This window comes from Leptodactylus fuscus, chromosome 3 (genome assembly GCF_031893055.1).
Source record: "Leptodactylus fuscus isolate aLepFus1 chromosome 3, aLepFus1.hap2, whole genome shotgun sequence".
Classification (NCBI taxonomy): Eukaryota; Metazoa; Chordata; class Amphibia; order Anura; family Leptodactylidae; genus Leptodactylus; species Leptodactylus fuscus.
The window spans coordinates 38,412,116-38,556,294 of NC_134267.1; the positions used below are offsets into that span (position 1 = coordinate 38,412,116).

At 42.5% G+C, this 144,179-nt stretch overlaps 2 protein-coding genes and 1 long non-coding RNA gene across 4 annotated transcripts in view; 1 reads left to right on the forward strand and 2 right to left on the reverse strand.

The window, feature by feature from the left end:
- MKKS (MKKS centrosomal shuttling protein) overlaps positions 1-113 on the forward strand; it is a 4,883-nt gene extending 4,770 nt beyond the window's left edge. The window contains exon 4 of the mRNA XM_075267425.1: positions 1-113. This exon is cut by the window's left edge and continues 424 nt beyond it. Coding sequence (XP_075123526.1) covers positions 1-20 — 20 coding nt within the window. The 3' untranslated portion in view covers positions 21-113.
- A 27,181-nt stretch (positions 114-27,294) lies between these two features.
- On the reverse strand, positions 27,295-27,785 carry LOC142196584 (uncharacterized). Its single transcript, XR_012715266.1, has 3 exons — positions 27,727-27,785; positions 27,478-27,535; positions 27,295-27,347 (listed from the first exon to the last, which is right to left on the reverse strand). It is a non-coding gene; the product is annotated as an uncharacterized LOC142196584 (long non-coding RNA).
- A 352-nt stretch (positions 27,786-28,137) lies between these two features.
- On the reverse strand, positions 28,138-107,587 carry SNAP25 (synaptosome associated protein 25). Of its 2 annotated transcripts, none has more exons than XM_075267445.1 (8): positions 107,439-107,587; positions 65,793-65,921; positions 64,630-64,671; positions 53,896-53,944; positions 42,702-42,819; positions 38,232-38,357; positions 34,887-35,031; positions 28,138-29,407 (listed from the first exon to the last, which is right to left on the reverse strand). In XM_075267445.1, the coding sequence occupies exons 2-8, from the start codon at positions 65,862-65,864 to the stop codon at positions 29,339-29,341; spliced, it is 621 nt and encodes a 206-aa protein (XP_075123546.1). In that variant the 5' UTR covers positions 65,865-65,921; positions 107,439-107,587; the 3' UTR covers positions 28,138-29,338. The 2 variants fall into 2 exon arrangements, with proteins under 2 accessions (XP_075123546.1, XP_075123548.1); XM_075267447.1 differs by lacking the exon at positions 42,702-42,819 and adding an exon at positions 42,953-43,070.
- Between the last annotated feature and the right edge of the window lie 36,592 nt (positions 107,588-144,179).

Here is a 144,179-nt window from a genome sequence, read left to right on the forward strand (position 1 = left end):
TTGTTAAAGATGAGAATTAATTCTACAAATTATTTTAATTGAGAAAAAAAAAGATTTCAATTATTTATCTATATGAACAAATATATATCTGACACTTCTACAGCTGTTTTGTTTGCACCTTACTTTATAGTGTGTTTAGGCCAAAAATCTGCCATATACGTTGAGGGATACTTTCTGTCCATATATAAGGGTATGTTCACACAGTGTTTTGAAGGCAGATTTTGACACGGAATCTGCCTGCAAAAATGCCTCCCATTCATTTCAATGGGAGTCATTCACATTTGTGACAATCCCTATCTTCACGCAAATTCCACAGCTGAGTCATTCACGGCATCTGCGTCGGCATCTCATCGAGGTTAGATGCAAGAAAAGCCGGCAGCTTAAAGTGATCCTCTTCACATTCTGCTGTGTGAACTTGCCCTAATACCTAGACGGGAAAGACCAGTGTTTCTGTAGATACAATTGACATGCACGCAATGGATTTTGAAATCGCAGCATTTCCTCTTCAGATTTTTTTTTTTTTTTCTCCATGTGTGGATTGGGTTAGCCAAAATATCATCCACTTTTCAGGTATCGTAAAATGCCACGGTGCCAAATCGTGCTGTTTACGTTACATGGGGCCCCATCCTTTATCGCATTCATGTCAAAATTCTTCTCATGTGAGATCTTGAGCTCTAACATTATACAACTGAAATGATGATCCTTAAAACTACTGCTTGATATTGGAGTTCCTGTGGTCCAACACCCAGGAACCCCTGGCAAAACAGACTAATGAAAGTACCTGATGGTTTATAGAGGAAGGAATTCACCTCTGTGACCTCGTGTGTTAAAATGTTGTCACCTAGCATGGCTGGGAGTGCTAGTTATATGCAGGCATACACAGTGCAAAGCGGCTCAGGGTGACCCAGACAGACCACCAGCTTAAAGGGGTATTCCTATGACGCTTGTTCACTAACCTGCAGGCTCTTCATTTCCTGCTTTTCTCGGCACATAGGTGAGCGGGGTTTCACTTGCACAGGATTGGTTGTAAATGAATTACCACAGTGTGAAGCTGATGTAGCAGAGCTGGATTTGAGTCAGCTTGCATTACATACAGAGGTAACGGACTCCGTATCTCAGCCCTTATCAGCCAAATTCAATTAAACCGACTGATAAGAGCTCAGAAATCCCGGAGCTCTCTGAGAAGATCCGCTACTTATCAGACACAAACAGCTCAGAGCTGCTCCCAGCCCCTCCCTCCCCCCCTGAGAGCAGGCAGCTACATCACTTGACAAATGAGCAGATAATCCCAAGGGCCATAGAAACGTGGTGTAAACAATGAAGTGAATAAATTACGATAGCGGCCAAACAAAGCAGTTTTGATAAAGCAATGTATTTAGGAAAAGCCTTAAATCCACATAAACTAGCAGTATAGATAGGATCCTTGTGATGGGACAACCCCTTTAAGGGATTGTTTGATTTTGTGGCAAGCACAAGCAGCTCCTACAGTTTCCTTATCTACCATCCAGACACAGGGGGCACCATCATTACACAGCTCTGCCTGGACCATTTCCAGGAGCTTAGCAAAAGAAAATTTGGTGTCACAGCGCCCGTTATGTGTACTGCCATAAACAGCCAGCCTTGCCTTCATTTACAGTGTTGTAGTGTACCAGAAGACTGGACTGCTATGGTCCATCTTTAGTGGAAAATCCAGATATGATGATGGTAGGGTTTGATTATGGAGGTCTTATGGGAGAGCTTCACTCCTGCATTTGCTGTGGAGAAACACACTGCTCAAACTGCTGCTGTGATGATCTGGGTTGCCTTTACATATGACCATCCGTCATTACCCATAGTAATGATATGTGCATGCCATCCTGTGGCCAGTCACATATATTGCCTCTCATGGCAGGGGTTCCCAACTGGCATTCTTCAGTAGGATAATGCTCACCCACACACAGCAAGGATTTCCTAGGAGTGTCTCTGCAAGATTACAACTTTTTCTTGGTCTGCAAGATTGCAACTTTTCCCCAGTGGAGCATTTTTGGGACCAGCTGGCTTTGCCAACTTGTGAGCAGAATGTACAAGTCCAGCTGCAATCTCTGGGAAAATGTGCTGCTGGCTACAATACAAAACCTGCATGCCTCCATGCCTAAGTGTATCCCATGTTGTATCCAGGCTCGAAGCGGGCGCTGCTGATCAGTATTTGTCTTTAGTCTACATTATTTTGCTACGTTGCTCTTCCTTACTGATGTGCTTTTTTTGGGTTTCCTTATATTTTCCAGAAAGGCATCAGAAAATTCAGTCATGTATAAGTTTTAACATATGCCTCACCCATTAATATGGCACCGTCCCCTAACGTATGGTATCTAAATCCCTTCATAACAGCTCTGAATTAAAAGGGGTTTCCTATGACTGCTCAGACCCCCACTCATAAGAAGGGGTGTGTGAGAAAACCTGTTGAGGCCGAAGCTCCACATTCTTTGGCCACAGCATTTGACAATCACTGCAAAGTAGGTGTGATTGTAATGAATCTCATCCACACATTGCAGAAAAATGCCTGCAGCGTTTTTGGATATTGCAGCACGTCAATTATACCTGCGGAACGGCCGGCGGTTTCCCTATAGTTGTAATTTAGGCAAATTTTCTTTAACAACCCCAGTAAATTCCATTACTGCATAGGAGATACAAGCTGACCTGACCAGTTGTTCGAACGCTCCGTTTTTTTAGGTCCAGGTCACTTATTTTCTCATCATTTCATTATTGTATTTATAAAAACAATCTGTTCCATTTCCTCGTGTTATGTTGCGCATTAATTCCCGCTGGTTTCCGAGCGAGTCAAGAAGGTCAATACTATGAATAAATTACTGTATCTATCATTACAGTGACAGCGGCTGAAAGAGCTGAAGAACATAAGAAAGACTGTATAGAGCCTTTCCAATCACCAGGAAACATAAAACGGACACCATTACTCCCCCCAATGGCACATTTACCAAAGCACTTAAAGGGGTTGTCCTGTTATGGACTTTTATCCAAAAGCCCCCTAAAGTCCTTGTGAATAGAGCACCAGTGCGCTTGTGTGACTCGTGATCCATTCACTTCTATGGAGCTGCGGGTGCAAGTGCACTGGCGCTCTATTTACAAGGAGGCCTTTGGGGGGATTTAAGGTCCCCCGTCCTGCTGGTCACTGGGTGATCCCACGATTCGGCCCACAGTGATCAAACACCTATTCCCTGTCCTATGGAAAGGCGATAATTGTCAATAACAGGACAATTGGTTTAAACAACAAATCATATGCCACGTGAAGGTGGAATTTAAGGGGTTAAACCGCCGGTATTGGAGTTATTTCAGGTATAATACATCCAACCCCTGTTGCAGCTTATGAGGACGTGGCTTCTGTCCCCATGCCAACTTCACACCGTATATTTATGGCCCTATCATTTTTGGGACCCACAACCCAATTGCATTAGCCCTATATACGTAGGATTTATAATTTGCTTAATCCTGAGCTTCCCGACTAACACTTGGGTAGAACAGTTAAGAATTGAAAGCAAAGGACAGGATAGAAATATATTTTTTAGGTTGTTACAGCTTGCTCCCAGCCCACAGCCCTAACACAATATACCCTGAAGGGCTCAGACTGCAGCAGACGGCCATACCCTGAGCAGTTATTCCCTAAACAAACCATCTCTCCAGGTGAGCTCAATTCAGATGGCATTGTCATCGCTTCTGCCATTCTAAGCCCCTAGGAGCCAGGACGTCACTTACTATAATGGAATATCTGTCACCTTGTATATGGTGTCTGATCTGCAGCCGGCATATTGTAGAGCGCATGGAGCTCAGCAGCGTGATACATAGTTGTGTGGGGAAAGAGTCTGTAGATTCTATGTATAAATTCCTGCTTGTTCTGGATCTAATAATTCCGCCATACACTGCCAAAATAATACCGCATAGTGCTCAAATAATAGCAACATTCTGCAAGGATCCTGCAACATGACACAGACCAGTGCAATGACATCATCGTGCTAACCGGGTTAGGGCATTATTTATTTTGTGTGGCTGGTAATATCATTATTTTTCAGGGCACTATTACTGTATAAGGGCACTAAGGAGGAAAAATTTATCTTTAGAGATGCTATTAATCTTTAGAGGATCTTTTTTTTTTTTATTTAGAAAATTTTTATCGAATTTTTTTCAAGTACAAGAGTACGAAATAGAGAAAATGGCTTATCCTGTAGGCAAAAAAACCCAACACATTTGAGTAACTAAAGAGCAAAAGAAACTCATTCTTGCAGCTTGGTGATGCAATAGTCAAGACATCTTATAACTGTATGAACTTGGCGCAACGGTACAGTGGGAATAGAGGAAAATCGGATTAGAGGAAGAGAACAAAAAGGAGTAGGAGTAAAAGAAGAAGAAGTGAGAGTGAGAGGTAGAAGTGAAAAACGCAGATGGTTAGTGGTTTAGTGTGTGTGTGGGGGGGAGATGGAGAGGAAAAAAAAGGAAAAAATAGAGAGGGGTAAATACAAGGAGAAAGGAGTCAGGTGTGTTATTGGAAGGCGGTAGTTCCAACCGGAAGAGATGCTAGAAGAAAGAAGGAAAATATAGGAACCAATGATAGGGCATAGATATCAGGATGAGACAGTACAATTAAAGGGATTCTAACAGTAAAACACTTTTTTTTCTGGTTGACATGTAGGAATAGCCTTAAGAAAGGCTATTCTTCTCCTACCTTTAGGTGTCTTCTCCGTGCCCCCATTCGGTATAAATCCCAGTTTTTGTTGGTATGCAAATGAATTCTCTCGCAGCACTGGGGGCGGGCCCCAGCACTCAAACAGCACTGGGGGTTCCCCAATGCTGCCGGAGAACTCTCCAGCGCCGCCTCTATCTTCCTCAGGAACGTCCTCTTCACGTGTCTTCACTTAAACTGGGGGACAACTGGAGAGGACATTAAACCGTGGGAGGAGCTGGAGGGGGACCTGTCTGCCTGTAGTTGCCCCCAGTTTAATGTCACCCTTCAGCTACCCCTACGGTTTAATGTCTGCTTCTAGTTGCCCACCGTTTAATGTCCCACTTCATCTGGCAATTTTTTATTGCCCCCTCCAACTACCCCCATTGCTAATTTCCCTCTCCTACTGATCCAGTTTCATGTTTAAACTGGGGCACCAGGAGAGGAACTTAATACTGTGGGGTAGTTGGAAGGAGGACATTACAATGTGGAGACATATAATGTACGGGTGACTGTAGGAGGATTATACTGTGTCGGGGGACATGAAAAATGAAAGAGAATGGGCAGAGTCAACATCAAAGTGAGCGGGGCTAAATTTGCTGTGGCGCACTATGCGCGCCGCACATTTTGTCCCTCTTTCTGTTGTTCAAAGGTTGGGACGTATGTAAACCTGTGAGGATGTCAACAATGAACCCCTACATAGATCAGGAGTATGGAGCAACTCCCATAGAAGTCAATGGACTTCTCAAAAATTTGTAAATATGCTGTAAGCTTTGTTAAAGGGGTTGTCCAGGGTGTTTTAGTACTGGGGTAGGAAGCCAGGCAAGGTGAAACCTATAAAACATACTTGTCCCGGGCCCTCCAGTGTTCCCCAACGCTGTCTGGTCTAGCTGCAAATGGGGGCTTGTTTGAGCAGAAGTCCTTGCTGCAAGTGACTGCCAATCAGTGGCCTCAGCGGTTGTAGGAAGTCACATGCGGCAAGGACTTCCGCCAGAATAAGCCCCTTCTGCTGGACTGGGCAATGGAGGAGAACACCGGAGAGCCAGGGACAAGTCAGTATGGGTTTTTTTAACGTTTCAGCTTCCCCGGTCTCCTACCCCAGTACAAAAATATCCTGGACAATCACTTTATTTTTACACTAGCTGGTACCCGCGACTTCGTCTGCGGTGATTGTAGAAGTGGGTAAATACAGGCGCGGGTAAGGTTTTCGTACTGTGTATAAGGTGTGGGATATGAAATGTAACTTTGTATCTTGTTTTTGCTGCAATCCAGAGAATACGTGAGACTTTTGTGTTGAATGTAATTTGTATTTCAGCTGCTATACGGTGTTGTGAGAAACTGTACATAGTGTCTTTGGGACAGAGGTATTTCAAGTTGATATACTTCGATATACGACATTGTATGATTCGTTATTTTCCGCCAGTACATGTAAGTTTTGGGCACAGGATACTCTTAGTCGTGTGAATTGAAATGGGAAATTATTTGGTATAATTGGAATGCGCGGGGTTAACACATTGTCACCTGTAGCTGCTCCTGTAAGAATAGTGGCTTCAATGATATTTGTTCCTAGTTGTGTGACACGTAGCCTCGTGCCATTACATAATCGGGGTGCATCAAGATTACGCATGAGTAGAACAGGAACGCCAATCTTCAGTTCTAGTTTATGTGAAGGGACGCCGGATAATTCTACGGAGTTGAGGAATTCCACATGGTGTCGCGGATCATGAAAGGGGTGGAGGGTCGGCAAACATGGCTGCTCCAGAGCGTTGAAGAGGTAGCCTCCTGGAGTATCGCTAAGGTGAGGCGCAAAGTGGTAAAGTATGTGTAAATGTGATTGTGTGGGGTTAGGGGCTAGGCTGTAGAGGGCAATAGGAAGTTTTGTGATTTGCTATGGTTGAAAGTGTGTGAGATTACAGAGATGGTGATGTGAGTTTGTGTTTTGTGGGGGTCCTGGGAAAAACATATGTACATTACTAGCTGGTACCCGCGACTTCGTCTGCGGTGATTGTAGCAGTGGGTATATACAGGCGCGGGTAAGGTTTTCGTACTGTGTATAAGGGATGGGATATGAAATGTAAGTTTGTATCTTGTTTTTGCTCTAATTCAGAGAATACGTGAGACTTTTGTGTTGGATGTAATTTGTATTAGAGCTGCTATATATACGGTGTTGTGAGAAACTTTACATAGTGACTTTGGGACAGAAGTATTTGAAGTTAACCCTTTCCCGCCAATGGCATTTTTTGATTTTTGTTTTTGACTCCCCTCCTTCTAAACCCCATAACTTTTTTATTTCTCCGCTCCCAGAGTCATATGAGGTCTTAATTTTTGCAGGACAGATTTTTCTTTATGATGCCACCATTATTTATTCTATATAATGTACTGGGAAGCAGGGAAAAAATTCAGAATGGGGTGGATTTGAAGAAAAAATGCATTTCTGCGACTTTCTTATGGGCTTTGGTTTTACGGCGTTCACTGTGCAACCAAAATGACATGTCCCCTGTATTCTGTGTTTTGTTACGATTCCGGGGATACCAAATTTATATGGTTTTATTTACATTTTGACCCCTTCAAAAAAATCCAAAACTGTGTTAAAAAATTATTTTTTGAAAAGTCGCCATATTCCGACCGCCGTAACTTTTTCATACGTGTGTGTACGGGGATGTATAGGGTGTCTTTTTTTGCGGGACCAGGTGTACTTTGTAGTTCTACCATTTTCGGGAAATGTTATTGCTTTGATCAGTTTTTATTCAAATTTTTATCAGAATCAAAACAGTGAAAAAATGGCGATTTGGCACTTTTGACCATTTTTCCCGCTACGGTGTTTACCGAACAGGAAAAATATTTGTCTAGCTTTGTAGAGCGGGCGATTTCGGACGCGGGGATACCTAACATGTATGTGTTTCACAGGTTTTAACTACTTTTATATGTGTTCTACGGAAAGGGGGGTGATTTGAATTTTTAATCCTTTTTATTTATTTTTATTTTTTTACTTTTTTAAAAAAAATTTTTTTTGCATTTATTAGACCGCCTAGGGGTATTGACATGGGTGGGCGGTGTCACGGATTGTCAGAGCGGTGGGGGTTGGCAAACATGGCTGCTCCGGAGCGTTAAAGAGCGCCTCCTGGAGTATCGTTAAGGTGAGGGTGAAAGTGGTAAAGTATATGTATATGAGATTGTGTGGGGTTAGGGGCGAGGCTGCAGAGGGCAATAGGAATTTTGTGGCTTGCTATGGTCTAAAGTGTGTGAGATTGCAGAGATGGTGGTGTGAGTTTGGGTTTTGTGGGGGTCCTGGCACAAACGTATGTGCGCTATTGTGACGAAAAGTAGCCTATTGTTTAATCGGGTGTATTAACTATGTTTGTGGAAAATTTCAGCCAAATCGGTGGAGCGGTTTTTCCGTGATTGAGGAACAAACATCCGAACATGCAAACATCCAAACACACAAACCCACAAACTCACAAACTTTCACATTTATAATATTAATAGGATTGTGATGAAAAGTAGCCTATTTCACAATCCAGTGTGGTAACTATGTTTGTGGAAACTTTCAGCCAAATCAGTGGAGCAGGTTTTGCGTGATTGAGGAACAAACATCCAAACACACAAACCCACAAACAAAATCTCACAAACTTATAATATTAATAGGATCTCTTTCCTGTTTTTCAACACACTTGAAAGTGTAACCAGTCAATACCACATCTATACAGAAGGTGGTGCCTTTAGGTCATGCAATGTCCTACCTGTCTAATCTGGATATACAGTCCTATGAAAAAGTTTGGGCACCCCTATTAATCTTAATCATTTTTAGTTCTAAATATTTTGGTGTTTGCAGCAGCCATTTCAGTTTGATATATCTAATAACTGATGGACACAGTAATATTTCAGGATTGAAATGAGGTTTATTGTACTAACAGAAAATGTGTAATATGCATTAAACCAAAATTTGACCTGTGCAAAAGTATGGGCACCTCAACAGAAAAGTGACATTAATATTTAGTAGATCCTCCTTTTGCAAAGATAACAGCCTCTAGTCGCTTCCTGTAGCTTTTAATCAGTTCCTGGATCCTGGATAAAGGTATTTTGGACAAACAATTCAAGTTCAGTTAAGTTAGATGGTCGCCGAGCATGGACAGCCCGCTTCAAATCATCCCACAGATGTTCAATGATATTCAGGTCTGGGGACTGGGATGGCCATTCCAGAACATTGTAATTGTTCCTCTGCATGAATGCCTGAGGATTTGGAGCGGTGTTTTGGATCATTGTCTTGCTGAAATATCCATCCCCGGCGTAACTTCAACTTCGTCACTGATTCTTGAACATTATTCTCAAGAATCTGCTGATACTGAGTGGAATCCATGCGACCCTCAATGTTAACAAGATTCCCGGTGCCGGCATTGGCCACACAGCCCCAAAGCATGATGGAACCTCCACCAAATTTTACAGTGGGTAGCAAGTGTTTTTCTTGGAATGCTGTTTCTTTTTGGACGCCATGCATAACGCCTTTTTTTATAACCAAACAACTCAATCTTTGTTTCCAAAATGAAGCTGGCTTCTCCAAATGTGCTTTTTCATACCTCAGGCAACTCTATTTGTGGCGTACGTGCAGAAATGGCTTCTTTCTCATCACTCTCCCATACAGCTTCTCCTTGTGCAAAGTGCGCTGTATTGCTGACTGATGCACAGTGACACCATCTGCAGCAAGATGATGCTGCAGCTCTTTGGAGGTGGTCTGTGGATTGTCCTTGACTGTTCTCACCATTCTTCTTCTCTGCCTTTCTGATATTTTTCTTGGCTTGCCACTTCTGGGCTTAACAAGAACTGTCCCTGTGGTCTTCCATTTCCTTACTATGTTCCTCACAGTGGAAACTGACAGGTTAAATCTCTGAGACAACGTTTTGTATCCTTCCCCTGAACAACTATGTTGAACAATCTTTGTTTTCAGATCATTTGAGAGCAGGCTGTCCATGTTCGGCGACCATCAAACTTAACTGAACTTGAATTGTTTTGTAGAAAGAAATGGTCCAAAATACCTTCATCCAGGATCCAGGAACTGATTAAAAGCTACAGGAAGCGACTAGAGGCTGTTATCTTTGCAAAAGGAGGATCTACTAAATATTAATGTCACTTTTCTGTTGAGGTGCCCATATTTTTGCACCGGTCAAATATTGGTTTACTGCATATTGCGCATTTTCTGTTAGTACAATAAACCTCATTTCAATCCTGAAATATTACTGTGTCCATCAGTTATTAGATATATCAAACTGAAATGGCTGTTGCAAACACCAAAATATTTAGAACTAAAAATGATTAAGATTAATAGGGGTGCCCAAACTTTTTCATAGGACTGTATGTGATTCCAAGTCTTTTTGCACCATTTTCAGGATCTTATGCCGGGTATGGCCCAATGTTTTGACTATCAGATTTGTCATTGGAGATTTGTGTTAGTAAAGAAATCCCATTGTGGCAGTTATTTGAGAAACAACAATGGAACAAGCATAGAAAAATGTCATTAGCATTATTTTTGAAGCCTAGAACTTCATTTGCATTTCTTAAGAAATGTTCTCTCAATTTGCATTAGGTCCTGAAGTCATTTTGTATTATCGACCCTATTGTTCCTAAATGTGTCAGTCCATTGAACTTTTTAAAGTTTTTAACTTCAGAAATTGCGAAAAGTAAAATTATTTTTAAGTGCTGCAAAAAAGTGTTGTTTTATTGTTTTTCATTGAGTTTTTGCTGCGAATTTCTCAGCTTTTTTCTTCGTCTATTCAATATATAGGCAAACTGCTCACCATTCCTCAGCTAAAATGAACATGCAGCGATGACAAAATCCTCGTTGCACCAATAGCTCATTTGCATATTAAAAAAACATTAATATATTGACAATGGAGGCAGTGATACACAAGCACTGTTTGATTCAGGTGATACTAACCTATCTATCTGCGGGTCTGAGATGATATTCTGGTTCTGGTAACACTAACCTATCTATCTGCAGGACTGGGGTGATATGCTGGTTCTGGTGACAGTAACCTATCTATCTGCAGGGCTGGGGTGATATTCTGGTTCTGGTGATACTAACCTATCTATCTGCGGGTCTGAGATGATATTCTGGTTCTGGTAACACTAACCTATCTATCTGCAGGACTGGGGTGATATGCTGGTTCTGGTGATACTAACCTATCTATCTGCAGGGCTGGGGTGATATGCTAGTTCTGGTGACACTAACCTATCTATCTGCAGGGCTGGGATGATATGCTGGTTCTGGTGACACTAACCTATCTATCTGTAGGGCTGGGGTGATATGCTGGTTCTGGTGACACTAACCTATCTATCTGGGGGGCTGGGGTGATATTCTGGTTCTGGTGACACTAACCTATCTATCTGCAGGTCTGGGATGATATTCTGGTTCTGGTGACACTAACCTATCTATCTGTAGGGCTGGGGTGATATGCTGGTTCTGGTGACACTAACCTATCTATCTGTAGGGCTGGGGTGATATGCTGGTTCTGGCGACACTAACCTATCTATCTGCAGGTCTGGGATGATATTCTGGTTCTGGTGACACTAACCTATCTATCTGCAGGGCTGGGGTGATATTCTGGTTCTGGTGACACTAACCTATCTATCTGCAGGGCTGGGATGATATTCTGGTTCTGGTGACACTAACCTATCTATGTGCAGGGCTGGGATGATATTCTGGTTCTGGTGACACTAACCTATCTATCTGCAGGGCTGGGGTGATATGTTGTGTTCTGGTGCCAATAACCTATCTATTTACAGGGATGATATGATGGGTGCTGGTAACAGACTACCTTTAATAACAAGAGCATGGTCCACTTGCTCCCCTAATCATTTTGGTTGCCCTTCTCTGCACTCTCTGTAGTTCAGTTATGTCCTTCTATACTGGAGCCCACACTTGTGCACAATAGTCTATGTGTGACTGTATAAGTGATTTACATACAGGCATAACTATTAGAGCCGATCCGAACAGCACGCTCGCATAGAAATGAATGGACGTAGCCGGCACGCGGGGGGTTAAGCGGCCGGCCGCCGTCAAAGCGGAAGTACCAGGTGCATCCATTCATTTCTATGGAACGTGCTGTTCGGATCGGCTGATCCGAACAGTACTCGCTCATCTCTAATAACTATGTTCTTCTCATGAGAATCTAGACCTCTTTTGATGCATCTCATAATTTTATTTGCCTTGGCAGCAGCTGTCTGACACTGTCACTAAAGGTAAACTTAGGGTATGTTCACACAGAGTATTTTGCAACATGATTTTTACGTGGAATCCGCCTCAAAATCTACTTGAAAAACGTTTCCCAATCATTTCGATGGGAGTCTCTCGCTTTTTTTTCCCGCTAACGATTTTTTTCAGCTAGCAGAAAAAAGAAGTGACATGCCATTTCTTCCTGCAGATTCTTTACCAGGTCAATAATAAACATATTAAACAGAAGAGGACATAATACTGACCCCTGTGGCACCCCACTGGTGACTGTGATCCAGTCTGTGTAATTCCCATTAAAGAAATTGTCTGGCCTAAATATATAATTTTAAAATAAGTTAAGGGAGGTAAGGAAAAAGACAAGCATACTCCTCCATATGGTCCTCCTCCTCCATATTCTTAAAGTGAAACTGCTCCCCGACTGTGACATCCTGGATCCCTTCTGCTGAGGCCATTGATTGACCTCAGCAGTCACATGTGGTGGGGACATCCATCGGAAGACAATGGATCGGAAGGAATGGACCTCGCTGGGAGGCATTGGTGTATTGTTAAGGGTGAGGATGATTTTTTTTCATTGCATTTTTTTAAAGGCCCCCAGCCAATTTTCATGTCCATTTCTGCCTGGACAACCCCTTTAAGACTGGTTCCCATCTGCACCAGAGTCCTCGTTGGGGACTCCACCACAGAAACCGCCAAAAATCAGTGGAGATCAAAAGTACTGCACTGAGGATTTTTCTCTCTGCTGATACTCTGTACTCCAGTATTCACATATTGTGAAATAAAAGAATATCCCTGCAATGGAGATATGAATTTTGATGGGGAAAAAAATGACAAAATCAGGTGAGCCTGACCTATCTATGTTACTGGTTCCATATGCTTCACCCTTTAGAGGGTGTTCAAAGACTCAACTAGAACAGACAAAGCTCTTCAAAGTTCAGAATATTTTCTGTCATGCTCAAGAACCTTTTAGTGGTTCATAACTAAGGAATAATGCACAACAGAAGACACGTTCATGGAGATAAACTAAAAGGAGATCTCAAACCCTCCCGAAAATGGAACAAACAAGTTAAAATGTTGTGAAACAGATTGGGGTGCCGGCTTGGGTGCCGTGTGCAGAGCAGACGCTCAGTATTTCTTCTTGTGTTCTATTATTCATCGGCATTTGACAGAACAAAGACAAATGAGTAAATCTGCATTGGATTTTATGAAATGAAACACTAATATTTCTGAGCTTCAGAAGGTAGAACTGGGTCATGAAGATCTTTTTCATTGCTTGAAACCCTTGACAGAGTTCCCTTCCAGCAGAGAATGCACTGAATACCAATGAACGGAAAGTAATCAGTAGGCAGATGAAAGTATTGTGTGAACTGACTCATACTTCAAGTCTACCTGTCACGCAGGTTGGACTGAAATATTACAGCCTAGGCTGGTATATCACACGTAAGCTCCGGTCGAGTGCATGTATACTTCATTTGTATGGTGTCTCAGCAAATGTCTTACAATGGATATATAGACTCATGGCATGGTACTGCATAACCAATATAGAACTTGTACTCCATCATCTGATAGGTGCTGTCACCTTGAGCATGTATATGTTTTGTTTATCCTAATCCGATCAGCTATTCCAAAGATATAAGCCCTTTTAATGTTAATACTATGGAGCAATAATGATATTAGTGGGTATTATTCTTATAAGGTGGCATTGGGGCTTCAGTGTTAGTACATAGGGGCATTGTTAATTTAAGGGGGCAGTAATTATGTAAGAGGGTATCAGGCAGCCAAATATGCATCCTGTATCCTGCCCTCCGGTCCTGCACTGGGGCAGCTGTCACCTTTTATATACAGTCACTGCAGTGCTTCAGTTGAGGTGATGTCACCGCTGCAGCTCCGTATACAAAGAGAGCAGCAAACATAATGGCTGTCCCACTCTCGGACTACTTGGGTTGGGGTTCATTTGGATATATTTGCCTCCTCCCCTTTTTTTTTTTTTCTTAAAAAAAAGTAGATTGTGAGCCCCATATAGGGATCACAATGTACTTTTTTTTTTCATTTAAGCATCTCTTTTGTAGAATGGGAGGAATTCCACGCAAACACAAGAAGAACATACAAGCTCCTTGCAGATGTTGTTCCTGGCGGGATTCGAGCCCAGGGCTCCAGCGCTGCAGTGCTAACCACTGAGCCACCGTGTTGCCCCCCTCCTTCCCATTCTGTCCCCCTAGCTATGCCTCTGATGACAGCCCAATTGCATCTTTCCTAGCCAGAAGTATCAGCAACTGAGCCTGAGGTTCACCGACAGGGGCTTTGTGTTAAGGATCTGATATCTTGATGGGATGTTTCCCTTAAATGGCTACATATTATATTACATAACCTAAATAGACTTAAAGGGAACCTGTCAGGTAGTTTGGAATCACTAGTACCAGCAAGATATTATGTAGCTGGGTCCCATAACTGTTTAAATGGCAGCCACCTGGCTTTGGATGTATAGAAAAAGAAACTATATGAGATGATTCCAGGAGTCTTTTTCATCCCTTCAGTGCATGTGCATTGCACCCGGTGAGGTCAGTACACTTTGCTTCACAGCGCATGCGCCAATGTGGACGTCCAAGCTCTGATGGTGAGTTATAATGTCATATTCTTCACATCCTGGGGACAGGCGGCTATCATTTAAATCGATTTGGTGTATTAAACCCTAGCTGCATGACACAATATGTTCCCTTTAACCCCTTCCTGCTCTGTGATGTATTATTATGTTGTGCCAGTGCTATAGTTAGCGGGTCTGCCCCAGGCCCACTGACTCTGGCCCACCCCAGAGCCGCCATTAATACCCACTTTACTATTTATTAGATCGGTGCAGATACCAATCTAGTTAAAATGTATCCTGTAAATAACTGCCTTATAAACCACAAGCCACTTCAGGACTGCAGTTTACAAGATGCCAAGATCACAAACAGCAGACGTCTGCGTCTGAGCACAGTCGGGCACGATGACTTCATGGCATTGCGCCTCCTGCTCTGGGACACAGATGTCTTATTCATGGACAGGGAGGATGCGGAGACTCCATTCACCAAGGGATCGCTGGTAGGTGAGTATAAGTTTCTTTATTTTTTTTAGCACAGTTTTTGGGTAATTTAATAGTATAAGGGAGTCGTTAGGAGGAGGAATTATTACTATAAGGTAGGATTCATTAGGGAGAATTAGAACGATAGGGCGGGGTCATCTATATAAGGGGCCATAATGAACATAAGGGAGGGGGACTATTTATATAAGGGGTCATTAGGAGCTGGCATCAGCATTGCTTCCAGAACCCAGTACTATCCTTCAGATTTGGAAGATACTTGCCATCCAAGTATTCGGGGGCAAGATTACCCCTTGGATAAAATTGCGGGGTCCGAGGGGTTGCCATGGCAGCCAGGAGACCGAGTAATGGCCTCCTGATTGCCTATTTACATTACACATATGATGGAACCTATGCGCAACGTGCTGCAATACTACTATATATATATATATATATATATATATATATATATATATACAGTCCTATGAAAAAGTTTGGGCACCCCTATTAATCTTAATCATTTTTAGTTCTAAATAGTTTGGTATTTGCAACAGCCATTTCAGTTTGATATATCTAATAACTGATGGACACAGTAATATTTCAGGATTGAAATGAGGTTTATTGTACTAACAGAAAATGCGCAATATGCATTAAACCAAAATTTGACCGGTGCAAAAGTATGGGTACCTCAACAGAAAAGTGACATTAATATTTAGTAGATCCTCCTTTTGCAAAGATAACAGCCTCTAGTCGCTTCCTGTAGCTTTTAATCAGTTCCTGGATCCTGGATAAAGGTATTTTGGACAAACAATTCAAGTTCAGTTAAGTTAGATGGTCGCCGAGCATGGACAGCCCGCTTCAAATCATCCCACAGATGTTCAATGATATTCAGGTCTGGGGACTGGGATGGCCATTCCAGAACATTGTAATTGTTCCTCTGCATGAATGCCTGAGGATTTGGAGCGGTGTTTTGGATCATTGTCTTGCTGAAATATCCATCCCCGGCGTAACTTCAACTTCGTCACTGATTCTTGAACATTATTCTCAAGAATCTGCTGATACTGAGTGGAATCCATGCGACCCTCAACTTTAACAAGATTCCCGATGCCGGCATTGGCCACACAGCCCCAAAGCATGATGGAACCTCCACCAAATTTTACAGTGGGTAGCATGTGTTTTTCTTGGAATGCTGTTTCTTTTTGGACGCCATGCATAACGCCTTTTTTTTTATAACCAAACAACTCAATTTTTGTTTCCAAAATGAAGCTGCCTTGTCCAAATGTGCTTTTTCATACCTCAGGCAACTCTATTTGTGGCGTACGTGCAGAAACGGCTTCTTTCTCATCACTCTCCCATACAGCTTCTATTTGTGCAAAGGGCGCTGTATAGTTGACCGATGCACAGTGACACCATCTGCAGCAAGATGATGCTGCAGCTCTTTGGAGGTGGTCTGTGGATTGTCCTTGACTGTTCTCACCATTCTTCTTCTCTGCCTTTCTGATATTTTTCTTGGCTTGCCACTTCTGGGCTTAACAAGAACTGTCCCTGTGGTCTTCCATTTCCTTACTATGTTCCTCACAGTGGAAACTGACAGGTTAAATCTCTGAGACAACGTTTTGTATCCTTCCCCTGAACAACTATGTTGAACAATCTTTGTTTTCAGATCATTTGAGAGCGGGCTGTCCATGTTCGGCGACCATCAAACTTAACTGAACTTGAATTGTTTTGTAGAAAGAAATGGTCCAAAATACCTTCATCCAGGATCCAGGAACTGATTAAAAGCTACAGGAAGCGACTAGAGGCTGTTATCTTTGCAAAAGGAGGATCTACTAAATATTAATGTCACTTTTCTGTTGAGGTGCCCATATTTTTGCACCGGTCAAATTTTGGTTTGATGCATATTGCGCATTTTCTGTTAGTACAATAAACCTCATTTCAATCCTGAAATATTACTGTGTCCATCAGTTATTAGATATATCAAACTGAAATGGCTGTTGCAAACACCAAAATATTTAGAACTAAAAATGATTAAGATTAATAGGGGTGCCCAAACTTTTTCATAGGACTGTATATACTGTAATCTAATAATGAACGCAGTTCTCTAAGATGGCAACATCTGGGGGAAGTGCTCATCTATATATACAGTAGCGCCTTGCTGCGTATGTGCACCAAATGTATATTGAGCTCAATGAGCCTAATGTATCCATATATTTGCCACAGTGAATGTGTATGCGGTGTGACCTAAATGTCCCCAATCTGGGACCAAATTGCAACATATTGTAAATGACAAATCTCGAGCACATTATGCTGCAATCCTGGAGAATATAGTCAATGGCTATAAATAGGTTTTGTGCTTTGCTTATCTCAGTCATTGCTTTAGACTATGCAGATGAGATAAAACAACAGTATAGAATAATAAAAGAATGTAGAAATGTTCCTCATTGCGGTCCCTGTGCTGAGTTAGGTAAACATTCGAGAAAAAGCAATCTTACACGCCGCTGATCTTCCTGCAGTAGCTGGGGAATAGCTCGGCAGTCAGGAGTATTGTTCTATCACTTGACAAATGATGATTCATGTGCTTGCTTGACCTTGAGTTTTAGGAGAGCCAAACCTTACAGAATATTACGGTAAATAATAACCGGACATCACGCATCTGGGAAGTAATCTATACGTCTTTCTTATCATTGCTTTACATAGTAAAAGGGAGTTTTCTTATATATTTTAGTAATAATGACCTTATATAATTGAAATATAGAACCTCTTACATTCAATGGATTATTAAAGGGAATGTGCCACCTTTTATGACCGCTCCATGACCAGAGTACAGACTATGAGGATAGGATAAGGAGCTTTCCTTCTAGGCAGGAGCTGCCATCTTGAGATTTCTGCAGCTCATGCTCAGCAGAAGCTCAATGAAGCACAATACCTAGACAAGATATCTGGTAAGTGTACGGCTAAGGCCAACGTTGTGGAAAAGGTGCTTTTGTGTTTCAGTTTTTTGAACCAAAGCCAGGAGTGGATTTTACAGAATGTAGGAATATAAACAATTCTTATATATTTCTTATTCCTTCTGTAGCCATTCCTGAGATTTATCTTAAAAAAAAACGCAGCAAAATCTGCAAAAAAAAGGAAGGGCTCACACCAAAGAGAAGACCATATGTGTGTTTTGGATTGCTATTGATGCTGATTCCAAATGCAATAGGTGGCGGCGGCCTGTATTTGGGTTGTGGGACTTTGCTGGGGTGTGATTTACGCTCAATTTGCAGCCTGAGAGTGAGTGAGTGAGTGAGTGAGTGAGTGAGTGAGTGAGTGAGTGAGTGAGTGAATGAATGAGTGAGTGAGTGAGTGGAGTGAATTAACCCCTGACAGCTGCACCTATGTCACATGCTAAAATGGTCTGTACATGACAGGCTGGATCACAGCTAAGAGACCCCTCATAGTCTTACGCACACTGCTTCCAAAAAGTGAGCAGGGATATTGTCCTTCTCCTGACATATGAACTGACTTGGAACTATCCGTCAGTGTAACCAGGGTATTCCATCATCTACTTCTTCTGAGGACAGAGGGAACTGGCTCTCCTGCTAAGGAGGAAGAACAACTTCCCATCTCCACCTAAATAGAATAACCAAAGTCAAAGTTTGTACCATCTGCTCAGCCTCAACCTCAATGGCTCAGTCCAGTTAAAGTGGCATAGAGCAATAACAGTAAGAAAACAGGTTTCAAAGTACAAATTCACACAAAGTAACAATAGACAGGTGTAAACAGGTAAGGTTCTAAACCAGTGTTCCACCAGGATGCTACACAAGTGCTTCCGAACTTCCTACATGGGACACACGTGATGGTTGTGGCTCCAGATAAAGGCTGAATACCGTATCTAACATTGATCAAGGGTCATCAAAGGGTAAACATTAGGGGCAATATGGTAATATCCATTGGTCGATGCATATGGGACGTCAGGGACAGGAAGTCCAACCACATACACTGGTGCTGTTAGACGTCTCACACATTGGTTGGTCTAGTTATTATTTTACATATGTGTAGGATGAGCACATAGATATTCATTATGGGATATGTACGAGAGCAGAAGTGTGGACCATACTATATTATAGAATACTTCTTTGACTTGGTTTTTCAACAACTCCTGTAGAATACATTCAAAACAGCACAAGCCAACACATGTAACAGAATACATTGTATATACAGATGACAGTACCAATAACAAGCAAATTAACCCCTAAACCCCCCAGAGTTGGTACTATTGAAAAGTGACACAGCCATAAGGATGAATGACCTTTTGAACCTCTCACTACCGCGATGTAGCTCAGGGATAGGGAACCTTCGGCTCTCCAGCTGCTGTGAAACTACAACTCCCATCATGCTCCATTCACTTCCATGGGAGTTCCAAGAACAGCAGAGCGAGTATGCATGCTGGGAATTGTAGTTTTGCAACAGCTGGAGAGCCGTACGTTCCCTACCCCTGGTGTAGCTGGATGAATCTTCCAGTGAAGGAGCTTTGTTGTCCTAAGAGGACCTGATGGAGAGGGTGTGATGTTTTTATCTGATTGAAGTCCCCAGTGTCCTCTTGCTGACCTCGTCTTCACAAAGACAGTTATCACCTTCATGGTTTTAACCATGTTCAAGATATGCAACATGCTGAGAAGGACCCAACTACATGCTTATATTCTTTGTTGTCACCATTGGTCAAACATCCAACTGCTTTTGAATCATGTGCTAACTTCTGCCAGAATCACACGCCAATGTCACCCTAAAAGTCAGACGTGTAGACGACTGGCGCAAACACTGTGGCACCACTCACCAGCTTGTCCAAGAAGGTAAATCCTATCCTGACCTTTTGTGGTCTCTAATGGGTGCCATTACCTACAGTGAACATGAACGAGGTTAGTGTGGTAGGCGGATAGTAGCGTATAAACCTTGCCTAGTAGTAAAAAGGGGCCCGTGAAACCAAACGTCTCAAACATAAACGGCCAGCTGAAATGGTCAAATGCCTTCTCAGCGTTAAGACTAAGGAGGATCGCCGACTCTTGCAGTTTGTTCAAGACATCTTTGAGATCTAGTGTTGCCCTCTCCCTGCCTGAATGAGATAAAAGCCAGTTGGTCCTTATGGATCAAGGAAAGCAGTAGGTTGTTTCGAGCCAGAAATTTAGTAAATATCTTAAGGTTTGAATTTAGGAGAGCTATGGGCCTATAGTTAGCACAGTCAGTAGGATCCGTATTCGGCTTGGAAATAAAGGTTATATTGGGAAGTGAAGACGGTATTTAAGATTAAGCAACCCCTACAGAAACAAGTTGTACGAGGCCACCATACTGGGATCCCGTGTGTCCTGATAAGTTTTAATATATATGTATGTGAAGCCATCAGGACCTGCAACTTTACCACCAGGCAAGGTCAAAGTCTCCTGAAATTCCTCAGAAGTAATAAAGAATTCAGGGAAGTCAGTGCTTCAGGGGCGAGCTCAGTAGGGCGGCTAGCACGGAGGTAATCTCGCAGTAGATATGCCTGATGGGGCCATCCGTTGGTAATGAGCTGGGAAGGGTTTATAAGGATTGGAAGTACAAAATAAAACAGATAAAAATAAAAAATAAATATTGGTTTAGTGAAATTGGGTAGAAGTATTATCATTCTAGATCCGTTTTCTGACGTAAATTTTTGCAACTGGTATTTTTGTGCCGCCCATGAAACTCCGTCAGATTTATTATCAATTATGCTACAGCAGCTATTAGGTGCTATAAATTTTGCTCCAGGGACACAGCCTGGTGGAGGGTGCACCCACCATAAATGAGGTGCACCCTCTGCTGGCACAGGGGATATGAAGTCTGCAAATGCCAGTCCTCATAAATCTCCCCATATGTTCTTATCTTATATTTAATGATGAGGATAAACTCTATTATATTAGTAACAGAAGTTGTAATAATGTGCTAATAAATCTGCGTATAAGACAATACTAGAGGTGCAGTTATTACAGTATATCCAGGAGACTTGGCATCAGTTCCCTTTAGACATTTACAGTAGCACGCTACTCATAAAACATGATACATCAATTTTCAGTGGCTCTCACAAATGAGCCTGCGTCTCATACCTCTATCTGAGAGCTGCAAATCAATATGTGTGCAAGTAAAAGCCTTATCTATTACATTAATACGCTCAGATTCTTATTAGAAGTGCTTAGCTGGGCTATATTGGATTTGGATTTGTGGACACAACTACGATGATAGTATGCAGCTCTTATGAATAGTCAGCAAGTACTGAACACATCTACCTATAACAGAAGCCCTGGGATGACATTCTGCTATGACAAGCATTTCTCTGCTTTCTCAGTTTGACATATGATACTGGAATATATATCAGGCCGTTGCCGTTACTTGAGTTTCACCTACTATATTGTTCTGCTTTTTTGAGGCAGAAGAAAATCAACATTTATTTATGTCTTAAAGGGGTTGTCCGGCCCCAAAACAAATTTTCATACTGATGTCCTGTCTACAGGATAGGTCATGAGAATATGATCTGTTGAGGTCCGACACCCAGAAGCCGCACAGATCTGGGTACCGGAAGCTTCTAGTGGACTAGGCATCTGGCATCATCTTCTGGCATTCTGGATTCACTGATGAGGCCTAGCCTCAGTGGTAAAATGGGGCATGCTGAAAGCATGCCTCACATAGCAGCTGAAGCCCAAGCACAGGCCTCAGCGGTGACGTCTGGAACATGTAACGTCAGCTGCAGAGAAGAGGAAGCCGGCAGTGGGGACAGCAAAGCAGTGCAAGGAGGCCCTGTAGAGGTAGGGCAAGGAAAAACAATTCAACTGTGTATAGCACAGCGTCGGATGCCTACTCAAGGCTGAAGACAAGGAGAAGATGCAGGGGGGAGTGCACAGGAGGCACTAAGGGGTGGCGAGCAGTTGATGCTGATGTGCTCGGAGCACAGAGGGAACGCCCCCTCTACTCTCTGAGCATAATTTGCGTATTAGAAGAAACGCTTTTTTACAGAAACAGCGGGGAGCACAAGAGAATGAGAGGTAGGAGTAGAATAACCTTTTTGAAGGCTATTCCATTGTACCATTCCTTCAAAACGTAATGTTTTAACGATAGACTCCCTTTAACTAAGACTTTATGTACACAGCAAAGCCATGAGTGCGGAGCCTGTATGCTGGTGTAAGGAGAGGGACCCTCACATCTCCCCTGTTCCCTTCTGAATGTTTTGTTGTTCCATGTGCTGTGTCTCCACTGTTTCCCCCAATTTGTAGGGTGCATATGTTTGCCCTTTCACATTGTCCTTGCACCTTCCGAAAAAAGGATGTGGTGAGAGAGTATTAGCGCACAGATTGCCAAAGGATGTGCCTTTATGACGAGGCCTGCATAGGACATAAGAAGACCGCTGTTGAAATTTGCCCTGTAGTCTCCCCATGGCTAGCTTACTGGAGGAAGACTTCAGTGTTAGTGTGGGCCCATTCAGAGTTTGATACTGATGTTATAGAGCAAGGTGATAATGCAGAGCATTACTTTCTAGGAAGGGACCAAGGACAAATTTCAGAGAAGAAGAGAGAACATCTGTGTACAAATGTCCCTTAAACATGCTGTAGGGGATCTGCCCAGACTGGCACATTATTCCATATACAGTACTTTGGGAACACCTTCTCCTAACTCCATTGTGGAGAGCTATTGATGTTTACTATATAGTATATGTGATATTCCATATAAATTATCCACAGAACTAACCCTATTGAGATTGGGTATTGACCAGCTTCAACCAAACCAGCAAACGAATGCTTGTCATATATTCTCATGTACTATGTCAGCCTGGAGATCTCTACTGTAACTGAGATGAATAACAGGTTAATTCATATGTATATGAATATACGTTTGCATGTAGTCAACATTAATGTAAACGGTTCCATAAATCTTCTGTGGACTTCTGGAGACTCTCCATTGTAGCTATACCCCTGAGACTATGATAATAGAAACTACTGAGTAAGGCCTCTTGCACACAACCGTGGGCTAGGTCATCGTGATGTCCAAACTACAGAAGGGTTTACATTAGGAATTGTGATAGGCCTGTCTGGAAAGATGCGTCTTTAGTTTGTGCTTGAATCTGTAGAAATTGGGAGTTAATCTGATTGTCCGGGGTAGAGCATTCCAGAGAACTGGTGCAGCTCGGGAGAAGTCTTGTATACGAGCGTGGGAGGCTCTGATAATAGAGGATGTTGGTTTTAGGTTATTGAGTGAGTGGCAAGCACAGCTTGGGCGGTAGGCAGAGATGAGAGAGGAAATGTATGGAGGTGCAGCATTATGGAGAGTCTTGTGGATGAGGGTGATAACTTTATATTGTGTTCTATAATGAATAGGTAGCCAATGTAGCGACTGGCACAGACCGGAGGCATCGCTGTAGCGTCTAGACCAGACCTGGGCAATGTCCGGCCCGCGGGCCACATCCAGCCCTCTAACTGCTTCTATCTGGCCCGCATAGCTAGTGGAAGTTTTTTCAAGGACCTGTGATGATGTCATCACAGCCTATCACCAGGATAGGCTATGACTCATTAGTGGGCGGAGCCACACGGGACTGTGTGCTTGCTGCAAGCTGCTGGCAATGGAGGCTGCTGGATGATAAAGAGAGAAGAGACAGCATGTGTGAGCAAGAGGGGGGGAACTAGGGGCAGATGTAGGGGGGCAGTTAAACTGAATGCACATGGAGAGAGGACATTAAACTACTAGGGGGAAGATGTTCAAGGACCTGTGATGATGTCATCACAGCCTATCACCAGAATAGGCTATGACTTGTTAGTGGGCGGAGCCACATGGAACTGTGTGCTTGATGGAGGAAAACGTTATAATGTGGGGGTGTATAATGTTAGGGTGACTGTAGGAGGATTATACTGTGTGGGGCACAGGGGAAAATGATTGAGAATGGGCGGAGTCAGCGACAAAGTGGGTGGAGCTAAATTTGCCGTGCCACGCATGGCCCTCTAGAACCGTTACAATTTCTCATGTGGCCCCATGGGAAAATTAATTGCCCATCACTGGTCTAGACTGATAGATGAGCCTGGCCGCTGCATTCACAATAAATTGTAGAGGGGAAATCTTTCATTTCATTTGTTTGTGTTCATTCTTTTAGTCATTACTTTTGTATAGGTTTTATATTTTGAAACATTCAATAAAATAATTTAAATAAAAAGGAGGAAATGCAGAAGTAACACAAGGCTCACACCTGCGTTCGGGTTTCCATCTTTCAGATCCACATGGGGATCCAAAAATGGAAGCCCTATCCACTTAAAAAGCGGCTACAAATGAAAACCCACCGACTATAATGGGGTTTGCGCCCAGTTTCTGTGGGTTTTATACTGAAATTGATGGAAAGTATAGTCTGGCTTGCAGGACTTTTCTCTCTGTTGATTTTAAGCAGAATGTGGGATGGAGTCTTGAACACCATTGGGAACCTAGCGTAACAGTGTTAGTACCATATGGCCCTGCTGTGTGCTCTGAGCAGCAGACCTGTATACAGCTGCCTTGAGACTAGTAGGTGGGCAGGAGGCATAGACTTAAATGAACAGCTGATGTGGGAAGGCCAGTGGAGACTGGTATCTCCTTTATTCTGTGAATAGTGGAGGACTAAGGGAGGAGACTGAATACTGACGATGAGGCAAGAGAATGGGCTACAGGCTTTAGAACCCTGTTGGGCTGTCTGTAGCCTGGATACAAGATGAGATACAATTGGACATGGAGGTATACATGTTCTGTTTGGTTCCCCACAGCACTTTTGCAGTTGAACCTGTTGATCTAGAACACTCATAGATTGCTGAAGTTGGTGTCCTAGGTGATCCCATAAATGTTTGAATGGCAAATAAGTCTGGTGACCAGGCAGGCAAGAAGGAAGCATTACAATCTGGTGGAGACTTTCCTGGGAAACCTTTTGCTGTGTGTGGGTGAGCATTATCCAGCTGAAAAATCCCAGCTGGAACCCCTGCCATGAGAGGCAAGACATGTGACCACAGGATGTCCTGCACATATCACTGAGCTCTTAGTGTACCTTGCATCTACTAGTGTTGTATTAGATAACTCTCTAGATCCTCACACCTACAGCTATGGTAATGTGTGACTATGTAGCAGGATTAAAGCACTCGCCACAAGGTATCCATTCTCAAACCATATTAGATCCCAAGCAGAAATTGGATGTGTTGATGGAAGTTGTGTGCTGTGAACAAGCACTCCGGACACTTGCAGGCCGCTCTTAGGGATGGAGGGGGCCGGGGTGCTGCTTGTTCACAGCGCATGCTGAGAGTCATCTACGGACACTGGCAGGCGGGGCTGCCGCAGCCCCAGCCTGCCAGTGTCAAGAGATAACACTCAGCCTGAGCTGTGAACAAGCAGACAGCGAGATCCCTGGGCTGCCACAGAACACCGCTGTCTCCTGCTCTCACGCTCCGCATGGCCCCGCCCACATGCCCGGCCCCGCACACAGACATCTCCTTCCCACAGGCCCGCCCCGCACACAGGCCACCCCGGCCCCGCCCACAAGAAGTGGGTAGTAGATCTTTTGACTTGGTCATGTAATAAAGTAGCTCACATGCAGACAAAGTGTGTGCACCCCTGGTCTAGATGGTGCGCTATTTGCCAAAATGACCATCCTGCTTCTCTCAGTTCAATGATGTGCCCCCTCTCAAAGTCTTGATTGTGTCATGTCTAGCAGTCAAAAATCTCTCACCAAGAGGTACACTACCCAAAAGTAGCCTCTAGGAGTTTTTTAATACATCAGGGGCAGCAATTTTACCCTGTCTTTAAAGAGTCTAATCAGGCCATACTTGTCATGATTTACTTATCTTCAGACATTACTGCATGTCAAGTTTTGCAGCAATACCATTTCTACGTGGGTGAGCTGGATTTTTTTTTTGTCAAAACATCTACTTGTACTGAGATTATGTTATGACCAGGAGGCCATGCTCCAGTGTTGTGCAGAAAATATATGAAATGCAGATTGTTTGCATTTGGGGAGTTGCTTTTCCATGAAAGGTAATGGCGTAGCAATGCTGAGGACCTGTGGAGGTGAAGAGCAATTCTATACCTAGGAGACTGGTGCAGCCCTGCAAGCGGCATTGGCAGGACAGGTTGTATTATAGAGTAACTCATCTGAGACCACCCACAACTGCACTGTAGGACAGGCCTTTAGTCAGTTCAGTACACTCCATCTTGGTAGGACATCTGGCAGTGGTGAGGTCCCTAATCTTGGCTGACAGGATGGATGTACATCAGTTGGGAAAAATGAAAGTTTATTTGCATCTACAATTGCATTTGTTACCACTGAGCAACCACATTGCTCCTGGAAAGCATTCTTACCCTGCTGTATTTTCCCCACACCTGCCTAAAACATTTGCACAGTACTGTATGCAGTTGCACTCTAGTCATGAGGACCAACTAAACTAAACTAACCAATCTATATCGAGACCAATACAATAAACGATGCTTAATAGTTGAGGACCCTATTACAAATTTTGTATGTGTGTTGAGGAGTTTCATGTTGCGCCGTTGGATTTGAATATTGCATGTTTGTAGAGTTTGTTATTTTCCCTATTGCTTATAGGGGTTTTTCAGCCCCAAATGGGCAGGGACAGCCATCATGCAATCCCTGTTCACTACAGCAGCTTCTGGGGTCTGCTGGAACAGCTGATCTGTGTGGGGTATGGGCTTCAAATCCCCACAGATCAGATACTGATGAGGTATCCTGTGGTTAGGTCATCAGTATGAAAAATCCATTTGAGGCTGGAAAACTCCTTTATAGTGGACCTTTCACCTTTGCCAATTCTAGTTCTGAGCATTTGTTAATAGTTGCTGCTCCACTGAATCCAGCACAGTTGGAATGTTCTCTCTAGCTCCCACCATTCCCGAGCTACAAGTGCTGTTAGTTTTGTTGCCTGTTGTGCTATTTAAGCTCTGTAATGTCAGGTGGCTGGTGTCAGGCAGGGGGTGTGGTCCAGAGCTCCAATCAGAGGCAGCCAGTGTCAGGGCTCAGAATCACACCTCTTGTCTGCTCCTGCCTGACTCTGCCCTCCTGACAGTACTGACTCTAAATCAGACAAAACTAACAGCATTGATTGCTCAGGAATGGTGGGGGCTAGAAAAAAAAAACAACAACTGTGTCAGAATCAATGAAGCAGCAGCAATTAAATGATGTAATTTATTGACTTATTGAAGGTGGTGAATGTGGTCCTCTTTAAGTCACAGCAGTCAGTTCTCCATCTACTCAGCTGTCACTTCTGAAGCCTCTTCTGACTGCACTTACATCACAATGCACTGCATACACAGCCTCTGCTTAGCCTGTCCACTTCTACATAGACAGCCTCTGCCTAACCTGTCCACTTCTACATAAACAGCCCTTGCGTAACCTGTCCACTTCTACAGACAGCCCCTGCCTAACCTGCCCACTTCTACATAAACAGCCCTTGCCTCACCTGTCCACTTCTACAGACAGCCCCTGCCTAACCTGTCCACTTCTACAGACAGCCCCTGCCTAACCTGCCCACTTCTACATAAACAGCCCTTGCCTAACCTGTCCACTTCTACAGACAGCCCCTGCCTAACCTGTCCACTTCTACAGACAGCCCTTGCCTAACCTGTTCACTTCTACATATACAGCCCCTGCCTAACCTGCCCACTTCTACATAGACAGTTCCTGCCCACTTGCACATAGACAGCCCCTGCCTGCCCTGTCCTTTTCTACATAGACAGCCCCTGCCTAACTTGACCCCTCCTACACCCAACAGAAGAACGTAAGTTTATGTCTGATGAGTGTTTCATGTAGAAAAAAAAAAAGTGTAATTTTTATTACTGCAAGCTGGTTCCAAGTGTGACCCCAGGACATCCTGTTCCAAGTGATAAATGCAGCCCTGAGTGTAGTCTGCATCATCTATAATCTGATCGTACGGTGTACTGTACGACATCTAGCAATATGGTAAATGTAATTTAGAAATTTGGTCTTAAGACTCCATTAGTCATTTTATGTTATTCACAACTCAAAGGCTTTCCAGAATCTGGATGAACATTTGACAATCTGTTGGTTGCAACGACAGAGGAAAAAACACTTTGATCCTGAGAGTGGGTGTAAAGTAATGACACGCGTCCAAGAAAACCAAACAAACAGAGACCAGGATGAGATTTATCATTTTTAATTGTTTTAAACTAGCTACAAAATGTCAATCACGTCACAAACTGACAGGAGACAGAAGGAATTTAATAGTACATGCTGCAATGATTTTGATATCACAGTTTATCTAGAATTCATTCATTTAGGTTATTGTCTTAATTTAAATCTACTTAAACATCTCAGCGATTTGGAGTGCATAGCTCTAGGTAAGCAACGAAACCTTGGAAAGAAAAGAAAATCCACGTGGGGGTTAAAGTGGCTAAACAAGACCCAGCCTTATAAAAATTACATATCTTTGTACCATTTTAGACTGTAGTCATTTCCTCCAAAAGAGGATCCTCATAAACAGTACCCAAACCCTATATTACAACCTCATATGTATATATATTTTTTTTTTTTTTGTATTTTATATATCGCCAGCAAAAAATCTACATTTTTTTCCTTGCTGGATAGGTGTGCCAAGTCTGTCCTTTAGAAATAAAAAAAAAAGCATGATCATGATTAAATAGAACAATATATCGACAGAAAAAAGTGGCACTACTGCAAACTTGCTGGTATAACATAGTCCCAACAGTGTCCAAATACTCAGCATGCTTTTATTGAATGTGCTACTGCCACGGGAAAGGTCTTTGTATGTAGGCATCTAAAATGTCTATTTATCTTCATGCATAAATGCATAACTCACATCACTTGTTAGTGCAATGCTTATTATAGTAATATAGTTTCACGTTCTAATCATGAAATTATAACAGATGGAAGCAAACATTGAACCCAGGACAGTCCCACAGCTGACACCAAAAAAGGATATAGGCAGTAGCTCTGTGGAATGTCACAGATTTACGAGAACAATACTGTATAGAGTAAGGATAACAGCACGTTAAACATTCCTACACTGTTGTCATTCAGCAAACATCGTAAAAAAAATGATAAAAACCAAAAAAAAAAAAAATTAAATAAACCGTATAGTGAGCCAGCGTAGATCACTATATACAACCTTTGGAAAGGAATATACTTAGAAAAAAAAATCATAATTACAAGTATTTTTTTTTTTGGAAAGCTGACATACTACACAGGACGACATTTACAATAGGGTAGAAGGAAGGGTGATATGTGCATGTGTGCAAACCTAGTATGTAAATACCATGATAAAAGCATGAAAGTACTGTCTTAGCAGGACAGTTTGGAGCAGAAAATAAAGGTTTGTGCCCTCTAGCCACTGCCGAGCATCTTTGTGGCACGTGTGTTGGCCTCGTCGATCCTGGCTTTGTTGGAGTCGGCCTGGGAAAAAGCAAAGGAAAACGGTGTAAATATATGGCAATAGCTACATAGTAAAAATCTGGTGTGTAAAGTCAACAATCCACGTAAAGTTCCAAATGCCAATTGTAATATTATTATTATTATTATTTTTTTTTTTAATGTAGATTGTGAGCCCCATATATATGTCTTTGTAGAATAAGAGGAAATCCACGCAAGCACGGGGGGAGAGCATACAGGCTCCTGGCGGGATTCGAGCCCAGGACTCCAGCGCTGCAAGGCTGCAGTGCTAACCACTGAGCCACAGTCTTGCCCCCCAATTGTAACATTATGTACATGCATGGTGAAGCAGAAAGAGAGAGGCAAGACTGAGCATGTGTGTCCACCTTGGTGTTTACTAAGGTGGACGCAGTAAAAGGTATTCATAGAAACAGCAGGTGGTGCTAATCTAACAATATTTCTTGAATATCCTTGGATATAAGCATGTGTTTTAAAAAGTGTGAATACAAAAAAAATATTTATTCATATCAGACTGATTCAATGGGAGAACCCATCCCCACAAATAGAATGAACCAGTTCTTTGCCCTTGTAAATTGGTGTCTCTGTTGCGGAGATATCGCAGTTGATGGAAATCTCTTTTGAGCAATGAGGGAGTCACCGCTGCTACAAACAGATAAGTATCAATGCCCTTGTTACTCCAGAGAGATCGTTGGTAGGGATGAGAGAACCGATTGAACCCAAATTTTCAAAAAGTTTCAGGCATGACTTAATCCTAAACTTTTGGGTTTCACCACCCATGAAACTATATTATACTCCAGGATTTCCTCTGACCTCAGAGTATAACAAGCGGAAGCCCAGGGGATATGAGTAAAATAACAGAGTTATAGTCACCATGTCTCACCTCTCCTGGATGTCCAACGGTCTCCCGGCACCCCCTTCAGGCCTCTTCTGACTGATATCATGTGCCACCTGTGATTTCGCCTCTGCGTCATTGGGTAAGCTGATGTCATTCAGCCCCATGTGACTGCTGAGGCCTGTGATTGGCTCTCAGGCGTGTGACATCAGTCAGAGGCCTGAAGAGGACGCCGGGGACCGCCAGATGCCAGAAGGATGCTCAGAAGAGGTGAGGCAAGGAAAGTATAATTCTTTGATATTACTCACCTCCCTCCGGGCCTCCGCTTATTGTACTTTGGGTTCTGAGAAAATCCCAGAGTATAATAATAACAGTTCTGGTTCCTGCGAAAAAAGATCAGCCCGAAACAAACCGGACAGCCATTTTGTTTAGTGACAAAAATGGAACTATCTTGGCAATGGAGGCCCCGATCCACAAAGGGTAAACTCTACTTGATTTATGGGACCCAAAACAATCGGTCTGTGTTGATATACTTCATACTGGTCGCGGACTCTCTTTAACTATGCTGTTCTGAATAAAATATACTTAGGAGTATTCATCAAGGCCGGTATATTACATACCAGTCTCTTGATCCCTGTGATGGCGGAGGATTGGCCTGATTTATGACAAGGCACAGGCCTCGTAACAGACACACCAACCTCTGTTGGCCTACTTGAGACGCCACTTGAGATTATTTTAGCAAAAAAGTGCTGCGGATTCTTAGTGAATCTGCCCCATTATAACTGGAAAACCTGTTCTCACATACATGTATATAGGTATATTTACTAAAGCAAAAAGGCATGGGATTGGAAAGGCATCTTAATTTCAGATTTTGTTTGTTAGCTATGTACAGAATTTTGAGAATAGAATACTTTCTGAAATACTAATGCGAAAAAACATGATCTGCAAGTACTATGGAGACATATATGACTAATTATATATATATATATATATATATATATATATATATATATATATATAAAACTAATAATTGTCATTCCTATAAATTACAACTATATAATTTTTCCATTCTTAAAAAAGTGGAGATGTGTATAAGGATCGGCTCGGGTGTCATTTTCTCGCTTTATCTGATGTGCACACTTTAAATAGAAGTCAAATCTCTCACAAAAGACAGGATTACAGTGAATGCACTTCTTAGGGCCTAAGATGCCATATGGAGGAGGACGGAGAAGTATAGAAGGAGTTGACCCGGGGGGAATATCTGTAGTCTGAAAACTAAGCTCACAGTTCACACAGCGCTATCAAACTGTTCATTTAGTAGCTGCAAGGAGGTAGGAGCTAAGTGACATGTGGTGCACATGAAAACCACACAGTGTGGTTGAAATCACATAGGAGCTCAGTTATAAAGATAAATGCACCTCTAGTCTACATGCTGTTCACCACATTTATTAGGAGTTTTAAACACTTTTAGTCTTTCCACCTTGCTTAAAGGGGTTGTCCCATCACAAGGACCCTATCTATACTGCTACTTTATGTGGATTTAAGACTTTTCCTAAATGCATTGCTTTATCAAAACTGCTTTGTTTGGCCGCTATCTTAATTTATTCACTTCATTGTTTACACTCCGTTTTTATGGCCCTTGGGATTATCTGTTCCTTTGTCGAGTGATGTAGCTGCCTGCTCTCAGGGGGGGGGGGGGGGGCTGGGAGCAGCTCTGAGCTGTTTGAGAAGCTCCGCTACTTAAATGACACATATAGGAGAAGTGAGAGCTCCAGGATTTCTGAGCTCTTATCAGTCGGTTTAATTGAATTTGGCTGATAAGGGCTGAGATAAGGAGTCCGTTACCTCTGTATGTAATGCAAACTGACTCAAATCCAGCTCTGCTACATCAGCTTCACACTGTGGTAATTCATTTACAACCAATCCCGTGCAAGTGAAACCCCGCCCACCTATGTACCGAGTAAAGCAGGAAGTGAAGAGAGCACAACAGCCTACAGGTTAGTGAACAAGCGTCATGGGAATACCCCTTTAAGAAGAGAGTGGGATATATTGGAAAGGAAGTGGGACCAAATGGAAAAGGAATGGACCTTGCCAGAAACTAGGCGTAACTAGGAATGGTGGGGCCCCATGGCGAACTTTTGACAAGGCCCCCCCCTGACCAACGTCGAATACCCCAACCAACCCCCCCCTGCATTCCTGCGCGCTGTATTATGCCCCATAGTGACCCCTGCACACAGTATTATGCCCCATAGTGGCCCCTGCACCCATTATACCCCATTATACACTGTTTCTTACCTATCTCCGGCTCCACTGCAGTCCTCGGTGGTGTCGGCCATCTGCAATGACGTCAGGACATCACATGACCTGGGACGCAGGCCCGGTCATGTGACGTCAGGAACGTCACAGAAGTAGGCCTAAAGCATGTCTGGAACCCATAGAGGTAAGTAACACAGTTTTTTATGTTCTCTTACCTCTCCCGGGTCTCCGATCATTATAATCCAGGGTCTGAAAAGACCCCCAAGTATAATAGTGTTTGTGGGGTCCGAGGCGTCACTTACCGAGCCCAGCCCCTACCAGGATCAATAAATAAATAGGGCCCATTACTGGGCTGGAGTAACAGACTATTAAGAAAAAAAAACTGCAGCGGTAGCGGCTGTCACCGGGCCTCTAATGTCCTGGGCCCTATGGCAGCTGCTACCCTGGTAGTTACACTCCTGGGCCTTGCATTGCAGCAGTGTGTTCCAGGTCTGTGACAAAATTCTGGTGCAAGTTTCTGTTGCAAAATAAGACTAAGTTCACTTTTGTGCCAGAGTCTCTGCTGCTGGAGACTCCAATGCAGAAACTTCTAGAAATTGGCGGAGAGGAAAGTCCTGCCTGCTTTCAGTATATAACACCTGATGACCACCCAGAGAATCCCATTATGGTCAATTGGGTACACCAGTGTCCATGGGTAACCATTGATTTATTGGTCCAGCTCTCCGTTGTTTGGCGCAGATGTGAACCTAGACTTAGCCAACTAATACATGATATAAAGTTAGACTAGACAAACGAGCATTTTGTAACTGTCTAATTTATATTTGCAATCTCTATAAATGATACAGGATTAGTAAATCTGTCTTTTTGTGACAATTTGTGATGCAGTTTTTAGAGCCAAAGCTAGGAGTTCACATAAGAGTATTTCTTGTTTTTTGGATTTACTCCTATCTTTGACTTTCTAGGCCAGTCTAGGCCTTCCTAGGATTTTGTCCACTTGTCAAAAACAGACGAGGACTATGATGCTGAATTTGAAACAGAATTTGGAGAATTGTGCCACTGTACTTTGCCTATTGGGCAGGGCCAGATTACAAATGAGTCTGAGGCAGAATTTGAGGTGGATTCTGTGTCGAAATCCAAAGCAAATTCCCATGTGTGAACTTACCCTCTAAAGGAGTTCCCAAATAAGGGCACTCTATGTCAAAAGAGGAGGGTCTCTCATTCAATTACATACAGAGTTATCTTTCATGCTCAATGGAGGTCTAATTGCTGGGATCACCACCAATCTGGAGAATGCTGCTTCAGTTTTCCTGTCTTGATTGAGTGACAGGCCGAGCGTGCACCTTGTCACTCCATTTATTCGCTACTAGAGATGAGCGAGTAGTACTCGATCGAAAAGGTATTCGATCGAATACAAAGGTATTCGAAATACTCGTACTCGATCGAGTACCACTCGCTGTTCGAATGTAAAAATTCGATGCAGAACCAGCATTGATTGGACGAATGCTATACAGTCGGCCAATCAACGCTGGTTCTTCTCCTACCTTTAGAAGTCTTCTCCGTGCAGCTTCCCCGCGGCATCTTCCGGTTCTGAATTCACTCTGCTAGGCATCGGGCCTGGGCAGTGCCGACTGCACATGTCCGCTTGTAGTGCGGACATGTGCAGTCGGCGCTGCCCAGGCCCAATGCCTAGCAGAGTGAATTCAGAGCCGGAAGACGCCGTGGGGACACTACACGGAGAAGACTTCTCGGCGAATCCAGCCCGACACTCACTCGTGGACTTGGTAAGTTCAATTTGATCGAACGTTGCCTACCCCTGAAACGAGCATTTTCCCCCCATAGACTCTAATAGGATTTGATATTCGATTCGAGTAGTCGAATATTGAGGGGCTACTCGAAACGAATATCGAACCTTGAACATTTTACTGTTCGCTCATCTCTATTAGCTACCCCTTTAACTGTCCCTGTGGTGACCCTGCAGTCGATCAGAATACTTTCTTCCTGGATTTTCACTTATGTCATGGCCGTTCGGCAGAGGTTCTTACAGCAGAACACCCTGTGATCATCTGGTTTTCAGAAGACTCTTTGAAAAAACAGACTTTATATAAAGTAGACTACAAAATGAAGAGACAATGGTTCGTATAATCCCATAATGGTATATTACATAGTATACAGTTACAAATAAATATCAGTTATTCCACTAATGCAAGTTGCCATAACTTTTACTACTTATATAGTTTGTGATTTCCTTGCCTCTGTATGAAAATGGAGAATACGACCCCATAAGAATCCAGATATCGTATACAGGACCACAGCCTGACCTGACTTATAAGATATATTTTGGGAGAAGGTGGAAAAAAAATCCTGCTTATTTCCCTCCAAGGATAGTGTACTGACCTTCTCCATGATCCTGTCGATCTGGCGATTTTGTGTGTCAATCTCATTACCCATATCAAGAGCCATGTGACGTAGGTTTCCAATAATGCCACTAACTTGCTCCAGGTTCTCATCCATTTCTGTTTCTCGAGCATCATTTGTTACTCTGTAAAGAATACAAAGCAATATTTAAGACACAATTTCAATGTATTAATATTTCTGGTCAACTTTAAGAGACTTCCCGACCTGATGGCCCACTATAACATTGTCGAGACCGTTTCGGGTGTCACCACTTTTTGCATTTTTTTTTGTTTGCAGTTTTATTGGTTTACTTTGCTGATAAGTCGTTTGATAAAATATGTTCCTCTAAATATCAAAGCATGACCATGGAGTAAGCGGGGTACAAGGGTGATCCCCTACTAATTCAGTGGAGCTAAATGTTTTTTGCCTCACTCATAGATTTTTATTCTTTGTAGATCAGTTGAATTTCTCACATTAAAAAATATTTTGATTATTATATTGTTATATTATACTAACCTGCTATATTATCTGCTGCTCTAGTGTCATCATTCTGGTGGTCCCCACCCATCATTGGACTGGCCACTATGTGGTATTATATTGTGTGGGGCTCTGGGGAGCGTGTTATACTCTGTGGGGTCACTGTAGTGCATTATACAGTGGGGGTCTCTGGGGAGCTTTTTATATTGTGTGGGGCCACTGTGGAGAATTATATACTATGTGGGTCCACTATGGGGGAATCAGGGGAGCATTTTATACTGTGTAGGGCCGCTGCAGAGCATTATACTTTGGGGGCACTGTAGAACATTATTTAACATGTGGAGCATTACACTGAGGTGGGGGGACGGTATATATACCGTAAGATTCAAGTTATTTCTGTGACCATTGTGCGTTTTTCTTTCATTAAACTAGGGGTACCAACAATTTTGTCCGTGTGTGTGTGTATATATAGTTACAGTCCTATGAAAAAGTTTGCGCACCCCTATTAATCTTAATCATTTTTAGTTCTAAATATTTTGGTGTTTGCAGCAGCCATTTCAGTTTGATATATCTAAAAACTGATGGACACAGTAATATTTCAGGATTGAAATGAGGTTTATTGTACTAACAGAAAATGTGCAATATGCATTAAACCAAAATTTGACCGGTGCAAAAGTATGGGCACCTCAACAGAAAAGTGACATTAATATTTAGTAGATCCTCCTTTTGCAAAGATAACAGCCTCTAGTCGCTTCCTGTAGCTTTTAATCAGTTCCTGGATGAAGGTATTATGGACCATTCCTCTTTACAAAACAATTCAAGTTCAGTTAAGTTTGATGGTTGCCGAGCATGGACAGCCCACTTCAAATCATCCCACAGATGTTCAACGATATTCAGGTCTGAGGACTGGGATGGCCATTCCAGAACATTGTAATTGTTCCTCTGCATGAATGCCTGAGTCGATTTGGAGCGGTGTTTTGGATCATTGTCTTGCTGAAGTATCCATCCCCGGCATAACTTCAACTTCGTCACTGATTCTTGAACATTATTCTCAAGAATCTGCTGATACTGAGTGGAATCCATGCGATCCTCAACTGTAACAAGATTCCCGGTGCCGGCATTGGCCACACAGCCCCAAAGCATGATGGAACCTCCACCAAATTTTACAGTGGGTAGCCAGTGTTTTTCTTGGAATGCTGTTTTTTTGGATGCCATGCATAACACCTTTTTGTATGACCAAACAACTCAATCTTTGTTTCATCAGTCCACAGGACCTTCTTCCAAAATGAAACTGGCTTGTTCAAATGTGCTTTTGCATACCTCAGGCGACTCTGTTTGTGGCGTGCTTGCAGAAACAGCTTCTTTCTCATCACTCTCCCATACAGCTTCTCCTTGTGCAAAGTGCGCTGTATTATTGACCGATGCAAAGTGACACCATCTGCAGCAAGATGATGCTGCAGCTCTTTGGAGGTGGTCTGTGGATTGTCCTTAACTGTTCTCACCATTTTTCTTCTCTGCCTTTCTGATATTTTTCTTGGCCTGCCACTTCTGGGCTTAACAAGAACTGTCCCTGTGGTCTTCCATTTCCTTACTATGTTCCTCACAGTGGAAACTGAAAGGTTAAATCTCTGAGACAACTTTTTGTATCCTTCCCCTTAACAACTATGTTGAACAATCTTTGTTTTCAGATCATTTGAGAGCGGGCTGTCCATGCTCGGTGACCATCAAATTTAACTGAACTTGAATTGTTTTGTAAAGAGGAATGGTCCAAAATACCTTCATCCAGGATCCAGGAACTGATTAAAAGCTACAGGAAGCGACTAGAGGCTCTTATCTTTGCAAAAGGAGGATCTACTAAATATTAATGCCACTTTTCTGTTTAGGTGCCCATACTTTTGCACCGGTCAAATTTTGGTTTAAAGCATATTGCACATTTTCTGTTAGTACAATAAACTTCATTCCAATCCTGAAATATTACTGTGTCCATCAGTTATTAGATATATCAAACTGAAATGGCTGTTGCAAACACCAAAATATTTAGAACTAAAAATGATTAAGATTAATAGGGGTGCCCAAACTTTTTCATAGGACTGTATGTGGCTGATTGATTTGAGTATGGGATGAGGGGTGATGCTCCTTCCTGTCTTGTGACCTAGAATTGTTTTTGTCTTAAGGCTTGCTTTGTTGGTTGTCTCACATCTCAACTGGGTTATTTTATTGAGATTATTTATTAAATGTTAAGTTAAGATTTCAGTGAAGGAGCCATGGTGTAGGCTATTCACAGGAAGTAGTTGGGTGAGTCCCCAGAACAAGCTCCTCTGGTGGTCTCTAGGCCCTTCTGTCCAACACTTTCTCCACCAATCTTGTTAACTTAAACTGCAGTGATGATATACCGTATATAAAATTGTGACCAATATGGCCATTCACTGGTGATACAAGTATGTACAAATAAGTCCGCTGAGGCCTGTATAGAAGGACAAGTCAACAAGACCAGCGCTGGAGTAGAAGAGGATTAACCAGTTGACTGCAAGTAATTTTTTATTTTACTGGTAACTTTTTGAAAAACCCTGGACATACCTGTACTTTCGTAGGCCGAGCTGCGATACCAGATACAACTCATGGGCAGCAAAAGTAGACTTTTCTTTTGTAAACTCATACCATCACATTACGCCATAGCTCTGTACCAGATATATTGATGTTGCCAGTCTAGTTGCCCAGATGTGTCCAGCTATGATCTAGACTAGTGGTCTCCAACCTGTACTGTCTGGTAGGCTCTGAAGCCTTGCGGTCTTGGCTTATGGAAGGAACATACCAATATCCACAAAATAGGCCAAGACAAAATATGTTTTTGTAAAGTTACAAACTTACCTACGGACAAAGCCACCACTAATGGCCATCTGTTCACGTTCATCCACAACACGTGCAGGCTGACTTGCAACAACTCCGTCTTGGTTATTGCCCCAGGCTTTTTTATAAGCATCACTTGATTTAAGCCTATAGAAAGCACATTGTCAGTGACCTAAAAAAGCATAGCCATTAGTATATGAATATATATATATATATATATATATATATATATATATATATAACAAAAAAAGTCACACTCTCCATGGTACGACATAATAGAGCTGATTCAGGCAGATGAGCATTCGACAGGAGCATCACCTTATACCGATATATCATGAACCCAATTATCTAGTGCTGACACAGGTCAGCTGTGAAATCTCGAGATTTAATTATTATATTCAGACTGAATAAACAGAATTTTTCATATTTTCATCTGGTAAAGAGGAAAACATTGAATCGACATAAAACACACAATAAAGACGTACTGGCGGACATACAGTACACAGAACAGAACTGCCGAGTATAGTGTGTACATCACATCACATGGACATGCCCTCTATTTGACATAGATTAGCGGTGCTATTACTATGCAATGGTTAGGTTGCATAGTATCTGCTTTTCTAAGTATTTTGGGCGCTTCTAAAAACAACTACTATAAGACGAGTTCTTTTGCTGTTTGAGATAATATATCGGTACTTGTAAACAGTTACCATACATCGAGAGTTGATGTACAAACCTTGGTCAACAAAGACAACAGAATATTTAAAAAAAAAGTAAAAGTAGCTGAAGTGGAATGAATGCGGCAGCGAACAAAACAAGCATTATAGCGTCAATGCCCAATACACCTTTTTCATGCACAAGCTGGCGGCATGAATAGGAGGTGAAACACTATTCACTAAGCACAACTGCTCCAGTGGTTCACCATTACTTTAATGTACCATTAGTAACAGCTGTCACAGGGCCCAAACCAGTCAAAAGTGGAGAACTCCATGAAATAAAAACATAAAAATTAAAAATAAACAGAAAAAAATTTAATGTTTTTGAAAAAAAATTAAAAAGGTTCTCCTCATTTAGATTACCAGCAGTAACTGAAGTCTTTAATACATTGCTTTCTCTTTCAACATGCTCTCTACTTTATAATAAATGCTCAGCAAATCTTCAATTTTTTTTTTTTTTTTTTTAAGCCCAGCGAGTGTCGGACAGGTGATTTATATGAGTATTGTCCTCGTTCCTTTTCAAGTGGCAAAAGACTTCTGCTCTACTGGACAGTGGTAGGAAACACTGGAGTACCAGAAATGGGTAAGAATGTTTTTTAAAAAATTATTTTTCACCTTCCTTGGCCTCCTTGCAGAAAGAATATCTTGGACAACCCCTTTAAATTAGTAATATCTGCCAGAAGAAAGCTGTCTTCTATAGAACTGTCTCTATATATTGCTGATGTCTCTCTGTTTGGGCAGTTCTCCTTTTCCTTAGGGGGCATTCACACCGAGTAATTTGGCGCTGATTCTGACACGATAACTCAAAAAAAATAATTCTTCACCTTCACTTCAATGGGTTCTGCGTGGAAAACGGAACCCACTGAAGTCAATGGGAGTCTTTTTTTTTCAGCGCTGACTCTGACGCAGGTTCTGAGCCAGAATCAGTGCCAACTTCCTCCGTGTGAATGGACACTTACTCTCCCCTCTCCATAGAGTTCTATTGAACATTTGATCAGTGATAGAAAAAGGCAAATAAGTCGAGAAACTTTTCTTATATAAAGTATATTACAAAGTTTATTACCTTCAAAAAAAACCAAAAAAAAAACAGTTGTGTATGTTAACATGGCAGAATTGGAAGAGGAATGGTGAGACAGTCTTCCACTCCAAAAACTGGCCCAGTGGAATGGAGTGAAGCCGAAGCCGAGCCTGGACTCTCCGAAGTAAGGTTTGATGCATCACTGGACTTATACAATGGGCTAATCAAGTGAGAGGCCTCAAAATTCTGACAAATATTCCAAACCTGATGGATTTATTTTTACATTGTCATGTCATGGTTGTAGTCCATGTTGTTCATGCAACTCTTTGCCCGTGCAACAGCTGTCATGGCCAAAGTTGCCCTAATTGGAAGAATAGTAGTTTCACCAGCAGATTACAGACTTTGCTACATGTTCTCTTACATTGGTTACACTTATTACTAAAGTGGAGAATTCCTTTAAGTGAGTTTTTGAGCAGATATTGAAGCAGGCAGAGAGGTTGTGTATTTTTGTTGCTCTGTCATACAATACCAAACCAATCTATTCTTTACAATAGCTGGATATGTTGTGATCCAGAGCAATGGAAATCTCTACCAGTTCATATACAGTAGTTTATTTCATTGCCCATCTTCAAGGAACTTCTATATAAGGAACACTAGTGGTAAAGACTTTGTTGATGGAGTTATACTAATTAACGTGATTTCTGCAGCATAGGGCAGGTGACTCAATGAGATCAGTGGGGGTCCGTGGCAGGGGTCCTTGTAATTGCTTCAGAAGGGGAAGACTAGAGATAAGAATTAGCAAATTGGCAACACGCTGCATTATGGGACATAGAGAAACAGTGAAGTCAGCATGGTCAGCTTTTTACATATACCCTATAGTGTACTATGCCACAGATCTCCTTCTAGCTCTAATAAAGACAATTCTATAGTAGTTAAACCTTATTATGGCAATCCTCATTACATGACCTGTTGGAATTCTTTGAGAAATACAGAGAAAAATTATCCATAAATGTAGAAAGAAAGAAGCAATGTATTTAGTAAAAGTTGCAGTAGACCAGTTACCAGCCAATTTGTTAAAGTTATCTGAAGGTGGACAACCCTTTTAATAACGAAACTTTATTGTGATATTACAAAACCATTTTTGACTGGGTGACCATAGCTAGAACCATTAAAATCTAGGCATGCCTGCAGTGGCAGATGTTAGAATGTGCAGCATTATCTGGGATACTCTTCCTATGACTAGAATATCTTAAGCAGAATGTAAAGCTATTTGATAATTCGACAATATCCTTTATGTGATATTACCCTAGAGGAGGTTTCACAAAGTCGAGATGTGCTGAAAATAGATTATTATTATAACAATATTTAATTGACGGGGGAGATGACAAGTCTTGGCTCAAGTGTCTACCTCCAAATGTAGAATATTTCTTAACAATTGGGATAGTTTTACATAGGATTGCATTAGAAATATCGCAGTATGACATGAAGAATAGGAGGTAACAGCCTCTTTAGCTACTAAGGCTACATTCACACGAAAGAGATGCAAAACGTCCATTTTTCACACCAGTCTTGTACCTCTTTTCACAGTGTATGGAGGGATCCGTGAAAACGGACAAAAATAAGGCATGACCATGGACCGTCAAAATAATGGTTATGTGAATAGCCCCATTCACTAACATTGAACTTAATGCTGCCCGTAAAAAAATTGGAAGTGATGTAGCCATTACTCACCATCATGTGAATGTAGCCTAATAGTGACAGGTGATCAGAACCAAAATCTGGTAAGTGTCCTGTAGTAATCGTATTCACTCCCTGCTATGCTGCACATGGCTCACTTATTGAAAATTCCCAAACATGCTGTATCCATTCTCTATCGTAATCCAGACGAAAACAGACTAATTTATAATGCACACAATTGCGACGATTATATTATTTACAAAAAAAAAAAAAAAAAATTTTAATTCAACTCTTTCTCATTTACCAACACGCGAATTGTTACCTGGGTCACTGGAGCCAATTTCATATTGACAACATTCAAAAGAACCCAGACAAAATACTGTTACCTCTGAATTCTAGACAAAATATATTTATCTCTGAAAGGTAGACAAAATATTATTTCCTCCGTATTCCAGACATAATATTATTTCCTCCGTATTCCAGACATAATATTATTCCCTCTGAATTCTAGGCACGACACTATGAACTGAATTTGCAATAGAAGTGTGCATTACAACATAGTCTATTCTGCGTCTTGGAGAGGTATAGAATTAACTTGCGCTAGGACTACTGGATGAGAACAAATGCGTGACCTTTCAAGGGAACTGACAGGAAGCCCCGCAAGCTTCTAGGAATTATCTACATGCAATAGTGTAACGTTTCAGCATTTCCGTCTGGACATTCCAAAACTTTTTTTTTTTATTTTTTTTATCAGAATTTTTGTTCCAATTGCTATATGGTCCAATGGATCTATTAATACTTTTTTTTATATCCCTGGTGACATTTATTCCATTTTTTTTTTTTTTTTAGACGGAAGTGTTGAAGTATGTATGTCTAAGGAGAGAATGTAGTGCAGTGCAATCTTCACTGCAGAATGCCTGATTTTAATATGTCTACTACCCACTATCTATTCTGTGAGATGGATACTGATCTCTCTGCATGCCACATGCTTTTTCCTGCCCATGTGTCTAGCAGCGATGATCTCTGCAAGGCTCAATGATCAGCCTTGGGTGCTCAAAGACTTAGGCAGGCAGAACCTACTTGTTACATGGACAGACACATAGACCACAGAATTTTCCTAGGTCCGTCAAATTCTTTTCTGCTTCTTTCATGTCCTTATTGATTTGCTCCATCCCTTCCTCGATGCGTTCCAGTTGTTCTGATTAAATACAAGCATTATATCCCCACAGAATGAAGCAGATGGAAAAGGACAAAGAAGAAAGACAAAACTTCAGACATTCACTGTGACAAAAACTGGACACCACAGAGCATAGTCGGTACCCAGTACCTACTTGTTACAAGGACATATGAAAAGGCCACAGCATTTCCCTAAATCTTTTAAATTTTTCTCGGCCTCCTTCATGTCTTGGTTGATATGGTTCATGCCTTCTTCAACACGATCAAGTTGTTCTGGTCAGGACAAAGGGATGACAGTGTGGAATGAAATTTTATTTGTCTTAAACAGAACATGATAAAGGACTATGAAAACGGATCTGTAAAGGTATTTCAATGCATTACGGGGGCGGATGCATTGAGTGGATGTTGATCATTGGGGCTTTCAATGATTTTTGAATTTTTGGGGGGTTTAGAATGGAATAAAGTAACAATAAAATGAACATGAAATCAGATTTTAGTTTAGTGGACAACTATGTAATGGTATGGGACACCTCGGTTTACGGTTTGTGAAGGCTCAAGACATTTTCTATTGACAAAGACTTTGCGCAACATCCAGGTCAGCAAATCATTGTTACATTATCACAAATCATTGTTATGACACAAGCCATAGAACAGAGAGCTTCAAGAAAAGAAAGGCATTAGCGTAGTCAGGCCATAATTCAGTATCGCGAACTGCGCTAGCAAAATGGAAACACAAGTTCATACAGTATATACATAGATTTGCAAATTTTTAAGCACATGTATGTGATAAGCTACACAGATACCTACAAAGAAGGCAGCCTCAAAGCCAGATAATACATTCAGACATTGGATGGAGTTACATACTGGATTAAGCTCTGGTTGTGTATATATAGCACAATCTCAAAAGTGTAATGTAGATGGCAATATTACTAATGATGCTTGTAAGGTTTGCTGAGCTCAACCAAAGGAAACAGTTAAAGGAACTGTCCTGTGAATGGAACCACAGCATAGGTCATAAATGTCTGATTTCTGGGGGTCCCATACATGATATGTGTCACCCACTTGAAAAGGAATAATGGACACACATACCAACTTCTGCACCAAAGTATATGGAACTGATAGGGACAGTCAAATATAGAAATTGGCTATCTCTATCACTTCCATAGACTTCGAATGGAACTGCAACGTATATGTGGGGCTACTACTCAACTGGTGGATCCAACACTGACCATGAACAATGGGACCCCCAGCCATCACCTAAACTGTGAATAGGTGATACGTTGGGATCCAAAGCCCAAGCAGTATGGAAGAATCATGAGGTCAGAGAAAAATACTATTTAAAAAAAAGAAGAAGTTAGAATTCTAAAATAAAGCATCGAAATTATTGAATATAAAGTCTTAATCCTAATTTCAGTAACAAATTTGGGTAAAGAAAGTTGACCAGGAAGTACAGTTGAGTCTGGTGGAGGTCCTGGGACCATTGTCAATACTGGAGTGGTGAGGAATTGTGGCTTTTATATTTTTAGCCCATTCTGAGTCAGTTTTATTTTTTCTGACTGATAACCCATTTAACCTCTTAACCTTTAATACAATTTAAAATATAAATTTTTCAAGTTTTTTCTAACAACACTTGACTGATAGTCATTTGGAACATGTCACATATCATGGCAGCTCAGGGTCTTTGTGGTTGACCACATTACACAGTGACAAGTACGGAATCCTTTTTGACATGTTGGTCATTGATACAGTGTACAATATTTGTGAAGGCACTTTCGGAAGCAGCAGATTGTAAATTTTTTTAACTTGCACCATTTTAGTACATTGCCTTTAATACCATACATTTTGGATGAAGCTGATACATCAACTTAAAGGACTAGAAAATTATTGCACCAAATTTTTTTTCATATATTAGTCACTGTGGTCAAAACCGTAAATTTTGGTTCAAATTCAGCCAAGGAGAACATCTGTATAGAGTTTGTATTTTGGGTGGGTTTCCCTCCGGTTTCCTCCTACACCCCAATGACTTATATACTTAGGAAATTTAGACTTTAGGCATTTAGTTGATGGCACTATATAAGTAAGCAAAATAAGTCAACATCCTGAGTTGAACTGTAGTTATTTTTACAAAAAAATTGTCTGAATTTTGTTGGATTTATTATCTAAGTTGTTGTGCAAATTATCATAGTTTAATATGGTAAAATTATTTGTGGTATTGTTTGTTATCCTTTTTATTTTTCTTGTACATTAGGCTAGGTTCACATCAGTGTCTGAGTCTCCAATACAGAAACTGGCAAAAATCGCTGAAGAGCAAAGTCTTTCACGGAGGGCTTTTCTTCCCTCCAGTTTCAGGATCCAACAGACAACCGGCAGATCCCATTATTGTCTATGGGGTCTGTGGGTGTCCGCAGGTAACCGTTGTTTAAGCAGTCTAGTCTATGTAATTCGGGTACCCAGGCGGACATGACCGATGGAGACCCTTCACAGATGTGAACCTAGTCTTACTTGAACAATTGGAAATAAGCATGAACTTAGACGATACGAAGCATGTTATAGATGTTCACATGTTTAATCCTACATTTATAGACTTGAAATCACTTAAAACTATATACTTTTATGTAGGAAATTTTGACTACATTCATGATCAGACAATGTAGGCAGTGACAGGACTGAACATTTTAGCGCCAGAGACAGAGGTACAAAATCACGTCATGGCCACCATGTTATTACTTAATAAATCCTATTAACCAGAGGTTTAGATGATTGATGTATAATTTGCTATTAGTGACAATATTCGTACCAATATATTACATTATTCTTTGTAGCATAAAATACCATTATAGGGCATCATAGATCTTTCTAGACATGGTGGCATGTCACAACATGACTTGGTTTTGTTCTATATTCTATATGTGTTTCCCTCTGTCTCTCTTAGCAGGTATCCAGTTGGCATAAATTACATGGCGAACAATAGACTAGACCTAGACATAAACAGTATGTATGGTACGTTCCATATGAAATGTAAGAATGTTCCCGATTATGCACATATATATGGACAAACCAGTTCCCAACTTGCGTTGTTGTGTGACAGTAAAATAAGGGGTAGTAATTTAGGGGTCGAAATTGACTATGCCATATTGACCATGCTGTAGTGAATTCCACTTTAGAGAGATTCTGTAGACTTTTCATAGCCATGTCAACAGCCATATTGTTATTGCTCTATAAACAAAGTATATTCAATAGTGCCAAGTACTGTAACACTTGACATAAAGTTACCACTTGGGCATAGGTGTGCGCACTGAATTCTCAGAAGGTACATGGCTTAGATTTAAAGAGATCAAGTATTGCAGGACAGATGTGGAAGGTTTTATCTGGATACGTTGCTATCATCTTCATGAAATACAATCTCATTGCTTTTCCATTAGGCGCCATTCTGGTACACCTTTGCCTATCCCATGTGCACACCTATACCCTCGGGTCAATACTTCCGTGCATATGAAATACTAAATGTGTGAGGCTCCAGAAAGCTGTGTTTTAGGAGAAAAGAAGAAAAATGCATTTAATAATGATGTCTAGATATTATCAACACTAGAACAGTCTGGAAATGCAGAAAGCTACATTGTTATACAGTAATCTGCTCCGAATCTAAAGTTCCTTTTTTAGGAATCTCACCATAGCAATCCAACATGAAATGGATGATGACCTATCATTACGTCAATTAAAGATCGGCAGAGGTCCGACATGTGGGACCCTGGCCAATCTGCAGCGTCTTTAGTACTCACCAAGCACAGCGCCATATATTTGTACAGCAGCTGTGCTTGTGACTGCAACTCAGCCCATTCACTTGACCGATGAACATGACGTCCCATGGCCTATAAAGCAGAAGCGACGCTCATGTAGTTCCACTGCTGCTTCATCCAGCTGATCCGCAAGAGTCCCGGGTGTTGAACCTTGTGGATATTCAATTGATGACCTATCCCAAGGAAGATCTGGAAAATCCCATTTAAGGCTGGGGCCCCACTTTGCAAAAACCACTGTGTTTTACAGTATTGGTAGAGTGGATAGGATTCTGGCCAATCCAACACATATCCGCAGCAGAAATGCTGCTATTTCTAATTACTAATCACTGGACTAGATTTTTTGGCTTTTTTGCTGAAAAGGGTTTCCCACTGAAATAAAGTCCAAGTGGGTCCAACTTTGTCCAAGGGGTTGGATCCACCTATCACAATATTTTGGGAGCTGAGACGCAGTAAATGGATACCGCCACTATAGAGTGGACACAGCCATTGGCCTCAGCTCCATCCACGAAAGTGTCCCATGTATTTGCTGATTAGTGGGAGTGCCGGGTATCGAACCCTCACTGATCTGATGGCCTTTCCTAAGGATTCTTCCAATTTCTAGCTGACTGGCTAAATTCCTGACTCCTTACTGCCTCATATTGAGTATTTTTCTAGGCTCTCCCTCGGACTTTTTCTCCCAATATATAGATGCATCAGGCAAAGGGAAAGAAGCAGCGGGGCACATATCTACGCAAGTACACAAGAGCTAATAGGTGGTGTAGATCCATCAGCAGCTGGTTTGGAGGATTTTTGATTTTAAGAAGCAATAGCACTGGCTGTAGAAGCAAAGGCAATAGGACAACTGCAAAAGACCTAATGCATAAATATTAGAAACATGTCAGAAATTACATTTACTACAAATAGACAGAAACGTGGTAATAGATGGAGCTTCATTTATAATGGCTTCTCTGACAGCTTCATTTGTGGCTGATGTTTTATTATTTTCACCTCTAGGTTGTTTGTACATTATATTATTAAATATTCATGTTACTGCACCGTGATCATTAAATGTCAATGGTGATCAAAAGGGTTAATCCAAAGTGTTGAAGTTACAATGAATTTCTTAGGTCACTATTTTGTGGTGTTGATTTACAGTGGCTGGAATGCTCCAAATCTCTTGAATAGCCAATGAGATAAAGGAACCTTCTCTCTTACATAGACTGGCCGTAGTCATTATAATATATCTTGACAGGGTAGGCCGACCATCTTATGTGTCCTCCTGACTCTACAGAGGATTTTAATTACTCAGCCCTTTTGTTTTTCAGGGTATAAGCTGCTCTCAGGGAAATCTAGCACTGGGTTCCTCTCCTCTTCCATTTAGTATGTATGTACTGCTCAGCCGAGTGTGCATGCATATGGGGGGGAATAAGTGAGACAGGGGATGTGTCTTAGACTACATTAGACTCAGCCCTTAGGGAGATGAAAACAATCAGCAAGATCTAAGGAAGATAACAATCAGCAAGATCTAAGGAAGATAACAATTGGCGAGATCTAAGGAAAATAACAATCAGCAAGATCTAAGGAAGATAATCTGCAAGATAACAATCAGCAAGATCTAAGGCCTCGTTCACATCAGCATTTGTATTCCATCCGGGAGAGTCCACATGAGGATCCCCCCGAACGAAATACTGAACACAACTGCAAGCGGTGTGCCAGGGAAAGCACACCAACCCCATAGACTATTGGGGTGCATGTTTTACCGCCAGATCTCCACAGGGATCATGCAGGCAGGAAAGTAGTTCACAATCTACTTTCCTGCCTGCATGATTCGAGCGGGCAGCGCACGGCAAGCACACGGATCCCATTATAGTCTATGGGGTCCATGTGCTTTCACTGCACAGCGCTTGAAGTTGCATTCGCGATTCCATTCAGGGGATCCCCATGCTGAATCCCCGAACGGAATACTGAACGCAGATGTGAACAAAGGGTTCGGAAGAAAACAATCAGCAAGATCTAAGGAAGATTATAGTAATAGACAAGCATCCACTGCATATACTAAATTATATATCATGAATTTATTCAGCACAAACTTAACCTATTTAGATAGCAAAAATAAAAATAGTTACTTTAAGTAACGGTAGGGCATGGTTGTAGCTTTATAGTTTTACATCCATTAGCTATACGACATACACCATTGTAGTATTTATGATACGTTTCTGTATCAGATGGCTGTGTGAAGTATATGGGACGTGTCTGTTATCTCACCACTGCACTGATATTTATAATCTTCCTGCAATGGTGAATTATTTATTAGACAGGAAGTTGTATAATGGCCTTTTACTCGTATTGATCAACCCTCAATTAAACTCAAAGCCTGCAATATTTTACCCATCTCTGGGTAATCCAAGGGGCTTGTAACAATTATCTGTGTGACTTTGTAACAAAATGCATTACTTATTGATGATGTGCGCTGAGGTCGGGCATCTTATGAGCAGATGTAAGATTTTTCAACGTGACAGCTGATTTTATTTACATATAAATAATTCAGCTAGCCGTTGGATGTTAAGGACTAAGAGCTGAACGTTCCAGTCCTAGCAATTATTTCCAAGCGTCAAGGATCTGAAGGTACTAAACTATAATAAGGTAGATGAAATGAAGCTTTGAAGTGTCAATAATATGAGTTATTGCATAGGCAGAAAGGAGATTAAAGTTTTATATAAAAGGAGTTTAAGGGTGGTATTAGACTTACAGATTTTTCTTAATAAGTGCTCAAGAGATACAAAATGTCCCGAACACTCGTTCTGCAAGGGCCCCATTGCACAGGCTCATGCAGGAGGAACCATTGCTCAAGTGATTGTTCCCCCGGCATACGCTTTCATTGTCTGTCAGCAGAACCCTTATTAGACAGGGCGACGTGTTCCCCATGGACAATGATTTTTTTGTCCCATCTAAATTGGTACATCACAAGCAAATGCTCATTCACTGGGTGAATATTGCCAGTACAAGGCAACTTGTACAAGTGTTAGTTCCTGAAAATTCTCCCAATCTAATAGGACCTTAACATACTCCTATATAATTGTTAACTAAAGTTTAGGCTCAAATTTGATGACGTAATGGTCAATCTGTACTTCAAGGAGATGAGAACCCATATGGAGTTTATGGGGTCATTGAAAAGAAGGGGCTCAATCCTGGTTGAAAATGTTGCCTTTGCTATTGGGTGGCAAGAATCCGTGATTCCTCGCCCCAAATGAAATGTATATTTAGCTATGGATTATGGGAAAAAAATGTGAAAGAGGAATCTAACTGCAGGACCTCAGGTCTTAATGACTGGCTTCAAAATGGGGGTCTATCTTGATCTTTGCTATGGGAAGCCTTTTTTTTTCTATTTGCATCACTTCTACCATTGCATATTGTAGAACCAAATATAGCCTGGCAGCAGGCGTACTGTGGGTATTACCAGGCGTACTGTGGGGCATTACCTGGCAGCATGGGTACTGTGGGATTTAGCCTAACATCAGCAAGGGTGCTGGTGGGTTGCTGGTTTTCTCCCCTGTAGGCACTGAGCTGTGGTGGTAGGGGTCGTCATGTGGCGATGCACCTAACAGAATAGGAACCCACTATAGAGAGGTCACCAGGAAGTCGCTAGTGGGTTTATACACCTTTATCAAATTTTATATTATTATAGGATGTGAGGTCCATGTTTTTTTGTAAAATGTTGGAAAATCCAAAATATCCAATGAAATGATTTTTAATAAGTAATTCTGTTTCCTAGGTTATAATCCATTATTTAGTTTTCTATTCATGAGTTAGCATTCCTATAAATTCTACCAGCACAGTAGTAACACCATTGTATCATATTCACGCTAGGTTCGCACTAGCGTTTCGGTTTCCGGTCTTTGGATCCACTTATTGGGACCTAATCTGCTTAAAAACCAGTTACCTGTGGACGCCATAGACTATAATGAGGTCCACCAGGTTTCCGCTCATAAAATGTATTTTTCTCTTTGTGTTTTTCAAGCTGAATGGAGAATGTAACCCACGCATGGAGACCGAGCGCTGGTGTGAACCTAGCCTTAATGATGTTATAACCCACTATTATCATCCCATCGGAATATGCCACAAAATACTGTATCTACCTCTACTGTAGGTGTCTGTTTGGTAAATTAAGCTGAAATATAGACATCACATAGGAAATGTGAAGAGTTGGATGTCTATAGTTATACTGCCATAAATAGTATAAACAGGCTAACAATTTCATATGCATTAGTATGGGTGGAGAGTTTACAAGAATTGTCTCGCACTGCGGCTTAGCTGTCGTAGACCTCGGGTACAGCTTAAAGGGGTTATCCAGGATTAGAAAACAAGGCCCCTCTTCTCAGAAGTGACATCACGTCATGTGGCCATTCAAATCCATGCGACGGTTTTGATGTCACTTCCTGAGAAGAGGAAGTGAAGACTTATCTGAAATAAAGCAGCCATGTTTTCTAGCCCCATTTAAGACACCTGTAAACCAGAGGGATCCTCCTCCTTTATATAATCCACACTTCAGTCGTTACATTCTGTAAATTTATTTCCAATTTGGCACTTCATAAGATACGGACACAATGGAAAGCAGTCATTTCTGTTTATTTTCCCTAACAAACCTTCGCTTGCTGTTACAATATTTTTGCATGTGCCGTATGACAATATTGTTTGGAAGGTAAGATAATGAAAACCATAAATTTGACAGGCAGTTATTGGAGCAAAGGAAAAGCTAATGAAGCCATATAATACTGGGAATGGGACCGTGTCTGTGAGTTTAATATATGTCATAATTAACTCCTCGCCTTACCGAGCACTCATGAATAATACGCTGCACCTATTGCTACTCAATGCACCTCTTACAGCATACTAACTAGGGAAGGTCCGCATAGTTTATAACACTAAGGTCAGATTTATATGGCCATAATACTAGCTGCATGTTTGTATTAGGGCATGTTCACACGGCGGAATTTGCATTCCATGTGGCTAGCCGTGACGGGATACCAGTTGCAGTGCACCGGCATCCCGTTGCAGCATTTCGCTCCGGATTAGGCCTGAAGAATGGACCTCACGCCATGGGAGACTCAGCCGTGGGATCTGTGGCAAGAGAAGCGAGCGGCTCCCTTTGAAGTCAAAGGGAGCCGTTTTTTAGAGCTGGATTTTGGGGCGGATTCCGCGTCAAAATCTGCTCCAAAATCTCTGTGTGAACATAACCCAAAGTCTGCAACACCTGGACACTAAACTTGAAGCACCACGGGGTTCTATGACAGCCAAATGGGAGCCATTTTTGGAGCTGGATTTTGGGGCGGATTCCGCATCAAAATCTGTTCCAAAATCTGTGAACATACCCCAAAGTCTGCAACACCCGGACACTAAACTTGAAGCACCACGGGGTTCTATGACAGCCAAATGTTTGCCGTAAATTGATCCCAAAAACATTTTCAGCATTGCATAGCCACATGACTTGATATGCCACCATTAATTGACTAAACAACTTTGGCAAAAAAGTTTTCCAAGTTAGAATTTCAGCTAATTTGAGTAAAGAATTGTTATAATATAATATAATATATTATTTAACCCCTAGGGAATACAGATGTGTCCTTCAGTACATTTCTTCTTGGCTTCAGATAGGAACATAGAAGATTCTTAGACATGGATTATGGAACTTCATAAATCGGTCTCATTTTCTGACATGCCAAAATTCTGTCTCTCGTTCCCAAGCACCAAAATTCGGGCTCATTTTTCTAATTACACAAAAATATTTAAAAAATCTGTCTCCCTTGCACTAAAAAAAATCTTTATTTCCCATGCAGCAAAATTCTGTCTCCATTGAATCTTCAACTAAGTTTATACCATTTTAAACTTGATGTACTTTTCACAATGATATCTGTGCCATATTCCTCCTTTTCTGTTTCCTAAAAGTGTCTAAGGCCTGGTTCACATCTGCATTCAGTATTCCGTTTGGGGAGTCCGCTTGGGGACCCCCGAAAGGAATATCGAACACATTGACAAGCGGTGAGCTTATGAAGGCATACGGACCCCATAGACGATAATGGGGTACGTGCATTTTCCACATGGTGTCCGCACAAGTCATGTGGAGAGGAAACTTTTTTCTCCGCATGACTCGTCTGGACACCGTGCGGAAAACACATGGACCCTATTATAGTCTATTGGGTCCGTGTGCTTTCATGGCTCACCGCTTGTCAATGCATTTGGCATTCTGTTCAAGGGGTCCCCAAGCGGACTCCCCGAACACAGATGTGAACCAGGTCTTAGACACTTAGAAATTTTTTTCAAAATTGATAATTTCGCGGCACTCATCTTGGGTGTCCCAAGCCAAGAGAAAAGGTGAGGAAAGACAGATGTATATACAGGAAAGTCAACACAATAATATTATATTAGCAATAGTGATTGTATTATAATAGTCTGTAAATCTGTAGCTGAAGAATACAAAATCAGGAAACATAGGAAGTCAGAGAAAGTGAGGTTAAGCATGACAGTGGGACAAGTTTAATAATTCATATATTGTGCTTATATGGTATATAGTCATCCAATATATCGGGGATTGGTGATAAGTAGTCAAATCTAAAGAAAAGGAATCTAAAAGAAAGGAATCGAAAGTAAATCTAAGTGATCACTATTAGATGTTATGAACTGATCTATAAAAGGCCATTCATTTGTAGGTCCTGCTTCAGTTAAAGGGGTTATATAAGATTAGTAAACATGGCCGCTAACTTCTTCCCAGTAGTCCCATTGGTTTGAATAGGATTGAGCTGTAGCATTGCCATGTCACCAAAGTATGTTATGTCACTTCCTGAGAAGAAGAAAGCAGCCATGTTTTCTAATTTTGGATAACCCCTGTAAACTGACAGTGACAATCCATATACGTCATACTAGCACCATACTAGTGCTTTAATGGAGTTATCCACGTCTTCAAAAATTACCAGGAGCTGCGGAGTCCCAAGTACCGACAGATGGATTTCCACCAATCTAAGAATCGATCGCTCCATCTTAAGGATAGGCCATAAATTTTCAAAAGGTGGATAACCCCTTTACCAACTCTGGAACCATGTAAGGTCTGTATTAGTTTACTCTGTATCATCATATAAAATGTACATGAAGGAGACCAAGCAGATCTTCAAGTTATATTACTCCATAACTCCAACATACAGTAACTGTTAATACTCACACAGAATACAAGAAGTCTAAGATGGGAGCCATCTTTATTTCATTCAGATCATAATAGGACAATCTTTGTTTAATTAAAATACATCTATTAAAGCCATCTCCAAGTAACTTACCTCCTTGCTCATCCAACATAACCAAGGTTCTGATTCCAGCATCTTTGCTCTACATTCCCAAGAAAGATAGGAAAGCAAAAAGAGACAGAAAGAATGGTCAGCTGAGATTGTAGTAAAGGAAAAGTCATATACAGACAGAAGAAACATTGTAAAGCAGGCAATACACTTCAGATAGCGGTCGGCCGAAGACTCTTTGGGCCAATAGTTCTCTTAGCTGATATGTCTGAAGAGAGAGAGGCGAGAAAGCTGCTGCCATATTCCTCTGGCAGGACCAGAAATTTACCCTAGTGGCCACTAACCCATATTGTTAGGGATATGCAAGACAGCCTGAATTGCATTGAGGGTGTTGCATTGAGGGTGTTGCATTGAGGGTGTTGCATTGAGGGTGTTGCATTGAGGATGTTGCACTGAGGGTGGTACACTGAGGGTGGTGCACTGAGGGTGGTGCACTGAGGGTGGTGCACTGAGGGTGGTGCACTGAGGGTGGTACACTGAGGGTGTTGCACAGAGGGTGGTGCACTGAAAGTGGTGCATTGAGGGTGGTGCACTGAGGGTTGTGCACGGAGGGTGGGCTCGATTTGCCAGCTTTGACGACAGATAGCAACAAGTGCTCTAAATTTCCCAGTGTTGCACTTTCAGCAGTATTAACATTTTCAGCTTCTGACTCCATGACTAATTCCTGTACCCAAATCTGCTAAATCAGACCCCACCCCTGATGCACTTGCATTTTCATTTGCATATTCATAAAGAGTCATTGTCTCCTCATAGCCTGATCAGTTTGTGGCCATAAAGCTATGTTTCTACTACTATTAAAATCCCCGACATGGCATTATTTGTAGTTTGGGAGGTATTTTGAACCTGATAGACTCAATGACAGATACCATGATGTCTTCTAAAATTGTAAGAAATAAAACTCCATAATGTTGGCATTTCAGGCAAAGAAAAGATAATATGTAAAACAAGCAAAAAATAGCTATAGGAGTAAAACCCCATTGGACAGTTAATGGCTAGAACAAAGGACTATAGATGGATGAGTCTAAGTCTGAGAGGTTTGGATCAATGAGGAGAAAAAACATGAGATGTAGAGCAAATGAAAGGATGCTGGATGAGTGCCGATGTCTTTTACCAGAAGTATAAAGTTATCAGGCTACATTGTGAATGTTGTAAGTGTCTGATAGACTTTTGGGAGCTGATCTTATCACCTAAATGGGTGTTCCTTGACCCTCATACTCTTTGGGCAGGTGGCCACAGTTGCCAAATCCAAGAATCAGGGAGTATGTAACGGTCTGTGCCCATTATCGTGCCCTCGCTCCTAACACACAGTCATTGGCTTGCCTCCAGTTCACACCATGTGGTTTCTGGCTCTTCCTGCAGCTGTGTATTTCCTTCTGTGTAGCATCTGATCCAGCTCATAAGGTATAATGAGGGATTCACTCCTGAGTCAATCCCTGATGGCTATGCTTATATTAGTCTGCTCAGCCCTCTGAACCATGCCCAAGCAATATTGAATCTGGTGCTTCTGATTCTGTAACGGTTCCATACCACTTGCTTTCTGGATTATTGTTTATTGACTTCTGCTCGTTTAATTGACCAAGCTTCTGGTCCTGATTCTGTATTGTTACCTATCCATGTAGGACCTTCCTGTCCTGGACTACTGAACCTGAGCTGCCTGCGCCAACCCGTTGACTTATTCACAATCTTGTCTTCAGCCAATTCCTGACTATCCCTCTGTCTATACCTTCTGGTGCCTCGTACCAGAGTCTGCCTGAACCCTCATCAACAGCCACCTATTCCAGGACCTCTCCGTTAGGTCCACACCGGAGGTAGGTCCTGTAAGCGGGTCCATACATCTGCTTCCCGTTACAGAGTAGAATTAATGGAAAACTGTTTGCGGCTCTGTCCATTCACTATCAGAGTTATTACTATGGGAGCTGTCTCACCAGGAAGGATGGACATTGTGGATTCAATTTACGGACGTGCATTAATGCGTAAAGTGTGAATAACCCTTTAATTTCTACAAATGGAGGAATCTTTGATGACTGTAGTTTGATCAACACATCAGTGATATTAGATATGACTATATAGATATTGCTAATTATCATTTCTGGGGGTACTTATTGGTCAGACCAGATGAGATTTCTCCATTCCTCCGATTCCTCCACTGCATGACTGCAGAAAAAGAATCTTAAATTCAAGGTCTATGGTAGTCTACTGGACTACAATGCTTGGCTGTTTTTCCCAATAAACATTGATTGGGGTGGTTGATCACATACTTAATGCCTGCTCCATTCTAACTCCTTTTCACTGTGGTTATGCAGTGGATGAATGGGGGCCCAGGAACAGTGTTCTAATGAGGCTCTTTGGGACCACCAGATAAAATAATTCTGGTCGCCCATCCTCCAACAAGCCCTAGAAAATAGACCATAGTACCCTTCAAATACGGGTTACTTCTGCTGGACCACTATTGTGTAATCTGGGCCCACCAAAGGATCCTTTGGTAATCTGGGAGGCCAATACAATACCACCCAAGAACCCCATTCTAGTCATTAGTGGAGGGAGCCCTAAGCAATCAGACAATTGTCAATTACCCTATGGGGCAGGTTCATTTCAATGAAACTTTATATCTTGTAACTAAACTCCAGTAACATATACAGAAGATTGGGAGCAACAGCAAAGATTATACTATGCCTCCCATTATGCTACCTATTTTTACCATACAATATAGAAAGGCCAGGTGCTTCTTTACTCTTCCCTTTCCCCATCTCTTTGTTTTAGAGAAGGTTCTTGCCACCTAATGGCAGAAAGTACAAGCTCCACCAGCACTGAGTTGTATGGTTTGGCCCTATAGAGTGTACTCACTTCCAAAAACCATCGGGTCTGGGCAGAGGCTCATCTAAGCCTCAAATTTCCAGCAACATGATCCCTGACGCATACAGTATGTATAACATATCTATGATGTCAATTGATCATTTTACTTGAATTATTAGTTAACGGTTTAGCTTTGAGTTGAGTTCTAACATGATTTTTTTTTTGTTACATATACAATATCTTTCTACAATCTCTCAACTCAACCAACACTGTTAAATATAAGAAGACATTATACAAGACAACAAATTCCAGACATATAAAGCAGAAAGAGATATAAATAACACAGTAAAATATATAAACCATGGTAACAACTACATTTCTTCTAGACATTTTCCATGCTTCTGAATATTAATAATGTTACTGGCGAATGCTGGAGAAATAAATGACGCACACAAAGATGTGTTATGGCACAATGACACGTCCTCCAGTCAAAGGAGATGCTAAGGAGAGTTGTCAACTGCCTAGAGACGCTCAGATATTATGTGGACAAGGTTTGTAGACAGGCATTAAATGTGAACGTTCAACATAACCCAATAGTGTCAAAGAGGTCTGTAATACATGGAAAGAAAATCTCTCCTTTTCTGAAAATGGATTATTTCTGTAACTCCACGAATGCCATACTATATTAGATAATAACACACATAGTAAGTACCAGGCCCTGAACTGAGAAGTTTCCCACTGGTACAACAAAGGACCGTGGGGTTCAGGATGGGATTGACAATGGGGTTCTTCACAATGAGGCCTAATGAGATATAGAAAGGCCAACGTCATCTTAGTATGACCTTGGCGTACAGCATATTTCTAGAATCTTTCCATTTTTAAGATCATTTTTATATATCATATTAGGTAAATCTGGGTAAATTGAGAGGGTTACAAAGAGTTAAAAAGAATCTGCTGTTTCAATGCTGAGGGGCGTTCCTGTCAGTGATTGACAGTTATACCTGTATGCACAGTCGTAGAGAGGAGGCCGTGCTATCAGTGATTGACAGTTATACCTGTATGCACAGTCGTAGAGGGGAGGCCGTGCTATCAGTGATAGCTCCGCCTCCTCGACTTCTCAACATAAAAAGAGCAGAAACTATAATGGATAAATGGCAAATTGTAGTGAAACTTTTCCCACAAACCTATACATCAATCTACTCAGCTCCTCCTGCTCTATAACATGCCGCCTGCAGATTGGACTGCATTTTCCATGTGACAGGGTCCATTTAACCTTTCCTGTGGTGGTACTAATGGGAAATTAATTTATTACTTTATTATTTTCTTTCCATAGTTTGAGCTGATAGCTGAGGTCTCAGCAGGGGGGCGCTTTATGATAAATTTATTGTCAGTGATTGTCCAATAAGAAGAACTCCTTTAACGTATAAATAACTAACTAGCGTTCATTAACAATATGCTCTACTTGGGTATAGGGACGTAGCTATAGGAAATGCAGAAGTTGCAGTCACACCTAAGAAAATGTAAAAATGGGACATGGGAGGTAGAAAAAGAGCCTTACATGCTTTGAGTGCTGTCATACAGGCTCTGTGTTTAGGGCTCTGCTTTGTGCGTAGACCCTAAATCTAAAAATGTAGATATATAGCTGTTGCATCCCATCTCTATCTCAACTTGTGTCATATATAGGCCATATGGACATTCTTAATCGGGAAACACGTTACGTGTGCAGGCCATATTTCTCATTGTGAGTATATTCTATGTGAAATGGAGCTCGAAGTATCATAGTAAGTTGTAACGTATGAGCTCCCGAAAAGGCTAGATGGCTACATAATATAATACAGTACAGTTTCATGTCACTAGTGATCCAACTGGATATTCATTGAATCATAACTCACTATGATGCACCATCTTCCATTTAACATGACTGTCTTCAGTCCAAGAAATGCAGCCACGTTGCCTGGACGGAACACATTGCGTGCATATGGCCTTATACAGGGCTTGGCAGAATCCTATATACTGTATGCCTCCATAGCCTGACTCTCTACAAACGAGCCATATTACAGTTGTGTGCATGGGCCCGTAGTGTCAGCATTTGTATTGGAGTATAATCTGCCTCCATAGGTTACAGAATTCACATGAAGGGTACATCCAGACATTCTGGCAACTGTGTGCGGCCGAATCTCCAACCAAACCCAGCGGCCAATGAGCGCACAAGTTTGAAGGCAAACTCATGAAGTCATTGGCCTCTGTGGAAGGTCAAGAATTCGAGTAATGTTTGGACATAACCTACTAGTAATGGTTAATGGTGGACCCTATACATTTAGTAACTGGTAGAAATTAGAAGTATCACAAAAGCATAATTTCCAATTTTTTTTGGCTTATGTAACACTTAATACGATATGTCTCTAATCCTTCAATAATGTATTATGTAAATGACTGAGCGGCATTATATCCTGGGCTGAAAAGATCAAAGCGTCACAAGCCTCGTCCTACCAATTATTTGATCACTTTGGATCATTGAACAGCCTGCTCAAAAAAGACGTCCACGGCTGGATCAATTCTCTACAATAAAGGGGCCATTAAAATCCTTTCAGCCTGCACATGTTATGGTCCGTGCCCCTTTATGTAGCTTGTCACTACTTTCCACATAATGGCTCCAAAATGAAAGAAATCTCTATTTTAAAGATTTTTGCATTTATTCTCTTTCTTAATTCATGAGCTGTGTAATGAGATAATTTACTAATTATTATTACAGAGGTTTTTTTTTTTTTTTGTAAATGCGCATTTTAATTTGGTTATAACCTATTGTGTTACCATTGATTGGGCATAACATTAACCACAGCTGCCCTTCAATGTCACATGGCAGTCCGCCAAGGCTTCCGCTGTATATTAACGTTGTGACTATGTAAAAGAAAAACTCTGTTTAAAAAATATATTAGGTAAAAGAATAATCTAATTTATTATGAGATTCGCTCCTTGCTGGAATATTACTAAATATAATTTAATCCTAACAATCCAACTTTATTAAAGAGGACTTTTCACCACCTCCTACAAGTCCAGCTATTTACATCATGTAATAGCTGCTCTTCCACTGATTCTGGTGCAGCTGAAATTTTTTCTCTAGCACCCACCATTCCTGAGCAATCAGTGCTGTTAGTTTTGGTGCCTATAATATTTATTTTCTGTACTGTCAGAAGGGCGAGGTCAGGCAGGAGCAGACATGGGGTGTGATTCTGAGCTCTGACACTGGCTGCCTCTGATTGGAGCTCAGAATCACGCCCCCTGCCTGACACCACCCACCTGATATTACAAAGTTTAAAGGGGTTGTCCAGGATATACTGTTTTTCACAGCGAGTCCGTGAAAAAAAAAAAAAAAACACCTGTCCCCGTTGCTCCAATGTCTCCTACCATGGCCCAGTCCTGCTGCTCTCAGGGGCTTGTTCCAGTGGAAGTCCTTGCTGCACATGACTGCTGAGGCCAAATAGTGGTTCAAGAATAGGAACTGGGACGTCACTGTCACATGTCAACTGTGACGTTCCATGTCCTTTTCTTAGCAAACAGAGGCGAGGACTTCCACCTGGACAACAGCGGGGGACACCAGCATCAAAAGTAACTGCACTTCTTGTTGCTCAGGAATGGTGAAGACTAGAGAGAAAATTCCAACTGTGCTGGAATCAGTAGAACAGCGACTATTCACAGATGCTAAGAACTAGAATTGGTGGAGGTGGGGATAGGTCTCCTTTAAAGAGGATCTTTCATCAGATTGGGCACAGGCAGTTCCATATACTGCTGGAAAGCCGAATGTGCGCTGAATTCAACACACTGTTGGCTTTCCCAATCTGTGCCCCGGGTAAAGCGCTATCGGTCCCGGTACCATAGATCTTTACAGTCAGAAGGGCATTTCTGACAGTCAGGTCCTTCTCCACAGCAGCACCTATCGTGCTGTACTGTGTGAGCGGGAAGGAACGCCCCCTCCCCTCCTGAGAATACTCGTCTATAGACGAGCACTGTGAGCAGAGGGAGGGAGCGTTCCTCCCCACTCACACTTTACTGTGCGATAGGCGCTGCTGTGGAGAAGGATGTACCTGACTGACTGTCAGAAACGCCCCTCTGACTGTAAAGATCTATGGTACAGGGACCGATAACGCTTTACCCGGGGCACAGATCGGGAAAGCCAATAGTGCGCTGAATTCAGCGCACTGTCGGCTTTCCAGCAGTATATGGAACTGCATGTGCCCGATCTGATGAAAGGTCCTCTTTAAGGTCTAATAGTTTGGAAACATTATATATTCTAAAACAGAAATGTCATTTTATACACTAACCCCCGACTGTAACAGCGGAGCTGACGCAATGACACAAGCTCACACACTTCTCTAAAACCAACTAGTTGATTGTAAAATGTTCTGGATTAACTTTACAATTTTTTATCAGAATTTCTAGATTTATGTATGCTTCTTGAGCTGTGGGGAATTAAAATGACTTAAAGTAATCCTACAGATTTATCATAGAGGTCTGCAGGGCTATAAATGAGGAATTTCAGTTTAATATCTAGAGTTTTATAGGTTTTCTTTATCCATCTTAGAGTTAACAGCCTCTTGTTTTGATAGGTTGCCAATGGGTATCGCCATAAATACACAAACATTTTACGGTTATTTGGTATATAGAGTTCTATAGAAGCAAATATATTGTATTGGGGCCCAGTAGAGATGAGCAATTTGTATTTGATCGAATACCTCGCTGCCATAGGAATGCGTGTAAGCAGCCAAACAACAAGGGATTAAGCGCATGGAATGTTCGATGCACTTAACCCCTTGGTGTTTGGCCGCTTACACGCATTCCATTTTTTTTTTTTTTTTTTTTTCTTTTAAAAATGTAGATTGTGAGCCCCACATAGAGCTCACAATGTACATTTTTCCCTATCAGTATGTCTTTTTGGAATATGGGATGGAAATCCATGCAAACACGGGGAGAACATACAAACTCCTTACAGATGGTTTTATGCCCTTGGTGGGATTTGAATACCATGACCCAGTGCTGCAAGGCTGCATTGCTAACCACTGAGCCACCGTGTGGCCCCTACACGCATTCCTATTGCGGCGAGGTATTCCATCGAATACAACTCGCTCATCTCTAGGACCCAGCTTCACTTTATACATCTGGATGTCATATTTCTATGATATGGACTTAGTTGTTGAACATGATGCCTGATCTGCCAGCACCATGTCATAGAGAAGACTGATATAGTTTTGTGGGAAAAGATTCAGCATGACACTAGGTTCACACCTGCGTTTGGATTTCTACTCTTTGGGCCCATTTGAGCCCAAAGAAACTTGTGGTTACCTGTGGAAACTATAATGGGGTCCACCAGGTTTCTGTGCACACAATGCGGAGAGAAAAGTGCAGCTTTCAGGACTTCTCTCCGCATATTTTAAGTGGAATGAGGGACGGAATCCCGGAATGGAACTTGATCGTAGATGTGAACCCAACCTGACCTATCATTTATGGCACTGAACTTGTGATCAGTACTATTCAGTCTTTGACAACCTTTCCTGAATGAATGAGCATGCATGGACAATTGTCAGTCACTGAAAGGACCGCCCACTGGACTCCGAGGTTCAGAACAACAAATGCCACATAATGCAGAATCCTTTACTACAAAACTAGATGTCCATCTGCTCATCTCCTCTTTCTTGCTGCCTACAGATTGTGTTCTGTTCCCTTTAAATGATATTTTAGATCTTTTTAAGCTCTATAAAAGTAATACACACAAGAATGAACACACAAAGATGTATAATTGTTTTTAAAAACAAGGATTCCTGTCTGTTTAGGGGTTAATTGACATGTATGCCTGTGCTGTATACTAGGGCAACCTGGGATGCCACAATTTATGAGCTAATGTGATTAGGACAGAATAGCACAACACATGGCCGCCTACTAATTCGTTCTTTCAGGTAATATAATCTCATGTCCACATTAAAGGAAATTATTTTCAGGGGTAATGGAGATGAAATTTAATACAAGTCTATGCGGAAATATATTTTGAGCTTAATGTTATGTAAACAATAAAGGTCACTTACCAATTGCCCTACAATACAGGTCAATGATGTAACATTCCTGTATAATAAGTTATAAGTCATATACCGCCTACAATGGACCATTTTATAGCGGACCAATGTCATTCATACTTATATCTTAGTTATAATGAAATAAAGAGGAGTTTGCGTGACATTACACTGTACTACAAAAACAGGTACACAATAAAAGGGCTAAAAGGGTTTTCTGGGCTACAAATATTGATGATTTATCCTAAGGATAGATCATTAATATCAGATCAGTGGGTGTCTGACATATGTTAGCCGCATAGATCATCTGTTCTCAGCAGCTGATACACGAATAGGGCAGGAAACAGACAGAGCTGTTTTCTGTGTTATGGCCAGATCAGGTACTGCAGATCAACTCCTATTCCTTTGAAAGGGAAGGTTGAACCTAGGAAACAATTTCTAAAACATAGTGTAGAACACTGTCAGGGCTCCTAGGAACCTATCTATAAAACATAGTGTAGAACACTGTCAGGGCTCCTAGGAATCTATGTATAAAACATAGTGTAGAATACTGTCAGGGCTCCTAGGAACCTATCTATAAAACATAGTGTAGAACACTGTCAGGGCTCCTAGGAACCGATCTATAAAACATGGTGTAGAACACTGTTAGGACTCCTAGGAACCTATCTATAAAACATAGTGTAGAACACTGTCAGGGCTCCTAGGAATCTATGTATAAAACATAGTGTAGAATACTGTCAGGGCTCCTAGGAACCTATCTATAAAACATAGTGTAGAACACTGTCAGGGCTCCTAGGAACCTATCTATAAAACATAGTGTAGAACACTGTCAGGGCTCCTAGGAATCTATGTATAAAACATAGTGTAGAATACTGTCAGGGCTCCTAGGAACCTATCTATAAAACATAGTGTAGAACACTGTCAGGGCCCCTAGGAACCTATCTATAAAACATAGTGTAGAACACTGTCAGGACTCCTAGGAACCTATCTATAAAACATAGTGTAGAACACTGTCAGGACTCCTAGGAACCTATCTATAAAACATAGTGTAGAATACTGTCAGGGCTCCTAGGAACCTATCTATAAAACATAGTGTAGATCACTGTCAGGGCCCCTAGGAATCTAACTATAAAACATAGTGTATAACACTGTCAGGACTCCTAGGAACCTATCTATAAAACATAGTGTAGAATACTGTCAGGGCTCCTAAGAACCTATCTATAAAACATAGTGTAGATCACTGTCAGAGCTCCTAGGAACCTATCTATAAAACATAGTGTAGAACACTGTCAGGACTCCTAGGAACCTATCTATAAAACATAGTGTACAATACTGTTAGGGCTCCTAGGAACCTATCTATAAAACATAGTGTATAACACTGTCAGGGCTCCTAGGAACCTATCTATAAAACATAGTGTAGAACACTGTCAGGGCTCCTAGGGCTTCACAACAGCTGCTACGATAGTATATAAACCCTTGTCCTCTTACATGTATTTTTTGTTAAAATATATATCTATCTGCTAACACAAGTCAAAGACAATACAATTTTCCAATATACTCTCTGTATCAATTCCTTGTGGTTTTTTAAATCGCTGCTTGTTGTCATTCATTCTGCTTACTTCCAGTGGATTAAAATCAGTCTATGGTCATGTGATGGACACATAGGTGCACAGCTCGTTACCAGGCAGATGTCTGATTACTGTGCTGTGACTGTAATGAGCCATACACCTATGTGTCCATCATATGCCCAGTATGGTGTGTGACCACCATACTGCAGATATACCATAAATGTCTAAAATGGCCTTTTTTAGAAATAACATATACAAATTTTATTCAAAGGCAATAAACAAGAATAAACAGCTCTTACCCCTTCCACATACTGAAGCATTCGGCGAGTGCTCTCCAGCGACTGAAAGACAAAAAGAAAAATATTTTATTAGCCACACAAACATGTCTGCTTAAAATTAAATCAGTTTAGATTTGACCAAAACACATTAGTTTTGCACATTGCAGTATTTTTCTTTTTACAGCGTTCGCTGTATGCGGTGGTGTAGCTGGTGATGGTGGGGCCCCGTGGTGAACTTTTTTTTTTTTTTTTAAATGTAGATTGCGAGCCCCACATGGAGCTCATGATGTACATTTTTTCCCTATCAGTGTGTCTTTGGAATATGGGATGGAAATCCATGCAAACATGGGGAGAACATACAGGCTCCTTGCGGATGGTTTTGTGCCCTTGGCGGGATTTGAGCACCAGGACTCCAGCGCTGCAGGGCTGCAGTGCTAACCACTGAGCCACCGTGTGCCTCCCCCCCTCCCCCGTGGTGAACTTTTGACATTGGGCCCTCCCCGCCCCAACGCTGAAGACCTTGACCAAGTGACCCCTACCGCCACAAAAAAGACCCCCAAATATAATAGTGCTTGTGGGGCCCGCGCCATCACTTACTGATCCCGGCCCCTGCCAGGATCAGTAAGTATATAGGGACCATTACCGGCTGGAGTAGCTCCAGCCAGCAACAGCCTATTAAAAAAAAACAAAAACAAAAACGCAGTGGTAGCGGTTGTCACCGGGCCCCTAATGTCCCGGGCCCTGTGGCAGTTGCCTCCGCTGCTTCCCTGGTAGTTACGCCCCTAACTGTATGGGATATATAACGTTATTTGTGGATAGGCCAGATGTATATACACACAGCAGAGGTGCGCACTGCTCAATACTGAACAAGTAGGCCGTAAACTCTTGTGCTCCCTCTAGTGGTCGCTGTGAACATCCACAATGTAATCATTTATCTCAGTGTTTATAACTATAAAAATATATGAAGTTCTACATCAACTCTAAATTTTACCTAAAAACAACGTGATGATAAAAGGTGGAGATTCGCTTTCAATAATAAAGGATGACAAATATAGGATGGCTAGGGGATTAAATCAAACATACACATTTGTACATGTATCACTAGCCAAATACTCTTCTATTATATACAATATTTCTTTTTCTGTGAAATATATATAAATTCCCTTCCATAGCAATGCACTCACCTCATCGGCCAGCTGGTCGGCACGCCTCTGCATCTCTTCCAGCTCATTGCGCATATCAGCGTCGTCTGCCATTGTGATCTGGTGTGTGCTTTGGGATTGGGGAGCTTGCAATGGGGAACAGCCTTAGACCTTGAATGAAAACAATAATATGAATTATTAAATATAACGTTGTATAACCTTATTGCTAGGATAATATATTCAGAGATCAGACAAGTTATTTTATAATACAGCAGTCCAAGTGCTTATTGTCTAAAATGGTTGCACACATACCTATAGTTATTTTTTTCTATCGATTTTTCCAAAATAGTGTAGGGAATCGCTCAGGTAGATGCTTGTAGCAGTGCAGGAAACAGGGACACAGACACTGGATTGCACATGAGTTCAGGCTTTATTCACTTGTAACGCATACACTGTTTTTGCAAAGCCACAGGATAAACAAAACAAAACCCTTCTTGGCTGAGAAACTAACTTAAACGTAAGGAAACTTTTGCCTGACTATACAGGAGACTGGCTACCAGTCTCCCACCTTGGAAACAACAACAGGTGGCACAGTACCTGCTCTGTACGTTTGACATGGACAGTTCATCTCTGTCAGTGTGGTGCCACCCTGCTAGTCTTCACACTCAGACTGTTATTAGGGCCTGATTACCCAGCTGACCTCCCTGGTGTGAGTTTTTACCAAACACCCTTTAGGTGCCTGGCTGGAATGTACCTGTCTTCCCAGACCAGACTCTTCACTCTCTCACAGTAGTTACATATAAAGATCCACATTTTCTTCTCTAGGCCTAGCTCACTGTGTGACATGAAGATAACCTAAAGCCACATTGTTACTGCATACAACATTAGTGATACAGTAACTCACAATAAGATCAGACAAGAACTGACCCAAGGGATAAAAACAGCACAAAATACAACCAACAAGGCAAAATAAAACACAACACGCCATATAAACCTCACAAATTTATAAAACTATCACCACAATGAGTATTGTACACTTATAGCATACTAGCTGGTACCCGCGACTTCGTCTGCGGTGACTGTAGAAGTGGGTATATACAGGCGTGGGTAAGGTTTTCGTACTGTGTATGGGATATGAAATGTAACTTTGTATCTTGTTTTTGCTGTAATTCAGAAAATACGTGAGACTTTTGTGTTGAAGTTAATTTGTATTAGAGCTGCTATACGGTGTTGTGAGAAACTTTACATAGTGACTTTGGGACAGAAGTATTTGAAGTTAACCCTTTCCCGCCGATGGCATTTTTTGATTTTCGTTTTTGACTCCCCTCCTTCTAAACCCCATAACTTTTTTATTTCTCCGCTCCCAGAGCCATATGAGGTCTTAATTTTTCCTGGGACAAATTTTTCTTCATGATGCCACCATTATTTATTCTATATTTATTCTATATAATGTACTGGAGAGCAGGGAAAAAAATCAGAATGGGGTGGATTTCAAGAAAAAATGCATTTCTGCGACTTTCTTACGGGCTTTGGTTTTACGGCGTTCACTGTGCAACCAAAATGACATGTCCTCTGTATTCTGTGTTTTGTTACAATTCCGGGGATACCAAATTTATATGGTTTTATTTACATTTTGACCCCTTTAAAAAAATCCAAAACTGTGTTTAAAAATTATTTTTTGAAAAGTCGCCATATTCCGACAGCCGTAACTTTTTTATACGTGCATGTACGGGGATGTATAGGGCGTCTTTTTTTGCGGGACCGGGTGTACATTGTAGTTCTACCATTTTCGGGAAATGTTATTGCTTTGATCACTTTTTATTCAAATTTTTTTCAGAATCAAAACAGTGAAAAAATGGTGGTTTGGCACTTTTGACCATTTTTCCCGCTACGGCGTTTACCGAACAGGAAAAATATTTGTATAGCTTTGTAGAGCGGGCGATTTCGGACATGGGGATACCTAACATGTATGTGTTTCACAGTTTTTAACTACTTTTATATGTGTTCTAGGGAAAGGGGGGTGATTTGAATTTTTAATCCTTTGTATTTTTTTTTTATATTTTTTTTTTACTTTTTTTAAACTTTTTTTTTGCATTTATTAGACCGCCTAGGGGTACTGACATGGGTGGGCGGTGTCGCGGATTGTCAGAGCGGTGGGGGTCGGCAAACATGGCTGCTCCGGAGCGTTAAAGAGAGCCTCCTGGAGTATCGGTAAGGTGAGGGGCAAAGTGTTAAAGTATATGTATATGTGATTGTGTGGGGTTAGGGGCGAGGCTGTAGAGGGCAATATGAATTTTGTGGCTTGCTATGGTCCAAAGTGTGTGAGATTGCAGAGATGGTGGTGTGAGTTTGGGTTTTGTGGGGGTCCTGGCACAAACGTATGTGCGCTATTGTGACGAAAAGTAGCCTATTGCGCAATCGGGTGTATTAACTATGTTTGTGGAAAATTTCAGCCAAAACGGTGGAGCGGTTTTTCCGTGATTGAGGAACAAACATCCGAACATCCAAACTCACAAACCCACAAACTTTCACATTTATAATATTAATAGGATACGATGGAAACAATTCTTCTTGTGCACATACTAAGCATATCCGTAGGGCTGTATGTGTAAGAGTAGCAAAAAGAGGATATGTTAGTATACCACAAAAACAAGAGGACTAGACTTCTCCATATGGCGGCATACAGTACAAGAAAAGAATACAGATGACGTCTTTCACCATATGCCTATACTGTGGGATATGTCTCAGCCGTCCATCAGGGGCATATGTCGGGAAGTTTTCTCGGCTAATATGTCAAACAGAAGCTGGGACAAGTCTCACATGTGACATATTATGGAGCCTACTATAAGCATAACACATACAAATATACATAAGTACAGTATTTTAATGTAGAAGCTCAAGATGTGCATATATTAGCAGTAGGGAGACCAATCTAATAAATACATCACCCTTCAGGTATGTACCTATGATATATCAGCAAGCCCTTTAATACACCCACTGACAAAGAATACATTCAGATAGAAATGCTGGAATATAGGTGTTGTAAACATTGGGTTTTGTCACAAGAGGGTGTAGAAGAGCTTCTCCTGCTGCACTATACAAAGGCTCTCAGAGACTACTTTTGGGTAGTGTACCACTTGGTGAAAAATCTTTGACCGCTAGATATGTATCTGCAGTGTAGTTGAACATAATTTTCCAGTTGATAATCTTTGGGAGAGGGACTGAGAGAGGCCAGATGGTCGTTTTGACAAACAACCCGTCTTCAAGGTCATTTTGATCTAACTTTAAGGTAGTGGCAGCGGTGTTTGGGTGACACACGCTGAACAGTCTCCAAATGGCCCAGACAGGCCACAAGTTCCATAGTTTACTTGTCCACTATCAGGACACAGGGGTCTCCATCATTACACACCCCTCAGGCCATCTCCAGGTGCTTAGCAGAAGGAAACTTGGAGTCACAGTACCATTACATGTCCTGCTACTGCCAGACAGCCGCCATCACCTTTGTTTGCATTGGTGTTGTGAAAGAGAAATCTGGACCTCGTCTTAGTGACAAATGCAGGTTCTGTTTGGGATCTGACAAGCTCACGGTAAGCGCTTCTATTCTGCCTTTGCAGTGGACACAATGTGGGGATATCCAAGATTTTTTGCAAGTACCCAAACATTGGCCAACGTGATAAAAAGAAGACAAAACATATTTCCCCTTTTACATCCCCTGCTACTTCACTGTCATTGGTTGGCTGCAGTGATCTCCTGGATGTAGAGCACGTCATTGCTGCAGCACTGAACAGATTGCCATCACTCATGTCAGCCTATGTCAACGATGGGGGTCACTATCTTATTTCCTTAGCTCAGAAACACTGTTGTCAATTTTGGTCCTATTAATCCATTTGCAGGTTGATGACATATCAGAGAGAACCACAGTACATGGAGAACACCACACAAACACCAGGAGAAAATGCAACTTCCATATAGACATTGCCCTTGGTCAGATTTGTTCACGTCTTTTATTGTGCCGCCTAATAAGACACAATAGTAAAGACAAACATGGAATACTCTGTAAATACTTGAGCAGGAAATAACCGGCGGTACCTGACAGCTGTGCATAGGTAAACACTAAGAACAATGTATGCATTTCTAATAGGAGGCCCCGAGGCGAGACACGTCACTGCTTACTATGTTGATTTTGGACTGACCTGCTCTATAAATAATGCAGCCCTCACATGTACTGATAGCTGTACTGTCCCCCTATACTACATATGTATCATCCAGACTCTTAGGAATCACATTAAAAAAGTTTTCTGGTTTTACATAAACAAAGCTAAATCACGGTATAATGAAAAATTCTGCATCTTTCTGATATATATTTTTGGGCAGATGTATTAATAATGGCTTTATTTATCTTAAGGAGAGGCGCTACACTTAAGATGCAGTAACTAAAGGGGCCTAACTACCATGGTAGTGGCTATAGTGGCTGGCACAAGGCCCGGGACATTAGGGGCCTAGCGGTCCCCTCATGTTTTATTTTTAAATTTTTTTGATAGGCCGTTACCTGTAGGAGCAACCCCAGCAGGTAATGGGCCCTATTTACTTATCGATCCTCGCTCCTGCTGCCTGTGGTTTTCCTTCTGCAGAGGTGGCTGTGATCAGGAGAAGGGATCGGTAAGTGAGGCTGCGGGCCTGCAGACCCCCAAGTATAATGATTGGAGAGCTAGGAGAGGTGTACGAACATAAAAACCACTGTTACTTACCTCTCCTGGGCTCCGGAAGGCTTCAGGTCTATTTGGTGACGTCCCAGACGTCACGTGGGCCAGGCCTGCGTCATAATGCGTCATGTGATGGTGGATTCATTATACAAGTTCAAAGTGGGCCTGGATGCCTTTCTTGAACAGAACAATATTACAGGTTATGGACTCTAGATTTTAAGGACACGATGATCCAGGGTTTTTATACTGACTGCCAGATTTGGAGTCGGGAAGGAATTTTTTCCCCTGAAATAGGGCAATTGGCACGAGCCTCATGGGGGGTTTTGCCTTCCCCTGGATCAACACTGTAGGGATTGTAGGGTTATAGGTTGGACTTGATGGACTAATGTCTTTATCCAACCTCATCTACTATGTAACTATGTGTGTAGGGGCCACTATGGGCGGCGGTCGGTCAGGCGGGAGGGGGGGCCATGTCAAATGTTCACCTTGGGGCCCCGCCATTCCTAGTTACATCACTGGCCTCTATCCACCATTTTTTGGGTGGTATACTTTAGATTAGGGGTCTCATCAGAAACCAATAGGCAGGGGTGACCTGCAGCCAGTTCTTCATGGTGCTAATCCAGGTGTTATCGATCGGGACTGACCTGGCCTGGTTCTGAAACTGGAAAAGCTTATGTCTTCCTGCCTTATCAATTCCTGGCTTTTAGGTCTGTTTGAGTGCAGTACTTACCTTTCTGCTCCCCGGGCCCTCCCAGAGCAGGGGAAGAGCGTGGCCAGGAGCAGTGAGGTAAGTTCTGTACTAATAATCAGCTCTATATGAGGGCAGTGATGGGGGCCTGGCCAATGTATGGGGGACAACTGGTAGGGATGATATTACTGTATGGGGCCACTCATCACCCAACATAAGGAATGCAGTCTGTCAACTTAAATTTTTTTTCTATGTGCAACCATTTACATTCCCAAGTTAAACGTGCAATTTGACCACTAGATAAATCACACCCATAGGTATAAGACCCAACCTTGTGGGCCATTCTCTGCTTCCTATTTGTATCCCATCTTATCATATAGGTGTCTTTTTTATGTAGATTGTGAGCTTCATATAGGGATCACAATCTACATTTTTTTTTCCTATCAGTATGTCTTTGTAGAATGGGAGGAAATCCATGCCAACACAGGGAGAACATACAAACTCCTTGCACGTGTTGTTCCTGGCAGGATCTGAACTCAGGACTCCAGCATTGCAAGGCTGAAGTGCTAACCACTGAGCCACCGTGTTGCCCCATCATATACGTGTCTTGACAATCTTTCTGCTTCTCAAGACAGGACCAGAAAACAGCTGGAATCCAGGAAGCACAAGAACGCCAGCAGGGAAGGATCGGTACATTGACTATTACGGTATTTATTTTCTTATTATAACCCACTGACCCAATAAACACATTTTTCTCTGCTGCAGAAGCGCTTTATGGAACTATTTTCTACAGGGAATCTGGATCTACATATATGATATCTCTTAAATAGCAAAAGATTCAGAATTTTAACATTTTTTGTAATTGAATCCTTTTACAAATGTAGTTGTGTAAGAGTCTCTACCCTCTCTAGCAAAGGATGATGGTATAAAAATATCATCGCATAAAAGGAAATCACAATTGAAGACTGTGACGTTAAATCCATTTATCCTGGGGAAAAAATCATCCTGTGACGTGTCCATGCAAAGGTTTACATAAGGCCCCATGTCTTAATCAGGTTGGTGGGATTTATTTGCAGCACTTTAGACTATAACTACTATAAAATGCACCAAAAACTATAATGTTAACAAAATAACAAAAAGTGTTCAATATATGAAACAGAGAACATATGAAATAGTCTGCGGAAATGTAAATGATACAAAATTGACAAGGTCCCATTTATCATATTTACAGGTCTGGACCAGGGGCCACTTCTGTGCCTTATAATGGTATATCCCTGATAATCTTTATATTCCCGGGAAGGAGTTTGTGGTTTCAGTTGCACTGAGATTATATGGGTGCACATGGAAACTGGGGCTCCATACTGTAAATGTGCAGACACTCCAGGTGCCACTATATTGTAGGGAAATATTCTCGCACAGAAGTCATACTTCAATTGGAACATGACAAGGTTTTAATAATGGAGGCAAACAGAGATACAGTAGAGTTCCATAGAAATCTTTGGGCGGTAACCTAGCTGTATAGGTCTCGGTTATCATGGTTACTAAAGGGTCTCACTTACCACTTGCTATGATTGGTCAGAACATTCCTGAATCATATGGAGAACTAAGCAGCCATACAGTTAAAACTGCACAGTTTTCTCTATCCTCACCCTTCACCAATCTCTTTAATCAGTGCTGGGAGGAAACAAGAAGTTACAGCCATGGCGTCACTGGGGCCTAAATGCGTGAGTAACCACAGGACCCCAGGTATGCAGCATTAACCCTTCAACTAACCTCCACTAGAGAAATGAATAATTTTACTGCCCTAGACCTCCAAGGGATCCTGATATTAACTTGGCACCTGCACTAGACCACCAAAGATACAAACATTACCCCCTCATTGCCCTAAAGCAGAGCACCAGATATTTCTACATTAACTCGGTGTCTTAGACCACTGTTTATACTGACCCTAACCTCTACACTGCCCCAGACCACCAGGGATTCTTACATTATGTTAGGATCACATCTTCCATCTTGTATTCTGTCAGCCATTTTGTAAGCTTTTTCTTATATAAGCTTCATAAGGATGTCTGTTTAGAGTTTAAGAGACCCCTTTAGGGGATAAGGTGTGTGGAATGTTGATGGTTGGGTTATAACTCCTTATCTGTTTGTGGTGAGAATCTCATAACAGGTTCTATAACCAGTTGACCCTTAGCCACAGACCGGACTGGACAGATAGCATGTGATCATTATCTCTCGTGCTGTGATATATACATCTAGAATTAGTGTAAGATGTTGGTTTACACATAAATATTGTAAATTCTTCTGTATGTCATGAGAAAGGTCATCCCAGGTTGGAGTATAATAATGAGATGCAGACCTTATCCAATAGTTATGGGCCACAGCTTATGTATAACCAATCACGTCAAAGTCCAACCTGCTTTTGTCTGTATAAATGCTAACTTTCTGTAACAATAAATCAGAATCCATTTTGATACACGACCACCATGTGTCTTCATGATTCTCCAGGCTAAAAGATGGCGGAGGCCGATCTTGGCCTGTTAATTAATTTTTCCTTTACAGACAGCATATCTCTGGGGTATTATGATTTGACCTCAACAAAAATTGGCGCCCAAACGTGCGGCTTGAGAGATGAGGAGACGGTTTGCTGATCCCCCGGATGACCAGATTACAGGAGTGCTTGGAAATACAGATCCAACAAAGTCAGCGCTGCAAGGTAAGAACTTTAATCTTACCAGTTTGATCTGTGTTTCTAAGAACTTTTGTATTCCTGTCCGAGTGTGAGGTAAACACATATGTTCCTTATATAGATAGCTCAAGCTTTTTGCAAAGAACCTAAAAGAATATATATTGTCTGTAAAGGGGGATGGGAAATCTCATTCTTTGTATACTGTCCATGCTGTGATTTGATTGATACATCTGTTATAAAGTGTATAAGGCGGTACAGGCAGTCTCCATCCTTAGTTAAAAGACAGAGATTAGTTCAGTGAAAATGGGGAGTAATCTGTGTGATCCCCCAAATAAATCTGTGTGGTTCCGGGGAGTAATCTGTGTGATCCCCCAAATAAATCTGTGTGGTTCCGGGGAGTAATCTGTGTGATCCCCCAAATAAATCTGTGTGGTTCTGGGGAGTAATCTGTGTGATCCCCCAAATAAATCTGTGTGGTTCTGGGGAGTAATCTGTGTGATCCCCCAAATAAATCTGTGTGGTTCTGGGGAGTAATCTTTGTGATCCCCCAAATAAATATACCCCATATGAACTAATAGAGATGAGAGAGAGAAGTTGCCGCCCAAGTAAAAGAAAAAAAAAAAAATAAATAAATAAAAAAAAAATCCTTAAGAGAGCAGGGGTTCCTAAGAACAGGATTGTTTGATAGTAAATTTTGGGAACCAATGGAGATTAGATCATGCAGGACAGATACAGGAGCATAAGTTACAAAGGGATATGTGCTCTAATTGAAGAACAGAATGGGGGGAGTGCAGAGTCAGCCAGTATGGAAATCAACCCAAAAGATAGTTTAAGGAAAGAGCAGTTAGAAATGGAGGTGAGAAACTGCTGATAAGATGTTGGATAGTTGGATAAACATTAAGTAAGGAATGGTTACAGAAATAAGGTATTCAGTGTTTGTATATTTTCCTTAGTGTAAGGGAATGTATAGTGAGCCCCCACTCACAGTCCAGCTAAAGGATTAAATGTGGTCTGCATTGTGATGTTAGCATTATATATGAGTGGTAACTAGATAAAGATATAGGGAGAGTCCGCTGAAGTATATTGTGGCAGACTACTCACCAAGGTAGTAGATTCTGGGTGAAATCAGGTCTATAATGCTTTGAAAAACACCATGATTGTTGAAGCATTTATGCAAGGAAAAATGGCAGAAAAAGATCAGAAGCTCCTGTGTGTCTCTAATGGAGGTCAGGATAATTCACAATGAATGTCAGGCCTCCCCCCCCCCCCACCTCCTATTGTCCTCTGTATATCCACAGCAGAGGTATACAGGAGACAGGTTTTGCTAGGATTCAACAGAAGGGGGGAGGGGAGACACGGCAGGTAGCTAAGATTTCAGCTATGAGTGATACAATGTAACATCATTGGTATAATGTATGGAGAATTAGGAATATATGGTTTAATAATAAGTGAACTGTATAGTGTAAGCTGTTTCTAACCAGTATTTGACTTTGTGTAAGATTATTGTGATGTGTTACAGTGGTAAAAACTTTGATTGGAATCTTGTAAAGTAAAGTGTCAAAAAGTCTTGCAGTCAGCCCTCAAGGCAAATCTCAGATATAGTGTAAGAGTTTCTGAGCATCTGTAGCAACTAGATGAGTGGGGTCTGCCATGGAAATATTCGAAGACTGCACAGAAATATTAATATGTAATGTTGGTATCAGTATTGGCTGTTTAAATCATATTTAATGTCTTTAGAATTGGATTAATGTCATAAATTTTAGATAATCATCATTATGTTTATTTTCCAGTGATATACACATTGAGGAGAAGACGAAGGCATCTAAATCACGTTTTGTTTATTTTTCTTCAATATTGAGCTGTGCAGGAATTATAACTAACCCTGTGATTACTTGTAGGAAAAGAAGAATAAGATGATATCACTGTACAAAATATATGAAAACTTGACAAGTTCTTTATGATTCAATGGATGTGTGTGTGTCTGGAGCTCCAGTGTGAAGGTTGCATGTATGTATGAAGTAAATGGGCCCATATGTGTTACATGTACATGCTCTGTTTGCCTATGTCTGTATTGTTACATTTTCAGTCTCCACAGGGAGCAGATGAAGATATTGATAGCCCCACAGAGGGTGGTGATAAGTAGATATGAGTTCCTTTCCATCGTTGAATATATATACAGTATATGTCTTCTGGTGAATATGAGATGTACTTGATATACCTTGTACATGTGCTATGTACTCAATGTTTATTGGTTATGGGTTTATACTATAAATCTATGAATGTTAACAATCGGGAATTATTTTGTGAAAAAGTTTTATCTAATTAATGAATTAGTTTGTAATTCTGGAATAATTAGAAGTTTTAGAGAACTGAATTTATTTGGGATTGTCTAAACAAGCTGCTGGGATATGTAGTACTACAGGTATAACAAGTTTGGGAAAAGCCAGCTCAGCTGCTTCCATGATAAGACACAAGGGTTGCTTGCAGTGGAAACAAAGATAACAATCTCAGACTGCAGTGTGTCTTATTTATGTCTTCTAATGTAAGCTTTGCATTCTGTGCTGCACTACAAGTCCCATCTAAACCTGTTAACAATAGTTTCAGGGGAGGAAAAAGTCAGATAACTTAAAAATAATTTTATTTTTGCTAATTTGGTTATGTAAATGATGAATCTATTGTTAACTCTGATAAGAGTTCTTTCATTTTAGATGATTCTCGATTTAGGAATGATGGTGGATTCTGCACCAGATATGTCATGGTCACTGAATATGAGGTAAACCGAGGGTAAAACCAAGCACAAGTAGAACCATTATAGAACTGTATGGGTCTCAGCTCATGAAGCTGAACTAGAAGCCATCACTGAGACAGGGTACAAGGCCTGAGGGTAGGTGTTTGATATAGTGGGACTATGGTCCAATCTGGAGAGCGAGAGCTTTCTGTAGGGTTAATGTGAAGCCTAAAAGGATTTCCAGGCTGTTCAGATAGTGATGGACCCTGCTGCTGCCCCCACACAGGTGGGTATAGTCAGAAGTCAGGACACACACCAAGGCTGATATGAAAGGAAGTAGAGGTAACATGTGGGCAGACACTGCCGCTAACCAGCTGCAGAGGCTTAGGGGATATGCTTTATTGATAATTGGTCACTATACTAGGCCCAAAAACCCCTTTTAGCTCTCTTTTCAGGTTTTACAACACTGAAGCACCAAAAATGGTCCAGGACTGAAAGAGGATGTACAAGTCCTGATCTCCGGTGGTAAGAGAGTATTGTTACTGATAGCATTTGTCCCCACTGATGGCATAAGCAGCTCATTTCTAAGTGCACTGTTTAGTAGTAGCCATGTGTGACCTGGTGAGCGGAGGATGGGCGGCTGCAGGATTTAGTATCACTACTGACAGATATATATGTGAGCCTGCATGGCATGTCGTAAATGAAAAGTGTCTTTGAGCCATGCCCAGAGCCCTTGTACCTGCTCCAGAGATTGCAGGATAACTATATGCTATAACTATAACTTTAGTAACTACTAAAGGTGAGACGGTATAAGTACGTGCTTGTGTGTATAGTGATTTCTCTTCAGGATGGCCTGGGGCATATCTGGTGAAGAAAGCCATCACAAACGGGCTGCAGATACTGAAGATGTAGTGTGTCACTTGTATTTGTATTTTCTGTAAGGTACCCTCCTGACAGAAGAATTGGTTTTAACCCATAGCAAATTTTCTTTGGGTCAGCCCCTAGGTTAGAGTTGTATTATGGTGTACTGACTGACTATGTGATGTCTTGGCAAAAACATTTGACTAATGTATGGCTTTGAGTTTTCTCCTCCCTCTCAGATTTTAAGTTAGTGGACGGGACCTATTCATTTGAACCAAGAGATTGATGACACATGAGAAATCCTCTTGAACCAAGATTTGATGATTCCCTTCAAGTGCTGCTAACTACTAATACTTCTATGAGACTTGACGGAAAGCCTAACTGTATCCATGCTTCACATTGCAAAGAAGTCTCTACACACAGCGATGAAGATTCTCCTGATGTTACTGTTATAGATTATTCTGGCGATAAGCCTGCATAGAACATTTGACAATGAGTGGGACAATAAGTTTTTTTTCTTTAAACATCATATGATCTTGAATGAAGATTTGAATGTGTCAGCCTGTAGGATATGTACTCATAGCCCCATATTAGCCTCAGTCATGTTATATATAGCTGTTTTCATAACACAACAGGAAACGTTTGAAGTAATGATACATAGTGTTTGAAAAATACAAAGCAGACTGAAAATAACAGGCCAGAACTATGATTGAGATTAATTTGGAATACAGGAACATATGAGGGGAATCTGGAAAGGTCCAGCAGTAGACGTTAAGTCACTGAAGTACCTAAATATGAATTCCTGTATCCAATTATCTCAAAATGGGGGAATTGTTAGGATCACATCTTCCATCTTGTATTCTGTCAGCCATTTTGTAAGCTTTTTCTTATATAAGCTTCATAAGGATGTCTGTTTAGAGTTTAAGAGACCCCTTTAGGGGATAAGGTGTGTGGAATGTTGATGGTTGGGTTATAACTCCTTATCTGTTTGTGGTGAGAATCTCATAACAGGTTCTATAACCAGTTGACCCTTAGCCACAGACCGGACTGGACAGATAGCATGTGATCATTATCTCTCGTGCTGTGATATATACATCTAGAATTAGTGTAAGATGTTGGTTTACACATAAATATTGTAAATTCTTCTGTATGTCATGAGAAAGGTCATCCCAGGTTGGAGTATAATAATGAGATGCAGACCTTATCCAATAGTTATGGGCCACAGCTTATGTATAACCAATCACGTCAAAGTCCAACCTGCTTTTGTCTGTATAAATGCTAACTTTCTGTAACAATAAATCAGAATCCATTTTGATACACGACCACCATGTGTCTTCATGATTCTCCAGGCTAAAAGATGGCGGAGGCCGATCTTGGCCTGTTAATTAATTTTTCCTTTACAGACAGCATATCTCTGGGGTATTATGATTTGACCTCAACAATTATCTTCTTCATTGCTTAAGACCACTGGATATCCTTACGTTAACCCAATCAGTGTCTTAGATCACCAGTAAGGGTAGTATTTTGGTGCTGATTCTGGCGCAGAATCCGTGTCAGAATCATCGTGGGAAAAAAAGCCTCCCATTGACTTCAATGGGTTCCACACGGAAAAACAGAACCCATTGAAGTCAATGGGAGGCACTTTTTCCACACTGATCCTGATGTGGATTCCGTGCCAGAATCAGTGCCAAAATACTCCGTTTGGACATTAAGCCTTCATTAACCTGGACCACCAGTGATTCAGATGTTAACCCTTAACTACCTTAGGCTACCAAGGATGTGGTCAATCAGCTTAACTGCAGTAGACCTGGTTAGGATTATTTGCCAGGATGCTATATGGTCCTGTACAAATGACTGCTATATAGGTAAATATTAGGGCCCTGTAGCTTAACATTTATGTGATGTTCTGTATTGCCTGTATTATACAGAATATTGTCAGCAATGCCGCTAAAAGTGAATGGCGGCTGCACCTGAACCCACAAGCCTCTCGCTACACCCATGTTTCAGAGGTTTTATGGAGTTAATATAGGTAGGGTACTTGAACATTACATTTACAGGGGATTTTCTGAATTTTTAGTCCCCTTAAATTAAAGGCATGTTTTTCAGTATTCTAAACTGACCAGTTATTAAAAAGAGACCTTTTTTTTAATATCATAAGTGACATATTTTATGGTACAATTGAAGTTGCTGAATTTTGTGGAACAGTTACAGTGTTATAGCTTACATATTGGTAATCTAAACTTGTTCCCATTTATAAAAATAACCTATTAACGCAGAGGATCGGATCACACAAAAGTGTAAAAAATTATGCGCTGCCTAACCAGGAATACAGATGCAATAAATGTAAGGAAGCAAAGTTTTATATATTTAGGAGAATGTGTTCTGGAGTGAACTGCTTCCTTTGTCAGGCCCGGTCATGGAGTTTGAACTCCAATGTGCATTCTGCATGTATCTAATCCTTAAGGGAGTTGGCCAGGAATTTTTATTTATGGCCTATCCTTAGGATGGGTGAATGGCTGACAGCTGGCCCCATCTGGGGGCAGAGATGGAGGGACATGATTCTGGGGGCAGAGATGGGGGGACATGAATCTGGGGGCAGAGATGGGGGGACATGAATCTGGGGGTAGAGATAGGGGGACATGAAAATGTGGGCAGAGATGGGGGACATGTATCTGGAGCAGAGATGGAGGGGGGACATCAATCTGGGGGCAGAGGTGGAGGGGAGACATGAATCTGGGGCAGAGATGGGGGACATGAAACTGGTGGCAGAGATGGAGGGGGGACATGAAACTGGGGACAGAGATGGAGGGGGGACATGAAAAATTAATGAGAATGGGCGGAATCAACATAAATGTGGGTGGAGCTAAATTTGCCGCAATTGCCTTCATTCTTAATTCGGAGCATGTGCAGAGAAGAATGAAGAGGGAAAAAGGGATTGCAAAACGGACACACATGTCTTCCATAGATCTCAGTGTAAAAAAAGATGAATACATTCCTGTCCATCAAGTATCCTTATTTTTTGGATGGAGCAAAAGTGCTTTAAGGCTAAGGCCCCACGGAACGTCCCACAGCAATAAAGCACTGTGGGAAAAACCACGGTGGGAACGCATTCACTAGAATCCCATCCACTTTGCCTGTACTGTGAAATGCCGTGATTTTTCCCATGGCGTTTCCGCTACAGGCTAATCGCAGTGTTTCCGTCCCGTGGGGCCCTGGCCTAAATGTGACTTTTATCTCCATCCAAAAGAACGGATACACGGAGGAATTGATCCAAACGCACACCGGCGGAAACTGATTACCTGCGGAGACCACAATGCAGATGTGAACCCAGCCTTACATTGCATTCTTTGTGAATTCACGTTTATAATATACTGTCCATGGTACAAATGTAAGATGCAAAGTATACATACCGTTCTTTCCTGCATACATTACTTACATGCATATACATTACATTACTTCTGCACTAATGGCTATATATGTCACTTGGCAGCAGCAGATCCAGACTTGGTTGAGAGGGATAAGCCGCCATTCATGATTTCCTTTGTGTAGTTCTGAGTACTATAAAGCATGGCCAAGATTAATCGAAATGGAAGGATTTATCTGAAGACTAATGTAGAAGCAGAGTATATACTGACCAATCGGCTAAATGACTCGTGCACGTGACCCGCTGGGTGATATTAGAAGTATTACGCCTGGGTAGTCACATGATGGGGAGATTAAAGCAAACACTGAGAAAATCCTTCCTGCTTGACATTCTGCGGTAAGGAAAGGCTCGGGCTGGCGGTGCTTAGTGATGATAGTGACTGCGGATTACCCGTGACAATTAACCTCTTCTATATGTAGCCTGGGTCGTGCCCCTAGTTCACTTAGTTCACCAAAGCTTTATGTAATGTGCTGAGGAACACTGAATGTCACAGTCTAAATAAAAAATCTATAGGAAGATAAAAAATCAGCAGCGACGAATTGTAAAAGCAATGGCAACCTGCCAGAGGCATAAACTGAAGCTCTCGGCCCCAAATGCAATATATGTAACAGGGCACCCACTATAATGCTGGTGTTTTCTTATGTTGTAAAGAGGCCTTTGGGCCCCTCACGCTACAGGGTCCTGGGGCAATTGCTATATCTGCACCGCCTATAGCTACAGCCCTACTGCCCGCAACAAGTAGATCAATAAACTCTACATATGGGAAGAATATGCAAATCTGGCTCCCAAGATGTAAACAGGGAGACAGTGCCTCTGTTATGCTGCCCTCTATAGCAAGCACCCTGAACATCATGCCCGACTTCCCAGAAGTCTTCACTGCATAATGCGAGGTTATAAACTCTACATAGTAAAGGAGATTACACAGCCTTCCACTGTTAGAAAGGAGAAAAGTTACCTTTTAATGCCATAAAAGTAGCAGTGAGTCAGGATATGGCTAAGGAAAGATTCTGTGGAACGAGGCCGTAGCACAAAAGGGGGAACTACTACTTTGATGGGGACACAGGAAGAGGGTGGGAGTGATGAAAAACGTGTGCACTGACGTCAATAGAAAAGGAAAATGTAAAAGCTGCTAAAATGAACAGATCGGACATGACAGACAGTCATATGGGGAAGTGCAGGAGGGCCCAAGATTAGCTTTTGTACTAAGGCCTGTGAACCGTTAGTTATGTTCCTGCTGTCTATCTATCTATCTATCTATCTATCTATCTATCTATCTATCTATCTATCTGCTGGGTCAGGTAATAATATAGTCTGTTGCAGGCAGAGTGTCAGAGCAGGCAGCAAAGTAGCGGAAGTCAGGAACAAGCCAAGGTCCCAGGCAGGCAGCTCAATACTTCATCAGGAATCAGTTATAACATACAGCAGGACTATCAACCTTTACTCAGTCAGGGTGTGCCCAGTAAAGAGGACTTTTAACACTCAGGCTGACAGGGATAGGCTGGGGATGGATTGCAAATATATGCTCTGACCTTTTAAATAAGAAGAAAAGAGTCCGATATGGGCAGGTCCAGCGGCACCAGGAAGGGCGTGTGCATAGCAGTGTGGAAGAGTGAGGACGGTGCAGCACATAACAAAGGTACCTTCATGTGAGAAATAGCATGCCAGCGGGTGCACAAAGACAATATTGCAAGATATAACTAGGAAGCCATTCAATAGAAATGTTACCAGCTTGGCAGTATAGGACAACTCCAGAATGGATATTTACTGGGGATTTGGAAGGTTTAGTGCAGTCACTGGAAAATGCTTAAAGGATATATTGTACAAGTGCAAGCATATTATAGTATACTGCAATGATATTATCTTCTTGTAGAATAAGGATCAGGAAGAACAGACATGTGCCTAGGGCGCCACAAGACTATAGGGCTAGACTCAATAAGAAACAACAGATCTACCCCCAAGCGGATTTTCTTTCCGCATTTATGACAGATGGATCTATGGAGAATATTGACAGTAGAACTGGGGATTTTATTCGCCATCTCTAAAGAAAAACAAACACAAACAGATATATCACATTATTCAAGATGGGTTTTTACCTACATATTTTGCTTGTTAAAATTAGTTGGGAGTTAAAATTGCATTTTTTTCATTGGAATCCATTCTTGGTGGAGTTGGCTGCTCCAGCCAGTTGTCCTATAGCCTGTGATGGGACTGGGGAGATGGGGAGGAAGAAGTGCATGGCTGAGCACCTGGGCAAAGTCTCAGTTCCCTACCCTTGCTGCTTAGTAACTAAAAGGCGCCTTCACACCATGTAACGCTCCGCTCATTTTGTCCATTTTAGGGCTAGTTCACACGGAGTTAATGTGCGTGCATTTTGGCACGTTTACACGTGTCAGAATGTGAGCGCTCAAAACATCCCATTCATTTCAATGTGTCGTTACGGGCGTATAACGCACGCAATTTTGCGGCCCATAACGACACATTGAAGTGAATGGGATCTGTTTTGAGCGCTCACATTCTGACACGTGTATACGTGCCAAAATGCACGCAGGTTAACTCCATGTGAACTCGTAAAAATACACTTGTAAAATGTAGTTAAGCCATTGAGTTCAATGGCTTACGCGCGTATTTTTACGCGCATAACACGCGCACAAAAATATGCACTCAAAAATACGCGTGTAAGCCAATGAACTCAATTGCTTACTATATTTTACACGTGTATTTTCACACATGTAGGTCCCGGTATTGAAATGAATGGAATCTGATTTCAGCGCGCCAACTCTGAGACGTGTATATGTGCAAGATTGCACGCCCGTAATCTCCATGTGAACGGGCCCGTAAAATGGACAAAATGAGCGGAGCGTTACATCGTGTGAAGGCTTAAGGATTGTTGGCACCCCTTGCCCCTGACAAACCACACCCCCTGCCCCCCTCTAGCTATGTCCCTCAACTACTATAACAAAACAGAGGTGTAGCTTGAAGCCCTTGGTCCCAAATGCAAAATGTATAACAGGGACCAAACTATTCCATGTCATCTATAGCTCTGCCATTGTTTTATGTAGCAGAAGGGCCAGTGAGTACCAACGAGGCACCGAAGATCAGGTACAACCTCTTTACCCTATAGCAAAATGCAAAACTTTGCTAACCTCTATGTGTACATGCTACCTGTTAATAGGATCCAATATTAAGGCTTTCACATATAAGGCTAAGTTCACATCTGCATCAGGAGTTCTACTAGGAGTTAAGCAGAGGACCCCAGCTTTTTTGTTATTTCTTTGAGACAAAGCCAAGAATGGCTACAAAAGGAACGGGAAATATATAGGAAGTTCTTCACCTTCTACCTTCTGCCTAATCCACTCCTGGCTTTGGCTCAAAAACCGTAGCAAAATCTGCAACAAAAAAAGCTGCGTTTCTGCAATGTGGGGCCAAAAAGTTATGAATGACAGAAACCTGCCCAACCCCATGATAGCCAATAGTGTTCACCTGGATACGTTTGTGTCCATTATAGGATGGATCTGTCTCCTTAGGAAGTTCTGTTTTATTGTTCCCATAATGGAACAGAAAAGATGAAATCCCAACAGAGATTGGAACGTAACATTGGATTAAAGGGAATACAATATTTAGTGACATAGCGAAAAAATGATGAATGCCTCAAGCCAAACATATAACTCTAGGCCATGGAATCCATCATTGTGGCGCTGCACAGGTAGCAGTCAAATGCCTGAGGTGTGAACAATTCACCATGCCAGGCACCAATGACACTGTATAATAATTGTACCATATTGTTACAGAGCTAGATGAAGGTATTCTATGGAATATCGTCCATAAAGGTCATTGTAGATGATAGACCCAATTCTGGCTTCTGTATTACGATGCCGGGGCTCTGCGCTCCCTATCAAATCCTATTGTAATTGAAGACAATATGGCAGCCATAGTGAAGCATGGCCTCAACCCTGAATTTATCCTTAAAAGTTTTCCAGTTACTGCAGTGACTTTCTAGGTTTTGACCTATAGAATGAATACGGTTTGATAATATACTCGGTAATGGCCTGACAAATGGACGTAACATTCCTCCTTTGTTAACGCATCTTCTCATTTAAGTAATTAAGTAATACGCCATATGGTGTAACAGATGTCACTTAAACGGAATGATGGAGCGTACCATATTACATTACCTTAACCTTGCTTGTGTTTTTTAGCATTGATATTTTGTCGGTCAATCCAGGCTACAATAACTAAAGTGAATACGTATTAAGGATTGGGACAATGCCTATGTGCTTCCCTTCAAGGAAATTCAGCAAAAAAAAAACAACTCCTATCAAAAAACACCTGAAACTAAGTGGATTTTGTTGCGGGTTAGCTGCAGGAACCATTGACATGTGATGGGTTATATATGGTTATATGGTTGATATGGTTTATACCGCACAGTTCAGTTACTTTGCACTGCAGTTTTAGTTACAGCATGTGGATAAGATTTGTGTAATCCCATTCACCATGATGTCACTGTAGATCGCAGCGGGTTAGTGGACACAAGTTTGCGGTGGATAAAGGATAGCTCACCACTATCATAGTCCTGTAAACCCAATTTAAGACAATATTAATAGAGGGGTTGCATGCAGCCACATACAGTATATTGCCTGTAAAAGAGCCGGCGTAACTGAGTGGGACTTGGCAATGTTGAAATAATATGCCTTGGCCAATGAAGATGTTGGCCCACCTTCCATCCATACAAAACTTGTAGATGTCAATTCTTAATTTCTATAGTGAGTTTTAATGAGGATTGTTGCTTAAAAGACCAACAGCCAGGGGCGTAGCTATAAGGGGTACATAAGCTACCTGGTCTTGGACCTTATGCCATGGAAAGTGTCAATCAGACTGCCAGCCAAAGCATAGGTAAGCATCTAGAATTTTAGGCTATAAGGTTATGGCTGTGTGATTTGGCCATGTGATTGTTATTCAATGAGTTTTTGATAGTTGTTGGATTCCAGCTCTTTTCAGCTTAAGAGGCAGACATTAATAAAACATGTGCTGTAATGCTATACTGTAGTTTAATAAAAGTAACCTATAAAATACATTGTTACACAATTCACTGAAATGACCTAAACCATAGTGAATATTATATTCGACAGCAAAGAACAATCCGTCACTAAAAAGATGAATCACAACAAAGCAAAAGAGAGTGAAAAATGCCAAAGATATCAAAGATACCGCGCCAAAATACACATCTACATTGTAGCCGGCAGTGCCAAGTGCCTGTCAGATGGTTGCGGACAAAAAATAAGTGTCTGTCATATGGTCCTCAACATGGTGCCAAGTTTGAGTAATCTACAGTATCTACTAATCTATCTATCTATCTATCTATCTATCTATCTATCTATCTATCTATCTCATATCTATCATCTATCTATCCATTTATCTATCTATCTATCTATCTATCTATCTATCCATCCATCTATCTATCTATCTATCTATCTATCTATCTATCTATCTATCTGTCTATCTACCCAACTATCTATATATTATCTATCTATCTATCATCTATCTTTCTATCTATCTGCTATCTATATATCTATCTCCTATCTATCTATCTATCTATCTATCTATCTATCTATCTATCTATCTATCTATCTATCTCCTATCTATCTATCTATCTATCTATCTATCTATCTACCGGTATCTATCTATCTCCTATCTATCTATCTATCTATCTATCTATCTATCTATCTATCTCCTATCTATCTATCTATCTATCTATCTATCTATCTATCTATCGCCTATCTATCTATCTATCTATCTATCATCTATCTATCTATTTGCTATCTATCTATTTGCTATCTGTCTATCTATCTATCTATCTATCTATCTATCTATCTATCTATCTACTCTATCTATCTATCTATCTATCTCCTATCTATCTATCTATCTATCTATCCATCTCCTATCTATCTACTCATCTATCTATCTACCTATCTATCTATCTATCTATCCATCCATCTATCTATCTATCTATCTATCTATCTAAAAACAAAAAACTATATCTGCACTCTGACACAGCACAAAGGCAATAAAGAACAGAGATAAAAACTGCATTACAGCTATAAAACTACTAATATGATCAAACAGTAGGAAGCCTACCTACCCCGACAAGGCGACCTCATTGAGGTAGAGCCCTACACTAATACCTCTATTGGACCCAAATATGAGTCTACAGTGTGAACAGAGCAATAAACATATTTCTCCCGGGAACCAGAAAAGGCCTACAGTGTGAACAGAGGAGAAGCAGGATCCAGAGCATACTCTACTTAAATAGTCTTGGGGAGATGGGGAACTGAAAGGCATCCTCTATTCCACATAAATACGCCTGTACAATTGAATGGGAGTACAAGTCCAACCGTAGGCCTGTTCTGGTTCCAGGAGAGGGAGGTTTATTGCCCTCTGTTCACACTGTAGACTCATATTTGTACACACTTCTGTCTGCGCCTGTAGATCTAGTGTGAGGAAGGTCTGTGGACTGAAACATCCTGTAGTTACTACCGATCTACCATTACCTGTGTTCATTATGACCGTTCATACACGGCGTATCAACTTGTGTAATAACATTGTTATCACAAATTAAAACATTTTTTTCACTTTCAATTGTGTGCGGCAGAATTACGGTATTTTTTGTTCTCATTAGGGAGATACTGGTATAGGGACTTATTAGACCATGCATTCCTTGCTAAGAATTCGGGTAAGGAATAGAAATAAGACCTCATTGGTGGAAAAGAGTAATTTGCTCCTAGCGCCACCTATTGGAAGGAGTTCCCTACGGATTAATACCCGGTTATCAAAGAAACCATAATCTGGGAATAATAGCTTTAGCCTAAATGGTCTGGTTTTAGGGTATATAATATTCGGAGAGGCACGGCCCTATGACTTTCAGAGAATAACCCATATGCTGGCAGCTTCTATATAATGTATGTGTAACGGAGGTGCTAAATTTTAATTGTACCCCTTTAATTGTTAAATTACAGAAATAGAAAGTTGTATGACAACCCCGCATTTCAGTGCCTGTAGATGCAGAAATTTTAATTAGCTATAAGTATAGGTTACAAAAATGATATTTTCCTGGCTCTACATATGCGGTAACTCATAGGACAGAGATAAACATAGGTCTGACTGTGATATAAACTGAATATAAAATCCAGCATCCAATAGAAAACCTTCACAAAACTTAGTATAACCATATGGACGAACAGTACTTTATGGGTTTATGGGTTCCTCCTGGTATCTTATTTTTGGAAGACTTGTAGTTGGCCCACACACTCATCTTAAAGGGGTATTCTGTAGACTGACCTTAAAAAGGTAAATCAGAAACTTACTTTTTATGACATATTAATATGATATGCCATCCACATTTACATGATTGGGGATCTGTTCTAAAGGGGTGTATGAGGTATTTCTAGCATATTGGATAGCCGCTGATTGGTGGGGGTCTGAGAGCTTAGACAAGAATAGGGGTCTGCCGTACTTTGGTATCTGTGGCAATCCCATAGAGAAATGAATCATGCATGCTGGAAGAATGGGATCCCTGTTCTCATGATCAGCAAGGTATCCATTATCTTGTAGATAGAGTGTCACTTCAAGAATATCTGGAAAACCCCTTTAAAAGGGTTCTCCCATCTCAGTGTTCCAGCCAGGCTGCCTGCAGTGTCTGCTTCTCACTTCTTGTATTCCTCCTCCTTGCTAAATGGGACACACAATCCTTCGGCAGATCAAATAATATGCAGATGCTTGTACAGAATGGACTCTGTGTTATCTGTGTATTTACATAGAGAGATAACAGATTGACTTTATCAGCAAACTGCAGTTAGCTGAAGGGATTGTCCTGCCAACACTGAGTAAGTGACGTCACTTGTCCTATAGGTCCATGGTTATAGCAATGCTGTGCAAACAATGGAAGGAATTAGGTCTCATAGCAGGCAAACAATTTCTAAAGCAATATATTTAGGAAAAATCTTCTGGTTACATAAGCTACCAGTATAGATAGGATCCTTGAGATAGGACAAGCCCTTTAAGGTACTCACACTCATGTGTAGGATGGCTTGGTGGCTTTACCAGACGTAGCACCTGATCATGAGTCCTATGTCAAAGAAAAGCTGAAGAGTCCATGACTCCTTTATTGTAGCCGTGGGACTTTCAGCCACGTTTCGAGGCTGGACCACATCTGACTCTACGCTTATCTTTTCATTCGACTTCACAACACAACTTACCATCTCTCTATCCTACATATAGTATGTCATTGCATTGCTTTTTTTCAAAATATTAAATGAATTTCAAGAGTGAAATAATATAGAACATAGAGCAAGTGTTATATGCATATGAAGAATTTAGGGGAAGTAATGGGGCCCTAAACTCCTAAACTACACAGCCATATATACAGTAAATCATATCCAATAGATTGAGCCTAGCACCATTTGTTTGCCACACTTCATTTGAGGTCCTCTGCACTTCCAGGGGCTGCCATCTACAGGGTCCAGGCATGGTGCCCAACGAGGACTGGAAAGTTAAAGAATGGTAAATGAGTTTTCTGGGCTGCAAATTAATTTTTTTCAAGGCCGATTGTGACATCCATGCTGTCACAATGGGCCCATGTATCTTTTCCCTCTTTTCCCCTGTGTTTTGGCAACGTCAAGGGTCATTTTGCAATCTTTGCCTTAGTTTAGCACCAGCTCTCTCCATAAGTGCCATCACTCTCACCCAGTCTAGTCAGTCCCCAATTCTCCACACCTATTACTAACGTCACTGTGCTGGCATACTGGATGGGAAGAACATCCAAGTCCGTCCTCTCCGCCTGTATTCCTTACACCATGTCACTGTGCTAGGAAGCTGGATGGGCCTGCCTCTATGGCCACCAAAGTACTGACTGTATCCGTCCATTCACAGAACCAGAAGTGAAGTGAATAGACCTGATGACAACGGAAATGCTGAAGGCAAATTCAGAGCAGGGGAACAGCACAAAAGGGTGACAGCAAGTATTTCACAATCTTGCAACATGTTTTATGTGGATTCTTTGGGGAGATTTTAATTTTGCCTTGGGAGATCCCTTTAAGTAGACAGATGTGTGTAATCCACTCATACTAGGAATACATAGTTACATAGTAGATGAGGTTGGATGAAGACCTCAGTCCATCATGTCCAACTTATAACCCTACAATCCCCTACAGTGTTGATCCAGAGGAAGACAAAAAAACTCATGAGGCTCATGCCAATTGCCCCATTTCAGGGGAATGGTACTATGTAAGTAACCAGAGACTTGAGATCCAGAAAGAACTGTATGTTCATGTATGTTCATGTTCATATACTATTGTATGCTGGATTTGTACCCTACATTCAGCTGTTATTCCAAATCCATTGTGTTTTAACTAAATATAATGGTGGCTTCATGTTCAACAGACAACTGCCGGGAGCAATACTGACAGACATGTCATCTGCTGGCATAAAAGATCCTGAAAACAGAAAACTGAAGTCTTACGAATGGACTAAGGTCATTTATCATCTACTTCAGTGACATCAAATGTCCACAATTTGGGCCATTCATCGTGTAGATCTTGAGAAATGTTGTAATTTTCCAAGATTTATTAAATGATGCAAGAAATGGGCAAAACAGCTTTTCATTCGGCGCACTCCAGCGACATCCCCAATGTTGTCTTAGCAGCTAAATGTTAACCGTTCAGCTGTACATGTCGCGTTCAACAAAAGCTAAAATTGTATTGGAATTCTGCCCATCGAAATGACGGATTTCTAAGTCGTCAAAATGAAAATGCAAATAAAAGAATAAAGTGAAGTATAAGTCATGTAGATACCACCTACCCAGCCACCACAAGGGCATTACTACTATTGTACAGATATAATGCCTCATTACAGCTGTGCATTATAGCAACATAAAGCAATGAAGGAAGCCGAAAACAAAGCAAATGCAAAAATGGAATAAAAAATCGAGTAATACAATAATCCAGGGGCGGCGGTGACAGCTGGGGGCCCTGTGCAAGAACAGTTACGGCCGCTTGTTTTCCAATAACTCAGCATACAGCACCCCACTTATGTGGAAATGGAAGAGGAATTAGAGGCGGACTTCTGCCTGAAATTCTTCTTCCAGCACCGCCCCTTTGGCTTTTTTATGTGATCGAGCAGGCGCTTATTTTTTTCAGTGTTCTGTTTCAATCTCTGTTCCCATAAGGCCCCCACAGAGCCCTGATCTCAACATAGTCCAGTCTGTCTAGGATGACATGAAGAGACAGACGGATTGAACAAGCCTACATCCACAGAAGATCTGTGCTTAGTTCTCCAAGATGGTGGGAACAACCTCCCTGTCGAGTTCCTTCAAAAACTGTCTGCAAGTACAGAGAAGAACTGATGGAAGGCAAAGGGCAAAGGTCACACCGAATATTGATGGGATTTAGATTTCTCTTTTCTTTATTCACTTCATTTTGGTAAGTAACAAAAATAAACTATTAACTCTTCTATTTCTGAAAGTATTCTTAGGGTTCGTTGACACTTGCGCTCAGTGTTCGGTTTGTGCATTCCGCCGGGTTTCCATCTTCAGCCCCGGCAAAACTGGACAGGGGAAGGAAACCTGGCGGTAAGCTTTAAAACCCATTTATTTGAATGGGTATGTAAGGGTGACCGCCCATGTGCGTCTTCTGCCTGTCCGTGGGGAAACCATTTTTTTAGCCAGACATAAAGTCGGACATGCAGGACTTTGTGTCAGGCTAAAAAAGACGATTTCCCCACGGACAGGCCGCAGGCGGACACTGGCAGTCACCTTTACAAACCCATTCAAGTGAATGCACACACCAAACATGGAGCGCAAGTGTGAACGAACCCTTACTTTACAGCATTTTTTCCACCCCTGCCTAAGACTCCTTATCAGTACTACAGAGATATGATATTGTAAGGTCTCATGTTCCTTAGTCAGATACTGTACAAGTCCACTTCCCGCTTCATATTGACCACGGACCATAAATCTCAAGCAGTGACATGTACCATGATTGACACCAGCCAGTTGTGTCTACCTCAAGATATAGAAGAAGATTTAGATTTTATTATGTATGGGACCATGTCACATCCTTAATCTTACCATTAAGCTACTGACTAAAAGCTGTCTTACAGGGATGGAGGGGACTACGTGCAAGTATTCTATCAAGCTGTGCATTAGTAATTTCTAGGCCAGTGTTCATAAAAATAGCATTGGTCACATGTTCTATACAACTTCAGAATATGGTAATCATTTTGAGGGTACATTGTCTCCTGTTTCTTGCAGTGTATCCTGCGGCGTACTAAGAACGAAGACGGAGCCTTTGCAAAATATGTGCCCCCTTTCCATTCAATACCAACAAAATTATCTTAAGACACACACACACGCATGTTCGTATGGTATTCATCTTGCGGCATAAATTTGACACAATACAGCATTACTTTTGCACAATAAAAACACTATAAGGCTAAGGCTGATGCAGCAGGCCGCAGCCAGGAAGCTCTGCCGAAAAACCGTGGCAGAAATGCATTGCAGTTTTTCCAATTGGCATTTCCATAGGTATAATTTACAGTGACTCTTAGACCTGGTTCACATCTGCATTCGGTAATCCGTTTGGAGAGTCCACATGGGGACCCCCTGAACAGTTTGCCCGTGGTGGAAATGTTGCAGAAAACAATGTGTTGTTTTTCTGCAGCGTTTCCACTACGGACAAACTGTGGCGTCTACGCCATGTTGAGCACCGGCCTATGGCTGAATTGTTGACCCCTGAGCTGACTCAAATTTTGAAGGTCTGGTGACTTGTGGGTAATAAAATTCAAAGCACTTCTGAGGATGAGAGGAAATATCCCAGACCCTTCATCTTGACCATCAGATCATTACACGATAGGTTGTCACAGCCTGGGCCCACCCAATGGTCATCTTGTGGTTGTGTATCCGACCCAGAATATTAGGAGGTATATTACTCTCATTGGATATTCCTGCTGCAAAAAATTCTGTCAAATTTTGTCAAATTTCTGGAGAAGTTGAAGAGCTACAGGTGAAACCAAGGGTCGAGTTGGGATGAAATAACCTTCCACCACTTAGTTATGATGTAAAAAGCAACGTAAATAATAGCAGCATATCCAAAAATTCCTGTATCAAAGGAAACACGACAGTAATACAATGACTGCAGGCGAGTACACAAAATGTCTTTTTTACTGTGGTTTGCAACTATGTGAGGGCGCTGAACAACGCAGTTTATATTAGATGTAGCCATAAACTTTTCACCCCAGAGACATTTGCTGATGGCTCGGCACATGATCCGCAGTGACATCTCCGGGCTCAGACAGGATTTAGTTGGGGCTACTATGATAATAATAATTTGCTCCAGCAAAGCTCAAACTACCAAGATTATTGTTGCAGTTAATTTCTCCAGCATATAATAAAGATAAATCCAATCCAAGCTGAGTTATGTGGATGATACAAAATGAATGATTCTATTTACTTTGACTTCATTGTATTTCGGGTTTTACTGTAACCTATATGAAGAGAAATATTGCTATAAGAGGGTTGTCTGGGATTAGGCAATGTCATTTTTGTCCATGGGCTGTGTCTGGTATTGCACTGCAGACTCATTCAAGTCAATGGTTCTTAGCTGCAAGCCTATGGACAAGTGTGGTGCAGTTGTTCATGTACCAATTTTCATCAAAATCTTCAGTGTCTTGCTGGGCAGTTTATTTTCTGCTGTATAACCCATCATATGTCGTTCCTTATCACTTTCTCTGCTGCTAATAGCCCCATTATGGCTGCAGCACATTTTGCATTTCCATCTGAGGCAGGGGCCACGTACAATACTAGACAGAGAACAGAAAATTAAACCAGGATTTTGTGGAATGGTGTCAGCACAACCACCTCAGGATTAATGCCCGGAAGACCAAGGAGATGGTGGTAGACTTTAGTAAGCAGAGAAGTGCTCCGGGACCGGTGGACATCCAGGGGACAGGCATTGAGATAGTCAAGACCTATAAGTACCTGGGTGTGCTCCTCAATAATAAGCTGGACTGGGCAGATCACCTGGAGGCGCTGCACAGAAAGGGCCACAGAAGGCTCTACCTGCTCAGGAGGCTGAGGGCCTTTGGAGTCCAGGGGCCACTTCTTAGGGTCTTTTTCAACTCTGTGGGTGCATCAACCATCTTCTTCGGAGTGGCCTGCTGGGGAGCAGTATATCAACCAGGGACAGAAATAGACTTGACAGGCTGATCAGTAGGGCCAGCTCTGTCCTGGGGAGCCCCTGGACACAGTACAGGTGGTGGGTAACAGAAGGATACTGTCTGTGGTGACCTCCATGAGGGAGAATAAATCCCACCCCATGTATGAGACCGTGATAGCACTAGGCAGTACTGTCAGTGACCGACGGCTTCACCCCAAGTGTGAGAAGGAGCGCTATCAGAGATCCTTCCTCTCAGCTGCAGTCAGGTTGTTAAATCAGTATCAGCCTAAGCGAAGATCACTCTGCACAGAGAACTAAATGATCCTGAAGTTTTTTGTTATATGACTCCGACCATCTTTTTTATTTTTTCTATTCTGAGCTTTTTGTATGTTGTTTTTCTTGTATTATTATGGTATTATCCATGCTGCTGTAACACATGGTGGGACTATTAAAGGATTATCTTATCTTATATCTACTTCTGCCAGGAGTAACTGTAAAATAGCAAAGAAATAGCTGGAATGAATGGAGTGGAGGTACGCCTGTCCAGCTACTACTCTATACGGTGTCAAGTTAAACCTGACTCCATCTTCATGTTACGGTAAAACTCAAAATAATACAATGAGTATTCTCTTCCTATGGCATATCCATTGGATGTAGATCTCATTTTTGGTTCCCACTTCTGTCTCTGGAACAAGGATCACTTCAGCGAAAGCACTGCTGCAGTAAATGAAGGGTTGGCTATGCATTAATGGCTTAATCTATTCAGTCTATGGGATCTTTAAAAACAATCCAAAGGAGTGAATGGAGAAATGCCTACGCAGACACTTTTCCAGTTACTGCTTGTTGGAAATGAGGGTCGGAGATCTCTGTTCTCCCTGTTCTGGAGAAAGGTATGGGTACACAGAGGTCGGACCCTATCTATTAGATATGTACAGCATATCCATGCATGGGAAGTTATGGAAATCTATGAGTGCTCCCTCTGACTCTCAAACACCCAGAACCTAGGTGAGATGCCAAATCTGTCTGCTATTTACATAGCACCAACATATTCCATAGCGCTGTGACTGACCTCGGAACAGACCGTTTACCGAACACGTAGGGTATGTCTAAACTGTTTCAGCCTGATCTCCCAAATTTCCTTCTGGGCTGCCTGCATTTCCATTACTTACTGTCATAATTAAATCTATAAATAGCATTTAGGAGAGTTGTCAGGACAAGCAATTTGCATGAAATTTGCATTTCATTATTGGTAAGCATTGCTAGTTATTTTTCCTCACAGCAAGTTTTAGACATCATCCATCTGCAAACAGCACAACATCAGATACAGGCTCCATTTTGTAAGTACAGGATTTTTTTTGTGAAATGGCATTGTAGGAATCACCTGACATGTCCATGTACCAGTTCATAGTTTGCAATGTTAGGATACATTTACACTCGGAGGATTCTTAGGTGACTATCCCAGTAGATTACTTGCATAAATGGTGCCTGAGAATCAGTGGCGTAACTAAAGTCTTGTGGGCCCCGGTGCAATCTTTTGTCCAGGGCCCCCTACCTCATAATAGTGATGCTTACGGGTGCTAAGGAGTTTGATCATCCTTAGTGTGGTTAGGGTAATCTGTGGGTCTCCTTGGCTTATGGACCAGATGGAAGCTGCAATCTCAATACTGATGCCAGTGCTTATGGGGCCCCCTAAGACTCCTGGGCCCCGATGCAACTGTACCCCCTCAAGTTACACCCCCGCTGAGAGCTATGATACCTATATGCTGGTATAGATTTCTTTGCAGGCGCACACATGCACCGGATATTGCAAGAGGCCTAATTCCGATGGTGCAAGAATTATCAATACTGGTGTACTCAACAATAGCCTTATTAAATCCCCCCAAAAGTGGCCAATCATTCGAAAGACTGATCATATTATTTGAGCCATAAATATCAAACATGACTAAACTATTTTTGGCAGAATAGAGTTTGCCGACAGCTTTCAGAAACAAATATTTGTAGTATTTTCATTGTTGTCAGCCAAAATGACTCAATTTGACCATTTCGGCCAACAACAATGGAATATATGTATGCCAGTTTAAGGCCGTAGACACACAGAACAATGTCACGGTAGTTTAGCTGACATGAACTGGCAGGTAACCCGCAGTGATGTAATGTAGCATCGTAGTGGATGAAGGTTACCCCGATCTCCTCCAGATGCAGTGATACCCACTGGCAGAAATTCAGCAGTGTCTACCCTGTGTATCCCCAGCCTAACCTAACTTACCTTACCTAAGCCTATACTCACAGCAGTGGTCACTATCAGCTGGATCTAGGTGTATACACATGGGCAATGGCATACCTACAATGGAGGCCGGGTAGGCAACTGCTAATGGGCCCATGGAGGTAATGGGCCCGCAGGCCTTTGCCACAAGACTTTGATCTGTTTTGGTGGGCCAGTATATACTCTATTTACTTGGTGCCAGACATGTCCCCCTAACATGTAAGGAAATCATTAACCATCTAATGTCAAAAGTAGCAATAGGTCAGTATATAGTCAAATAAAGAAGACTGTGGCTACAAGGCTTAAAGGGGTTGTCCAAAAATACAATTTTCAACAAGGAGACTGAGGAAGAGGAAGAAAAAAAAAAAACAAAAACCCCATACTCACCTGACCCTGGTGCTGCACACGGGTCTGGGCCTGCTGCTCCCGATGCTTCTTTCAGTGGAAGTCCTTGCCTCACATGACCACTGAGGACAATCATCAACCTCAATGGCCTAAGGAAAGGAACCATGAGAGGTCCTGTGTCTTTCCTTAGGCAGCTGATTGGCCTTCGTACGGCAAGATCTTCCGGCAAGAAGCCCTAAGAGCAGCAGGACAGGACTGGACCACATACGAAGACATCAAAGATAGCTGAGTACGTTTTTTGGGTTTTTTAACTTTCACCGGCCTCCTTGCGAAAAATTGCGAATCTTGGACAACCCCTTCAAAGTACTCTACCTGTCAGCAGGACTAGTGGACTCTATTAGAGATGAGCGAGTACTATTCGAAAAGGCCAAAATGTCGAATAGCATGCACTCATAAGAATGAATGGAAGCGGCCGGCACGCAGACTTTGCCGGCGGCCGGCCGCTTAACCCTCTGCGTGCGTCCATTCAGTGCTATTTGAAACAGGAGATGGGTCAGATAGAGGGGCCGTACGAGGTGGGGAGAAGATGATGAACTCTGTTTTCTCCATGTTCAGTTTGAGAAAGCGGGAGGAGAGCAAGAAGGCTACGGCCACTAAACACTCTGGAACTCTGACCACTTTACTACGGCAAAATTGCAGAGTTTACGCTATGTAGGACTCCGGTCTTACAACAAATCTCCAAAGTTTTCTAAGGGATTCAAGAGATGACTAGACCTAAGAGCACCATACCACGATGGATGTTGTGTCTAAAGCTCAACACACACGTTGTCCCTCTTAGATACTGCCCTATGAAGTACTTCAGCTTGTGTTTTCTTCTATAGTGTACTAAATGCAAACTCTGACATGGTCAAATCAGTTCTGACAGTCCTATAGCATGTAGAATGATAACAGACAGTTGTCAATTTATCCATACACTTCCAGGAGGAATAACAGAGGCTCGCTCCTAAACTGTGTAAGTATTTACAAAAGCAGACAGACCAGGTGAGCCTACGGGTCCACTCCACCTTCAAAATGAAAAACAGCAATAACGTTCCTGTTAATAAATGCACAAAGAGCCCAACATAGGCCTTCCCTAGATTTGTCTATGGCTGACATTATTGTATCTATAACACATTTCCTAAGCTGCAAATAAGCATTTGCTAATAAAATGTACATTGCAAGGTGCTAAGCACAGCAGTAACTCTGCAAGCTATTTCCCTCAGGCAAATTTCCGCACATCTTGTGCTTTTCTGAGCTCTGTCTTTTTTTCTTTTTTTTTTGCTTAAAATGTAATTAAGTCTAAATGTACAGAAATAGTCCAGTCCTGGCGGGGAAAATATAGAGCCAAGAGACATAATGCCCTGCTACGTACAGCAAATGTATGTGGACTCCATTAGTCATTGCAATCTGAGACCAGCAGATGTCCTGCACTGCCGTGTTTGCACAATGTACATAGGGTCTACGCGCACCATGATATACACATGTGGCTAATGGAAATCCATTCCAAGAGTCATTTTCAGGAATGAAATGCTTCAATTACATTCTGTAAGTCAGAGTATGAGGCATCTATGAGCAACCACAGTTACATTATAGTCATTAGCTTTGCCATGACAATTCTATAATGAAGAGACTGATACCAATTGGATTAGTGGGCAGCATGACGTACGGAAATGGAAGCCTAGCAAACACATCCCTGGAAAAATCATAATGCATTAGTAAATTGCACTTCTAAGTTCATAGGTCATAGACGATAGAGTCTCCTGTATATTATCACTACTAAATATCTTACACATAGGCGTATGTTCTTGAAGGGTCTTCTACTGAAACAGCCAACTCCCAGCCGCTCCAAGGCACATATGCTGTAATGTCATTTTCTGCAAGCCCTTTGGTCATCTACTATACATTCTGCACTATGGGATCAAAATAGACTTGCAATAACCAGAATGGGTGAAGTCCTAAACTCGTTCTCAATTGTCAACCACTGTATCTCCAGATAGATAGATATAGTACTATCTATCTATCTATCTATCTATCTATCTATCTATCTATCTATCTACTGAATGCAATTCACTGTCTTCCTTCTATAGATATTTGCCTTATATCTGTCACATTCGTCTTTGCTCACTCTCTCTGGTATCTGTCCAGAGGCATAACTTGAAGCTCCTGGGCCCCAGTACAAAGGCTGTAATAGGGTCCCTGCTTATCTCCTGCCATTTACAATGTGGCAAAGGGACCTTCGGGGCCCTGTATTTCTCATATATGTTTCTATTCCTTCCCAGTAATATGTTTCATATGGAGGTACTGTATACATCAGGATGATTTGCAGTCATTTGAAGGATTCCTATAATATGTGCCATTATAGAGCCATACAGTTTTCTATACTATATTGACCATAAGGACTGCCATTAGGAATTTTAGGAACCCATACAAGCAGATTTTGTGGCTCCACTGGAGTGTACATTGCCAAGTTCCATCCTAGTTACATGACTTAGGGGGTTCTGGGGTGGGGACGCTATGTGACTGGACAGGCGGACATACACGTAATCATCTTAGACCTCAGACTAGCGTTCCCCAAACCTTTCAGACTCTATACAGTATAGGATATGTTCACATAGGGGAAATGGAAAAGGAATTTGCAGTGCACTTCTGCTTCAAATTCAGCTTCCATTACTGCCCTTCTAATGTCCCACAACAGAGTCAAACTCTGATGAAAATCATCCAGGTACCCCCAAAATAATGTATCATTTATAGCACTGGCATCTTCCTATTGGGAAGAGATACCTTATTAGCCCCCATAAGGCTCCTGGCCCCAGGTGGCTGCACTTCTGTACACCCTCAAGATAGGCTCCTGATATCGGCACCATGGAAGGCCCAAGGACACTCTTTTGGCCTCTGTCAGGTACCTTTGATGTTTGCATTGGCACCTTCCCTGGTACACATGGCAAATTAACCCTGGAAACTCAATAGGTGTATCTTGCCTTACACCTTTCTCCACCCTCCTCTGTTGTGTTGTATACTTGTCTACACCTTGCCTTACATCAGTGTCTGTCCTCCCAGTGGAATACGCCGTATATGTGTCTGGTCCCTTTCTTTGTTATGTGCCTTAGATCTGTCCTCCCAGCGGAATATACCTTAGATCAATGGTGATCAGGGAGACAGGCCCAGAGGCTGCTATGGAGCGCGGAGCTGAAGGGACTATCTCCAGTGTTAGAAATGGTCCCGTGGTGAGAAACAACTGGGGATTACTGTGAATGATGGAGAAAGAAAGATGTCTTATCTAATATTGTAGTCTGCATTCATGACATCCCATAATAATCTTAGCTTTTTCATGACATGTCTCTTTTATCTACGTATCTATTACTTTCCAGTTGTATATGGCCTGTCCCCCTGTGTCATTTATTTGCAATATCTTACTGTCGCAGTCATCTCTGTCAGCTCCTGGTGTATGTGCTATATGTGCAACCTAAGGAACGGGAAAGTGGGAACTGCCAAATGGAGCTAAGGGTCACTGGATTTAAGAATCTAAATTCTAGCAGCATTAAGACACAAACAGATAACATTATTATTAAATTTGTCCATAGACAGATAAAAGCAAGACGTTGCTTGTAGGTGGTGGTTCTTTTCTCTCTTCACACAGTGATTGTAGAGGGGAGGGGTTGATTCTCTTCATAGCCTGTACAAACATGTCTGCAAAAGGTTGAATATTCTATAAATCTCACAGTTTACAATGTAAGAAAAGTCTTCCATGTACTTCTACTTCTGGCTGTTTGTGTTAATACAGATGGGATATTATTCACATTCAGCATGCAGCTTTTCTGACTGCTCATAGATGTTCTAACTGCTTGGTTGCCTGTATTTGCCCTGTATTTACAGCCCAGTGGTCCTGGATCTCCTATATTATGGTCATTTGGACTTGGTCCGACATTTGTTTGCAATTATATAGTTATTCCTGGCAGAATAGCAGAACATTATCACTAATGGATGAGGGAAGAGGCTGGATGCTCCTTATTGTACACACTCACAGCCATAATTTGATTATTAGTAGTAGAAAACTGAAGGGTTATACCGCCAAGGAAAATGAAAAAATTTTTAAAAAATGTATATTAATATTTGGAAAAATATTTAACTTATAATTATCTAAAAAAATAAATATAGTCATGTCCATAGGAAACCCCCTTTAAGGGCACTTTTACTGTAGCACAGTTGAGAAAAGGGGGGAGAAGTCCAACCTCAATGGGAAGGATCCTCTTTAACTACTATCAACGTCATCAATGGCCAGCACCCAAAATTCATTGTCAGACCCCCACAATAAATATGCTAAAGCGTGGGAGGATACCTTCTCTTTTACAGTTTAACAATATATTTCAGCAAAGATAAGTAGTTATCACATATAAAATTGAAGCCAAGTCAAACAGAGGTTCAACGGTCTCAATAGATAAAATTATACTGGAGGCCCAACTTCCACCAACCACTAGGAAATAGACAATAGTACCCTTTAAATGTGGGAATCTTTTTCTGGACCATGATTGTATTAGAGTCTGGGCCCGCTGGTGGATCCTCTGGTCTTCTGATGGACCCGTCCAACACTGTGTATCCTCATTTCCCAGTTGGGTAAAAAATTCCATTCACTGGTTGTATAAGAATATTTAAGTGCTTTCCAAATGTCACAACTAAAATGACAACCGTTATGGTTCCACAACAGAATGACTCTCCTGTATCCTTCTAAGTAAAAGTACAATCTGCAAATGGCCTAAAAGAATAAAAAGGAATGAGTATAATCTCCCCGTTTCCCTAGCGCTCAGGCTATCCTCCTAGGGTCCTGATTATATACAGACAGTATGTGGCCGTGCCATACTACTGCCATCATGGCTCCCATCATTGAGCCTTAGAACATGAAGTAGATTATAATAAAGTTCCATCGTGACCAGTTCCCTTTGAGAAAATATCTAGAACTGGTGTGGAACTCTGACACTAGGTTCACACTAGTTTTCGAGTTTCTGTTCTTCGGGTCCACGTGGGAACCCTGTTTGCTTAAAAAGTGGTAACCTACCACATTACACTGGGTGTCTGATGTTATAAAGTGGGGGGGGGGCAGAATGATATGTAAAGTAGGAAAATATTTAACCTTCCTCTGGATCAACACCATAGGGTTATAGGTTGGATTTGATGGACCTGTGTTTTCATGCAACCGATGTTACTATATTATAACTTGTAATTCATTCACTCTGAGTCCAGTGGGTGGTCCTATAGTGGTTGAATTAAAATGAATAAAATACAAGCTATACTATATCTTCTTCCATCAGACTATCCACCTGCTCAGCTCCTCCTGCTCTATAACACGCTACCCAAAAGTTGACCTGCATGTTCAATATGGCAGGTTCCCTTTAAGGCCCTATAGAATGCTATGTTCTCTGCTTCCATATGAGTAACGAAGTTTAATTATAACGGATGAGTTATAATTATTGATCAGTGTTGGTTACATTGTCTCTTTATTTAGAAGGAACATCTTTTATTAGGTTTGTCAGATCTTTTAAGCTTGGCCTCATTTATTAAGTTACTTTGATTTCGCAGCAGGATTCCCATTGTGTTCACTACCCAGGATTCTCTTCATCTCCAGGATGGTTGTGCGTCAACAATTATGACGAACAAAAGCAAACACAAAGATATAGACGGCCATGATGGAGTGTTTCGGCACCTTTTTTTTTTTTTTTTAGAGAAGCCGAGAACTCAAGAAAAGCCTTGGGGCTTATAAGTTGTTTTTTTTTTTGTTTCTTTTATTCTAATAAGTTTGCGAAAGTGTTAATGTAGATGGAAAAGATGTGAATTAAGACAGTAGTCGGGAAGGTCTTAGGTATTAATAGATCGATATCCTCAAGTTACCGAGTGATTCTGCAGAGTGAAGACATTTGATGACTACCTTGGATATGGGTAGCTGTATATATGAAGATCTGTCAACATGGGTTGATATATGACGTCTATTAGATGTAAGATATGTATAAAAAAACAAACATATAGGTAACACTTGATCTTACAAAGACAGCAAATGCTTTGCGGCTGCTTTATTACATGTTCTGGTCTTTGGAACAAAATGGCCGCCCCAGCTGTAACTACTACAGGTAAATGACACCATTTTAGCATCGGTTCCTTGAAGTTTTCAAGATTTCCCTGACATGACTGATCGTATTTTACCTGCAATAGGGTTATAGGATTGTATATTGCTTTGGTATCTTTATGTTAGGTGTAACTACACTCACCGGCCACTTTATTAGGTACACCTGTCCAACTGCTTGTTAACACTTAATTTCTAATCAGCCAATCACATGGTGGCAACTCAGTGCATTTAGGCATGTAGACATGGTCAAGACAATCTCCTGCAGTTCAAACCGAGCATCAGTATGGGGAAGAAAGGTGATTTGAGTGCCTTTGAACGTGGCATGGTTGTTGGTGCCAGAAGGGCTGGTCTGAGTATTTCAGAAACTGCTGATCTACTGGGATTTTCACGCACAACCATCTCTAGGGTTTACAGAGAATGGTCCGAAAAAGAAAAAACATCCAGTGAGCGGCAGTTCTGTGGGCGGAAATGCGTTGTTGATGCCAGAGGTCAGAGGAGAATGGCCAGACTGGTTCGAGCTGATAGAAAGGAAACAGTGACTCAAATAGCCACCCGTTACAACCAAGGTAGCCAGAAGAGCATCTCTGAACGCACAGTACGTCGAACTTTGAGGCAGATGGGCTACAGCAGCAGAAGACCACCCCGGGTGCCACTCCTTTCAGCTAAGAACAGGAAACTGAGGCTACAATTTGCACAAGCTCATCGAAATTGGACAATTGAAGATTGGAAAAACGTTGCCTGGTCTGATGAGTCTCGATTTCTGCTGCGACATTCGGATGGTAGGGTCAGAATTTGGCGTCAACAACATGAAAGCATGGATCCATCCTGCCTTGTATCAACGGTTCAGGCTGGTGGTGGTGGTGTCATGGTGTGGGGAATATTTTCTTGGCACTCTTTGGGCCCTTTGGTACCAATTGAGCATCGTTGCAACGCCAAAGCCTACCTGAGTATTGTTGCTGAGCATGTCCATCCCTTTATGACCACAATGTACCCAACATCTGATGGCTACTTTCAGCAGGATAATGCAATGCCATGTCATAAAGCTGGAATCATCTCAGACTGGTTTCTTGAACATGACAATGAGTTCACTGTACTCCAATGGCCTCCACAGTCACCAGATCTCAATCCAATAGAGCATCTTTGGGATGTGGTGGAACGGGAGATTCGCATCATGGATGTGCAGCCAACAAATCTGCGGCAACTGTGTGATGCCATCATGTCAATATGGACCAAAATCTCTGAGGAATGCTTCCAGCACCTTGTTGAATCTATGCCACGAAGAATTGAGGCAGTTCTGAAGGCAAAAGGGGGTCCAACCCGTTACTAGCATGGTGTACCTAATAAAGTGGCCGGTGAGTGTATATCAACTACTATAGGGGGGCATTGGCTCGGATAGGCCATCATTGCTAATACACAAATAGAGGAAGGAGAAGGCTACAAGAAATAATACAAATGTGCTTTTTTGCAGAAGATCATAAGACTATGTGGGGTAGGGGAGTTAGATGGTGGCAAATATGCTAAGTAGACATGTGCCCTGTATTTGGATATTTTGGGGTCCACATTGTAGGTACAGAAGGCCCCTGTATAAGAGTGAATGGTTCCTGTTTTAGCGAACATTTAATGCTACATTTGACAGACAGGAGAGAGCCGGACATGCAATGACCTGATTTTTAAAGTAAAGGGTTGACTTTAGGAAACATTCCCTTTAAGTCGCCCGTTTTAATAGTCTAGAACATCTAGTGTTTAGGTGCTAGAGCCCCTATTATTATTCATGGTGGGCCTTGTTGTGCATAGAAACATAGGAAATTGAGGACATAACAAGGCCCCATGGTCCATCCAGTCTGCCCTTATATTATTACATCTTAGGATAGATATATGTATACCCCAGGCACGGATAAACTCACTTACTATAGATTTCCCAACCACATCTGCTGGAACTTTGCTCCAAGCCTCAACTACTCTTTCAGTGACATTGCTTTTAATCTTGCGTGTGACAAATAGGCACATTATAGTGAGAGGCAGAAACTGCTGCATAAGGCTGAAAACACACCTGCACTATATCTCTTATACCTGTGAATCCACTTCTGGCTTTAGCTAAAGGAAAAAAATTCTGCAATTCCAGCTTGCCGGAAAGAACTGGTGGCCTTATAGGGCTGTAGGGTGTGCAATGGCGGTATATGGAGCCATACACAAAGGAATTTCCTTTTGGTAAAATCTGGATTCGATGCTCACATTGAATAACTCCATCTTTCTTGTGTTGGTACATCAGCCATGTATATACAGAATAGTGACAGCTCAGGCCTGTGAGTCAGCATTTGCTGCTGGTGCATATATGTACATATGTTATCAAAATGGAGACATTGAACAGATGAGTAACAGCATTATCCATTCCTGCAGACTTACAGCACTTGCAACCTTCCATATTCAGATATATCCTGACCTTCGTCCTGGCTATTCAATATGTAGGATAGAGCAATCTGACATTTGGGAACGCTACGTAAATCAGCAATCATAAGGTATCTGCTGTTCCTGAATGACACTGATACTATACTGTACTGCTTCAGATACACCCAATACAAATACATGCCTAACCTGATTAAGGGGATATTGATTTGCTGACTGATGGAAATATACTGTATATCTCATGTAATATATACTGCGATCAAGACGACCAAGCAACAATGATCTCTAATTACATTTCGTTAATGTATCCGACTCTGAAACAAGCAATAAATTGATAATATACAAATCTGATATATATATATATATATATATATATATATATATATATATACATACACACACACACAGAGATTTTCAGATCTGCAAGCACTTAATATTCCTTGACATTGAACAATGTTAATTCTCTGAGCATCCCACTGGGAGTCATTTCACGCTGACCTATTGATCTGGACAAGAAAAGAATATAGATGATTTCTGCTATTTTCCATCCATCCTCTCTCCATCGTGTGCTGAGCCCTTCACCTTAACATTTTGCACATCTGCAGTGTTGCACCATATGATGCATTAAGAGGAATCTTTCAATGTGTTCTCCATCCTAATAAGCAATAATCCTCCCTTCCCCTGTCAAGTATATGGATGCCAGGTATCTGATCAGATCTGCTACATTATGTCCATCATAATCACTTACTATGACACCGTCAAACATGAACCGATACTGGATCAATCATTTGTATTCCAAACAACCCATATAATACCGATCTTTAGTCCATCATATCATCTCACATATGAAATATGGTCTCTATATACCTAATATTGCACCTCTGTGACTGCGTGTACAGAATTCTCCCAACTGGGAATCACGCAGGATTATGTATACTGACTCTGTATCTATTGCCTACTAGGTGCATTTGTCCTATCCATCTATATGTGGAGCTGGTCACCCTATACCATGCCGAATCCTACAATGACGTTGCAGTCTATATAATAATCACAAGTTAGGATTGTATATTAGAAACCGAACTCTTTCTGCATCGGTCTCCCTCCATATACTGAGCTGCCTCATTAACGTCTCAGCTTATTCCACAGGCGCAATGATGGGGTGGGGTCCTCTGTAGCCTTCCCAGAAAACCCCACAGCCAGGATTGTTGCCTTCTCCGCTCCATGTAATTAAAGGGCTGTGTTTACCTGGCACCTACAGGTTAATGTTTGTTTTCTGAAGCAGTCAGTAATCTGCCATTTACCATGTAAGCCACCATAAGCCTGCGCCAATGTCGCCATGTCATCGTGCGGTGCTCGCTTATCAAATCAAGGAGTGGCCGGGCTGGGATTTGACAATGCAGTACACTAGATCTCGATACCCCCGGTAGACAGATCTTTCACATGGGAAGGAGCAATCCCTATCTTTATTATAAACAAATCTGCATCTCAGCCATGGCTCCCTCTAGAGGCGCCGCTGCCTCCCCCCTCCCCACTTGAGCTGTAATGCAGATCCCCTCCCCCTTGCTTTCTCACTAGTGGGTAACAAAACCAGCAGTAATTACTAATGCCCCAGCACGTAAATCTGTCAGCTCTAGAGGTTTGCTTTTTGACGCAACTACGCAGAAAACTGTCTGGACGTGCAGAGAACCCTCCCTCCAACCTATATACTGAACACCTATAAAGAGATCTAGGCGACAATTTCTGTACAGCGCTGCAGGATATGTTGGTGCTATATAAATAATTGCAATGCAGATATCTAGGGATTAAGGATACTAGTTTAGATAACACAATCAGCTCTGCTCCATCTCCAAATCTCCATAGCACAATTCGCTCTACTACATGTCCAGCTATATAGTAATACAGCAGTGTAATGCAGGCTCCTGTACATAGCCGCACTGGCTCTGCAGTGGAGCTGTCCAATGTGCACTGGTGCTGAGTCCGCCCACCATCCCAGACAGCTCCCAGCTCAGCATCAATCACGACAGCGCCTCTCCTGCTGCAGAGGAGACCCCCTAAGACCCCCACCAAAGCCAACCACAGGGGCTTAAAACACACATCCCCATGGCCTCTGCTATGCACATCCAGCAGCAAGGGATTTGTTAGCAGCACCAGGATTCCTTCTCCTTAAAGGCAAGGGATGCAAATCCAAAAATCAGCCCAATGCACCCCTGCAGAGCTGAGCCTTGCCTTACCTTGCAGTCAGATCCGGCTGTGGCAGGGAGAAGGTATAACCTTAGAGGGGCTGTAGCTGCAGGGAGGCAAGAACCAGCGTTCCTGACCTCCTCGAGTCTTCTTCTTCAATGGAAAAAGAGCTCTGCCCTTATCAAAGATGGCCGTCACTCTTGACGTCAGCAGCTTTTAATAGACGGGAGAATAGGGGAGGGGACAGGCTGGTGGTGGGGAGGGGGGGCCTTGAGTCATCGTCTGCTCTAGAGTGCTGCAATACATCGCATTTTGCATCTAGCTGCACTTTCTGGCTACTATTGGGGTGTAGACCATGGAGGGGGTGCATTGGATTTTGCAGGCTGCTACCATGCATTACATTGAGCTAATGCAGCACTGATTTATTTTCGCCAAAGGGGTGGTCCAGGGGGATATCCCTGTCCTGTGTGTGCTCCTTATAAGGGTAGCCTACGTGGGCAGCTCATTTACTGAAGCTTTTCAAGTGATTTCTGCTTCCCGTTGGGTTTACAGGCTAAATCCATTCATAGAGAATGCAGTGGACATCCCTGAGTGATGCAGTATACAGTGTATACCATCTGCAAGATGGATATTGCCCTGGTGTGGTGCTAGACAGTATACAGTACCTGGCATTAAATGGAGGATCCTGCACTGGCTCGGCAGGTACCAGGGGATCAAACACTCTGAGTATTTGCTATTATTGCAGCAGATGTAGCAGAGCTGACTCATGTACCTGCAATCCAATAGATAAAGCACTGCAGTATTGACAAACTGAACTCTGCTACATCTCTGCTACTTTACATTGTTCTTGCAGTGCTGATGCAGGCATTTATATATGTATGACAGTAGGGTTTGCCCTACGAGGTAATCTCAGCATGTAACCAATAAGCTGATGGACCTGGATCCCCCCACCCCTAGCTATACCCCAGAACTCAGACTTGAAGGACTTTCCTGTCTATAGAAATGGAGGCATACATATTGATTTTAGTATTCTACGTATAATGCATCATTTTTTGCTGCAGAGTCTGCCATCACACTGAGGTTTCCCTGCTGTATAGATGACTGCTGGAGGTTCCCACCTGCTTCTTGCTGGGGGTAAAAGGAGATATTAAAAGGGCTCTTCCAAACTAAGAATTAGTTCACATCTGCATTGTATGAGCCTATTTCTCAGTTCCATCATTGAAACAAAAGAACAGACTGAGGAGGACCTGTCTAATGATGGACACCAACCAATCCTGAGGGACCATGCGTCATGTCCTCCATATTTTCACTGGTATATAAGTCCTACATGTAAATCTTTTTGTCTGTGATTTTAGATGGACTGTGTGACAGATATCTGAAGCAAATGTATACAGAACCTGTCTAGAGATAGCACCGAGAGGCTCAATAAATCATGGACACCCTGTTCTCTACCACTATATCCAGCCTGCTTTGCATTAGTCTCAGTTGGGTGCTATCAAAGTACAGGTACAGCCTATGGTCTGTTAAAGGGGTAATCCCAAAAATCCAATGCTTGGCTATCCTCATTAGTCCCACAGACTGTGAATAGACTGGCCTCTACAGACGCTACTGTCACTCCAGTCACATCATAAACATTACCCCCCCCCCCCAACCTAAGGACCAGTGAGGGTCTGAAATCAGACTCCTTTTCATTATCCTGTGAATATGGAATGTTGGACATTAACAGAACTTGTAGGAAATTACCGACAAATTCAGTTTTCTGCAGCCCTGCATGTTGTCACAAAGCTTTGTCAAGTAAAGGAGATGTTTCAACTAATAAATAATAACTGATCATGTGTTTTCTCAACACAATAAATTCAATATTTTAAAGGAGAGACTTTAATTAATGGGGTTGTCCAGTTTCATCAAATAAATATTACTTCAGATGTCTGATTACTGAGCCGTACACCCGTAGGTCCATCACATGACCATGGACTGTATATCACATGACCATGAACTGTATCTAGCATGAACATGGACTATATATCAAATGACCATGGACTGTATATCAAATGACCATGGACTGTATATCACATGACCATAAACTTTATATCACATGACCATGGGCTGTATATAACATGGCGATGGACTGTATCTATCATGAGCAAGGACTGTATATAACATCATCATGTACTCTATATCACATGATCATGAACTATATGTAACATGACCATGAACTGTATATCACATGACCATAGACTGTATATCACATAAGCATGAACCGTATATCACATGACCATGGACCGTATATCACATGACCATGGACTGTATATCACATGACCATGGACCGTATATCACATGACCATGGACTGTATATCACATGACTATGGACTAGTTTTTATCCCCTGGCATTAAGCAGAATGAATGACATCAAGCAGAGGTCTAGAAAACTGAGGAATTGATACAGAATAAGTATAATGCTACATTGACATCTGTCTTGGAGTCTCAGTGTGGACATTCTATTACAGTGTGTGTCCAAAATCGCTGCATGAAAAAGTCCTGCAAGTCCGTCACAATTTCAGAAGCCCAATGGATACTTCATGGTGTCCATCAGACTCCATATGTGACCACCGTTGTAGCAGTCCGCCTATCCGTTGTTCTGGTCCTCCAATTGACCAGAGCACAGAAAGCAGATGCCTAGCATTACTATTCATTATACAAGCAGTAATATTTGCTGAATCCGGAAAACCCCTTTAACAAAAGGAGGCAGCCTGTTCAGAGCCCTCGTCTATTGGACAGATCATCTACACATCAGACTTTGTAGAGATTAGAGATGAGTGAACAGTAAAATATTCGATATTCGTTTCGAATAGCCCGTCAATATTCAACTATTTGAACGAATATCGAACCCCATTATAGTCTATGGGGAAAAATGCATCGTTTCAGGGGATCCCACCATTCGACTCAGGAGAATCACCAAGTCCACTATGACACCCCAGGAAATGATGCCAACACCCTGGAATGCAATTGGGACAGCAGGGGAAGCATGTCTGGGGGCATCTAACATGCCCAAGTCACTGTATTATGTCGGCATCCCTGTCAGCTTGCGAAAATGCAGGAGTTGACTTTTTCCCATATAAATGCATTGACCAGCGTTGATTGGCCGAATGCCATACAGAGTACAGCATTCGGCCAATCAATGCTGGTTCTACTGGAGGCTCGTCTGTGAGGAGGCGGAGTCTAATATCGGACCAGAATGGAGACTGCTGTGGACCGATCTTAGACTCCGCCTCCTCCGGCAGAACCAGAGTTGATTGGCCGAATGCTGTACTCTGTATGGCATTCGGCCAATCAACGCTGGTCAATGCATTCCTATGCCGAGATATGCAGAGCTGGCCTTGTGCTCAGCTCCGGTACTTCGGAGATACAGCCGAGCTGAGCGCACGGCCAGCACTACTACACCAGAGATGAAGCAGAGCTGGCCGTGCGCTCAGAGATGTTGCAGAGCTGAGTGTGCAACAGGGTTCAGCACACACTGAGCTCTGCTACATCTGAGATGCAGCAGAGCTGAGTGTGCAGAAGGGTTCAGCGCACACTCAGTACTGCTACATCTCTGAGCGCACGGCTAGCTCTGCTACATCTCGGCATAGGAATGCATTGACCAGCGTTGATTGGCCGAATGCTGTACTCTGTATGGCATTCGGCCAATCAACGCTGGTTCTGCCGGAGGAGGCAGAGTCTAAGATCGGTCCACAGCAGTCTCCTTTCTGGTCCGATATTAGACTCCGCCTCCTCACAGACGAGCCTCTGGCAGAACCAGCGTTGATTGGCCGAATGCTGTACTTCTGTATGGCAATCAACGCTGGTCAATGCATTTCTATGGGAAAAAGTCAGCTCCCGCATATCGCAAGCTGACAGGAATCTCAACCAGATAGAGCCCCAAAGAGCTGGGTGAGTAACATTCCCACCTAAATAAAGGTAATCCCTAGCTAACCCTGCCTGTACATCTATCCCTGTCTCACAGTCACATAGTTCACAGTCTCAAATTAACCGAATGTTAAATTCACCATTTGTATAAATTGGAGGTCACCTGATTTAGCCAGCCAGATACTTTTTCTGATTTTTTTTCGATGCCTCCGTTGTCGTATTTCCTGTCCCACCTCCCCTGCGCAGTTATTGGTGAAAAAAAGCGCCAGGGAAGGTGGGAGGGGATACAGATTTTTAGTGCGTTTGCCTCATGGAATCGAATACCTTGAACAGCCTGATATTCAATCGAACAGTGTTCGCTCATCTCTAGAAGAGATACATCCATTTGACCAAGAGTATTGCAACACCCAGTTGTCATTTTTTTTATATATTGTTAGGCTGAACAACAGAGGAACTGCACACTGCACTGTTATAAGAAAAAAATGTTCCACATTTTTTTTTTATATAAGGAATGCAAAAATTTCCAAACAAAGACATGCTCAGAGAGGAGATGGATCCTATTTAGGGACTCTGTAGCTCTACATGAGAAAACAACGGTCAAGTACAGTACGTTTCCTTCCAACTAGACGCAGGACAGAAAATCATCTTCCATGACTGCCTTGAATTGTTTCTGTAGCCTCCACCATTCTTGAGCAATTATTACTGTTAGTTCCACCACCCAATATACTAACTAGGGTCCCTACTATCTTGTGGCTGGGTTCTGAGCCAAAGCAGACATCTTAGAACCTTCCACCTGACACTAGAGAAGCTAATTAACATATTGGGTGCTGAAAATAACAGGAAGGATTGCTTGGGAACAGTTGGAGCTACAGAAACACATTTAGGCTGCCTTCACATGGAGTAACGCCGGGCTTCATTCACAGCCGTACACGCAAAGCCAGCGTTACGAGCGCTCCCATTGAAGTGAATGGGAAGTGTTCAGGAGCCTTCCACAGCGCTCGTGTGTACGGCTGTGAATGAAGCCCGGCGTTACGCTGTGTAAAGGCAGCTTTAAACTGTGCCAGAATCAGTAAAGCGGCGCCTATTGAAGAATGCAAAAAGTTGAAGTTGGTGGAGGTGGTGAATGGTCCCATTTAACCCAATAGACTTGAACAGACCAGACACAACCCATGAATGGATGTTGCTTTTTGACAGAATGCTACATTTTTCTAAATTTGCACTTATTAATGTTAAGTAAGCAACATTATATTGAAAGATAGAATTATTACTGTGAAGGTTTGTATGATGGTGTCCAGACTCCTCCAGATGAACCTACACATTTTATCACTGTTACGAGCAAATCTGAATGTAAAATGTATCATAGGAAATGTTCTCTGTGCTGTGAATGTTATACTCAAGCACTTTACATGGAGTCTCCTACAACTCAAAACACTTCTAAACCTCGTATATATTATTGCAGGGACTCCCTATTGTGGCCTCGCCCAGTTACACTTGCTAAACAGAAGGATTGTCTCTGAAGCCAACAAATAGGTGTCTGACAGATGAGGCCATTAACAATGTAGATCCTGTCTGCTAAAACAGTGGTTACCCACGAATGCCCACAAACTCCATAGCCTATAATGGCGTCAGCCGGGTGCCTATCAGGTATCTGTTGGGTTTCCATTGCCTTTATACTGACTCCTGTGCAGACTCCAACGCAGATGTGAAACTAGACTAACACAATACTACACTATCTTTCCCTATACTTCCAAAATGTTATAACTAAATAGTACATTTAGCCCCCCAAAAAAGATGCTGTATTCATCCCCATAAATGAAAATGTACAAAAGTTAGAGGTGACAGAATAAATCGACTCCCAATCAGCTCTGCCAACAGAAAAATAAAGAACTTATGGGGTTTGGAAATTGGGAAGTCAAAAGCGAGAATTGAAAAAGGCTTTACTGTCTATTCATATCTGTAGGGATATGTCTTAGGGACATTTGGATAGATTTCCACTCCCATTGATTGGCTGTAAATATTAATGTGGGCACTCACAATACAATGAGGAATCTCTGAATTGACAGTAAGATTGGATATATTAGTTAAAGGGGTTGTCTAGTTTCAGTATAATAGAAAGTCACAAAAATCAGTCTGAGGTCATGTGATATACAGTCCATTGTCATGGGATGGACAGTGACATGGTCATATGATATACAGTCCAAGGTCATGTGATATACAATCAATAGACATACAATATACAGTTAATGGTCAGATGATATACAGTCCATTGTCATGTGATATACAGTCAATAGACATATGATATACAGTCAATGGTCAGATGATATACAGTCCATGGTCATGGGATGGATAGTGACATAGACATATCATATACAGTCCATGGTGATATGATGGACATTCCATGGTCAAATAATATACATTTCATAGTCATGTGATGGACAGTGCATGGTCATGTCATATACAGTCCATGGACATATGATGGACAGTGCATACTCATATGATATACAGTCCATGGACATATGATGGACAGTGCATGGTCATATGATATAAAGTCCATAGATATATGATATACAGTCCATGGTCATGTGGACACACAGAGCTCTCATTAGTGTGCTGTGACTGTAGTGATCCGTGCACCCACGTGTCATTCATATGAGTATGGACTATTTTTTATCCACTGACCATAACCAAAAAATGACAGCAAAAAGAGTTCTAGAAATCTAGGAATTGATTAAGAAGGTATACTGGACAATTGTACAACTTTAAATTATAGAAACAATATATTTTATTTGCTGAAACTGGACAACCCCTGGATAGCTTCCAATACTGTATTGCTTAATGTCTCATGCAATGCTAACTTTTGCACAGTGCATATGTACCTGCGAATTTAGGAAGAGACTTTACTGCAGGGTGCTGATCCATTAGGATGAATCTATGACTAACAGACGTATAGCCAGCATGGTGCGCTACAAGTCACCCCGTGCCTGGCACATAGCGCAGCTTGACCAGGAAGACTGGAAATCTTTATTTGCTCCTGCTTTATTAAGAGAGAACCTGCCACCTCTCCTGCCATGTCTGTCTTACTACATATAATAACAGTACTGCTGCATAATACAGTCCTATGAAAAAGTTTGGGCACCCCTATTAATCTTAATCATTTTTAGTTCTAAATATTTTGGTGTTTGCAACAGCCATTTCAGTTTGATATATCTAATAACTGATGGACACAGTAATATTTCAGGATTGAAATGAGGTTTATTGTACTAAAAGAAAATGTGCAATATGCATTAAACCAAAATTTGACCGGTGCATAAGTATGGGCACCTCAACAGAAAAGTGACATTAATATTTAATAGATCCTCCTTTTGCAAAGATAACAGCCTCTAGTCGCTTCCTGTAGCTTGTAATCAGTTCCTGGATCCTGGATGAAGGTATTTTGGACCATTCCTCTTTACAAAACAATTCAAGTTCAGTTAAGTTTGATGGTCGCCGAGCACGGATGTTCCCACAGATGTTCAATGATATTCAGGTCTGGGGACTGAGATGGCCATTCCAGAACATTGTAATTGTTCCTCTGCATGAATGCCTGAGTCGATTTGTCTTGCTGAAATATCCATCCCCGGCGTAACTTCAACTTCGTCACTGATTCTTGAACATTATTCTCAAGAATCTGCTGATACTGAGTGGAATCCATGCGACCCTCCACTTTAACAAAATTCCCAGTGCCGGCATTGGCCACACAGCCCCAAAGTATGATGGAACCTCCACCAAATTTTACAGTGGGTAGCAAGTGTTTTTCTTGGAATGCTGTTTTTTTTGGACGCCATGCATAACGCCTTTTTGTATGACCAAAGAACTCAATCTGTTTCATCAGTCCACAGGACCTTCTTCCAAAATGAAGCTGGCTTATCCAAATGTGCTTTTGCATACCTCAGGCGACTCTGTTTGTGGAGTGCTTGCAGAAACGGCTTCTTTCTCATCACTCTCCCATACAGCTTCTCCTTGTGCAAAGTGTGCTGTATTGTTGACCGATGCACAGTGACACCATCTGCAGCAAGATGATGCTGCAGCTCTTTGGAGGTGGTCTGTGGATTCTCCTTGACTGTTCTCACCATTCTTCTTCTCTGCCTTTCTGATATTTTTCTTGGCCTGCCACTTCTGGGCTTAACAAGAACTGTCCCTGTGGTCTTCCATTTCCTTACTATGTTCCTCACAGTGGAAACTGACAGGTTAAATCTCTGAGACAACTTTTTGTATCCTTCCCCTGAACAACTATGTTGAACAATCTTTGTTTTCAGATCATTTGAAGCGGGCTGTCCATGCTCGGCGACCATCAAACTTAATTGAACTTGAATTGTTTTGTAAAGAGGAATGGTCCAAAATACCTTCATCCAGGATCCAGGAACTGATTAAAAGCTACAGGAAGCGACTAGAGGCTGTTATCTTTGCAAAAGGAGGATCTATTAAATATTAATGTCACTTTTCTGTTGAGGTGCCCATACTTATGCACCGGTCAAATTTTGGTTTAATGCATATTGCACATTTTCTGTTAGTACAATAAACCTCATTTCAATCCTGAAATATTACTGTGTCCATCAGTTATTAGATATATCAAACTGAAATGGCTGCTGCAAACACCAAAATATTTAGAACTAAAAATGATTAAGATTAATAGGGGTGCCCAAACTTTTTCATAGGACTGTAATAGTAATAACAGCACAACACAGAGAAAATTATGTTATGGGGTTGCAAGTAGTCAGGAGTGGTGACAAGGCTTCTTTAAAGGGGTTGTCTCATCACAGAAAACCCTTTAATTAGAGGGCTATGGCTATGATCAGTTGATTGCTGTGAAGAAGCTTGAAGCTCCTGGGCCCCTATGCAAAATGTGTAATGGGCCCCTTCTTACCTTGTGCTATTTAGAATAGTGGTATATTTTATGTGACAAAGGGACTTCGGGCACAGTAGCGACTGCTACCTCTGCACCTCTATAGCCATGTCCCTGGTGATTTGGGTTTGGTTCCTACCTTGAGAAAGTTTCAGCTGGCTATGAATTTCTCTGGCAATGGCTACCATAATACCTGGGTGCTCAAGTATTCAAGAGTGAGGGGTGCTGGTTGTCAGTGGCTTTGTTCTCTGGTTCATAGAGGGTAGTCCTGAGAAGGAGACCCCACTCATAATATCCATATTTGCTGAATATTTTAGGGCATGTGAAAGAGATGATGCCCTAAAATATTTGAAGGAATCTGTCACCATGAAAATTCAGAGAAATCTGCAAACAGCATGTTATAGAGCTGAGAAGACTCATGTATAGATTTCTGGGAAAAAGATTTCTTGCAAGGAGCATTGGAGTCTAGTGGGCTGTCCTATCAGTGACTGATAGCTATCTCCATATGCACAGTTGTAGAGGAGTGGCTGTCAATTACTATTTGGACCGCCCACTAGACTCAAATACTCTTTCTAAGCATAGAAAGAACAGAGGAATAAGTATATATTTGACAGACAGTGCTTAAATTGGGTCAGAACGCGCCGAAACTCAGTTCTGGGATAAAGACAAACTGTCTTTCAGTATTCTGGTAAAAAGAACTCCACAAACACCTCTATTATTATACCCAGGGTTCTTTTCAGACCCCAGAGTATAATGATCTGAGGGCTAGGAGAGGTGAAGGAACATAAAAAAGACTGTTACTTACCTCTCCTAGCTCCGGAAGGCTTCGGGGATACTTGGTGACGTTGCAGACATCACATGGGCTGGGCTTGTGTCCTCATGCGTCGCGACGTAAGCCCTGCTCAAATTACATCACTTCCATCATTGAAAATGGCCGACATCAGCCGGAAGTGCACCAGAGCCCAGGAGAGCTAAGTAACAGTGTTTTCTATGTTTGTATCCTCCCCTGGGTCTTCGATTATTATATAATTGTACATGGGTGGTCCACAATGTTACATAATACTGTGTGCAGGGGCCACTATGGGGCATAATACTGTGTGTGGGGGCCACTATGGGGCATAATACTGTGTGTACGGGCCACTATGGGGCATAATACTGTGTGCAGGGGCCACTATGGGGCACAATACTGTGTGCAGGGGCCACTATGGGACATAATACTGTGTGCAGGGGCCACTATGGGGCATAATACTGTGTGCAGGGGCCACTATGGGGCATAATAATGTGTGTAGGGGCCGCTATGGGGCATAATATTGTGCACAGGGGCCACTATGGGGCATAATACTGTGTGCAGGGGCCACTATGGAGCATAATATTGTGTGCAGGGGCCACTATGGGGCATAATACTGTGTGCAGGGGCCACTATGCGGCATAATACTTTGTGAAGGGGCCACTATGGGGTATAATACTGTGTGCAGGAGCCATTATGGGCCACTAAAAAATTAAAATGTAGCTTTGGACAGAACTTATGGATGAGCTTATCCGGGCACCACGGTGGCTCAGTGATTAGCAAACACTGGGTTCATATCCTGCCAAGGATAGCATCTGCATGGAGTTTGTATGCTCTCCTTGTTTTTGCATGTTTTCTCCCACGCTCCAAAGACCTACTGATAGAGAATGTATATTGTGAGCCCTTTATGGGACAGTGACCAACAACGATGGCGCTATATAAGTAAGCAAAATAAATAAAAATATAATAAATCTGAATGATGATGTGCTGAAGGTTTTTATGATAATGCAGCAGACCTGTCATGAGTCAACTGAAGGCAATATAAAGAATAGGAAATTCTGCAATTGTCAACTGCATCAAGCAATTACAATCTGATAACTCGCCAGCCCTTCAGTTTATATAGAAAAGTTCCTTCTGCATCATATATTATTCCCGTACATCTCTCCCCTTTTCTACTATGAGGAGGCAAATACAGTAGAGATTGTTATCTGCTACCACAAAGACACACAGATATTCGTAGGTGCAAAACACACAAAGTGATGGCGTATTTTTAATCAAAACATGTTGCAAAGTCGCTTAATTTTTCATATTAGACTTAGTGGAGCAATGGCAATGGACATGATAGCAAGATATCACATTTAATTATTTGTCAATGGCAGGGGAAGATTAACGTTAGCATGGGCCCAAGCTGTTCAGAAATCTCCCCCCTAATTCACGCCAACGATCCTTATGACAGAATAATGTCCTATAGCAGCCCTTCATGCAGTATAATGTTCCATACTGGCCCTCCACTCAGTATATTGTCCCATAGTGATTTCTCCATGCAGTATTATGCCCCATAGTGACCCCAACAGTATAATATCCCATAGTGGTCCCTTCACACAGTATAATATCCCATAGTGGCTGCTCCATTCAGTATAATGTCCCATACTGACTCCCAGTCAGTATAATATCCCATAGTAGCCCCTCTACACAGTATAATATCCCATAGTGGTTGACACACAGTATAATGTCCCATAGTGGCCCCTCCACACAGTAAAATGCCCCATAGTAACCCCTCTACACAGTATAATATCCCATAGTGGTTCACACACAGTTCCATAGTGGACCCTCCACTCAGTATAATGTCCCATAGTAGCCCCTCTACTCAGTATAATATCGCATAGTGGTTCACTCACAGTATAATGCTTCATAGTGGTCCCTCCACACAGTATAAAGTCCCATTGTGGCCCCTGCACACTTTATAATGTCCCATATCGACCTCTCTGCACATCGTTATGTCCCATAGTGGCCTCTCCACACAGTATAATGTCCCATAGTGGCCCCTCCACACAGTATAATGTGCCATTGTGGCCCCTCCACACAGTATAATGTCCCATAGTGGCCTCTCCACACAGTATAATGTCCCATTGTGGCCCCTCTACTCAGTATAATATCGCATAGTGGTTCACTCACAGTATAATGCTTCATAGTGGTCCCTCCACACAGTATAAAGTCCCATTGTGGCCCCTGCACACTTTATAATGTCCCATATCGACCTCTCTGCACATCGTTATGTCCCATAGTGGCCTCTCCACACAGTATAATGTCCCATAGTGGCCCCTCCACACAGTATAATGTCCCATTGTGGCCCCTCCACACAGTATAATGTCCCATAGTGGCCTCTCCACACAGTATAATGTCCCATAGTGGCCCCTCCACACAGTATAATGTCCCATAGTGGCCCCTCCACACAGTATAATGTCCCATAGTGGCCTCTACCTAATAAAATGAAAATAAAATCATGATTGATCGCTGTTTTCAGCTTGGATGTATAATGACAAAGACTGGCATATAACAAATGCTTCTTACTGTCTCCCCCGCCCCACCCTCACACAGCAGCCATTTACCTGTGCCATCTGCTAGAAGAACATGTCTGAAGTGAAGACATGTTCCTGTATCATCTTATACACGGTATTACTTGTAGACTCGGTTATCAGGGCTGTCAGAGACATTATTTTGCTATTATGCTGTTTCCTTGGATTATATCCTTCATATATTGCTATTAAACCTCATCCAGTAGAAGTGATTTCCACTGAATATGGAATAACATCTGTTATTAGTTTCTTATGGATCATTGATTTTGTGACTTGAGTCATTCTTCATCTTTCTGTTGTTTGTCAGCACATAAGCTGCTATAAATGTAATCTCTCCATTTTACCTTATTTCATTATTTATCTCGCTTTTATTGCTCTAAATATAAAAATCCAGTTTTCTTTTTAATTCAAGTCTTTTCCTGCAGATTTGCACTCCTAGCACTGCAGGTACGGCTGGATAATGAAAGAGGCCGCCATGATTTCTTTCCAGCTTCGGATACATATGTACATGTATAAATGTACAACAGTACCAATGTCCTCAATAGAAGACTATGTGGTGCGGAATAAGTGGGGGAGACCTGCTGGAAATTACGACTGCCCATCTATTCTTAATTCAGACGTTCAGAGTTGGGAAATCACCCCCTTCCCTAAGGGCCAGTTCACACGGAGTTAATGCGCTCGCATTCTGGCATGTACACACGTGTCAGAATGTGAGCGCTCAAAACAGATCCCATTCATTTCAATGGGTCGTTACGGGCGTATAACGTGCGTAATTTTGCACATGCAATTTTGTGGCCGCCAAATTACGCGCATTATACGCCCGGAACGGCCCAGTGAAATGAATGTGATCTGTTTTGAGCGCTCACATTCTGACACGTGTATACATGCCAGAATGCGAGCGCGTTAACTCCGTGTGAACTGGCCCTAAGTGGAGGACTTCTAAGAGTCTCCACTCAGGACAGACCTGGTACTGTTATTGCATGTGTTACACTCTCCATGTACTAGTAAAGTGTTTGCTTTGTATATCGTCAGGTTCACTATTTCAGTGACTTGTATGGCGGCGCTTTAATACTATATAATTGTATTATGTCACTTTAATAGTTGCTGATGATTTATTGTGTCACTTCTTGTTCTTGCAGATTCTAGAGAAGGGAAGTGCAATGATCTTGCACAGGCAGAGATTTACTGACTGTGTGACATGTGGCATGTTTCGCACATCTCAAAGTACAGCCTACAGTATGTATGCTGGGTTGAGACTAGAATGGAGTGGTTTAAATTAGGTGTGTTGTAGATCCAGCAGGTGGCGCTACCTGGGTCCCAGGAGTGTTTGATGCAACCTTCCACTCCGTCACAGTCCTTTATTACTGTATGATAAAATATGATGCACACCCTTAAAATGAGACACCTCGCCCCTTATCCATGCCACCCAAGTAACAATGGGTATCCCAGTCTTGGCTGAGCAGAGTGCAGCCCTTTACAAAATACTGCTCTTTTCTCCCAGTGTAGTACTCTATGATCAGTGCACAGTAGATAGTATAGTCCATAGATGTTTGGCGGAGCCAAAGAACCCCTTCACAGTGACTCTTATATAATAGATATAGTAGATAGAGATGAGCGAACAGTGTTCTATCGAACTCATGTTCGATCGGATATTAGGCTGTTCGGCATGTTCGAATCGAATCGAACACCGCGTGGTAAAGTGCGCCATTACTAGATTCCCCTCCCACCTTCCCTGGCGCCTTTTTTGCTCCAATAACAGCGCAGGGTAGGTGGGACAGGAACTACGACACCGGTGACGTTGAGAAAAGTAGGCAAAACCCATTGGCTGCCGAAAACATGTGACTTCTAATTTAAAAGAACAGCGCCGCCCAGGTTCGCGTCATTCTGAGCTTGCAATTCACCGAGGACGGAGGTTTCCGTCCAGCTAGCTAGGGCTTAGATTCTGGGTAGGCAGGGACAGGCTAGGATAGGAAGGAGAAGACAACCACAACAGCTCTTGTAAGAGCTAAATTCCAGGGAGAAGCTTGTCAGTGTAACGTGGCACTGACGGGCTCAATCGCCGCAACCCAGCTTTCCCAGGATCCTGAATGGAATACACTGTCAGTGTATTCCCGTATACCCGATATATACCCCCGATACCCGTTCCAACGGTGTGCCCCCCCACCTTCACCCCAGAAATACCCTGCAAGTCCCCTAGCAATAGAATTGGGGCTATATACACCCACAATTTTTGCTACTGGTATATAGTGCCATTGTCTGACTGGGAATTCAAAGAATATATTGGGGTTACGTGCACCCACAATTTTTACTACTGGTATACAGTGCCAGTTTCTGACTGGGAATTCAAAGAATATATTGGGGTTACAAATACCCTCATTTCTTGCTACTGCCATATAGTGCCAGTTTCTGACTGGTAATTCAAAGAATATATTGGGGTTACGTGCACCCACAATTTTTACTACTGGTATACAGTGCCAGTTTCTGACTGGGAATTCAAAGAATATATTGGGGTTACAAATACCCTCATTTCTTGCTACTGCCATATAGTGCCAGTTTCTGACTGGGAATTCAAAGAATATATTGGGGTTACGTGCACCCACAATTTTTACTACTGGTATATAGTGCCATTGTCTGACTGGGAATTCAAAGAATATATTGGGGTTACGTGCACCCACAATTTTTGCTACTGGTATATAGTGCCAATTTCTAACTGGGAATTCAAAATGCGCAAGGCTCCCGGAAAGGGACGTGGACGAGGCCGTGGGCGAGGTCGGGGGAATGGTTCTGGGGAGCAAGGTAGCAGTGAAGCCACAGGGCGTCCCGTGCCTACTCCTGTGGGGCAGCAAGCATTGCGCCACTCCACAGTGCCAGGGTTGCTTGCCACATTAACTAAACTGCAGGGTACAAACCTTAGTAGGCCCGAGAACCAGGAACAGGTCTTGCAATGGCTGTCAGAGAACGCTTACAGCACATTGTCCAGCAGCCAGTCAGACTCTGCCTCCTCTCCTCCTATTACCCAACAGTCTTGTCCTCCTTCCTCCCAAAATTCCCAAGCTTCACAGAACAATAACCCAAACTGTCCCTGCTCCCCAGAGCTGTTCTCCGCTCCTTTCATTGTCCCTCAACCTGCCTCTCCACGTCACGATTCCACGAACCTAACAGAGGAGCATCTGTGTCCAGATGCTCAAACACTAGAGTCTCCTCCATCTCCGTTCGATTTGGTGGTGGATGACCAGCAACCCACCCTCATCGACGATGATGTGACGCAGTTGCCGTCAGGGCATCCAGTTGACCGGCGCATTGTGCGGGAGGAGGAGATGAGACAGGAGTTGGAAGAGGAAGTGGTGGATGATGAGGACACTGACCCGACCTGGACAGGGGGGATGTCAAGCGGGGAAAGTAGTGTGGATGTTGAGGCAGGTGCAGCACCAAAAAGGGTAGCTAGAGGCAGAGGCAGAGGTCAGCAGCTTAGGCGAAGCCAGGCCACACCCGGAATCTCCCAAGATGTTCCAGTTCGTACCCAGCCCCGAAAAACTCCCACCTCGAGGGCACGTTTCTCGAAGGTGTGGAGTTTTTTCAAGGAATGCGCCGAGGACAGATATAGTGTTGTCTGCACAATTTGCCTCTCGAAATTGATTAGGGGCTCTGAGAAGAGCAACCTGTCCACCACTTCAATGCGCCGTCATTTGGAATCCAAGCACTGGAATCAGTGGCAGGCAGCAACGGCAGGACAAAGGCCGCCTGCCGTTCACGCCACTGCCACTGCCTCTGCCACTGCCTCTGCCTCTGCCACTGCCACTGCTGACTGTGCTGGCGATGCACTCCAGAGGACGAGCCAGGACACCACTTCATCTGCCTCCGCCACTTTGTTGACTTCTCCCTCATCCTCCCCTGTTCCTGTCTTATCTCCTTCTCCTGCACCATCAAAGGCACCATCAGGCGCTTCTTTACAACAACCCACCATCTCTCAGACATTGGAGCGGCGGCAGAAATACACTGCTAACCACCCACACGCGCAAGCCTTGAACGCCAACATCGCTAAACTGCTGGCCCAGGAGATGTTGGCGTTCCGGCTTGTTGAAACTCCCGCCTTCCTGGACCTGATGGCAACTGTGGCACCTCGCTATGCCGTCCCTAGCCGTCACTACTTCTCCCGGTGTGCCGTCCCCGCCTTGCACCAGCACGTGTCACTCAACATCAGGCGGGCCCTTAGTTCCGCGCTTTGCACAAAGGTCCACTTGACCACCGACGCGTGGACAAGTGCATGCGGACAGGGACGCTACATTTCACTGACGGCACACTGGGTGAATGTAGTTGAGGCTGGGACTGCTTCCCAAACTGGCCCGGTGTACCTCGTCTCCCCGCCTAACATTCCTGGCAGGGACACGAGAAGAACACCCCCCTCCTCCTCCTCCTCTACCGCCTCCTCCTCCGCCACCGCCTCCTCCTCCGCTGTTAGATTGACCCCAGCTACGAGTTGGAAACGTTGCAGCACTGGCGTTGGTAGACGTCAGCAGGCTGTGCTGAAGCTGATCAGCTTGGGGGACAGACAGCACACTGCCTCCGAGGTGAGGGATGCCCTCCTCGATGAGACGGCAATATGGTTTGAGCCGCTGCACCTGGGCCCAGGCATGGTCGTTTGTGATAACGGCCGGAACCTGGTAGCAGCTCTGGAGCTTGCCGGACTCCAACATGTTCCATGCCTGGCCCACGTCTTCAACCTAGTGGTGCAACGTTTCCTAAAGAGCTACCCCAATGTTCCAGAGCTACTGGTGAAAGTGCGGCGCATGTGCGCCCACTTTCGCAAGTCGACAGTAGCCGCTGCTAGCTTAAAATCTCTCCAGCAACGCCTGCATGTGCCACAACACCGGCTTTTGTGCGACGTCCCCACACGCTGGAACTCAACGTTTCAGATGTTGAATAGAGTGGTTGAGCAGCAGAGACCTTTGATGGAATACCAGCTACAAAACCCTAGGGTGCCACAAAGTCAGCTGCCTCAGTTTCTCATCCATGAGTGGCCATGGATGAGAGACCTTTGTGACATCCTACGGGTGTTTGAGGAGTCCACAAGGAGGGTGAGCTCTGAGGATGCGATGGTGAGCCTTACAATCCCACTCTTGTGTGTTCTGAGAGAATCCCTGATTGACATCAGGGATAACTCAGATCACACAGAGGAGTTAGGGATAGCATCCGATCCGTCACAGCTGGAGAGTAGGTCCACACATCTGTCCGCTTCACTGCGTTTAATGGAGGAGGAGGAGGAGGAGGAGGAGGAGGAAGAAGAGTTGTCCGATGATGTGATGGTGATACAGGAGGCTTCCGGGCAACTTCGAATCGTCCCATTGTTGCAGCGCGGATGGGTAGACATGGAGGATGAGGAGGAAATGGAGATTGAACTTTCCGGTGGGGCCAGAGGAGTCATGCCAACTAACACTGTGGCAGACATGGCTGAGTTCATGTTGGGGTGCTTTACAACCGACAAGCGTATTGTCAAAATCATGGAGGACAACCAGTACTGGATCTTTGCTATCCTTGACCCCCGGTATAAAAACAACATCTCGTCTTTTATTCCGGTAGAGGGGAGGGCCAATCGCATCAATGCTTGCCACAGGCAATTGGTGCAGAATATGATGGAGATGTTTCCAGCATGTGACGTTGGCGGCAGGGAGGGCAGTTCCTCCAGTAGGCAACCAAGTTCTCACCGGTCCACACAAACGAGGGGCACACTGTCTAAGGTCTGGGACACCTTGATGGCACCCCCTCGCCAAAGTGCCGCCACGGAGGGTCCTAGTGTCACCAGGCGTGAGAAGTATAGGCGCATGTTGCGGGAATACCTTTCCGACCACAGCCCTGTCCTCTCCGACCCCTCTGCGCCCTACACGTATTGGGTGTCGAAGTTGGACCTGTGGCTTGAACTTGCCCTATATGCCTTGGAGGTGCTGTCCTGTCCTGCCGCCAGCGTCCTATCTGAGAGGGTGTTCAGTGCAGCCGGTGGCATCATCACTGACAAGCGCACCCGTCTGTCAGCTGAGAGTGCCGACCGGCTCACTTTGATAAAAATGAACCACCACTGGATAGAGCCTTCATTTTTGGGCCCACCTGTGTAAAGCACCCCAACATGAAACTCCATGTCTGTACTCAACCTCTCCAATTCCTCCGCATCCTCATACTCATCCACCATAAGCGTTGCACAATTCTGCTAATACTAGGCTCCCTCCACCCTGATTTCCCCCAACTCTGCTGGTTAGAGGCTCCCTCCACCCTGCTTTCCCACAACTCTGCTGGTTAGAGGCTCCCTCCACCCTGATTTCCACCAACTCTGCTGGTTAGAGGCTCCCTCCACCATGAATTGGTCCAAACTGGGCTGTTTAGCGGCTCCCTCCACCATGAATTGGTCCAAACTGGGGTTTTTAGAGGCTCCCTCCACCATGAATTGGTCCAAACTGGGCTGGTTAGAGGCTCCCTCCACCATGAATTTGCCCAAACTGGCCTGTTTAGAGGCTCCCTCCACCATGAATTTGCCCAAACTGGCCTGTTTAGAGGCTCCCTCCACCATGAATTGGTCCAAACTGGGGTTTTTAGAGGCTCTCTCCACCATGAATTGGTCCAAACTGGGCTGTTTAGAGGCTCCCTCCATCATGAATTGGTCCAAACTGGGGTTTTTAGAGGCTCCCTCCACCATGAATTGGTCCAAACTGGGGTTTTTAGAGGCTCCCTCCACCATGAATTTGCCCAAACTGGGCTGTTTAGAGGCTCCCTCCACCATGAATTTGCCCAAACTGGGCTGTTTAGAGGCTCCCTCCACCATGAATTGGTCCAAACTGGGGTTTTTAGAGGCTCCCTCCACCATGAATTGGTCCAAACTGGGGGTTTTTAGAGGCTCCCTCCACCATGAATTTGCCCAAACTGGGCTGTTTAGAGGCTCCCTCCACCATGAATTTGCCCAAACTGGGCTGTTTAGAGGCTCCCTCCACCATGAATTGGTCCAAACTGGGGTTTTTAGAGGCTCCCTCCACCATGAATTGGTCCAAACTGGGGGTTTTTAGAGGCTCCCTCCACCATGAATTTGCCCAAACTGGGCTGTTTAGAGGCTCCCTCCACCATGAATTTGCCCAAACTGGGCTGTTTAGAGGCTCCCTCCACCATGAATTGGTCCAAACTGGGGTTTTTAGAGGCTCCCTCCACCATGAATTGGTCCAAACTGGGGGTTTTTAGAGGCTCCCTCCACCATGAATTTGCCCAAACTGGGCTGTTTAGAGGCTCCCTCCACCATGAATTGGTCCAAACTGGGGTTTTTAGAGGATCCCTCCACCATGAATTGGTCCAAACTGGGGGTTTTTAGAGGCTCCCTCCACCATGAATTTGCCCAAACTGGGCTGTTTAGAGGCTCCCTCCACCATGAATTTGCCCAAACTGGGCTGTTTAGAGGCTCCCTCCACCATGAATTGGTCCAAACTGGGGTTTTTAGAGGCTCCCTCCACCATGAATTGGTCCAAACTGGGGGTTTTTAGAGGCTCCCTCCACCATGAATTTGCCCAAACTGGGCTGTTTAGAGGCTCCCTCCACCATGAATTGGTCCAAACTGGGGTTTTTAGAGGCTCCCTCCACCATGAATTGGTCCAAACTGGGGGTTTTTAGAGGCTCCCTCCACCATGAATTTGCCCAAACTGGGCTGTTTAGAGGCTCCCTCCATCATGAATTGGTCCAAACTGGGGTTTTTAGAGGCTCCCTCCACCATGAATTGGTCCAAACTGGGGTTTTTAGAGGCTCCCTCCACCATGAATTGGTCCAAACTGGGCTGTTTAGAGGCTCCCTCCACCATGAATTGGTCCAAACTGGGGTTTTTAGAGGCTCCCTCCACCATGAATTGGTCCAAACTGGGCTGTTTAGAGGCTCCCTCCACCATGAATTGGTCCAAACTGGGTTTTTTAGAGGCTCCCTCCACCATGAATTGGTCCAAACTGGGTTTTTTAGAGGCTCCCTCCACCATGAATTGGTCCAAACTGGGGTTTTTAGAGGCTCCCTCCACCATGAATTTGCCCAAACTCTGCTGGTTAGAGGCTCAATCCACCCTGATTTTCAAAACAAATGTTGGTGCCAACCTCAACTTACTACAAGGGCCAAATTCACTGCTGGTGACAAGCTCTCCTCACTGCAAGTGCCAAATACACATGTTTCAAGGTGTTTTCCTACTGTCAGAGAGGTGGTATTGAGTGTGTAAAGTGTGTAGTTGTTAGGCTGTGATGTTGGGGTAATAGAGGGTCTTTGGTGTGTTAGATGCGCGGTCGAGTTCCGTACTCTGGCCAATCAGCACTGGCCAATGCATTTCTATGGGGAAAAGTTAGCTTGCGAAAATCGCAAACTGACAGGGATTTCCATGAAATAAAGTGACTTTTATGCCCCCAGACATGCTTCCCCTGCTGTCCCAGTGTCATTCCAGAGGTGTTGGCATCATTTCCTGGGTTGTCTTAGTGGACTTGGTGACCCTCCAGACACGGATTTGGGTTTCCCCCTTAACGAGTATCTGTTCCCCATAGACTATAATGGGGTTCGAAACCCGTTCGAACACACGAACATTGAGCGGCTGTTCGAATCGAATTTCGAACCTCGAACATTTTAGTGTTCGCTCATCTCTAATAGTAGAACACTTATGTACTTACTTAATAATATTGCAGATGTCAATGCTAATCATAGGATTTAATGATGATATAATGAAGCACAGTGGCGTTACTAACGGGGTAACAGGGGTAGCGGCTGCCACAGGGATCGGGACATTATGGCCCGGCGACAGCCACTACCCCTGCGGGGTTTTTTTTCTTACTAGGCCATTACCAGCTGGAGTTACTACAGCCAGTAATGGGCCCTATTTACTTACCGATCTTGGCAGGGGCCGGGATCGGTAAGTGATACCGTGGGCCCCACAAGCACTATCATTATACTCGGGGGTCTTTTCAGACCCCCGAGTATAATGATAGGAGGCCCGGAAAGGTAAAGGAACATAATAAATGTGTTACTCAACTTTCCACGCTCCTGGCAGGCTTCGGGCCTAGTTGTGTGATGTCCCTGACATCACATGATCTGGTCCTGCGTCCCGGGTCATGTAACGTCAGTACGTCATTAAAGATGGCTGACAATACCCAAGACTGCTGTGGAGCTGGAGATAGGTAAGTAACAGTGTTTTTTTTATATTTGTATCCCCCCCAGGTCTCCGATTATTATGATCTGGGGTCTTAAAAGACCCCAGAGTATAATAATTGTTCATTATGGGGCATATACTGTGTGCAGGGGCCACTATAGGGCATAATACTGTGTACTGGGGCCACTATGGGGCATATACTGTGTGTAGGGGCCACTATGGGGGATAATACTGTGTGCAGGGGCCACTATAGGACATAAAACTGTGTGCAGGGGCCACTATAGGACATACTACTGTGTACTGGGGCCACTATGGGGCATAATACCGTGTGCAGGGGCCACAATGGGACATAATACTGTATACTGGGGCCACTATGGGGCATAATACTGTGTGCAGGGGCCACTATGGGGCATAATACTGTGTGCAGGGGCCACTATAGGACATAATACTGTGTGCAGGTGCCACTATAGGACATACTACTGTGTACTGGGGCCACTATGGGGCATAATAGAGCGCGCGGCGGGGGGTCGGTCGGTCGAGGTCTTTGTAGTCGGTCAGGAAGGGGGGGGGGCATATCAAAAGTTCGCCACGGGGCCCCGCCATTCCTAGTTATGCTACTGATGGAGCAGATTTACTCTTGTGCTTACAATTTGATTCGGCTAACGCATTTTGTTGCCTCTTGGCACATCTAATTTGAGATCCAATTTCTGACTTGCTGGTGCTTGTGCTGCGAATCGCAGCCTGTCAAAGGTTTGGCTATTCATCTCATGATATCATATTGAACTGATTTCAGATTTGGTGTCCTTTACCAATTTCGAGCTATGGTAAGGGCAGACAGATTTTATACGTTATTAGGTTGTTTTGTAGCTTCCTGTTATTGATCTAATACTTTCCATCATCTCAGCAAGGTTTTATTATAATTCTAAGTTTGTAAGTAATTTCTATAATTCTATGTTTTATTGCACCATTGTACTATATGGGAAGAGAATTACAATGGTGACCAATTAATGCACCAAGAAGATGGATCATACATATTTAATGAATCCCTAATTCCACTGCAGACGCCTCCTACCTAATAATACTAAGCCATGAAGGGTTTTGTTAAGCTTTGTAGGTGGTTTGCACATCAGTATAACATCATCTTGATCTATGTGTCCATTTTGTAACTTGTATTAGAGGTTAAATAAAGGATGCAGAGTAAAGCCTGGATCCCTGAGGAATTATGACTTACTAGATCAATTTTCCCTAAATACCCCGGCATCAGTGTCAGTAATGATGCTGCTGGCCTGGAATGAATGACATGTGTACTGTAGCTGATCATGTACCAGGAGACCAGACTATAGCCCAGGAAGCCAGTCAGCCATACAGCCCCTCTATTCCTGCGTGTCCTCCTGGAGCTGCATAGATAAAAAGAAACCATCAGAATGTCATTATTGTTAACATGTTCTACAGAAGATCAATTTATTCTATTATATTCAGACCTCTTTTCTAAATCCAGAATCTTCCTTCAGTCCAGAGATGTTAGGATAGAAAATTTCTAACCACCATTTAATCAATTGATGGTCTGGAATCTTGCAAGGCAGGAATTTAATACGACTTATCATTTTTCTTTTTCGGATTCTCTTTCTCATTTCTATTTATGATACTAATATATTGTGCTGTCCCTTGAAAGTTATGAATACATTGACATCTGGGTGTTGCCAGTTGAGCAGGCCTGGGGAGGTAGGTAGGGGATACTCCAGCAGGTAGCAGTCTATTATAAAAAAAATAGTATTTAACTTACCGACCTCGCCGCTACTCCCGCTGCTGCCACCTCTTCGCTTCTCCAGCATTAAGACGTCTGCGTCTCAGCCCAGGCAGCGTGATGACACCACCTGTGCTGATACGCAGAGGTCTAAACCAGTGCAGAAGAGGGGCCGCTCAGGGTGTTTTAAGAGCGGTTGCCGCAGCTGAAACCCCCTTCTGGAGTGCCGCCTGAGGCCGCTGCCTCACCTTGCCTCATTAGAGGTGTGGCCCTGTTGGGATTCATAACCACGAGAATACTACACAAGTTTATTAACATGAAAAAACACTTTATCTATACAAGTCTTATCTATACACTACAAATGGTTGATGTTATTTGTAGTGACACAGCAGATGTCTAGGCGGTAGTAAAGTTTTGTCCAGACACGTGCCAGCATATTCTCAAGTTCGGATTCCACTGTCTCAGGTTATTCAGAGCCTGTGGTTTTGGTGGGAGAATCACAGAGTCCTTGAATCCCATAGAAAGAAATTACAGGATGATCATGGAGATCAGCGCCACATTGGTGAATCATTGCATCCTGAATGACCAATCCAACATGCTGGTAGAGTTTCATTAAGGTAACAGCAAACACCCAAATGTGGATAGACTCCATTTGGTAGATCTTCCTCTATCTCCAGCATAAGCCATTTTTTTTAATGGGTCCAGTGGCCCGTGGCAGCATCCTTGTCAAAAAAGAAGGGACCGTAGACTTTGTACCTGCTAATTGCGCAGAAAACATTTACTATGGGTCCCTCAGATGCTCAATATGTGGCTGTTTACGTGAAAAGGGCCCAGATCGTCGATACTAATTATAGAGAAAATAGTCCAAAACATATTTGGGTAAAAAAATCACAATTTTGTTTTATGCAAAAATTTTATTTAAAAATATGTCAATTGTGCTTTCAATAAAAAAATTTTTGCTGTTTCGGACAATGTTACACCATAACCGTTACAATGATACCAAGAACTCCATATCGACAATGTGGGCCCTTTTCACATAAACAGCCACATATAGTCTCATGGTTTTTCTGATGCCAAAATTTTAATGTTGTGCCGTTTGACCTTCCCAATGAGTTGAGAGGTCACTTCATCACTGAATACCAGCGAATCCATCCTCTTCTACTCAGTCTTGAAAGCTAATGCAAAAGTATTTGTTTTTGCACCATCCTTTTTGAATCACCCTGTATTTGTCACCAGGCCATAGCATAGGTAGTAAATATATGAGCACTGAAGTCTAAAAAGACCTCTAGGAGACCCAGTCATAGAAGAAAACAGCCCCTGTCATGGCATCAATCACAAATAGAGCTAACATGGCCATGTCAGAGAGGTATCCAATGATATCGAAATCATTGTTTCTACTAGGGATAGCAGTAGCACATATTCACTATATAGCGCTCAACATAGAATACATAGCACTCGGTGGACACAAGTGTCGTCACTTACCGATCCCAGCCCTGCCAGGATCAGTAAGTAAGTAGGGCCCGTTACCGGCTGGAGTAGCTCCAGCTGGTAACGTCCTATTAAAGAAAAAACTAAAAAATGCAGCGGTAGCGGCTGTCACTGGGCCCCTAATGTCCCGGGCCCTGTGGCAGCTGCTACCCCGGTAGTTATGCAACTGAGCCCCATGTTGCAGAAATGTAGCTTTTTTTGTTGCAGATCTTTCTGCATTTTTTTGAGCCAAAGCCAAGAATGGCCACAAAAGGAATGGAGAATATATAGGAAGTTCTTATACTTCTCCCTTCTACTCAATCCAATCCTGGCTTTGGCTCAAAAAAACCGCAGCAAAATCTACAACAAAAAAAAGCTACGTTTCTGCAACGTGCGGCCTCAGCCTTCGAGAGATATTGTCAGGTTTTTAAGGGAACAGCTTCATTTACATGCGATTAATGAGTGAGTTATTAGGATTGCAAACTGTTTGGATTGACTTCAAATAAGCCAATAAATGTAATGTATAAAGGCTCCGGCTTTATTTCCTGAGGCTCGATTCTCTGTGCAGCAGAAAATAAATGGATTTAAGTGCATAGACATAATGAAAAATGTGGTTTGGAACTGGTATTAATTCACTGTGGGGGGAAGTGAACAAGAAAAGATACCTCTGCTTTAATAGCTGTCTTTTGTTTTACATCCCGCCAGCTTCGGAGCCTGCAGCTTGTGCCTGGGTGACTCAAGTGTTCTTGAATTAGTCAGCAGTTTGACATATGCACCAACTACAACTTGGCCCAGGGACATAAAAATTCATAGTACTGCGGAGCACGGAAGAGGCATCAATACGCTGTGTGCAGGTCGCAACATCTGCATTAGCTGACATTGTTAGGCCTCATGTACACGGCAGAGGTGTATAGACACACCAGTAGTCACGTAGTACAAAGCCAAAGGCACTTGCTGAGGGTGCTACATGAAATCAGGAATGGTTGCTATAGCCTCATAGATTTCTGTGGGTGCTATGCTTTCCAGCTAGGAGTTCAGCACAGGGGGAGTAAACAAGTCCAAGAGAGCCCCCAACGCACGTACACCAATATCATCATTATACGGTGACCGTTTAGTGCTAGACAGCAGCTTTACAAAGAGTTTTGCCAGGTCATCAATACAAAAATCAGTGGGGTTCTAACACCCGGGACCTCCACTGATCAGCTGTTTAAATGGACCGTGCTACTTGTGTAAGAACTGTGTCATTTTATAGCGGCCATATAATGTAACTACAGCCTGATCCTATACATGTCTATGTGACAAGACTGTCACTATAAACAGACAGCATGTGATATAAACAGACACCATGGCCCCTTCTTACAGCTGATCAGTGCGGGTCCTCTGATATCTCATTGATGATCTATCCTGATCCTAAATCAAACAGTCAATAGCTTACCATTGACTATTTGGCATAGGCAATTGCTATGGGGTCCTGCATGTCCAACTTTGTGTCCAACCGGTTTTAAAAAATGGTTTCGCCACGGACAGGCACAAGACGCTTACGGACGGTCACTTTGCAAACCCATTCAAGTGAATGAGTTTGAAAACTGACTGCTGGGTTTCCGTCTCCTGTCCAGTTTCTCGGACAGAAGATGGAAACCTGCAAAGGGGAGACCAGGTGTTAGTGTGAACCCGCCTTACTCTGCCTCTTTTTGGAAGGCAGGGGCTCAATTCTGACTTTTGCTATGTAGCCCCATGATTTCTGTGTACATCCCTGCAAATAGTCTTGTAGAACACAGAGTTATATCCTGCCGATCTGCTCAATGCTCAGGGACCAACTGGTGGTGATGGGGGCCTTATCCAAGGGGCCAAACAGCAAGGAGACTTCTGCTACAGCCAGTTATCTTAGGATTATGAAGAGGAAGATTTATCGGTTTTAATTGTAATATGAGCCAAAATAGGATCAAATAGAAGGAGGAGAATAATTGGAGAAGTGCTATTTTATTAGCATTTTTTTGTATTTTTTTTTTTTTTCAAGAACTGCTGATGGGTTGTTTCTAGATTTACAGCTCCACTCTTCTAAAGGATATATGGCTCAGCTGCAATACCACGCACAACCTGTGTACATAATTGGCGCTGTTTTTGGAAAAAAAAATAGCCATGTCTACTCTTGTCCAACCTTTCAGCATCCACCAACGAATATCTTAGTTGTTAATTATCCTTTAGTCTTATGTTAGTAGTTACATAGGAATAAGTATGGACTTGGGTGGGGAGTGGTGACACACATCGAAACATGCATGTCATTGTGTAGGAGGCAGAAACCACTTCATCAGGACAACAGTGGCAGAGACTACAAGTCGTGGGCAGAAAAAAAAAGCAGCAGTCAAGTTCCCTGTTTCAAACAGAGCAATGTTTGGTCGTAGGAGGATGTACTGGAAGAGATGTAAATGCTGCCTGTCAGGAAATAAAGGGAGAGCGAGGTTATACAAAGTCACACAGCAGTGGCCGCAGGTTTTACAAGGGAGGGAAAGAATACAGAATTACATGGTGACATTTGGCCGGGCTTGAAAGCTTTACCTTATACATTGTTCCATCTCTATTCAGGGCTAATAGACAAGTGTTACATGTAATTGTGAAAAATGAAGTAAATAAAGAACATGTGCAAATTTTTGTATGTTAATCTATTAAAGAGCCGCAGGAAATTACAGGTCTGGGAGCCTTCCCTGGGGGCTAACACCTCATTCATGGTTATGTCGCTCCAATCTTGTTGAAATTTAGATTTCTCATCCTACGGATGTAGAAGTCTTTAACGAGAATCTAATACCTTGCTGCAGTGTGCCATTGAGAAGCCGCTGGATCCTATGGTTTTTGCTCAACCCGTAAATGGTAGCATGCCTTCTCTATGAATATGGTGCAGATGACATTAAATGGATCTGGTGTAGCCTCCACGTAGCGAGCAGCAGGCAAAAAGCGATGCAGGAAAAACCCACGGCAGAGACATGGCTTACCCACATACCTCCCAACCGTCCCGATTTCTGCGGGACATTCACGATTTCGGTGACGTGTCCTGCGGTCCCGGTTGGAGGGAGGTATGTTCCGATTTCAACTCAGATCTGCGTCCAGTACACAGCGTCAGATCTGCTGTCTACTGTAGATGCGATGTGATGATGTCACATCGCGTCTACAACTGTGTGCGAGAAAGAGAGAGAGGCACGAAGAGAGCGGCGGGTGAGCGAGGAGAAGGTAAGTGTAATGTGTACACTGAGGTGGAACGTGAAACTGGGGGCAGATGAAGGAGAGGACGGCATGACACTGGGGACAGAGATGGAGAGGACATGAATCTGGGGGCAGAGATGTGGAGACATGAATCTGGGGGCAAAGATGGAGGGGGCATGAATCTGGGGGCAGAGATGGATGGGACATGAATCTGGGGGCAGAGATGGAGGGGACATGAATCTGGGGGCAGAGATGGAGGGGACATGAATCTGGGGACAGAGATGGAGGGGACATGAATCTGGGGGCAGAGATGAAGGGACATGAATCTGGGGGAAGAGATGGAGGGGACATGAATCTGGGGGCAGAGATGGAGGGGACATGAATCTGAGGGCAGAGATGGAGGGGACATGAATCAAAAGTTGGGAGGTATGTACCCATGATAGAAAAGTAAGTACATGTTGTCATATAACAGCTTCCAAAACAGCACTAAATAAGAGGGTAAAGAAAGCGAAGGGCTAAAAAGGTGTTCAAAATGCATTTGGTGTTTGAGTTTGGTGTGTATAGTGTGTTAGAGAAACATGAAAGTGTAGGACGTCTCATGGGGAGATGGCGCTGGAGGTATCATAAATCTTAGTCATCTCATACTCCATATTGCAGATGTTCCTCATTTAGGAGCAAAAACGGTGGGGTGGGTGTCTTCCTCCAAAACAAGGCCATTAAAGATTTTGCGGATGTTAAGACATGACTTTTCAGAAGGTTTGCATAGAATTTACAATGTCATTTTAATAATATGAGGAAATGAATAACTTCCATAAATGTGTACAGATGTAGCCAAGTGTAACTTGACAGCCCATTAGCGACTTAAGCAAATAGTTGCAGCCAACTTTAACATTAAAGGTGATATTCGGTTTCTATGATTAATGGCCTATACTTAGGATAGGCCATCGGTATCAGATCTGTGGGGTTTGACATTCAGGATCTAATATTGATGGCCTAAGTATAGGATCCATCGATCATAGAAACAGGATAACCCCTTTAAAATTGAGAGTTAAAAATAAAATGGACCTCCATGCTTCACCCCCAAAGTGCATTTAATGGACTGTAGTATATGAACAATACTTATCTGTACCACCTAACTTTAATAGGACAGATAGTGGGATAAAATGCACCATGGCAAATTTACATATAAGGGCTCGTTCACATCTGCGGCCCGGTCTCCGTACTTAGGTTTCCGTTTCCTGCCTAAAACACAGGCAGGATACGGAAACCTGCAGGAGACTTTCTCACCCATTCATTTGAATGGGTGAGAAAGCTGTCCGGCCGTGCGCGGCAGTAAGCGTTTTGCGCTCTCCGCCGCGAAACCGGGTTTTATAATCCGGACACAGAGTCGGACATGCACTACTCTGTGTCCGGATAAAAAAATCCGGTTTCGCAGCGGAGAGCGCAAAACGCTCACCGCCGCGCAGGGCCGGACCCGGTCTATGGTTTCCGTCTTCTGGCATGCAGAAGATGGAAACCATAGAACGGAGACCCCAGACGCAGGTGTGAACCCAGCATAAGTCACACTTCTAACCCTGACCATGACACCTTTCATCCTGCTCTCTCTCTCACCCAGGTTCTTAGCTCCCCTGTACAGTAATAGTGTCCTTTATGATGTAACAGACAGGTTTGAAGGCTCCTAATTGCCCAAGTATAATGCCCTCTTCGTACCCCAAACTTTATACATCCCTTAAATTCCCCCAGACAATATGATGTTCTCCCAGAGCCCCTATGCACTATATTGCTCCCTTGTGGCTCCCAACACAGTATAATGTTCTTCTTCTGGCCCCCACAGTAAAATTCAGAACAAAAAAAAACAGTAATACTAACTTTGCCCTGTTCCAGCAGAATTGTCTTCAGGTCTCCTCTGCTCAATGTTGCCTGGAGCACCAGGTGAGACATAGCGACATCACCGGGGCTGAATGTGATGCGGGAAGTTGATAACTTGCTTCTTCAGTATTGTATTTAAAGAAGACCTTTCACCACCTCTACCAAATCCACTGCTTAGCATTATATTAATAGCTGCTGCTCCACTGATTCTGGCACAGTTTCATTTTTTTCTCTAGCCCCCACCATTACTGAGTAATCAGTGATGTTAATTTTGGTGCTTGATATGTAGGGTTGAGCGATCGTGTTCGGAAAAGATTGGATTCCGATCGGCGATCGAGAAAATTTCACGATCGCCATCGGAATTCCGAACACGATCGTTTTAGGTGGGAATCGAGATTGGTACTATTTCCCACAATGCTTTGCTTAGCCTTCACACTGAGTATACGCTCCGCTCATTATGAGTGGAGTGTATACTCAGTGTGAAGGCTCCGCTGCGGTTCCATAGGAATGAATGGAAGCAGCCGGCACACAGCCTTAACCCCCTGCGCGCCGGCTGCCTCCATTCATTCTAAAGGGAGACTAAACTAACATCTTTAGTAGCTACTTACCTCCAGAGATGGCTGCTCCGGTGCCCAGTGTTCTTCATCGCCTCGCTGCCGCCGCCTCCCAGGTTAGTCTTTAAAGAGCTAGGAAGGCGGGGCTTGTGGCTTAGGAGAGTGTGGGCGGGTACAGTGCAGGGAGACGTGACGTCTCCCCTCCCAGTACCCGCCCACACTCTCCTAACTTACCCACACTCTCCTAATCTGGGAGGCAGGGGGCAGAGAGGCGAGAAGAGCAGCGTGGAGCTGGCAGCGAGGCGAAGAAGAACACCGGGCACCGGAGCAGCCATCTCTGCAGGTAAGTGGACACCAGGAGGACTAAGTAGCCAGAGGATTAAAAAAAAAATCCTCTGGCTACTTAGTGATTCACTACACAGCGTGGATTCTAACAATTAAAACTTTCAATTGTTAGATTCCATGCTGTATAGTGAATAGGATTGCTTTTAAAATCTGATATCTGATTAATAAAAAAATCCCATTGACTTGCATTGGGATCGGAATTGGGATCGAGATCGGGTTCGAATGAAAAATGATCGGAAATCGGATTTTAAAATCGATCCTGAAAAGTCAAGATCGGCTCAACTCTATTGATATGTGATTTAGTCTCTGTAGTGTCAGGAGGGCAGTGTCAGGCAGTAGCAGATAAAGGGCGTGATTCTGACACTGGCTGCCTCTGATTGGAGCTCTGAGTCACACCCCCTGCCTGACACCGCCCTTCTGACATTACAGAGCTTAAACAGCATGTTAGGCAAAAAAACTAACTGCACTTAGGAATGGTGGGGGCTTGAGAGAAGATTCCAACTGTGCTGGAATCAGTGCAGCAGCAGCTATTAAGAGATGCTAAGAAGTAGAATTGGTGGAGGAGGTGAAAGGTCCTCTTTCTCATGATCAATTGGACTTCCAGCGGTTAGATGCTTATCCCCTATCCTGTGTATAGGGGATAGGTGTTGTTTAAGGGAAAACACCTTCATCTGATCTGTTTGGTGTCATGTAATTTATGCCTTAATATAATAATGGAGTCAAAAATACAGCCAGAAAATCAGGTAAATGGCTTAATATAGTTTTACGAGATATTGATGACCTATCCTTAAAATAGATCCTCAATATCAGACTGGCGGCTCTCCAACATACAGGGATGGGGTAAGCACTATGACCTATTTATTGAATACCAAGCACAGCGCCATACATTGCCTAGAGGCTGTGCTTGGTACTGCAGTCCAGTCCCTTTCACTCAAATAGGACTGAGTTGCAAACTCACCACCTGATGAACAAATGTGATGTCACTGACATGTGATAAGGAGGCAGCACTTACCCTGGTGTTGGAACCCCATCAATCAGATTGATGATCTATTCTAAGGATAACTGGAAAATCCCTTTAAATATGTTTAGCCCGGAATGGGTATTTCATTCTAAATACAACACAGTCTTGTGAACCACCTTGTATTCCAGGTAAGGCCTGGTTCACATCTGCATTCGAGCCAATCTAATTCCCTCTCTGCATTTTTCGTGCGGAAACCGAGCGGAAACCACACGGACCCCATTATAGTCTATGGGGTCCACAGGTTTCTTTAAGTAACCACTTTTTTTTGTGGATTAGATTTCTATTCGGGAGGTCCCCAAGCGGACTTCCTAAATGGAAACCCATGCGCAGATGTGAATCGTCCCTTGGACATAAAACCATCCTATCCTGTTTTGTAGACACTTTTCTGATCTAGCCAATAAGTAGATTATTTTTTGAGATGCCATTAGGAAAGGTTTTTAGAAAAACAGACACCCCCATATAGGCAATAGAGCAAAAGTTGATGATTTTTTCCATACTATACACCCCGTGATTTATGGCACCACCGAGAGAAGGTCTGGGCTTTAGAGGAACACATAAATGAAGCTGCAATTACAGAAGAGCAGATCAATACAGGACATTCCAGTTTGCTAGGTGAGGACTGAAGTGTCGCTCTTTCAGGATAAGCTGTAGACCTTTGTGTCAGGAGGATTAGCAGAAAGACAAGGAAGGATCATTATTTGATTCTTGAGTAAGCTGCAAGGCAAGGTGAAGGCAAAACGAAGATCAGATCACTACAAAAGAAGGGCGAGAAAGAAAACCTCTAATAAAACTGCTCTGCAACACAAGTATAACCCATGTCAGCCGATGAAATGGCCTATGTGTCTGGAAGAGATTTAAAAAATGAATATTTTTATAATAACGCGCATAACGACCCATTGAAATGAATGGGATCTGTTTTGAGTGCTCACATTCTGACACGTGTATATGTGCCGGAATGCGAGCGCAGTAACTCCGAGTGAACTGGCCCTTAGAGGAGGATCTTTACGGCATCGGACTGACCTTGAGTTGGAGTCGGGCTGTGGAAAAATAAAGGAGTTGGATTCAGCGATATATTATTTTATTAAAATGTGACTATTTGTATCAAATGAAAATGTATTGTTATTATGTAATATATAATGTAGAGAACCTTATATAAAGTGGCTCTCCATAACCTCAAAGTCATACTGACCAGTGCAGCAGCCTCTGCAAGGCTTATGATGAATGGTTTTCTCTCACCAGGGCCGAGAGTGGGGTTCAATTGTTCTTAACAGGTTGCATAGAAAGTGTGAACATTTTCAGGTGACGCCCCCTGTAGCACAAAGCAACACCTTTTATAGTGACTCCTGCCACCCCGAGTGTTCCCTCTCAACTTAATATAAATTATGGGTTATTCTTAAGATAGAGCATTAATATTACATCTGCGAAAGTCTGACATCCAGGACCCCTGCAGATCAGCTAATAAGAGACAGTGTGGCTATCGGTAATGCTGTGCTGGCTACCCGCTGTACAATGTGATCTGCTGCAGTACCTAAACCCACCACTACACATTGTACATATTATCATGTAGGCATGTCATCCAGGTCACCGTGCTGTCCCAGAACAGCTGATCTGCTGGGTCTTGGCTGTCAGAACCCCCAAAGATGTAATGTTGTTGGCCTATGATAAGCCTGGGCCATTAGTGTAAAAGAGGTGGCTAGAGTTGGTTAGATTCTGGGATTTATTGTCATGTTGTTCCAGGCAGTAGGTCCAATGCTGCCCCAACACCAACTCATTGGCATCCTCCATAAGCCGATGCATTGAATACAATGGTGAAGCAGGTGAAGCTGTGGGGGTAAGCTGAAGGAATACATGAAACTATCGGAGCAATCTGTGTGTGTGTGTGGGGGGGTCATTTAACTGTAAAGGCACTCTGAATATAATGTCTGAGGTGCCACGAGGAGCTGGGATAAAGTGTGATGTATACAGGGGCATTTGGCTGTGTAATGGTTCACTGAGTGGCATTATACTGTATGGGGACACTAGGTTGGCATTATACTGTGTGAGGGCCACTAAGGGGCATTGTACTTAGTGGGGGCCACTGAAGGAACATTATAATTTATGTAGGTCAGGTATTTCTAAGTGTTGGTGATGGGGGGCCGACCTATGTAACCTATGCACTGGGCCCACCAAGGTGTTAAAATGGCCCTGATAGATTCCTTAGAGTGGTTTTCCCTGGTGTTTCATTGTCTGCCACTGCCATGTGGTTCAACGCGCACCCACGACTGTGCCAGTGGAAGACCTTGTTACACCGCCACAGGAAAGTAACTGGTGATGTCATTCACAGACGTCACAGGTTCCTTTCCTTAGGCCGCTGAGGCCAATCATGTGCGGCAAAGACTTCCACCGACACAGTTTTTTTTTCTTCCCCTTCCTGGCCTCCTCCAAAGTTTTTGAAATTTGTGAACACCCTTTTACAGTCCTATGAAAAAGTTTGGGCACCCCTATTAATCTTAATCATTTTTAGTTCTAAATATTTTGGTGTTTATAACAGCCATTTCAGTTTGATATATCTAATAACTGATGGACACAGTAATATTTCAGGATTGAAATGAGGTTTATTGTACTAACAGAAAATGTGCAATATGCATTAAACCAAAATTTGACCGGTGCAAAAGTATGAGCACCTCAACAGAAAAGTGACATTAATATTTAGTACATCCTCCTTTTGCAAAGATAACAGCCTCTAGTTGCTTCCTGTAGCTTTTAATCAGTTCCTGGATCCTGGATAAAGGTATTTTGGACAAACAATTCAAGTTCAGTTAAGTTAGATGGTCGCCGAGCATGGACAGCCCGCTTCAAATCATCCCACAGATGTTCAATGATATTCAGGTCTGGGGACTGGGATGGCCATTCCAGAACATTGTAATTGTTCCTCTGCATGAATGCCTGAGTTGATTTGGAGCGGTGTTTTGGATCATTGTCTTGCTGAAATCTCCATCCCCGGCGTAACTTCAACTTCGTCACTGATTCTTGAACATTATTCTCAAGAATCTGCTGATACTGAGTGGAATCCATGCGACTCTCAACTTTAACAAGATTCCCGATGCCGGCATTGGCCACACAGCCCCAAAGCATGATGGAACCTCCACCAAATTTTACAGTGGGTAGCATGTGTTTTTCTTGGAATGCTGTTTCTTTTTGGACGCCATGCATAACGCCTTTTTTTATAACCAAACAACTCAATTTTTGTTTCCAAAATGAAGCTGCCTTGTCCAAATGTGCTTTTTCATACCTCAGGCAACTCTATTTGTGGCGTACGTGCAGAAACGGCTTCTTTCTCATCACTCTCCCATACAGTTTCTATTTGTGCAAAGTGCGCTGTATAGTTGACCGATGCACAGTGACACCATCTGCAGCAAGATGATGCTGAAGCTCTTTGGAGGTGGTCTGTGGATTGTCCTTGACTGTTCTCACCATTCTTCTTCTCTGCCTTTCTGATATTTTTCTTGGCCTGCCACTTCTGGGCTTAACAAGAACTGTCCCTGTGGTCTTCCATTTCCTTACTATGTTCCTCACAGTGGAAACTGACAGGTTAAATCTCTGAGACAACTTTTTGTATCCTTCCCCTGAACAACTATGTTGAACAATCTTTGTTTTCAGATCATTTGAGAGTTGTTTTGAGTAGCCCATGATGCCACTCTTCAGAGGAGATTCAAATAGGAGATCAACTTGCAATTGGCCACCTTAAATACCTTTTCTTATGATTGGATACATCTGGCTATGAAGTTCAAAGCTCACTGAGGTTACAAAACCAATTTTGTGCTTCAGTAAGTCAGTAAAAAGTAGTTAGGGGAATTCAAATCAATAAAATGATAAGGGTGCCCATACTTTTGCACCGGTCAAATTTTGGTTTAATGCATATTGCACATTTTCTGTTAGTACAATAAACCTCATTTCAATCCTGAAATATTACTGTGTCCATCAGTTATTAGAAATATCAAACTGAAATGGCTGTTGCAAACACCAAAATATTTAGAACAAAAAAATGATTAAGATTAATAGGGGTGCCCAAACTTTTTCATAGGACTGTATCTATATGCTGACCAATAGCTACTTTGACATTAAAAGTTTCATTCTCTCATTTCTGACAGTGAAAAGCTGTGTATCATAAGTCTTCATTCTCTGTCTCACTCTAGTGCCGCACAGGGCAGGGTGATAAATTTCATCAAAAGAAATAAGAAAGGACACTATCATTATCAATGTCCATTGCTGTCTCCTATCATAGGATGACAGCAACGGACATTGGCTGTAACAGACCATGGTCACAAACTGTACTAGCTTGCTTCAATCATGATGTATTTTATTAGTATTTATAATTAGGTAAAAGGAAAATGTTCGTTGTTGTACCGTGTTAGCCAGTGGGTTGGAAATATAAAAAAACACGAAAACTTGGTGATCTTCAGTAGTTGATACCTTTTTAATGGCTAACTCATAATGATGACAAATGGCTAACGTTTCGAAGCGCAAAAGGCTCCTTTGTCAAAGCAAATTTAAAAACATTTTTGAAGGATGCATATATATATATATATATATATATATATATATATACACAGAGCAGGCACAAAGGGTGTTAGATTTCAGGAGGAGGGGGGGGGGTTGTTAGTAGTTGGTGAGACAATGTAAGCAATTGGTGGAGACATTTGGTCGAGACAATGTGGTAATTGGTGGAGACAATATAAACACTTACAGGTCCTTGTCAGATCACACGCTACTGTAAAAAGACATGAACCCCTGTGATGCATTAATCCCACACTCTAGTGTCTGAAACAATGTCATGAATTTATATTCATGTATGCGTCTTTCTCTCTTAGACCTGAAATTCCCTCTCAAAATCAGAATTTTCATGTCATTGGTAATGTTGTGGTCCCCCCTGCAAAAATGTTTTGACACGGGAAGGTCAGATCTTTGTTCTTTAATAGTATGGCGATGTTTATAATTAGTGACATTGGTATCAGTCTGTGACCATTCTCTGTGATAGCTAATGTCCGTTGCTGTCATCCTATGATGGAAGACAGCAACGGATATTAATAACGATAGCGTGAAATTCCTCTTGGTGTGGTAGGGGTGGCCCATGGTCCCCCAGGCTGATGGTTAGGTCATAGCTACATTTTAGGGGGAAATCCTAAAGTCTTCTAAACTGATGAAATAATATTAGTGCATGTTGTGTATTGCAGAGACAGCTTGTGTCATAGCTAAATTTTCCCTTTAAGCATGAGAAGTAGTTATCGACGAGAGCATACGGTGAGGAGGCAGATCACCCACACCATGCC

Bases quoted from the DNA above. Each gene is read 5' to 3' on its own strand.
- SNAP25 (XM_075267445.1), bottom strand. From the start codon at position 65,864: ATGGCAGACGACGCTGATATGCGCAATGAGCTGGAAGAGATGCAGAGG. The intron at 42,820-53,895 runs GTAAGTTACTTG...GTATTTAATCAG, and splicing joins TATGTTGGATGAGCAAGGAG to AACAACTGGAACGCATCGAG. The intron at 38,358-42,701 runs GTAGGTTCTGCC...TGCTTTCTATAG, and splicing joins TGTGTCTGTCCATGTAACAA to GCTTAAATCAAGTGATGCTT.